This window comes from Malaclemys terrapin, chromosome 2 (genome assembly GCF_027887155.1).
Source record: "Malaclemys terrapin pileata isolate rMalTer1 chromosome 2, rMalTer1.hap1, whole genome shotgun sequence".
Taxonomy (NCBI): domain Eukaryota; kingdom Metazoa; phylum Chordata; order Testudines; family Emydidae; genus Malaclemys; species Malaclemys terrapin.
In genome coordinates this window covers 138,711,927-138,851,128 of record NC_071506.1, presented here as the reverse complement: position 1 = coordinate 138,851,128, position 139,202 = coordinate 138,711,927, and the positions used below count along the sequence as shown (strand labels likewise).

The 139,202-nt window shown below is 51.0% G+C and overlaps 5 protein-coding genes and 1 long non-coding RNA gene across 15 annotated transcripts; 5 read left to right on the top strand and 1 right to left on the bottom strand.

Annotated features, from left to right (window-relative positions):
* Positions 1–2,828: 2,828 nt before the first annotated feature.
* On the top strand, positions 2,829–14,077 carry LOC128831098 (maestro heat-like repeat-containing protein family member 7). 3 transcript variants are annotated; one of them, XM_054017209.1, is made up of 6 exons: positions 2,829–3,283; positions 10,908–10,987; positions 11,415–11,520; positions 11,729–11,824; positions 11,958–12,062; positions 12,511–14,077. In XM_054017209.1, exons 3-6 carry the CDS (start codon positions 11,419–11,421, stop codon positions 12,736–12,738), a joined length of 531 nt encoding a protein of 176 aa, XP_053873184.1. In that variant the 5' UTR covers positions 2,829–3,283; positions 10,908–10,987; positions 11,415–11,418; the 3' UTR covers positions 12,739–14,077. The 3 variants fall into 3 exon arrangements, with proteins under 3 accessions (XP_053873184.1, XP_053873182.1, XP_053873183.1); XM_054017207.1 differs by lacking the exon at positions 2,829–3,283 and having other exon boundaries at positions 9,794–10,987; XM_054017208.1 differs by lacking the exons at positions 2,829–3,283; positions 11,958–12,062 and having other exon boundaries at positions 9,794–10,987.
* Positions 14,078–21,846: 7,769 nt separating this feature from the next.
* Positions 21,847–30,839, top strand: LOC128833096 (maestro heat-like repeat-containing protein family member 7). Of its 4 annotated transcripts, XM_054021011.1 has the most exons (8): positions 21,847–21,864; positions 22,264–22,359; positions 23,501–23,614; positions 27,730–27,809; positions 28,237–28,342; positions 28,551–28,646; positions 28,780–28,884; positions 29,333–30,839. In XM_054021011.1, exons 5-8 carry the CDS (start codon positions 28,241–28,243, stop codon positions 29,558–29,560), a joined length of 531 nt encoding a protein of 176 aa, XP_053876986.1. In that variant the 5' UTR covers positions 21,847–21,864; positions 22,264–22,359; positions 23,501–23,614; positions 27,730–27,809; positions 28,237–28,240; the 3' UTR covers positions 29,561–30,839. The 4 variants fall into 4 exon arrangements, with proteins under 4 accessions (XP_053876986.1, XP_053876985.1, XP_053876983.1 ...); XM_054021010.1 differs by lacking the exon at positions 21,847–21,864 and having other exon boundaries at positions 22,180–22,359; XM_054021008.1 differs by lacking the exons at positions 21,847–21,864; positions 22,264–22,359; positions 23,501–23,614 and having other exon boundaries at positions 26,621–27,809.
* A 6,696-nt stretch (positions 30,840–37,535) lies between these two features.
* Positions 37,536–46,764, top strand: LOC128833095 (maestro heat-like repeat-containing protein family member 7). 4 transcript variants are annotated; one of them, XM_054021007.1, is made up of 8 exons: positions 37,536–37,626; positions 38,026–38,121; positions 39,289–39,402; positions 43,518–43,597; positions 44,025–44,130; positions 44,339–44,434; positions 44,568–44,672; positions 45,121–46,763. In XM_054021007.1, the coding sequence occupies exons 5-8, from the start codon at positions 44,029–44,031 to the stop codon at positions 45,346–45,348; spliced, it is 531 nt and encodes a 176-aa protein (XP_053876982.1). In that variant the 5' UTR covers positions 37,536–37,626; positions 38,026–38,121; positions 39,289–39,402; positions 43,518–43,597; positions 44,025–44,028; the 3' UTR covers positions 45,349–46,763. The 4 variants fall into 4 exon arrangements, with proteins under 4 accessions (XP_053876982.1, XP_053876981.1, XP_053876979.1 ...); XM_054021006.1 differs by lacking the exon at positions 37,536–37,626 and having other exon boundaries at positions 37,962–38,121; XM_054021004.1 differs by lacking the exons at positions 37,536–37,626; positions 38,026–38,121; positions 39,289–39,402 and having other exon boundaries at positions 42,409–43,597; positions 45,121–46,764.
* Positions 46,765–59,934: 13,170 nt separating this feature from the next.
* LOC128832088 (low molecular weight neuronal intermediate filament-like) lies at positions 59,935–79,813 on the top strand. Of its 2 annotated transcripts, none has more exons than XM_054019145.1 (7): positions 59,935–59,951; positions 60,351–60,446; positions 61,675–61,788; positions 62,567–65,430; positions 72,515–72,832; positions 74,061–74,185; positions 77,065–79,813. In XM_054019145.1, the coding sequence occupies exons 4-7, from the start codon at positions 64,720–64,722 to the stop codon at positions 77,318–77,320; spliced, it is 1,410 nt and encodes a 469-aa protein (XP_053875120.1). In that variant the 5' UTR covers positions 59,935–59,951; positions 60,351–60,446; positions 61,675–61,788; positions 62,567–64,719; the 3' UTR covers positions 77,321–79,813. The 2 variants fall into 2 exon arrangements, with proteins under 2 accessions (XP_053875120.1, XP_053875119.1); XM_054019144.1 differs by lacking the exon at positions 59,935–59,951 and having other exon boundaries at positions 60,280–60,446; positions 62,567–63,993; positions 64,586–65,430.
* Positions 79,814–109,488: 29,675 nt separating this feature from the next.
* Positions 109,489–138,499, top strand: LOC128831283 (aldo-keto reductase family 1 member B7-like). The gene is made up of 10 exons (XM_054017602.1): positions 109,489–109,557; positions 117,996–118,163; positions 120,089–120,205; positions 121,457–121,525; positions 122,966–123,082; positions 124,152–124,258; positions 132,213–132,300; positions 132,503–132,586; positions 134,792–134,879; positions 137,769–138,499. The coding sequence occupies exons 1-9, from the start codon at positions 109,489–109,491 to the stop codon at positions 134,840–134,842; spliced, it is 870 nt and encodes a 289-aa protein (XP_053873577.1). The 3' UTR covers positions 134,843–134,879; positions 137,769–138,499.
* On the bottom strand, positions 124,580–131,286 carry LOC128832684 (uncharacterized). Its single transcript, XR_008444032.1, has 2 exons — positions 130,521–131,286; positions 124,580–126,995 (listed from the first exon to the last, which is right to left on the bottom strand). It is a non-coding gene; the product is annotated as an uncharacterized LOC128832684 (long non-coding RNA).
* Positions 138,500–139,202: the final 703 nt, after the last annotated feature.

Genomic DNA, 139,202 nt, shown 5'->3' with positions numbered 1-139,202 from the left:
CCTAAGACTCCCTGTTCCTTGTCCCCTAACTGCCCCCTCCTAAGACCCCCCCCCAACTGCCCCCCAGGACCCTACCCCCTACCTGTACCCTGACTGCCCAAAACTTTCTCCACTCCCCCCAAAAAGCCCCCCCCCCGTTTCTTGACTGCCCCCTCCAGAACTTTCCTGCCCCCGGTCCCCCTTACCCTGCTGCTCAGAACAGGGTGTTGGGCTCTGTGCAGCCGAGCCGGACACGTGGCTGAGCTCCCCAGCACAACAAAACCCGGTCTGGCCCTGCACAACAAAACCCGGTCTGGCCCTGCACAGTGCTGCTGGACTGGGCTGCAAGGGAGCTGCCGGCTCAGAATGCAGGGCGGATCCGGCTCCTCTACAGCTGCTCCTGAGTCCAGCCCGGGATTTCCCTGCAGCCCTCCCAGCCGCTCGCTCTGCTAATCCCGGACATTGTGAGTGCTTTACAAATTCCCCCCGGACGCTATTTTTAGCACACAAAAGGAGGACATGTCCGGGTAAATCCGGACGAATGGTAACCCTAATTCATACCCACAAGTGCTGGTGGGTTCCAATCCCAGCTGAACACGCCCACCTGGCCCTAGTGCGGAGCAGAAGGGCCCAGAACTGCCCCACAGAGCCTCTGGCTCTCCGAGCCAGCTCTTACCCATCACTGCAGCACGTCTGGCCCAGGCTGAACGCTGCTGCTCTGTTCAGAGAGGCTGGCACTTCTCGCTCCTGCCATACGAGGGGCAGGTGCTGCTACCGACTGCTCCCCCTAACCCCCGCCCTGCTGCACTCTGGGGATGCTGCCCTGCTGTGGAGCTCTCAGGTGTCTTGAACTGGAATTTGTTTGGAGAGAAATTGCTAAGAAGCCCTATCAGCCCCGAGCAGAGAATACCTGGGAGCCTGCCTGAGTCGGGCGGGTCTGGTACAGCCTCCCCCCAGATAAGGCTCTTCCCTGGACCTGCCACTCATTGGAATCTGGAACTATTCCCTCCGAGGTAACACCCGGGGCAGCCAGGGCAGGGCAGGGCACGGCCTGCTCCCCTGGAGCGTTAGGGCTTTCAGGAGTCAGAGGTGTCAGCGGAGCAGGTTGTACGTTAAAGCAGCGAAGGCAGTTGGGGGGCAGAGGAATTGGGTGTTTTGCCATTGCACTTGATCAGCTCAATTTGAAAATTCTTTCAAAGGAAATCCAGATGTATACATCTGACTGGGGTACATGTACACACATACACACGCACATTCACTTGTGCACACACTCATGTGCACATATACGTACACACATACATAGGCACATGTACACATACATATATATACAGACGTACACATACACGCACACACGCTGTCCCTGGAGCGCCCCAGGATGCGACTGACGGGGTGGCTGGCTATTATGGAGGCAGAAGGGGGTTGGGAGAAAATAATCAAGAAGAACTTTTGCTGAAAATGCAAACCTAAGCTGGAAATCTGTGCAGGGCTGGGTCAGCGAAAACGATCTTTTTAGCTGTTCTTATTAACCGTGGTCCTGTACTTCCTGGTTTGCGTCGGACCCAGGCAGGAGACTGGGCTGCTCTCAGCTGTAGAAGCCATTGGAATGAGCCAGGTCGGAATGAGCCAGGCCCTCAGAGCCTTCTGCCACCAATCGCCCCAGCAGTCACTGATCCACACCAAACCACGTCCTTCCAGTCAGGCAGTTTCATATGCACACGTCAAACCCTTGGTTTGCCACTCAGACACCACGGTGATGGGCACAGTAAGGACCGAGAGACGCTAAACAGGCAGACACACAAGGAAATAGTGGCCCTGCCTACAGGTGTGTGTGTGGTGCAAACGGATGAAAACCAGTTGCTGGCTGAAGGCACAACCTTAATTCCCACATCTCCTGTCTGTCAGCTATCGTTCGCTTGGAAGCCTGAGCTCCGATTTCTAATGCAGCGTTTTGCTCTGGCCTATTGTGGTTCTCATGTCCGGGGGCGCCTTGGCCCCTGGTATCAGGAGCGGTGCTAAGGAGGCTGCTTTTCAAAGGTCCTTAAGTAGGGTTGCCAACTTTCTACTTGCACAAAACCAAACGCCCTTGATCCAACCCCTTTCATGCCCTTCTCTACGGCCCCACCCCCACTCACTCCAGCCCAGCCCACCTCTCTCAGTCGCTCGCTCTCACACCCTCACTCACTTTCACTGGGCTGGAGCTGGGGGTTGCAGTGCAGGGAGGGGTGAGGGCTCCGGTGGGGATGCGGGCTCTGGGATTGGGCTGGAGATTAGGGGGTTGGGGTGCCAGAGGGGGATCCGGGCTGGGGCAGAGGGTTGGGGTGCAGAGTCTGGGAGGGAGTTTGGGTGCGGGAGGGGGCTCAGGGCTGGGGTAGGGGATTGGGGTGGGGGGGGTGGGGTCTGGGAGGGATTAGGGTACAGGAGGGGGTTCCGACCTGGGGCAGGGGGTTGGGGTGCCGGGTGTGAGGTCTGGGAGGGAATTTGGGTGTGGGAGGGGGCATCTTGTCACGTGACCCCCACACTTCTTCCCTTCGCCCTAGGGAGCTGCATCACCTGGGCTAGGGGCAGTTGAGCTCCAACCCCTTTCCTGGCCATCTCACCCAGGGACAGGTTGAAACTGGAAACCTGTGGGTAACAGTACCTGGTTGCTCCAAAGGTGCTGAAGACACAATGGAAGAGGAAATCCTTTGGCCTGGATTGAAATTATTCCGACTGAAAGTGAATGAGAGAAAATAGGTCCAGAGTTCTCTTCCTAGCAGCAGAAAATGTAGCGATTGATAGAGGTTCAGGTCAGAAAGGACCATTATGTGCATCTAGTCGCCCCTCCTGTATAACTCAGGGCTAGAATGTGACCAAGTGGTTCCTTCAGCCAACCATAGCATGGGACTGAGCCAGAGCACGTCTTTTGGAACGACATCCACATGTAGGAGAGCCAGCTGGCTACCAGAAAATCTCTCTTCTGCAGTGACGTGGGGTTAAGGGACACGGGGGAAAAGACATGGAGGCTGTGACTAAACTTAGAGCAGCAAGGCCAGGAAAACCAGGGTTAGGTCCCAGGCCTGGCTATCAGATCTGCTGTTTTCTATTCCTGGCTTTGGGACCATGAGCGAGTCTCTGCACCGCTGGGTGCCTCGGTTTCCCCAGCTATCAAATGGAGCTAATCAAGGTTTTGTTTGTTCTCCCCATTTTACAGGGTGGGAAACCGAGACACAGTTGGGACCTGTCTACACTACAGGTCTGTCGTGCGTTTGTAATCTGCTGACCCCCACATGTTGTTCAGAGCCTATGGATAACACAGCTCCTAAAGGTACGTTTGTTCTGTGCTTATCCCCTCTGTACCAGCAGGGCTGGACAGCATTTCTCACTGTGATGTGGGGAGCAGGTCCTGGGTACTAAGGATCTGAAGAAGCTCTCAAGGACTAATTTTTTAAAATAATTGTTATCAATGAATTGGGAGAAAACATACAATCACTGCGGATAAGATTGGGGGGTGACAAAATACAGGCAGAGTGGTAATTCCTGATGGGGAGAGGGCAGTGATACAGAGCGATCTGGCTCATTCGGCCAGCTGGACCCATTTAAAGAAAACAAATTTGAGCAGAGCCCAATGCAAGGTCCTATACGTGGCAACAAGGCACGCTGGCCACACCTCCAGAATGGGGACATGGATCCAGGAAAGCAGTGACTCTGAAAAGGATTTAGGGGCCAGAGTGGAGAAACCACTCAACATGAGCTCCCAGTGTGATGCTGTGGTGAATAGGGCTAAAGCCATCATTAGACGTAGGAGCAGAGCCGTGAGTAGGATAGGGAGGTGACACAGCAGCAGTGAGACTGCTATTGGAATACTGCCTCCAGTCTTGGTGTCCTCCTTTGAAAAAGATGGTCCTAGAAATTGGAGCTGGGGCAGCAAAGAGCCATGAAATGTTCTGAGGGCTGCAGAAAAATGCCTTGTAGTGAGCTATTGAAAGAGCTTAACCTGTTTAGCTTATCAAAAGAAGATTGAAAAGTGACTTCACTGAAGTGTTGAAATGCCTTAATGGAGAGAAAATATTGGGTATTAAAGGGCTCTTTAATTGAGCAGAGAAAGGCAGAACAAGACCCAATGGCTGGAAGGTGAAAAGAGACAAATTCCTATGACAAATAAGGCACAAATATTCAACAGCGAGGATGATTGAACACAGGAAGAAGCTACCAAGGAAAGTGGTGGATTCTCCATCTCTTGATGTCATTAATAAAGACTAGATGCCTTTCCGGAATGTGTTTGCCCCAAAAGTAGCTATTGTGGTAGACAGGAGGCCTGTGATATGCAAGGGGTCAGATTAGATGCTCTAACTGTCTCTTCCGGCCATAAAGTCTACTCATTTCTGAGAAACCGAGTGTAGCATTGGGAGCAGCCTCTGATGTTTTACTGTCTAGCCGGCTTGCTTTCTAGAATGAACACTCATTGAGTGGGGTGATCCACAGGGAGTAGCTCAAACCTCCAGAGTGTCAGCCCTGTGGCAGGACATTAGCACTGCAGGGGAGGGGTGTGTGTGGCAGTGACATCACAAAGGCCTTTTGCAGAACCTCAGCCTATTGGCCAAAGGTGCAGGGGAGGTGGTGACCTCACAGAGGGATGCTGACATCAGCCAGGCAGGACAGGGGCGCAGGGCCAGGGAAACCTCAGAGACCCCTGTGGCTTTGCTTCAGCAAGTCTCCTTCTCGAGGTCTCTCTTTGAGGTCTGAGAGAGTATTTGGGTTCACGTACGTGAGCACCAGGAGGAACCTCTTTTGAGTTTTCTCCTTTCTTTTTCCTGATTTCACTAGAAAACTGACGTCCCTGTTTAGAAGGTAAGAGCCTCCGAGAGGTTTGGAACCTGTACAGTTTGATGCATCTGGCGCCAGCTGAATTCTAGGCATGGAAAACACTAGCTTAAGGTGGCCGAATTTTATTCCCCACCTGGGATTTTGTCCCTTAGAATCACTGGGGACATTAGGGTTTGTCCTTTTTCTTTTACCTTTTCCTCCATCCCTCCCTCCTTTCTCTTCATCTCTTACTTCTTTTGTCCTTTCCCCGTTCCCCTCCCACCACCAGGAGGGGGTGTGTGTGTGTCGTGGGGGGTGCTCTACAACTCCCATTGTGGGAGGTCCACTGAAAAATGTGGCGTTGAAATAGTGCTCAGACAGTGATCCCCAGCGGTGACCTGGGCCATCCTTTGGGCTCTCTGGTGAGAACCCTCATCCTCCCGCCCCTCGGTCGCTACCCTGATTGGCTGAGCAGGGGTTATTGACAGGGAGGAGACTCAGGTCCCTGTTGTTTTCTTTTAAGACCAAGTAAATAGTCATAACCAGTCATATGTTCGACAAATTTTGCTGCTTCTCTGCAGTTCATTATTTTCTCTACCATTCCAGTTCTCCTAAAATACTTGCTGAATAATTACTATGAACTCTTGCTGGTCTGGAACTCACTTGAGAACACTTTATTCAGGTCATTCAATGTCTAAAATTCAAGATCCGATGGTTAGTTTGAAAATCAGGGCTCTTGGGTCCTATTCCCAACTCTGCCACGGACTGGCTGTGTGACCTAAGACAAGTCAATTCTCCTTTCTCAGCCTTAGCTTCTCCCTCTTTCAAGTAGGGATAACAATCCGCTCCTACCTACCTCCCAACAGGTGGAGGATGGGGATCTATTGGAGAGTGTCACTAGGAGCAGTGCATAAGATGAGGTGTCCTATCATGTTTACTCAGATCAGATTAGGACATAATAGAATGGCTGAAATAGTCTATTTTATTTGTATTTTATTATGTTGCAATTGTTAAGAGCAGCAACTACTTAGCTCAGACTGAAACATCTTATCTAATTTTTGAGATCTAAGTGTCTTCTCTTTGTGTGCGACGAGACAAACACGTACTCCTGTTCTTTTTGTGACACAGAAGATGCTTTTGTTTTGCAACAAAATATTTTTGCAAAGAATTTTCATGCCACTTGATATGATTTCAAGAAACAAACTGGTTTAGTTTGAATGGGATTTTCGGACAGAAACGGTTTCAATGAAATTTCCCCACCATCTCGATTCCTGGGCTCTATCCCTGTCTTTGGGGGGTTTGCTGTCTGTTAGAACAGGAGTCTGATTTGGATAGGGATAGAGACCTCTTCAATGTTTTTAATGAAGTAAATACTAATGGGAATTGTGTGATCATGGGAGACTTTAACTTCCCAGATATAGACTGGAGGACAAGTGCTAGTAATATAATAGGGCTCAGATTTTCCTAGATGTGATAGCTGATGGATTCCTTCACCAAGTAGTTGAAGAACCAACAAGAGGGGATGCCATTTTAGATTTGGTGTGGGTAGTGAGGATCTCTTAGAAGAAATGGTTGTAGGGGACAGCCTTGGTTTGAGCGATCATGAGCTAATTCAGTTTAAACTAAATGGAAGGGTAAACAAAAATAGATCTGTGACTAGGGTTTTTGATTTCAAAAGGGCTAACTTTAAAAAATTAAGGAAATTAGATAGGGAAGTGGATTGGACTGAAGAACTTGTGGATCTAAAGGCGGAGAAGGCCTGGAATTACTTCAAGTCAAAGTTGCAGAAACTATCAGAAGCCTGCATCCCAAGAAAGGGGGGGAAATTCATAGGCAGGAGTTGTAGACCAAGTTGGATGAGCAAGCATCTCAGAGAGATGATTAAGAAAAAGCAGAAAGCCTACAAGGTGTGGAAGATGGGAGTGATCAGCAAGGAAAGCTACCTTACTGAGGTCAGAAAATGTAGGGACAAAGTGAGAAAGGCCGAAAGCCATGTAGAGTTGGACCTTGCAAAGGGAATTCAAACCAATAGTAAAAGGTGTAAAAGGTTCTATAGCCATATAAATAAGAAGAAAACAAAGAAAGAAGTGGGACCGCTAAACACTGAGGATGGAGTGGAGGTTAAGGATAATCTAGGCATGGCCCAATATCTAAACAAATACTTTGCCTCAGTCTTTAAGAGGCTAATGAGGAGCTTAGAGATAATGGTAGGATGACAAATGGGAATGAGGATATGGAGGTAGATATTACCACATCTGAGTTAGAAGCCAAACTCAAATAGTTTAATGGGACTAAATTGGGGGTCCCAGATAATCTTCATCCAAGAATATTAAAGGAACTGGCATATGAAATTGCAAGCCCATTAGCAAAAAATGTTAATGAATCAGTAAACTCAGGGGTTGTTCCGTATGACTGGAGAATTGCTAACATAGTTCCTAGCTTTAAGAAAGGGGAAAAACGTGATCCGGGTAACTACAGGCCTGTTAGTTTGACATCTGTAGTATGCAAGGTCTCAGAAAATGTTTTGAAGGAGAAAGTAGTTAAGGACATTGAGGTCAATGGTAATTGGGACAAAATACAACATGGCTTTACAAAAGGTAGAGCGTGCCAAACCAACCTGATCTCCTTCTTTGAGAAGGTCACAGATTTTTTAGACAAAGGAAACGCAGTGGATCTAATTTACCTCGATTTCAGTAAGGCATTTGATACGGTTCCACATGGGGAATTATTAGCTAAATTGGAAAAGATGAGGATCAATATGAAAATTGAAAGGTGGATAAGGAATTGGTTAAAGAGGAGACTACAACGGGTCGTACTGAAAGGTGAACTGTCAGGCTGGAGGGAGGTTACTAGTGGAGTTTTTATATTATGGGAACAAGTAAATAACTTTTCCTTATTCACTTTCTTCACATCACTCATGATTTCATATACCTCTAATATATCCCCCCATAGTCTCCTCTTTTCCAAGCTGAAAAGTCCTAGCCTCTTTAATCTCTCCTCATATGGGACCCCTTCCAAACCTCTAATCATTTTAATTACCCTTCTCTGAACCTTTTCTAATGCCAGTATATCTTTTTTGAGATGAGGAGACCACATCTTTACACAGTATTCAAGATGTGGGTGTACCATGAATTTATATAAGGGCAATAAGATATTCTCCGTCTTATTCTCTATCCCCTTTTTAATGATTCCTAACATCCTGTTTGCTTTTTTGACTGCCGCTGCACACTGCGTGGAAGTCTTCAGAGAACTATCCACGATGACTCCAAGATCTTTTTCCTGATTCGTTGTAGCTAAATTAGCCCCCATCATATTGTATGTATAGTTGGGGTTATTTTTCCCAATGTGCATTACTTTACGTTGTCCACATTAAATTTCATTTGCCATTTTGTTGCCCAATCACTTAGTTTTGGGAGATCTTTTTGAAGTTCTTCACAGTCTGCTTTGGTCTTAACTATCTTGAGCACTTTAGTATCATCTGCAAACTTTGCCACCTCACTTTTTACCCCTTTCTCCAGATCATTTATGAATAAGTTGAATAGCATTGGTCCTAGGACTGACCCTTGGGGAACACCACTAGTTACCCCTCTCCATTCTGAAAATTTACCATTTATTCCTACCCTTTGTTCCCTGTCTTTTAACCAGTTCTCAATCCATGAAAGGATCTTCCCTCTTATCCCATGACAACTTAATTTACATAAGACCCTTTGGTGAGGGACCTTGTCAAAGGCTTTCTGGAAATCTAAGTACACTATGTCCACTGGATCCCCCTTGTCCACATGTTTGTTGACCCCTTCAAAGAACTCTAATAGATTAGTAAGACATGATTTCCCTTTACCTAAACTATGTTGACTTTTGCCCAACAATTTATGTTCTTCTATGTGTCTGACAATTTTATTCTTTACAATTGTTTCAACTAATTTGCCCGGTACTGACATTAGACTTACTGGTCTGTAATTGCCGGGATCACCAATAGTGCCCTTTTTAAATATTGGCGTTACATTAGCTATCTTCCAGTCATGGATACAGAAGCTGATTTAAAGGACAGGTTACAAACCATAATTAGTAGTTCCGCAATTTCACATCTGAGTTCTTTCAGAACTCTTGGGTGAATGCCATCTGGTCCCAGTGACTTATCAGTTAATTCCAAAACCTCCTCTAGTAACACCGCAATCTGTGACAATTCGTGAGATTTGTCAGCTACAAATGCTGGCTGAGGTTTGGGAATGGCTGGAAGGTGAAAAGAGACAAATTCCTATGACAAATAAGGCACAAATATTCAACAGCGAGGATGACTGACCACAGGAAGAAGCTACCAAGGAAAGTGGTGAATTCTCCGTCTCTTGATGTCATTTAATAAAGACTAGATGCCTTTCTGGAATGTGTTTACCCCAAAAGTAGCTATTGTGGTAGACAGGAGGCCTGTGATATACAGGGGGTCAGATTAGATGCTCTAACTGTCTCTTCTGGCCATAAAGTCTACTCATTTCTGAGAAACCGAGTGTAGTATTGGGAGCAGCCTCTGATGTTTTACTGTCTAGCCGGCTTGCTTCCTAGAATGAACACTCATTGAGTGAGGTGATCCACAGAGAGTAGCTCAAACCTCCAAAGTGTCTGCCCTGTGGCAGGACATTAGCACTGCAGGGGAGGAGTGGGTGTGGCAGTGACATCACAAAGGCCTTTTGCAGGATCTCAGCCTATTGGTCAAAGGTGCTGGGGAGGTGGTGACCTCACAGAGAGATGCTGACATCAGCCAGGCAGGACAGGGGCGCAGGGCCAGGGAAACCTCAGAGTCCCCTGTAGCTTTGCTTCAGCAAGTCTCCTTCTCGAGGTCTCTCTTTGAGGACTGAGAGAGTATTAAGGGTCACGTACGTGAGCGCCAGGAGGAACCTCTTTTGAGTTTTCTCTTTTCTTTTTCCTGATTTTACTAGAAAACAGACGTCCCTGTTTAGAAGGTAAGAGCCTCCGAGAGGTTTGGAACCTGTTGAGTCTGATGCATCTGGCGCCAGCTGAATTCTAGGCATGGAAAACACTAGCTTAAGGTGGTCGAATTTTATTCCCCACCTGGGATTTTGTCCCTTAGAATCACTGGGGACATTAGGGTTTGTCCTTTTTGTTTTACCTTTTCCTCCATCCCTCCCTCCTTTCTCTTCATCTCTTACATCTTCTGTCCTTTCCTCTGTTCCCCTCCCACCACCAGGAGGACTCTGTGTGTGTGTCGTGGGGGGTGCTCTGCAGTGGGAACAGGGACAATTCTCCAACTTTGGGCAGTCGAGAGCCTGGGTGAGATAAGGGGCGTTAAAGCCCTTTGTAAAGGAGAAAGGGGAGTTTCACGGTGTTGAGCACCAAGGAATTCTAAACTTTGCTAAAACATCTAGTCTGCAGAAACCAGAAATGGTTGGGGCCACATTGTAACCATTGTCTTTTTTAAAGCCCATTGAGGGATGTGAGTCCCACCCTTTTAGGTATCTGGGGTGCTGGGAGAAGAGAAGAGGTGCCTGTCTCCATTTTATGGCCTCAACAAACTACGTGCTGTGCCCCAGTTCTCGTCAGAGATCCCTGAAAAAGAACGTCTTCCCATCCATTAACATACCTGGAAAGATACTGGAACTCCTTATTAAACAATCAGTTTGTCAGCACCTACAGGACAATTTGGTTCTTAGGACTAGTGAGCATGGACTTGTCAAGAACAAATCATTCCAAACAAATCCTAGCTCCTTCTTTGGCAGGGTTACGGGCCTAGTGGAGGTGGGTAAACAGTAGATGTGATCCATCTTGGTGTTAATAAGGACATTCTCACAAACAAACTAGGGAGATGTGGTCTAGATGCAATTAGTATAATATGTGTGCACAGATGGTTGAAAGCCCGTACTCCAACAGCCCAGAACCAAACACTCCTCCTCCTGGGCAGTGTGCTCTGACCTCTAATGGTCAGATGCTGCTTAGCACTGTCAGAGCAGCTTTTGCTGGGGGATTCTCCCAGCACTTTCCAATAGTGGGAAAGTATGAAATCCCCATTTGACTGCTGGGGACAGAGCCTAGAGCGGGGAGCAACTTGCCCAAAGTCCCACAGGTCAATAGGAAACCAGCAATGTCCAGTGTGGCCCGAATCTCACACGCTCCTTTGTCTCCTTTGGGTCTCACAGGAGCTCATTGAGGAGCTGCCTGATAACTCTCCACCCGGCGCCGTCCTCGCTAACTCCCTGATTGCTGTGGGCAACCTCAGGTACCGAGACCCTCCGGCCCGGTTCCCCTAACCCCAGTGCTGCTCAGGCCCAGGGCTGGGAGTCACTGCCCCTCCCACTCCCACTCCCAGGTCACCGCCCAAGGGTGGCTCCTCTGGCAGAGGTGCGGGGAAGGGTCACTCTCTCCTGGCTGGGCTGTTCTTTTCACTCCAGTAACATTGCAACGGCTTTGGGGAGAGACTCACTCCCAGGATCAGATTCAGGAGGGGCAGCAGGGTGCAGGGAACAGGTGCTATTCCTGCCCTGCCACTGTCTGTCTGAGAAACCTTGGCCTTGTCATTCCCTGGCTCGGTGCCTCAGTTTCCCTTCTTGCCAGCCTGTGCCTATTTCCCTGCAGTTTAACCTGCGTGTTGGTGCCAGTCCCATCCCCGCACTGCACAGTCTAATACCGGCTCCTCTCTCTTCCAGCACCATGACACCTGCTGTGGAGCCAGAGCTGGAGACCCACCTCCTTCGAGCTGCCCTGCACGCCGTCTTCACCCTGGGCATGGAGAAGGACACCGCCCAAGTGCAGGTAGATCAGCTAAAGTCATGGATTGAAGAGCCAGCTGTCATCCTGCCATGAGTCCTTGCTAATTGCCTGCAGTGGGATGTGAAGGAGAGAGGCCAGGATATGTGTTTGGGGGTCACACCAGTGCTTCCCAGAGACCCCACTTCCCATCCTGTGGCAAGTTTAGCCCCAGTTTCCCTAACTCTGACCCATGGCTCTCCCTTGCTTTCAGGATCTGCCTAGGGTCTTGCCAGACCTCCTGGACGCCATGCTGGGGAACCTGCTGGCAGAGTCCCCAGACACCGACAGGCTCCAGTACATCTTGGAGGTGAGCCCGATGAGAGGGGTGGGGGCAATTTTACCTTCACTCTTAGATCCATTTTCCAGTCTGTCCTCCTAGCCGGGCCCCCAGTGGGCATCCTTGGTCAGGGCAATCAGTGCAATGCCTCCTTTCCCCACAGCACATTAACTACTGGATCGTGTCCAGGGTGCCGCGAGAGAGAGCCAGGGCCGTTAAGAGCAGCACGGCCCTGCTCAGATTCACCATCACCCTCCCTGAGTTTGACGTAAGTGATCTCTGACCCCAGCTTCCTGACTCCAGGGGTAGGTGATCTGGCTCTGACGGGCTGTAGGATCTGCTGCTGCAGGGGCTGTGGGTTAGGAGTGTTCCTCTTGGGAAGGCAGAGTCAGAGCAGAGAGTGAGCCTGGCTTGAGTCAAGTTCTTCTTGTCCTAGTTAAGTGGTGACGCTGGGCTTTTAAGGGGACTGTGCTCCAGGTTCATGCCTCCCTGTCATCCTGGAGCAGCTGGGGAAGCAAGTCCTCATGGAGGGCCCTGTCCACAGCCCTGTGCTGCAGGCTTCCTTGGGGGCAGAGGAAATTAAGGGTCTGGCTCTAGCTCCTATCCTCTAGCATCTCCTGCAGAGGGGCTGAGGGGAAGGAGAGTCCTGGCCCGGGGGGACTGGGAGCTAACAGGAAAATGCTGATGGAGTCCCCTCTCCCTCTCCCGTCCATTAGAACTCAGCGGAATTCCCCAGGATGGGTCACCACATGGCACAGCTGGCTCTGTCCGTCAGTGACCCAGCCAAGGACATCAGCCGGCAGGCCAGGGATGGGGTTTACCGGCTCTACCAGCTGCTGCTGCACCAGAGGGATAAGGAACCCAGCTGGGAAATGGCACCCGCTAGAAGAGTGAGACTGGGACCCCAGCCAATTTCTCTCAGACTGACCCCGGCTGGAGGATGAGTCTCTCTATCTCTTTCTGTGTTCCACACCACGCCCTGTAATTCTGTTGGGCCAGGCACGCAGCGAGGACTCTGCCCACTGTGCAGCCACCAATGGGATTGGAAGGACACAAGCCCTGCAACCAGAAGGACAAATGTGTGTGTCTCTCTCTCCCTGTCACCTACTCCCTCCCGGGGGCTGGCCTGGCACAAGGAGCCTGGTGGGGAATGAAAGGGAGAGCAGGTGCTCCTGGGAAGGGAGATGAATTCACCTCCATGAGCAGGAGCGAGCCAGCTTGTCTCCGGAGCAGCTCCACCCAGCTCTTTAGCCAGGTTAATTAATGACAAGCTTTGCCTCATCCCAGACTTATGTTCTTAGGACAGGGTGCTATCGCTCTTGGGAAGGGCAGGAGAGTCCCCCAAGTGCCCTCTGCGAGACTCTCCTGTCCCACAGGGCCGCACCCAATTCCTAGTGGTCTGGTGTCTGTGTCACCCGAGCCACCATCCAGAGTTGCTCCCATCACTGGCAGCCTGGGAGGCCAAGGACTGATGGGTGATGGCGTCTGACCAGGCAAGGCTGAGGCACATGGGCAGGGGACGCTTGTCCTGCTGCTGGCAAGGCTGGACCCCTTCTGGAGAGAACAGGAGGATTCAGTCAGCAGTAGGGTTACCATGTCTAATAAATAAAAAAAGAGGACCCTCCATGGGCCCTGGGCCCGCCCATTTCCCCACCCCTAGCCCCGCCCCAACTCCACCCCTTCCCCGCCCTAACTCAGCCCCCTCCTTCCTCCCACTCCCAGCCATGGGGAAAGGGCTGCCCCAGCGCTACCGGCTTCACGGTTTGCCGGGCAGCCCCCAGACCCTGCGCCCCCGGCTGGCGCTTCCCCAGCGCAGCTGGAGCCCGGGAAGGGAAGTGCCTGGCCCGTGGCTCGGGGTCCGGAGGCAGGGGGGGCTGCCCGAAGCCAGTAGCGCTGGCTCGGGCAGCTCGGCTCTTAAAGTCTGAGAGGGGAGGAGCGGAGCAGCTCAGCTGGAGCCCGGGAAGGGAAGTGCCTGGCCAGCGGCTGGGGGTCCGGAGGCAGGGGGGGCTGCCCGAAGCCAGTAGCGCTGGCTCGGGCAGCTCGGCTCTTAAAGTCTGAGAGGGGAGGAGCAGAGCAGAGCAGCCGCGGGAGGGGAAGTGCCCGGCCGGCATTTTCCCGGACATGTTTGGCTTTTTGGCAATTCCCCCCGGACGGGCGTTTGATTGCCGAAAAGCAGGACATGTCCGGGAAAAACCGGACGTATGGTAACCCTAGTCAGCAGGGGCTGCCGATCCGTCCCATTCACCAGGGCTGCCATCCTGCGGCTTCAGCATTAGTGGCTGGGGTGACTTGGGGAAAGGTCTCAACCTCCCCACATCCCACTTCACTGCTGCCAGAATCCCTTCTGCTCCCCCCGCTACAGTCCCCTCCCTACCCAACCTGGGTGGGGCTGGAGGAGAGGGGTCTGAGAACTTGAGCTGTGGATTGGAGGTGGAACAGCTGTCAGGGGCACTGAGGGGGAAGTGGCAGGAGCTCCCCGTACAAGGAGGGGGGTTGCCACTGGAGGTCACTAGGAAGGACAAGAAGACTCCATCGTGGGAGTCAGGAGGGGGAATCCATCCCTCAGAGGTGGGCAGGGGCTGGGTGGAAATGCTGCTGGTTCCAGGGGCCGTTAATCCCCCCTGATTCCTCGGAGGCGTCTGAGTCTCAGACAGGTTCTCGTTCCCTTGCAGCAGGAGGACGACACGGCCAATGTGATGCGCCAGCTCCGTATCATGCGGCACTTGCGCCAGGTTCCCGAGGCGCTGCAGGGCCTGTGCCTCTGAGGCCACCAGCAACTCCCGCTCTCTGCTGCAGGTACTGCTCTGGCTCTCTGTAAATGGGGAGCTAGTGGAAGGGGAAATGGAGCCCCCTGGCACTCACAGAAACCCTCTCCCCTCTCTGTGGAGCAGGGTCCTTTCCTCTGCCCCCAAATTCCTTCATCTGGGACAGGAGCTCTTTCCCTCACACCCATTCCCCTCCCCCCTTTCCTTGATCTACCCCCATCCCATTCCCCCTGCGCCCAGGCAGAGCTCTGCCTGCCCCATATGGTGCAGAAAGGCCTGTGATATGCAGGGGGTCAGATTAGATGCTCTAACGGTCTCTTCTGCCCATAAAGTCTACTCATTTCTGAGAAACCGAGTGTAGCATTGGGAGTAGCCTCTGCTGTTTTACTGTCTAGCCGGCTTGCTTCCTAGAATGAACACTCATTGAGCGGGGTGATCCACAGAGAGTAGCTCTGTGACATACTGGTGGAGGGTCTGCAAGGTCCATGGCCACCCCAGCCACCTCCACCTTGCCTGCCTCATGGGGGTTTGTGTCAGAGGACACCTTCTCCTTCTCCTTTCTTTCTAACTTCTTAGGGCCCTGGCCCCTCGTTCAGCCACTCAGCAATTTCCTAAGCAGGCCGTGTCTTTTGATGTGGCCTGCTTCTCTGCCCCCAAAACAAAGAACTCTTGCTCCCATCTTGGCCTTAGGCCACGCTTGTACACTTTCTCATGCCCTTCTCCCTGGGCTAACCTTCTCAGCACAGCCCAGGCATGCTCTCCTTCTCTGCTCTTTTTGTCCATGGGCATAGCAGATCCTGGGTTGATTTCCCTTTGCAGGATCTCTCACAGGTATTGCTGCTGCTGCATCTGTAGCTCCACCTGCACTTCCTTCTGCGTCTGTTGGTTTTCTAGGAGCTGCTGGAGAAACCCCTAGATCTGTTTTGGCTGCTTAGCTAGTCCCTGGAACTGAAGTGGGAAATCCAGCGACCAGCTTGGTCCCTTGATACACCTGCTTGGGGGAGGGATAGCTCAGTGGTTTGAGCATTGGCCTGCTACACCCGGGGTTGTGAGCTCAATCCTTGAGGGGGCCATTTAGGGATCAGGGCAAAAAACTGTCTGGGGATTGGTCCTGCTTTTAGCAGGGGGTTGGACTAGATGACCTCCGGAGGTCCCTTCCAACCCTGATATTCTATGATTCCTTCAGCAACCAAGACTTCCCTCACGGATCACAGGGGGAACTCAATCCTGCCAACTATGCTAATCATAAATGAATCTACTCATCGTTAGGTGCCCCCCGGCGGCCAGGCATGGCATCACAGCCCTCTCGCTGGGCTAGCGTCCCCCATCCATGGTCGCTCCACCACCACGGCAGTTTCTCTGCCTGGTAACTCCGGCCAGGTTACCACCTTTAGTCCACCCTTCTGGGGCCCAGCTTGCCTCACACTAAAAGTCCAAAGAGGTCTTTCCACAGACAGAAGTCCTTCTGCCATCGCTGGGGCACTTGCTCAGCCTGTAGCCCCCTTGCTGGGCTTGGGAACCCTCTCCAGGTGCGTGTACGCCGCCTCCTCTGGGGCCGGTAGGGGAACCCAGTCCCACCCTGACATTGATAGCAGCCCAGGGCCCTGGACCCAACAGCTAGGTCTGCTCCTTTCTCTTTGCTGCACTTTTCCAACCTCTCTTCTCAAGTTCCCCTCCAGGCTTTCCTTGCTGCTCTGAACTTCCTACCTTGTTCTCAATCCTGTTGCTACCCCGGTTGGGCTGTATCACCACTGAAGTCTGGCTCTTTAGGGGGGCGGATATGGTGCCTCTCAGTTCGGGCTCATTCTGTAATCAGCTTTCTGTGAGTGCCAGGGGGCTCCATTTCCCCTTCCACTAGCTCCCAATTTACAGAGAGCGAGAGCAGTACCTCCAGCAGGGAGCGGGAGTTGCTGGTGGCCTCAGAGGCACAGGCCCTGCAGCGCCTCGGGCACCTGGTGCAAGTGCCGCATGATACGGAGCTGGCGCATCACATTGGCCGTGACGTCCTCCTGCTGCAAGGGAACGAGAACCTGTCTGAGACTCAGATGCCTCCGAGGAATCAGGGGGGATTAACGGCCCCTGGAACCAGCAGCATTTCCACCCAGCCCCTGCCCACCTCTGAGGGATGGATTCCCCCTCCTGACTCCCAGGATGGAGTCTTGTTGTCCTTCCTAGTGACCTCCAGTGGCAACCCCCCTCCTTGTACGGGGAGCTCCTGCCACTTCCCCCTCAGTGCCCCTGACAGCTGTTCCACCTCCAATCCACAGCTCAAGTTCTCAGACCCCTCTCCTCCAGCCCCACCCAGGTTGGGTAGGGAGGGGACTGTAGCGGGGGGGGCAGGAGGGATTCTGGCAGCAGTGAAGTGGGATGTGGGGAGGTTGAGACCTTTCCCCAAGTCACCCCAGCCACTAATGCTGAAGCCGCAGGATGGCAGCCCTGGTGAATGGGACGGATCGGCAGCCCCTGCTGACTGAATCCTCCTGTTCTCTCCAGCAGCGCCGGCTTTAGGAAGGACGGGGCCCAAATCGAACATTTTTGGCGGGGCCCCGGCAGGGATGACTAACAAAAAAAATAATGGAAAAAAAAGCCTTTAATTTCTTCCATGTATTATTTACTTTCCATAACTATATAAAAAATAAAATTATATATTCTGTACATTGCATCATATATGCTGTTGATCGGTTATTAATGAGCTCCGTTTCTCGTGTGTGGTCCCCGCCACTCCCTGGGGGTGTGCTAGGGTGACCAGATGTCCTGATTTTATAGGGACAGTCCCGATTTTTGGGTCTTTTTCTTATAGGATCCTATTATCCCCCACCCCCGTCCCGATTTTTCACACTTGCTGTCTGGTCACCCTAGTGGTGTGCACATGTGTGGGTCCCAGCTGCTCCCTGCCCCCCTCATTGAAGCAGGTGTGCAGGGTTACTGCCCTGGGAACTGCAGGGCACCAGTGGACATGGGGCTGGCTGGAGGCTGGGCAGGGGCTCACTGGAGGTAGGGTCTGGCTGCAGGCAGGGCAAGGGGTGCGGGGCTGGCTGGAGACAGGGGTGTGCGGGGCTGGCTGGCTTTGGGCAGGGCCGCAGGGGGGTGCGGCAGGGGTTGCCTGGAGACAGGGCAGGGGGTGCGACAGAGGCTGGCTGTGGGCAGGGGATGCAGGGCTGGCTGCAGGCAGGGCAGGGGGGCGGGGCTGGTGCGGGCAGAACAGGGGTGGCGGGGCTGGAGGTAGGGCAGGGGTGCAGCAGGGGCTGGCTGCGGACAGGGGGTGCAGGGCTGGCTGGAGACGGGGCTGGCTGCGGGCAGGGCAGGCGGTGCGGGGCTGGTGCGGGGACGGGGTGCAGCAGAGGCAGCTTTAAATAGCCCCCGAGTCCCCCGCTATCCCAGGGCTCTGGGGGCTATTTAAAGGGCTCAGGGCTCCCCTGCTTCTACCGCCCCGGCCCTTTAAATAGCCACGGGAGCCCTGGGGAAGCAGCGGGGCTCCAGTGGCTATTTAAAGGGCCAGGGCGGTAGAGGCAGCGGGAGTCCCAGACTTTTTAAATAGCCCCCAGAGCCCCACAGCCCTACCCCAGGGCTCCAGCAGTGGGGGTCTGGTGGCAATTTAAAGGGCCTGGGGCTCCAGCCCCTGCTGGGAGCCCTAGGTCCTTTAAATTGCCCCCTGGGGAAGCCGGACCACCCTGGTACAGCGCACTGGCTCTTGCCGGTACACCGTACCGGGGCTTGGGCCTGGGGCCCGATTCAGGGGAATTGGTTGAATTGGCCTAAAGTCGGCCCTGGTGGGGGTATGGCCACAGAGCCGCAGGGAGGGGAACCCTGAGGTGTGGGGGCTGGGTGGGTACTGGGAGTTCCTCCTGAAGGGACGGGGGTTGGCCAAGGTCACTCAGCCCTGGGGTGTGGGAGGGGGACAGGCTGAGGGCACTCAGAGCCCCAGGAAGTGGGGGGGGGCTGAGGGGAGGGACTGGCCAGGGGCACTCAGAGCTCTCGGGGGGGCTGTCCGGGAGGAGGGCACTCACAGCCCCAGGAGGTGTGGGGGGAGGAGCACACAGGATTTCAGGAATTCCCTGGCAGTGAAGAGCTGCTGGCGGCAGGGAGGAGCCAGCCGTGACAATCCCCACTTGGGATCCCTGGCTGGGCTAGAGGGTATGGGGGCCCATGGCCAAGCTGCAGCGGAAGGTGACCTGAAGAAAATGCCTCGGCCTCCAGCTAGGAAGGGCCTGGGCCAGACAATGACCCACCACGCAGTGTCCCAGCTCCCTGCCCCACACCTGTGGGGCACGGCCCCTCCTCTGTAGGGAGGTTGGCATGTACCTTAGTGCTGCTTCCTCCATCCCCAAAGGCCTCTCCCAGCCAGTCTCTGGCAACCCCTGCCGTTCAGTATGCACATTACCCTGCTGTGACATTGTGATGTTATTGACATAAACTGGGACCGTATAGATCATTGTTGCAACCAAGGTCCTGTAGTGGCACCCAAATCTTGTATAAAGGGGGTCAAATGGGGTGTCTAGGACAAGGTTATGGTTTACTGGTTATGATTATGCTGTCTATATGTGTGTATCAGTTTTGTAGTCGAAGTTATGAATATTGGCTCTATACTGTCTGTATGGCAAACTTATGCTATGCTTCTGGGTGACATCCCAGACAAGCTGAGATTAGCTCTGCCTAGCCTGCTTGATGGCCCATTAAGGACCATCAGCTATACAATGGACCCATTGAGAGAAGGCAGATAGGCCTTGTAACTCAGCAAAGTATGCAGGGACTGGCCCATGTGACTCCAGGCTCCATCTTGCTGTAATTTTCCACAGTAAGAACAAAGAGGTGTTCTTACACCTGGAAAAGACTATATAAGGCTGATGCCTCATCTCCATCGGGTCTTCAATCCTGCTTCTTACCTCTGGAGGAACTTTGCTACAAACTGAAGCTCTGAACAAAGGACTGAGGACCCATCCCGGCTGGGGATGTATTCCAGAGACTTGATTTGAACCTGCAGTTTATTCCATCGCCGCTGCAAGCCTGAACCAAGAACTTTGCCATTACTGTATGTAATTGATTCCACTTAACCAATCCTAACTCTCATCTCTATCTTTTCCTTTTATGAATAAACCTTTAGATTTTAGATTCTAAAGGATTGGCAGCAGCGTGATTTGTGGGTAAGATCTGATTTGTATATTGACCTGGGTCTGGGGCTTGGTCCTTTGGGATCAGGAGAACCTTTTTCTTTTACTGGGGTATTGGTTTTCATAACCATTTGTCCCCATAACGAGTGGCACTGGTGGTAATAATGGGAAACTGGAGTATCTAAGGAGATTGCTTGTGAGACTTGCGGTTAGCCAGTGGGATGAGACCGAAGCCTTAGTCTGGCTGGTTTGGTTGGCCTTAGAGGTGGAAAAACCCCAGCCTTGGGCTGTAACTGCCCTGTTTTAGCAATTTGTCCTGAGTTGGCACTCTCAGTTGGGTTCCGCCAGAACCGCATTGTTACAGACATACCGGGGGGGGGAACTCCTCAGGGATGGGGGGGCTGTCACACAGCTGGGCAATTTTACCCGGCTGGGCAGGAGTGACTGTCTCCCTGGAGCTGGGGTCTCAGCCCAGGTGTCTCTCTGCCCTTCCCCCCAGTAGCGCCCCACATTGAGTTCCAGCCCCACATTCACACCCACAAGTGCTGGTGGGTTCCAATCCCAGCTGAACACGCCCACCTGGCCCTAGTGCGGAGCAGAAGGGCCCAGCGCTGCCCCACAGACCCTCTGGCTCTCCGAGCCCGCTCTTACCCATCACCGCAGCACGTCTGGCCCATGCTGAACGCTGCTGCTCTGTGCAGAGAGGCTGGCACTTCTCGCTCCTGCTGTATGAGGAGCAGGTGCTGCTACCGACTGCTCCCCCTAACCCCCGCCCTGCTGCGCTCTGGGGATGCTGCCCTGCTGTGGAGCTCTCAGGTATCTTGAACTGGAATTTGTTTGGAGAGAAACTGCTAAGGAGCCTTATCAGCCCCGAGCAGAGAGTACCTGGGAGCCTGCCTGGGTCGGGCGGGTCTGGTACAGCCTCCCCCCAGATAAGGCTCTTCCCTGGACCTGCCACCCATTGGAATCTGGAACGATTCCCTCCGAGGTAACACCCGGGGCAGCCAGGGCAGGGCAGGGTACGGCCTGCTCCCCTGGAGCGTTAGGGCTTTCAGGAGTCAGAGGTGCCAGCAGAGCAGGTTGTACGTTAAAGCAACGAAGGCAGTTGGGGGGCAGAGGAATTGGGTGCTTTGCCATTGCACTTGATCAGCTCAATTTGAAAATTCTTTCAAAGGAAATCCAGATGTATACATCTGACTGGGGTACATGTACACACATACACACGCACACTCACATGTGCACACACTCATGTGCACATACACGTACACGCATACATACACACATGTACACATACACATATGTACAGATGTACACATACACGCACACACGCTGTCCCTGGAGCGCCCCAGGATGCGACTGACGGGGTGGCTGGCTATTATGGAGGCAGAAGGGGGTTGGGAGAAAATAATCAAGAAGAACTTTTGCTGAAAATGCAAACCTAAGCTGGAAATCTGTGCAGGGCTGGGTCAGCGAAAATGATCTTTTGAGCTGTTCTTATTAACCGTGGTCCTGTACTTCCTGGTTTGCGTCGGACCCAGGCAGGAGACTGGGCTGCTCTCAGCTGTAGAAGCCATTGGAATGAGCCAGGTCGGAATGAGCCAGGCCCTCAGAGCCTTCTGCCACCAATCGCCCCAGCAGTCACTGATCCACACCAAACCACGTCCTTCCAGTCAGGCAGTTTCATATGCACACGTCAAACCCTTGGTTTGCCACTCAGACACCACGGTGATGGGCACAGTAAGGACCGAGAGACGCTAAACAGGCAGACAGACAAGGAAATAGTGGCCCTGCCTACAGGTGTGTGTGTGGTGCAAATGGATGAACACCAGTTGCTGGCTGAAGGCACAACCTTAATTCCTGCATCTCCTGTCTGTCAGCTATCGTTCGCTTGGCAGCCTGAGCTCCGATTTCTAACGCAGCGTTTTGCTCTGGCCTATTGTGGTTCTCATGTCCGGGGGCGCCTTGGCCCCTGGTATCAGGAGCGGTGCTAAGGAGGCTGCTTTTCAAAGGTCCTTAAGTAGGGTTGCCAACTTTCTACTTGCACAAAACCAAACGCCCTTGATCCAACCCCTTTCATGCCCTGCCCCAAGGCCCCACCCCCACTCACTCCAGCCCAGCCCACCTCTCTCAGTCGCTCGCTCTCACACCCTCACTCACTTTCACTGGGCTGGAGCTGGGGGTTGGAGTGCAGGGAGGGGTGAGGGCTCCGGTGGGGATGCGGGCTCTGGGATTGGGCTGGAGATTAGGGGGTTGGGGTGCCAGAGGGGGATCCGGGCTGGGACAGAGGGTTGGGGTGCAGACTCTGGGAGGGAGTTTGGGTGCGGGAGGGGGCTCAGGGCTGGGGTAGGGGATTGGGGTGGGGGTGTGGGGTCTGGGAGGGATTAGGGTACAGGAGGGGGTTCCGACCTGGGGCAGGGGGTTGGGGTGCCGGGTGTGAGGTCTGGGAGGGAATTTGGGTGTGGGAGGGGGTTCCGACCTGGGGCAGGGTTTCTGGGTGCGAGCTCCGGCCAGGCGGCGCTTACCTCAGCCAGCTCTTGGTCAATGGTACACCGGTGCTAATGCAGGCTCCTGACCCCTGGTCTCCCTCCGCTGGCAGGCTCTGAGCAAGGCCTGCCCAGAGAACATGGATGACGAGCTCTCGATCCTGCTGACAGCACCCCCCAGCACAGACAAACTCCAGCATATCTTGGAGGTGAGCAGAATGAGGAGGGGCCGCAGGGGTTTTACCTTAGCCCTGGGGACTCCTAGAAAGAAGAGACTGGAAAATCCATATTTCTATTAGATCCTTCCGAGTATGCATTGGTGATATAAACTCACTGGGTTACGGCATCAGTCTTCTCCGCTATCAAATCTACACTGGGGAAGAAGGACAGAAGCCCCGACAATCACCTTCACCTCTGGGTGTCTGGTCCTGGGAGCCGAAACCAACTGGACTATCTGCCCCATCTCCTAAACTGCCCTGTCTTTCCCTCCTAGGGCCTTGTCCTTAGTGCTCAGCCTGGCCCCTTCCCAGCTTGTCCCTGACCTTTAAAGGACTCTCCAAGCCCCTCCCATGCCTGCTTCCCTTGGGGTCTCTCTCCTGGCTGAGTACAGGCTGCCCTTCTATCTCTCAGCAGGCCTGGGTCCTAGTCACAGGCTGCGTCTTGTCACGTGACCCCCACATTTATTCCCTTCACCCTAGGGACCTGCATCACCTGGGCCAGGTGCAGTTGAGCTCCAACCCCTTTCCCTGCCATCTCACCCTGGGACAGGTTGAAACTGGTAACCTGTGGGTAACAGTAACTGGTTGCTCCCAAAGGTGCTGAAGACACAATGGAAGAGGAAATCCTTTGGCCTGGATTGAAATTATTCCGACTGAAAGTGAATGAGAGAAAATAGGTCCAGAGTTCTCTTCCTAGCAGCAGAAAATGTAGCGATTGATAGAGGTTCAGGTCAGAAAGGACCATTATGTGCATCTAGTCGCCCCTCCTGTATAACTCAGGGCTAGAATGTGACCACGTGGTTCCTTCAGCCAACCATAGCATGGGACTGAGTCAGAGCACGTCTTTTGGAACGACATCCACATGCAGGAGAGCCAGCTGGCTACCAGAAAATCTCTCTTCTGCAGTGACGTGGGGTTAAGGGACACGGGGGAAAAGATATGGCGGCTGTGACTAAACTTAGAGCAGCAAGGCCAGGAAAACCAGGGTTAGGTCCCAGGCCTGGCTATCAGATCTGCTGTTTTCTATTCCTGGCTTTGGGACCATGAGCGAGTCTCTGCACCGCTGGGTGCCTCGGTTTCCCCAGCTATCAAGGAGCTAATCAAGGTTTTGTTTGTTCTCCCCATTTTACAGGGTGGGAAACCGAGACACAGTTGGGACCTGTCTACACTACAGGTCTGTCGTGCGTTTGTAATCTGCTGACCCCCACATGTTGTTCAGAGCCTATGGACAACACAGCTCCTAAAGGTACGTTTGTTCTGTGCTTATCCCCTCTGTACCAGCAGGGCTGGACAGCATTTCTCACTGTGATGTGGGGAGCAGGTCCTGGGTACTAAGGGTCTGAAGAAGCTCTCAAGGACTAATTTTTTAAAATAATTGTTATCAATGAATTGGGAGAAAACATACAATCACTGCGGATAAGATTGAGGGGTGACAAAATACAGGCAGAGTGGTAATTCCTGATGGGGAGAGGGCAGTGATACAGAGCGATCTGGCTCATTCGGCCAGCTGGACCCATTCAAAGAAAACAAGTTTGAGCAGAGCCCAATGCAAGGTCCTATACGTGGCAACAAGGCACGCCGGCCACACCTCCAGAATGGGGACGTGGATCCAGGAAAGCAGTGACTCTGAAAAGGATTTAGGGGCCAGAGTGGAGAAGCCACTCAACATGAGCTCCCAGTGTGATGCTGTGGTGAACAGGGCTAAAGCCATCATTAGACGTAGGAGCAGAGCCGTGAGTAGGATAGGGAGGTGACACAGCAGCAGTGAGACTGCTATTGGAATACTGCCTCCAGTCTTGGTGTCCTCCTTTGAAAAAGATGGTCCTAGAAATTGGAGCTGGGGCAGCAAAGAGCCATGAAATGTTCTGAGGGCTGGAGAAAAATGCCTTCTAGTGAGCTATGGAAAGAGCTCAACCTGTTTAGCTTATCAAAAGAAGATGGAAGGGGACTTCATTGAAGTGTTGAAGTGCCTTAATGGAGAGAAAATACTGGGTATTAAAGGGCTCTCTAGTCTAGCAGAGAAAGGCAGAACAAGACCCAATGGCTGGAAGGTGAAAAGAGACAAATTCCTATGACAAATAAGGCACAAATATTCAACAGCGAGGATGATTGACCACAGGAAGAAGCTACCAAGGAAAGTGGTGGATTCTCCATCTCTTGATGTCATTAATAAAGACTAGATGCCTTTCCGGAATGTGTTTGCCCCAAAAGTAGCTATTGTGGTAGACAGGAGGCCTGTGATATGCAGGGGGTCAGATTAGATGCTCTAACGGTCTCTGCTGCCCATAAAGTCTACTCATTTCTGAGAAACCGAGTGTAGCATTGGGAGCAGCTTGTGATGTTTTACTGTCTAGCCGGCTTGCTTTCTAGAATGAACACTCATTGAGTGGGGTGATCCACAGGGAGTAGCTCAAACCTCCAGAGTGTCAGCCCTGTGGCAGGACATTAGCACTGCAGGGGAGGGGTGGGTGTGGCAGTGACATCACAAAGGCCTTTTGCAGAACCTCAGCCTATTGGCCAAAGGTGCAGGGGAGGTGGTGACCTCACAGAGGGATGCTGACATCAGCCAGGCAGGACAGGGGCGCAGGGCCAGGGAAACCTCAGAGACCCCTGTGGCTTTGCTTCAGCAAGTCCCCTTCTCGAGATCTCTCTTTGAGGTCTGAGAGAGTATTTGGGTTCATGTATGTGAGCACCAGGAGGAACCTTTTTTGAGTTTTCTCCTTTCTTTTTCCTGATTTCACTAGAAAACTGACGTCCCTGTTTAGAAGGTAAGAGCCTCCGAGAGGTTTGGAACCTGTTGAGTCTGATGCATCTGGCGCCAGCTGAATTTTAGGCATGGAAAACACTAGCTTAAGGTGGCCAAATTTTATTCCCCACCTGGGATTTTGTCCCTTAGAATCTCTGGGGACATTAAGGTTTGTCCTTTTTGTTTTACCTTTTCCTCCATCCCTCCCTCCTTTCTCTTCATCTCTTACTTCTTTTGTCCTTTCCCCGTTCCCCTCCCACCACCAGGAGGGGTGTGTGTGTGTCGTGGGGGGTGCTCTACAACTCCCATTGTGGGAGGTCCATCGAAAAATGTGGCGTTGAAATACTGCTCAGACAGTGATCCCCAGCGGTGACCTGGGCCATCCTTTGGGCTCTCTGGTGAGAACCCTCATCCCCCCGCCCCTCGGTCTCTACCCTGATTGGCTGAGCAGGGGGTTATTGACAGGGAGGAGACTCAGGTCCCTGTTGTTTTCTTTTAAGACCAAGTAAATAGTCATAACCAGTCATATGTTCAACAAATTTTGCTGCTTCTCTGCAGTTCATTATTTTCTCTACCATTCCAGTTCTCCTAAAATACTTGCTGAATAATTACTAAGAACTCTTGCTGGTCTGGAACTCACTTGAGAACACTTTATTCAGGTTATTCAATGTCTGAAATTCAAGATCCGATGGTTAGTTTGAAAATCAGGGCTCTTGGGTCCTATTCCCAACTCTGCCACGGACTGGCTGTGTGACCTAAGACAAGTCAATTCTCCTTTCTCAGCCTTAGCTTCTCCCTCTTTCAAGTAGGGATAACAATCCGCTCCTACCTACCTCCCGACAGGTGGAGGATGGGGATCTATTGGAGAGTGTCACTAGGAGCAGTGCATAAGATGAGGTGTCCTATCACGTTTACTCAGATCAGATTAGGACATAATAGAATGGCTGAAATAGTCTATTTTATTTGTATTTTATTATGTTGCAATTGTTAAGAGCAGCAACTACTTAGCTCAGACTGAAACATCTCATCTAATTTTTGAGATCTAAGTGTCTCTTCTTTGTGTAGCTCAAACCTCCAAAGTGTCTGCCCTGTGGCAGGACATTAGCACTGCAGGGGAGGAGTGGGTGTGGCAGTGACATCACAAAGGCCTTTTGCAGGATCTCAGCCTATTGGTCAAAGGTGCTGGGGAGGTGGTGACCTCACAGAGAGATGCTGACATCAGCCAGGCAGGACAGGGGCGCAGGGCCAGGGAAACCTCAGAGTCCCCTGTAGCTTTGCTTCAGCAAGTCTCCTTCTCGAGGTCTCTCTTTGAGGACTGAGAGAGTATTAAGGGTCACGTACGTGAGCGCCAGGAGGAACCTCTTTTGAGTTTTCTCTTTTCTTTTTCCTGATTTTACTAGAAAACAGACGTCCCTGTTTAGAAGGTAAGAGCCTCCGAGAGGTTTGGAACCTGTTGAGTCTGATGCATCTGGCGCCAGCTGAATTCTAGGCATGGAAAACACTAGCTTAAGGTGGTCGAATTTTATTCCCCACCTGGGATTTTGTCCCTTAGAATCACTGGGGACATTAGGGTTTGTCCTTTTTGTTTTACCTTTTCCTCCATCCCTCCCTCCTTTCTCTTCATCTCTTACGTCTTCTGTCCTTTCCTCTGTTCCCCTCCCACCACCAGGAGGACTCTGTGTGTGTGTCGTGGGGGGTGTTCTGCAGTGGGAACAGGGACAATTCTCCAACTTTGGGCAGTCGAGAGCCTGGGTGAGATAAGGGGCGTTAAAGCCCTTTGTAAAGGAGAAAGGGGAGTTTCACGGTGTTGAGCACCAAGGAATTCTAAACTTTGCTAAAACATCTAGTCTGCAGAAACCAGAAATGGTTGGGGCCACATTGTAACCATTGTCTTTTTTAAAGCCCATTGAGGGATGTGAGTCCCACCCTTTTAGGTATCTGGGGTGCTGGGAGAAGAGAAGAGGTGCCTGTCTCCATTTTATGGCCTCAACAAACTACGTGCTGTGCCCCAGTTCTCGTCAGAGATCCCTGAAAAAGAACGTCTTCCCATCCATTAACATACCTGGAAAGATACTGGAACTCCTTATTAAACAATCAGTTTGTCAGCACCTACAGGACAATTTGGTTCTTAGGACTAGTGAGCATGGACTTGTCAAGAACAAATCATTCCAAACAAATCCTAGCTCCTTCTTTGGCAGGGTTACGGGCCTAGTGGAGGTGGGTAAACAGTAGATGTGATCCATCTTGGTGTTAATAAGGACATTCTCACAAACAAACTAGGGAGATGTGGTCTAGATGCAATTAGTATAATATGTGTGCACAGATGGTTGAAAGCCCGTACTCCAACAGCCCAGAACCAAACACTCCTCCTCCTGGGCAGTGTGCTCTGACCTCTAATGGTCAGATGCTGCTTAGCACTGTCAGAGCAGCTTTTGCTGGGGGATTCTCCCAGCACTTTCCAATAGTGGGAAAGTATGAAATCCCCATTTGACTGCTGGGGACAGAGCCTAGAGCGGGGAGCAACTTGCCCAAAGTCCCACAGGTCAATAGGAAACCAGCAATGTCCAGTGTGGCCCGAATCTCACACGCTCCTTTGTCTCCTTTGGGTCTCACAGGAGCTCATTGAGGAGCTGCCTGATAACTCTCCACCCGGCGCCGTCCTTGCTAACTCCCTGATTGCTGTGGGCAACCTCAGGTACCGAGACCCTCCGGCCCGGTTCCCCTAACCCCAGTGCTGCTCAGGCCCAGGGCTGGGAGTCACTGCCCCTCCCACTCCCACTCCCAGGTCACCGCCCAAGGGTGGCTCCTCTGGCAGAGGTGCGGGGAAGGGTCACTCTCTCCTGGCTGGGCTGTTCTTTTCACTCCAGTAACATTGCAACGGCTTTGGGGAGAGGCTCACTCCCAGGATCAGATACAGGAGGGGCAGCAGGGTGCAGGGAACAGGTGCTATTCCTGCGCTGCCACTGTCTGTCTGAGAAACCTTGGCCTTGTCATTCCCTGGCTCGGTGCCTCAGTTTCCCTTCTTGCCAGCCTGTGCCTATTTCCCTGCAGTTTAACCTGCGTGTTGGTGCCAGTCCCATCCCCGCACTGCACAGTCTAATACCGGCTCCTCTCTCTTCCAGCACCATGACACCTGCTGTGGAGCCAGAGCTGGAGACCCACCTCCTTCGAGCTGCCCTGCACGCCGTCTTCACCCTGGGCATGGAGAAGGACACCGCCCAAGTGCAGGTAGATCAGCTAAAGTCATGGATTGAAGAGCCAGCTGTCATCCTGCCATGAGTCCTTGCTAATTGCCTGCAGTGGGATGTGAAGGAGAGAGGCCAGGATATGTGTTTGGGGGTCACACCAGTGCTTCCCAGAGACCCCACTTCCCATCCTGTGGCAAGTTTAGCCCCAGTTTCCCTAACTCTGACCCATGGCTCTCCCTTGCTTTCAGGATCTGCCTAGGGTCTTGCCAGACCTCCTGGACGCCATGCTGGGGAACCTGCTGGCAGAGTCCCCAGACACCGACAGGCTCCAGTACATCTTGGAGGTGAGCCCGATGAGAGGGGTGGGGGCAATTTTACCTTCACTCTTAGATCCATTTTCCAGTCTGTCCTCCTAGCCGGGCCCCCAGTGGGCATCCTTGGTCAGGGCAATCAGTGCAATGCCTCCTTTCCCCACAGCACATTAACTACTGGATCGTGTCCAGGGTGCCGCGAGAGAGAGCCAGGGCCGTTAAGAGCAGCACGGCCCTGCTCAGATTCACCATCACCCTCCCTGAGTTTGACGTAAGTGATCTCTGACCCCAGCTTCCTGACTCCAGGGGTAGGTGATCTGGCTCTGACGGGCTGTAGGATCTGCTGCTGCAGGGGCTGTGAGTTAGGAGTGTTCCTCTTGGGGAGGCAGAGTCAGAGCAGAGAGTGAGCCTGGCTTGAGTCAAGTTCTTCTTGTCCTAGTTAAGTGGTGACGCTGGGCTTTTAAGGGGACTGTGCTCCAGGTTCATGCCTCCCTGTCATCCTGGAGCAGCTGGGGAAGCAAGTCCTCATGGAGGGCCCTGTCCACAGCCCTGTGCTCCAGGCTTCCTTGGGGGCAGAGGAAATTAAGGGTCTGGCTCTAGCTCCTATCCTCTAGCATCTCCTGCAGAGGGGCTGAGGGGACGGAGAGTCCTGGCCCGGGGGGACTGGGAGCTAACAGGAAAATGCTGATGGAGTCTCCTCTCCCTCTCCCGTCCATTAGAACTCAGCGGAATTCCCCAGGATGGGTCACCACATGGCACAGCTGGCTCTGTCCGTCAGTGACCCAGCCAAGGACATCAGCCGGCAGGCCAGGGATGGGGTTTACCGGCTCTACCAGCTGCTGCTGCACCAGAGGGATAAGGAACCCAGCTGGGAAATGGCACCCGCTAGAAGAGTGAGACTGGGACCCCAGCCAATTTCTCTCAGACTGACCCCGGCTGGAGGATGAGTCTCTCTATCTCTTTCTGTGTTCCACACCACGCCCTGCAATTCTGTTGGGCCAGGCACGCAGCGAGGACTCTGCCCACTGTGCAGCCACCAATGGGATTGGAAGGACACAAGCCCTGCAACCAGAAGGACAAATGTGTGTGTCTCTCTCTCCCTGTCACCTACTCCCTCCTGGGGGAAACCCAGCAGCTGATGGGGGAAAAGTTGAGCAGCTGCATTAGACTCAGGAGATTGGGGCGGGGCCCAGGCCTCATTCCCATCCTGTGGCCATTCGCTGGCCTGGCACAAGGAGCCTGGTGGGGAATGAAAGGGAGAGCAGGTGCTCCTGGGAAGGGAGATGAATTCACCTCCATGAGCAGGAGCGAGCCAGCTTGTCTCCGGAGCAGCTCCACCCAGCTCTTTAGCCAGGTTAATTAATGACAAGCTTTGCCTCATCCCAGACTTATGTTCTTAGGACAGGGTGCTATCGCTCTTGGGAAGGGCAGGAGAGTCCCCCAAGTGCCCTCTGCGAGACTCTCCTGTCCCACAGGGCCGCACCCAATTCCTAGTGGTCTGGTGTCTGTGTCACCCGAGCCACCATCCAGAGTTGCTCCCATCACTGGCAGCCTGGGAGGCCAAGGACTGACGGGTGATGGCGTCTGACCAGGCAAGGCTGAGGCACATGGGCAGGGGACGCTTGTCCTGCTGCTGGCAAGGCTAGACCCCTTCTGGAGAGAACAGGAGGATTCAGTCAGCAGTAGGGTTACCATGTCTAATAAATAAAAAAAGAGGACCCTCCATGGGCCCTAGCCCCGCCCCTTTCCCCACCCCTAGCCCCGCCCCAACTCCACCCCTTCCCCGCCCTAACTCAGCCCCCTCCTTCCTCCCACTCCCAGCCATGGGGAAAGGGCTGCCCCAGCGCTACCGGCTTCACGGTTTGCCAGGCAGCCCCCAGACCCTGCGCCCCCGGCTGGCGCTTCCCCAGCGCAGCTGGAGCCCGGGAAGGGAAGTGCCTGGCCAGCGGCTGGGGGTCCGGAGGCAGGGGGGGCTGCCCGAAGCCGGTAGCGCTGGCTCGGGCAGCTCGGCTCTTAAAGTCTGAGAGGGGAGGAGCAGAGCAGAGCAGCCGCGGGAGGGGAAGTGCCCGGCCGGCATTTTCCTGGACATGTTTGGCTTTTCGGCAATTCCCCCCGGACGGGCGTTTGATTGCCGAAAAGCAGGACATGTCCGGGAAAAACCGGACGTATGGTAACCCTAGTCAGCAGGGGCTGCCGATCCGTCCCATTCACCAGGGCTGCCATCCTGCGGCTTCAGCATTAGAGGCTGGGGTGACTTGGGGAAAGGTCTCAACCTCCTCACATCCCACTTCACTGCTGCCAGAATCCCTCCTGCTCCCCCGGCTACAGTCCCCTCCCTACCCAACCTGGGTGGGGCTGGAGGAGAGGGGTCTGAGAACTTGAGCTGTGGATTGGAGGTGGAACAGCTGTCAGGGGCACTGAGGGGGAAGTGGCAGGAGCTCCCCGTACAAGGAGGGGGGTTGCCACTGGAGGTCACTAGGAAGGACAACAAGACTCCATCGTGGGAGTCAGGAGGGGGAATCCATCCCTCAGAGGTGGGCAGGGGCTGGGTGGAAATGCTGCTGGTTCCAGGGGCCGTTAATCCCCCCTGATTCCTCGGAGGCGTCTGAGTCTCAGACAGGTTCTCGTTCCCTTGCAGCAGGAGGACGACACGGCCAATGTGATGCGCCAGCTCCGTATCATGCGGCACTTGCGCCAGGTTCCCGAGGCGCTGCAGGGCCTGTGCCTCTGAGGCCACCAGCAACTCCCGCTCTCTGCTGCAGGTACTGCTCTGGCTCTCTGTAAATGGGGAGCTAGTGGAAGGGGAAATGGAGCCCCCTGGCACTCACAGAAACCCTCTCCCCTCTCTGTGGAGCAGGGTCCTTTCCTCTGCCCCCAAATTCCTTCATCTGGGACAGGAGCTCTTTCCCTCACACCCATTCCCCTCCCCCCTTTCCTTGATCTACCCCCATCCCATTCCCCCTGTGCCCAGGCAGAGCTCTGCCTGCCCCATATGGTGCAGAAAGGCCTGTGATATGCAGGAGGTCAGATTAGATGCTCTAACGGTCTCTTCTGCCCATAAAGTCTACTCATTTCTGAGAAACCGAGTGTAGCATTGGGAGCAGCCTCTGCTGTTTTACTGTCTAGCCGGCTTGCTTCCTAGAATGAACACTCATTGAGCGGGGTGATCCACAGAGAGTAGCTCTGTGACATACTGGTGGAGGGTCTGCAAGGTCCATGGCTACCCCAGCCACCTCCACCTTGCCTGCCTCATGGGGGTTTGTGTCAGAGGACACCTTCTCCTTCTCCTTTCTTTCTAACTTCTTAGGGCCCTGGCCCCTCGTTCAGCCACTCAGCAATTTCCTAAGCAGGCCGTGTCTTTTGATGTGGCCTGCTTCTCTGCCCCCAAAACAAAGAACTCTTGCTCCCATCTTGGCCTTAGGCCACGCTTGTACACTTTCTCATGCCCTTCTCCCTGGGCTAACCTTCTCAGCACAGCCCAGGCATGCTCTCCTTCTCTGCTCTTTTTGTCCATGGGCATAGCAGATCCTGGGTTGATTTCCCTTTGCAGGATCTCTCACAGGTATTGCTGCTGCTGCATCTGTAGCTCCACCTGCACTTCCTTCTGCGTCTGTTGGTTTTCTAGGAGCTGCAGGAGAAACCCCTAGATCTGTTTTGGCTGCTTAGCCAGTCCCTGGAACTGAAGTGGGAAATCCAGCGACCAGCTTGGTCCCTTGATACACCTGCTTGGGGGAGGGATAGCTCAGTGGTTTGAGCATTGGCCTGCTACACCCGGGGTTGTGAGCTCTATCCTTGAGGGGGCCATTTAGGGATCAGGGCAAAAAACTGTCTGGGGATTGGTCCTGCTTTTAGCAGGGGGTTGGACTAGATGACCTCCGGAGGTCCCTTCCAACCCTGATATTCTATGATTCCTTCAGCAACCAAGACTTCCCTCACGGATCACAGGGGGAACTCAATCCTGCCAACTATGCTAATCATAAATGAATCTACTCATCGTTAGGTGCCCCCCGGTGGCCAGGCATGGCATCACAGCCCTCTCGCTGGGCTAGCGTCCCCCATCCATGGTCGCTCCACCACCACGGCAGTTTCTCTGCCTGGTAACTCCGGCCAGGTCACCACCTTTAGTCCACCCTTCTGGGGCCCAGCTTGCCTCACACTAAAAGTCCAAAGAGGTCTTTCCACAGACAGAAGTCCTTCTGCCATCGCTGGGGCACTTGCTCAGCCTGTAGCCCCCTTGCTGGGCTTGGGAACCCTCTCCAGGTGCGTGTACGCCGCCTCCTCTGGGGCCGGTAGGGGAACCCAGTCCCACCCTGACATTGATAGCAGCCCAGGGCCCTGGACCCAACAGCTCGGTCTGCTCCTTTCTCTTTGCTGCACTTTTCCAACCTCTCTTCTCAAGTTCCCCTCCAGGCTTTCCTTGCTGCTCTGAACTTCCTACCTCGTTCCCAATCCTGTTGCTACCCCGGTTGGGCTGTATCACCACTGAAGTCTGGCTCTTTAGGGGGGCGGATATGGTGCCTCTCAGTTCGGGCTCATTCTGTAATCAGCTTTCTGTGAGTGCCAGGGGGCTCCATTTCCCCTTCCACTAGCTCCCAATTTACAGAGAGCGAGAGCAGTACCTCCAGCAGGGAGCGGGAGTTGCTGGTGGCCTCAGAGGCACAGGCCCTGCAGCGCCTCGGGCACCTGGTGCAAGTGCCGCATGATACGGAGCTGGCGCATCACATTGGCCGTGTCGTCCTCCTGCTGCAAGGGAACGAGAACCTGTCTGAGACTCAGACGCCTCCGAGGAATCAGGGGGGATTAACGGCCCCTGGAACCAGCAGCATTTCCACCCAGCCCCTGCCCACCTCTGAGGGATGGATTCCCCCTCCTGACTCCCAGGATGGAGTCTTGTTGTCCTTCCTAGTGACCTCCAGTGGCAACCCCCCTCCTTGTACGGGGAGCTCCTGCCACTTCCCCGTCAGTGCCCCTGACAGCTGTTCCACCTCCAATCCACAGCTCAAGTTCTCAGACCCCTCTCCTCCAGCCCCACCCAGGTTGGGTAGGGAGGGGACTGTAGCGGGGGGGCAGGAGGGATTCTGGCAGCAGTGAAGTGGGATGTGGGGAGGTTGAGACCTTTCCCCAAGTCACCCCAGCCACTAATGCTGAAGCCGCAGGATGGCAGCCCTGGTGAATGGGACGGATCGGCAGCCCCTGCTGACTGAATCCTCCTGTTCTCTCCAGCAGCGCCGGCTTTAGGAAGGACGGGGCCCAAATCGAACATTTTTGGCGGGGCCCCGGCAGGGATGACTAACAAAAAAAATAATGGAAAAAAAAGCCTTTCATTTCTTCCATGTATTATTTACTTTCCATAACTATATAAAAAATAAAATTATATATTCTGTACATTGCATCATATATGCTGTTGATGGGTTATTAATGAGCTCCGTTTCTCGTGTGTGGTCCCCGCCACTCCCTGGGGGTGTGCTAGGGTGACCAGATGTCCTGATTTTATAGGGACAGTCCCGATTTTTGGGTCTTTGTCTTATAGGATCCTATTATCCCCCACCCCCTGTCCCGATTTTTCACACTTGCTGTCTGGTCACCCTAGTGGTGTGCACATGTGTGGGTCCCAGCTGCTCCCTGCCCCCCTCATTGAAGCAGGTGTGCAGGGTTACTGCCCTGGGAACTGCAGGGCACCAGTGGACATGGGGCTGGCTGGAGGCTGGGCAGGGGCTCACTGGAGGTAGGGTCTGGCTGCAGGCAGGGCAAGGGGTGCGGGGCTGGCTGGAGACAGGGGTGTGGGGGGCTGGCTGGCTTTGGGCAGGGCCGCAGGGGGGTGCGGCAGGGGTTGCCTGGAGACAGGGCAGGGGGTGCGGCAGAGGCTGGCTGTGGGCAGGGGGTGCAGGGCTGGCTGCAGGCAGGGCAGGGGGGCGGGGCTGGTGCGGGCAGAACAGGGGTGGCGGGGCTGGAGGTAGGGCAGGGGTGCAGCAGGGGCTGGCTGCGGACAGGGGGTGCAGGGCTGGCTGGAGACGGGGCTGGCTGCGGGCAGGGCAGGCGGTGCGGGGCTGGTGCGGGGACGGGGTGCAGCAGAGGCAGCTTTAAATAGCCCCCGAGTCCCCCGCTATCCCAGGGCTCTGGGGGCTATTTAAAGGGCTCAGGGCTCCCCTGCTTCTACCGCCCCGGCCCTTTAAATAGCCGCGGGAGCCCTGGGGAAGCAGCGGGGCTCCAATGGCTATTTAAAGGGCCAGGGCGGTAGAGGCAGCAGGAGTCCCAGACTTTTTAAATAGCCCCCAGAGCCCCGCAGCCCTACCCCAGGGCTCCAGCAGTGGGGGTCTGGTGGCAATTTAAAGGGCCTGGGGCTCCGGCCCCTGCTGGGAGCCCTAGGTCCTTTAAATTGCCCCCTGGGGAAGCCGGACCACCCTGGTACAGCGCACTGGCTCTTGCCGGTACACCGTACCGGAGCTTGGGCCTGGGGCCCGATTCAGGGGAATTGGTTGAATTGGCCTAAAGTCGGCCCTGGTGGGGGTATGGCCACAGAGCCGCAGGGAGGGGAACCCTGAGGTGTGGGGGCTGGGTGGGTACTGGGAGTTCCTCCTGAAGGGACGGGGGGTTGGCCAAGGTCACTCAGCCCCAGGGTGTGGGAGGGGGACAGGCTGAGGGCACTCAGAGCCCCAGGAAGTGGGGGGGGGGGGGCTGAGGGGAGGGACTGGCCAGGGGCACTCAGAGCTCTCGGGGAGGGGGGGGGAGGGGGGTGCTGTCCGGGAGGAGGGCACTCACAGCCCCAGGAGGTGTGTGGGGGAGGAGCACACAGGATTTCAGGAATTCCCTGTCAGTGAAGAGCTGCTGGCGGCAGGGAGGAGCCAGCCGTGACAATCCCCACTTGGGATCCCTGGCTGGGCTAGAGGGTATGGGGGCCCGTGGCCAAGCTGCAGCGGAAGGTGACCTGAAGAAAATGCCTCGGCCTCCAGCTAGGAAGGGCCTGGGCCAGACAATGACCCACCACGCAGTGTCCCAGCTCCCTGCCCCACACCTGTGGGGCACGGCCCCTCCTCTGTAGGGAGGTTGGCATGTACCTTAGTGCTGCTTCCTCCATCCCCAAAGGCCTCTCCCAGCCAGTCTCTGGCAACCCCTGCCGTTCAGTATGCACATTACCCTGCTGTGACATACTGGGGGGGGGGAACTCCTCGGGGATGGGGGGGGCTGTCACACAGCTGGGCAATTTTACCCGGCTGGGCAGGAGTGACTGTCTCCCTGGAGCTGGGGTCTCAGCCCAGGTGTCTCTCTGCCCTTCCCCCCAGTAGCGCCCCACATTGAGTTCCAGCCCCACATTCACACCCACAAGTGCTGGTGGGTTCCAATCCCAGCTGAACACGCCCACCCGGCCCTAGTGCGGAGCAGAAGGGCCCAGCGCTGCCCCACAGACCCTCTGGCTCTCCGAGCCCGCTCTTACCCATCACCGCAGCACGTCTGGCCCATGCTGAACGCTGCTGCTCTGTGCAGAGAGGCTGGCACTTCTCGCTCCTGCCGTACGAGGAGCAGGTGCTGCTACCGACTGCTCCCCCTAACCCCCGCCCTGCTGCGCTCTGGGGATGCTGCCCGCTGTGGAGCTCTCAGGTATCTTGAACTGGAATTTGTTTGGAGAGAAACTGCTAAGGAGCCTTATCAGCCCCGAGCAGAGAGTACCTGGGAGCCTGCCTGGGTCGGGCGGGTCTGGTACAGCCTCCCCCCAGATAAGGCTCTTCCCTGGACCTGCCACCCATTGGAATCTGGAACGATTCCCTCTGAGGTAACACCCGGGGCAGCCAGGGCAGGGCAGGGTACGGCCTGCTCCCCTGGAGCGTTAGGGCTTTCAGGAGTCAGAGGTGCCAGCGGAGCAGGTTGTGGTTGTACGTTAAAGCAGCGAAGGCAGTTGGGGGGGGCAGAGGAATTGGGTGCTTTGCCATTGCACTTGATCAGCTCAATTTGAAAATTCTTTCAAAGGAAATCCAGATGTATACATCTGACTGGGGTACATGTACACACATACACACGCACACTCACATGTGCACACACTCATGTGCACATACACGTACACGCATACATACACACATGTACACATACACATATGTACAGATGTACACATACACGCACACACGCTGTCCCTGGAGCGCCCCAGGATGCGACTGACGGGGTGGCTGGCTATTATGGAGGCAGAAGGGGGTTGGGAGAAAATAATCAAGAAGAACTTTTGCTGAAAATGCAAACCTAAGCTGGAAATCTGTGCAGGGCTGGGTCAGCGAAAATGATCTTTTGAGCTGTTCTTATTAACCGTGGTCCTGTACTTCCTGGTTTGCGTCGGACCCAGGCAGGAGACTGGGCTGCTCTCAGCTGTAGAAGCCATTGGAATGAGCCAGGTCGGAATGAGCCAGGCCCTCAGAGCCTTCTGCCACCAATCGCCCCAGCAGTCACTGATCCACACCAAACCACGTCCTTCCAGTCAGGCAGTTTCATATGCACACGTCAAACCCTTGGTTTGCCACTCAGACACCACGGTGATGGGCACAGTAAGGACCGAGAGACGCTAAACAGGCAGACAGACAAGGAAATAGTGGCCCTGCCTACAGGTGTGTGTGTGGTGCAAATGGATGAACACCAGTTGCTGGCTGAAGGCACAACCTTAATTCCTGCATCTCCTGTCTGTCAGCTATCGTTCGCTTGGCAGCCTGATCTCCGATTTCTAACGCAGCGTTTTGCTCTGGCCTATTGTGGTTCTCATGTCCGGGGGCGCCTTGGCCCCTGGTATCAGGAGCGGTGCTAAGGAGGCTGCTTTTCAAAGGTCCTTAAGTAGGGTTGCCAACTTTCTACTTGCACAAAACCAAACGCCCTTGACCCAACCCCTTTCATGCCCTTCCCCAAGGCCCCACCCCCACTCACTCCAGCCCAGCCCACCTCTCTCAGTCACTCCAGCCCAGCCCACCTCTCTCAGTCGTTCGCTCTCACACCCTCACTCACTTTCACTGGGCTGGAGCTGGGGGTTGGAGTGCAGGGAGGGGTGAGGGCTCCGGTGGGGATGCGGGCTCTGGGATTGGGCTGGAGATTAGGGGGTTGGGGTGCCAGAGGGGGATCCGGGCTGGGACAGAGGGTTGGGGTGCGGACTCTGGGAGGGAGTTTGGGTGCGGGAGGGGGCTCAGGGCTGGGGTAGGGGATTGGGGTGGGGGTGTGGGGTCTGGGAGGGATTAGGGTACAGGAGGGGGTTCCGACCTGGGGCAGGGGGTTGGGGTGCCGGGTGTGAGGTCTGGGAGGGAATTTGGGTGTGGGAGGGGGTTCCGACCTGGGGCAGGGTTTCTGGGTGCGAGCTCCGGCCAGGCGGTGCTTACCTCAGCCAGCTCTTGGTCAATGGCACACCGGTGCTAATGCAGGCTCCTGACCCCTGGTCTCCCTCCGCTGGCAGGCTCTGAGCAAGGCCTGCCCAGAGAACATGGATGACGAGCTCTCGATCCTGCTGACAGCACCCCCCAGCACAGACAAACTCCAGCACTTCTTGGAGGTGAGCAGAATGGGGAGGGGCCGCAGGGGTTTTACCTTAGCCCTGGGGACTCCTAGAAAGAAGAGACTGGAAAATCCATATTTCTATTAGATCCTTCCGAGTATGCATTGGTGATATAAACTCACTGGGTGACCTTGGGGTAACTCACTTCCCCCTTACGGCATCAGTCTTCTCCGCTATCAAATCTACACTGGGGAAGAAGGACAGAAGCCCCGACAATCACCTTCACCTCTGGGTGTCTGGTCCTGGGAGCCGAAACCAACTGGACTATCTGCCCCATCTCCTAAACTGCCCTGTCTTTCCCTCCTAGGGCCTTGTCCTTAGTGCTCAGCCTGGCCCCTTCCCAGCTTGTCCCTGACCTTTAAAGGACTCTCCAAGCCCCTCCCATGCCTGCTTCCCTTGGGGTCTCTCTCCTGGCTGAGTACAGGCTGCCCTTCTATCTCTCAGCAGGCCTGGGTCCTAGTCACAGGCTGCGTCTTGTCACGTGACCCCCACATTTATTCCCTTCACCCTAGGGACCTGCATCACCTGGGCCAGGTGCAGTTGAGCTCCAACCCCTTTCCCTGCCATCTCACCCTGGGACAGGTTGAAACTGGTAACCTGTGGGTAACAGTAACTGGTTGCTCCCAAAGGTGCTGAAGACACAATGGAAGAGGAAATCCTTTGGCCTGGATTGAAATTATTCCGACTGAAAGTGAATGAGAGAAAATAGGTCCAGAGTTCTCTTCCTAGCAGCAGAAAATGTAGCGATTGATAGAGGTTCAGGTCAGAAAGGACCATTATGTGCATCTAGTCGCCCCTCCTGTATAACTCAGGGCTAGAATGTGACCACGTGGTTCCTTCAGCCAACCATAGCATGGGACTGAGTCAGAGCACGTCTTTTGGAACGACATCCACATGCAGGAGAGCCAGCTGGCTACCAGAAAATCTCTCTTCTGCAGTGACGTGGGGTTAAGGGACACGGGGGAAAAGATATGGCGGCTGTGACTAAACTTAGAGCAGCAAGGCCAGGAAAACCAGGGTTAGGTCCCAGGCCTGGCTATCAGATCTGCTGTTTTCTATTCCTGGCTTTGGGACCATGAGCGAGTCTCTGCACCGCTGGGTGCCTCGGTTTCCCCAGCTATCAAGGAGCTAATCAAGGTTTTGTTTGTTCTCCCCATTTTACAGGGTGGGAAACCGAGACACAGTTGGGACCTGTCTACACTACAGGTCTGTCGTGCGTTTGTAATCTGCTGACCCCCACATGTTGTTCAGAGCCTATGGACAACACAGCTCCTAAAGGTACGTTTGTTCTGTGCTTATCCCCTCTGTACCAGCAGGGCTGGACAGCATTTCTCACTGTGATGTGGGGAGCAGGTCCTGGGTACTAAGGGTCTGAAGAAGCTCTCAAGGACTAATTTTTTAAAATAATTGTTATCAATGAATTGGGAGAAAACATACAATCACTGCGGATAAGATTGAGGGGTGACAAAATACAGGCAGAGTGGTAATTCCTGATGGGGAGAGGGCAGTGATACAGAGCGATCTGGCTCATTCGGCCAGCTGGACCCATTCAAAGAAAACAAGTTTGAGCAGAGCCCAATGCAAGGTCCTATACGTGGCAACAAGGCACGCCGGCCACACCTCCAGAATGGGGACGTGGATCCAGGAAAGCAGTGACTCTGAAAAGGATTTAGGGGCCAGAGTGGAGAAGCCACTCAACATGAGCTCCCAGTGTGATGCTGTGGTGAACAGGGCTAAAGCCATCATTAGACGTAGGAGCAGAGCCGTGAGTAGGATAGGGAGGTGACACAGCAGCAGTGAGACTGCTATTGGAATACTGCCTCCAGTCTTGGTGTCCTCCTTTGAAAAAGATGGTCCTAGAAATTGGAGCTGGGGCAGCAAAGAGCCATGAAATGTTCTGAGGGCTGGAGAAAAATGCCTTCTAGTGAGCTATGGAAAGAGCTCAACCTGTTTAGCTTATCAAAAGAAGATGGAAGGGGACTTCATTGAAGTGTTGAAGTGCCTTAATGGAGAGAAAATACTGGGTATTAAAGGGCTCTCTAGTCTAGCAGAGAAAGGCAGAACAAGACCCAATGGCTGGAAGGTGAAAAGAGACAAATTCCTATGACAAATAAGGCACAAATATTCAACAGCGAGGATGATTGACCACAGGAAGAAGCTACCAAGGAAAGTGGTGGATTCTCCATCTCTTGATGTCATTAATAAAGACTAGATGCCTTTCCGGAATGTGTTTGCCCCAAAAGTAGCTATTGTGGTAGACAGGAGGCCTGTGATATGCAGGGGGTCAGATTAGATGCTCTAACGGTCTCTGCTGCCCATAAAGTCTACTCATTTCTGAGAAACCGAGTGTAGCATTGGGAGCAGCTTGTGATGTTTTACTGTCTAGCCGGCTTGCTTTCTAGAATGAACACTCATTGAGTGGGGTGATCCACAGGGAGTAGCTCAAACCTCCAGAGTGTCAGCCCTGTGGCAGGACATTAGCACTGCAGGGGAGGGGTGGGTGTGGCAGTGACATCACAAAGGCCTTTTGCAGAACCTCAGCCTATTGGCCAAAGGTGCAGGGGAGGTGGTGACCTCACAGAGGGATGCTGACATCAGCCAGGCAGGACAGGGGCGCAGGGCCAGGGAAACCTCAGAGACCCCTGTGGCTTTGCTTCAGCAAGTCCCCTTCTCGAGATCTCTCTTTGAGGTCTGAGAGAGTATTTGGGTTCATGTATGTGAGCACCAGGAGGAACCTCTTTTGAGTTTTCTCCTTTCTTTTTCCTGATTTCACTAGAAAACTGACGTCCCTGTTTAGAAGGTAAGAGCCTCCGAGAGGTTTGGAACCTGTTGAGTCTGATGCATCTGGCGCCAGCTGAATTTTAGGCATGGAAAACACTAGCTTAAGGTGGCCAAATTTTATTCCCCACCTGGGATTTTGTCCCTTAGAATCTCTGGGGACATTAAGGTTTGTCCTTTTTGTTTTACCTTTTCCTCCATCCCTCCCTCCTTTCTCTTCATCTCTTACTTCTTTTGTCCTTTCCCCGTTCCCCTCCCACCACCAGGAGGGGTGTGTGTGTGTCGTGGGGGGTGCTCTACAACTCCCATTGTGGGAGGTCCATCGAAAAATGTGGCGTTGAAATACTGCTCAGACAGTGATCCCCAGCGGTGACCTGGGCCATCCTTTGGGCTCTCTGGTGAGAACCCTCATCCCCCCGCCCCTCGGTCTCTACCCTGATTGGCTGAGCAGGGGGTTATTGACAGGGAGGAGACTCAGGTCCCTGTTGTTTTCTTTTAAGACCAAGTAAATAGTCATAACCAGTCATATGTTCAACAAATTTTGCTGCTTCTCTGCAGTTCATTATTTTCTCTACCATTCCAGTTCTCCTAAAATACTTGCTGAATAATTACTAAGAACTCTTGCTGGTCTGGAACTCACTTGAGAACACTTTATTCAGGTTATTCAATGTCTGAAATTCAAGATCCGATGGTTAGTTTGAAAATCAGGGCTCTTGGGTCCTATTCCCAACTCTGCCACGGACTGGCTGTGTGACCTAAGACAAGTCAATTCTCCTTTCTCAGCCTTAGCTTCTCCCTCTTTCAAGTAGGGATAACAATCCGCTCCTACCTACCTCCCGACAGGTGGAGGATGGGGATCTATTGGAGAGTGTCACTAGGAGCAGTGCATAAGATGAGGTGTCCTATCACGTTTACTCAGATCAGATTAGGACATAATAGAATGGCTGAAATAGTCTATTTTATTTGTATTTTATTATGTTGCAATTGTTAAGAGCAGCAACTACTTAGCTCAGACTGAAACATCTCATCTAATTTTTGAGATCTAAGTGTCTCTTCTTTGTGTAGCTCAAACCTCCAAAGTGTCTGCCCTGTGGCAGGACATTAGCACTGCAGGGGAGGAGTGGGTGTGGCAGTGACATCACAAAGGCCTTTTGCAGGATCTCAGCCTATTGGTCAAAGGTGCTGGGGAGGTGGTGACCTCACAGAGAGATGCTGACATCAGCCAGGCAGGACAGGGGCGCAGGGCCAGGGAAACCTCAGAGTCCCCTGTAGCTTTGCTTCAGCAAGTCTCCTTCTCGAGGTCTCTCTTTGAGGACTGAGAGAGTATTAAGGGTCACGTACGTGAGCGCCAGGAGGAACCTCTTTTGAGTTTTCTCTTTTCTTTTTCCTGATTTTACTAGAAAACAGACGTCCCTGTTTAGAAGGTAAGAGCCTCCGAGAGGTTTGGAACCTGTTGAGTCTGATGCATCTGGCGCCAGCTGAATTCTAGGCATGGAAAACACTAGCTTAAGGTGGTCGAATTTTATTCCCCACCTGGGATTTTGTCCCTTAGAATCACTGGGGACATTAGGGTTTGTCCTTTTTGTTTTACCTTTTCCTCCATCCCTCCCTCCTTTCTCTTCATCTCTTACGTCTTCTGTCCTTTCCTCTGTTCCCCTCCCACCACCAGGAGGACTCTGTGTGTGTGTCGTGGGGGGTGTTCTGCAGTGGGAACAGGGACAATTCTCCAACTTTGGGCAGTCGAGAGCCTGGGTGAGATAAGGGGCGTTAAAGCCCTTTGTAAAGGAGAAAGGGGAGTTTCACGGTGTTGAGCACCAAGGAATTCTAAACTTTGCTAAAACATCTAGTCTGCAGAAACCAGAAATGGTTGGGGCCACATTGTAACCATTGTCTTTTTTAAAGCCCATTGAGGGATGTGAGTCCCACCCTTTTAGGTATCTGGGGTGCTGGGAGAAGAGAAGAGGTGCCTGTCTCCATTTTATGGCCTCAACAAACTACGTGCTGTGCCCCAGTTCTCGTCAGAGATCCCTGAAAAAGAACGTCTTCCCATCCATTAACATACCTGGAAAGATACTGGAACTCCTTATTAAACAATCAGTTTGTCAGCACCTACAGGACAATTTGGTTCTTAGGACTAGTGAGCATGGACTTGTCAAGAACAAATCATTCCAAACAAATCCTAGCTCCTTCTTTGGCAGGGTTACGGGCCTAGTGGAGGTGGGTAAACAGTAGATGTGATCCATCTTGGTGTTAATAAGGACATTCTCACAAACAAACTAGGGAGATGTGGTCTAGATGCAATTAGTATAATATGTGTGCACAGATGGTTGAAAGCCCGTACTCCAACAGCCCAGAACCAAACACTCCTCCTCCTGGGCAGTGTGCTCTGACCTCTAATGGTCAGATGCTGCTTAGCACTGTCAGAGCAGCTTTTGCTGGGGGATTCTCCCAGCACTTTCCAATAGTGGGAAAGTATGAAATCCCCATTTGACTGCTGGGGACAGAGCCTAGAGCGGGGAGCAACTTGCCCAAAGTCCCACAGGTCAATAGGAAACCAGCAATGTCCAGTGTGGCCCGAATCTCACACGCTCCTTTGTCTCCTTTGGGTCTCACAGGAGCTCATTGAGGAGCTGCCTGATAACTCTCCACCCGGCGCCGTCCTTGCTAACTCCCTGATTGCTGTGGGCAACCTCAGGTACCGAGACCCTCCGGCCCGGTTCCCCTAACCCCAGTGCTGCTCAGGCCCAGGGCTGGGAGTCACTGCCCCTCCCACTCCCACTCCCAGGTCACCGCCCAAGGGTGGCTCCTCTGGCAGAGGTGCGGGGAAGGGTCACTCTCTCCTGGCTGGGCTGTTCTTTTCACTCCAGTAACATTGCAACGGCTTTGGGGAGAGGCTCACTCCCAGGATCAGATACAGGAGGGGCAGCAGGGTGCAGGGAACAGGTGCTATTCCTGCGCTGCCACTGTCTGTCTGAGAAACCTTGGCCTTGTCATTCCCTGGCTCGGTGCCTCAGTTTCCCTTCTTGCCAGCCTGTGCCTATTTCCCTGCAGTTTAACCTGCGTGTTGGTGCCAGTCCCATCCCCGCACTGCACAGTCTAATACCGGCTCCTCTCTCTTCCAGCACCATGACACCTGCTGTGGAGCCAGAGCTGGAGACCCACCTCCTTCGAGCTGCCCTGCACGCCGTCTTCACCCTGGGCATGGAGAAGGACACCGCCCAAGTGCAGGTAGATCAGCTAAAGTCATGGATTGAAGAGCCAGCTGTCATCCTGCCATGAGTCCTTGCTAATTGCCTGCAGTGGGATGTGAAGGAGAGAGGCCAGGATATGTGTTTGGGGGTCACACCAGTGCTTCCCAGAGACCCCACTTCCCATCCTGTGGCAAGTTTAGCCCCAGTTTCCCTAACTCTGACCCATGGCTCTCCCTTGCTTTCAGGATCTGCCTAGGGTCTTGCCAGACCTCCTGGACGCCATGCTGGGGAACCTGCTGGCAGAGTCCCCAGACACCGACAGGCTCCAGTACATCTTGGAGGTGAGCCCGATGAGAGGGGTGGGGGCAATTTTACCTTCACTCTTAGATCCATTTTCCAGTCTGTCCTCCTAGCCGGGCCCCCAGTGGGCATCCTTGGTCAGGGCAATCAGTGCAATGCCTCCTTTCCCCACAGCACATTAACTACTGGATCGTGTCCAGGGTGCCGCGAGAGAGAGCCAGGGCCGTTAAGAGCAGCACGGCCCTGCTCAGATTCACCATCACCCTCCCTGAGTTTGACGTAAGTGATCTCTGACCCCAGCTTCCTGACTCCAGGGGTAGGTGATCTGGCTCTGACGGGCTGTAGGATCTGCTGCTGCAGGGGCTGTGAGTTAGGAGTGTTCCTCTTGGGGAGGCAGAGTCAGAGCAGAGAGTGAGCCTGGCTTGAGTCAAGTTCTTCTTGTCCTAGTTAAGTGGTGACGCTGGGCTTTTAAGGGGACTGTGCTCCAGGTTCATGCCTCCCTGTCATCCTGGAGCAGCTGGGGAAGCAAGTCCTCATGGAGGGCCCTGTCCACAGCCCTGTGCTCCAGGCTTCCTTGGGGGCAGAGGAAATTAAGGGTCTGGCTCTAGCTCCTATCCTCTAGCATCTCCTGCAGAGGGGCTGAGGGGACGGAGAGTCCTGGCCCGGGGGGACTGGGAGCTAACAGGAAAATGCTGATGGAGTCTCCTCTCCCTCTCCCGTCCATTAGAACTCAGCGGAATTCCCCAGGATGGGTCACCACATGGCACAGCTGGCTCTGTCCGTCAGTGACCCAGCCAAGGACATCAGCCGGCAGGCCAGGGATGGGGTTTACCGGCTCTACCAGCTGCTGCTGCACCAGAGGGATAAGGAACCCAGCTGGGAAATGGCACCCGCTAGAAGAGTGAGACTGGGACCCCAGCCAATTTCTCTCAGACTGACCCCGGCTGGAGGATGAGTCTCTCTATCTCTTTCTGTGTTCCACACCACGCCCTGCAATTCTGTTGGGCCAGGCACGCAGCGAGGACTCTGCCCACTGTGCAGCCACCAATGGGATTGGAAGGACACAAGCCCTGCAACCAGAAGGACAAATGTGTGTGTCTCTCTCTCCCTGTCACCTACTCCCTCCTGGGGGAAACCCAGCAGCTGATGGGGGAAAAGTTGAGCAGCTGCATTAGACTCAGGAGATTGGGGCGGGGCCCAGGCCTCATTCCCATCCTGTGGCCATTCGCTGGCCTGGCACAAGGAGCCTGGTGGGGAATGAAAGGGAGAGCAGGTGCTCCTGGGAAGGGAGATGAATTCACCTCCATGAGCAGGAGCGAGCCAGCTTGTCTCCGGAGCAGCTCCACCCAGCTCTTTAGCCAGGTTAATTAATGACAAGCTTTGCCTCATCCCAGACTTATGTTCTTAGGACAGGGTGCTATCGCTCTTGGGAAGGGCAGGAGAGTCCCCCAAGTGCCCTCTGCGAGACTCTCCTGTCCCACAGGGCCGCACCCAATTCCTAGTGGTCTGGTGTCTGTGTCACCCGAGCCACCATCCAGAGTTGCTCCCATCACTGGCAGCCTGGGAGGCCAAGGACTGACGGGTGATGGCGTCTGACCAGGCAAGGCTGAGGCACATGGGCAGGGGACGCTTGTCCTGCTGCTGGCAAGGCTAGACCCCTTCTGGAGAGAACAGGAGGATTCAGTCAGCAGTAGGGTTACCATGTCTAATAAATAAAAAAAGAGGACCCTCCATGGGCCCTAGCCCCGCCCCTTTCCCCACCCCTAGCCCCGCCCCAACTCCACCCCTTCCCCGCCCTAACTCAGCCCCCTCCTTCCTCCCACTCCCAGCCATGGGGAAAGGGCTGCCCCAGCGCTACCGGCTTCACGGTTTGCCAGGCAGCCCCCAGACCCTGCGCCCCCGGCTGGCGCTTCCCCAGCGCAGCTGGAGCCCGGGAAGGGAAGTGCCTGGCCAGCGGCTGGGGGTCCGGAGGCAGGGGGGGCTGCCCGAAGCCGGTAGCGCTGGCTCGGGCAGCTCGGCTCTTAAAGTCTGAGAGGGGAGGAGCGGAGCAGCTCAGCTGGAGCCCGGGAAGGGAAGTGCCTGGCCAGCGGCTGGGGGTCCGGAGGCAGGGGGGGCTGCCCGAAGCCAGTAGCGCTGGCTCGGGCAGCTCGGCTCTTAAAGTCTGAGAGGGGAGGAGCAGAGCAGAGCAGCCGCGGGAGGGGAAGTGCCCGGCCGGCATTTTCCCGGACATGTTTGGCTTTTTGGCAATTCCCCCCGGACGGGCGTTTGATTGCCGAAAAGCAGGACATGTCCGGGAAAAACCGGACGTATGGTAACCCTAGTCAGCAGGGGCTGCCGATCCGTCCCATTCACCAGGGCTGCCATCCTACGGCTTCGGCATTAGTGGCTGGGGTGACTTGGGGAAAGGTCTCAACCTCCCCACATCCCACTTCACTGCTGCCAGAATCCCTTCTGCCCCCCCCGCTACAGTCCCCTCCCTACCCAACCTGGTTGGGGCTGGATGAGAGGGGTCTGAGAACTTGAGCTGTGGATTGGAGGTGGAACAGCTGTCAGGGGCACTGAGGGGGAAGTGGCAGGAGCTCCCCGTACAAGGAGGGGGGTTGCCACTGGAGGTCACTAGGAAGGACAACAAGACTCCATCCTGGGAGTCAGGAGGGGGAATCCATCCCTCAGAGGTGGGCAGGGGCTGGGTGGAAATGCTGCTGGTTCCAGGGGCCGTTAATCCCCCCTGATTCCTCGGAGGCGTCTGAGTCTCAGACAGGTTCTCGTTCCCTTGCAGCAGGAGGACGACACGGCCAATGTGATGCGCCAGCTCCGTATCATGCGGCACTTGCGCCAGGTTCCCGAGGCGCTGCAGGGCCTGTGCCTCTGAGGCCACCAGCAACTCCCGCTCTCTGCTGCAGGTACTGCTCTGGCTCTCTGTAAATGGGGAGCTAGTGGAAGGGGAAATGGAGCCCCCTGGCACTCACAGAAACCCTCTCCCCTCTCTGTGGAGCAGGGTCCTTTCCTCTGCCCCCAAATTCCTTCATCTGGGACAGGAGCTCTTTCCCTCACACCCATTCCCCTCCCCCCTTTCCTTGATCTACCCCCATCCCATTCCCCCTGCGCCCAGGCAGAGCTCTGCCTGCCCCATATGGTGCAGAAAGGCCTGTGATATGCAGGGGGTCAGATTAGATGCTCTAACGGTCTCTTCTGCCCATAAAGTCTACTCATTTCTGAGAAACCGAGTGTAGCATTGGGAGTAGCCTCTGCTGTTTTACTGTCTAGCCGGCTTGCTTCCTAGAATGAACACTCATTGAGCGGGGTGATCCACAGAGAGTAGCTCTGTGACATACTGGTGGAGGGTCTGCAAGGTCCATGGCCACCCCAGCCACCTCCACCTTGCCTGCCTCATGGGGGTTTGTGTCAGAGGACACCTTCTCCTTTTCCTTTCTTTCTAACTTCTTAGGGCCCTGGCCCCTCGTTCAGCCACTCAGCAATTTCCTAAGCAGGCCGTGTCTTTTGATGTGGCCTGCTTCTCTGCCCCCAAAACAAAGAACTCTTGCTCCCATCTTGGCCTTAGGCCACGCTTGTACACTTTCTCATGCCCTTCTCCCTGGGCTAACCTTCTCAGCACAGCCCAGGCATGCTCTCCTTCTCTGCTCTTTTTGTCCATGGGCATAGCAGATCCTGGGTTGATTTCCCTTTGCAGGATCTCTCACAGGTATTGCTGCTGCTGCATCTGTAGCTCCACCTGCACTTCCTTCTGCGTCTGTTGGTTTTCTAGGAGCTGCAGGAGAAACCCCTAGATCTGTTTTGGCTGCTTAGCCAGTCCCTGGAACTGAAGTGGGAAATCCAGCGACCAGCTTGGTCCCTTGATACACCTGCTTGGGGGAGGGATAGCTCAGTGGTTTGAGCATTGGCCTGCTACACCCGGGGTTGTGAGCTCAATCCTTGAGGGGGCCATTTAGGGATCAGGGCAAAAAACTGTCTGGGGATTGGTCCTGCTTTTAGCAGGGGGTTGGACTAGATGACCTCCGGAGGTCCCTTCCAACCCTGATATTCTATGATTCCTTCAGCAACCAAGACTTCCCTCACGGATCACAGGGGGAACTCAATCCTGCCAACTATGCTAATCATAAATGAATCTACTCATCGTTAAGTGCCCCCCGGCGGCCAGGCATGGCATCACAGCCCTCTCGCTGGGCTAGCGTCCCCCATCCATGGTCGCTCCACCACCACGGCAGTTTCTCTGCCTGGTAACTCCGGCCAGGTTACCACCTTTAGTCCACCCTTCTGGGGCCCAGCTTGCCTCACACTAAAAGTCCAAAGAGGTCTTTCCACAGACAGAAGTCCTTCTGCCATCGCTGGGGCACTTGCTCAGCCTGTAGCCCCCTTGCTGGGCTTGGGAACCCTCTCCAGGTGCGTGTACGCCGCCTCCTCTGGGGCCGGTAGGGGAACCCAGTCCCACCCTGACATTGATAGCAGCCCAGGGCCCTGGACCCAACAGCTAGGTCTGCTCCTTTCTCTTTGCTGCACTTTTCCAACCTCTCTTCTCAAGTTCCCCTCCAGGCTTTCCTTGCTGCTCTGAACTTCCTACCTCGTTCCCAATCCTGTTGCTACCCCGGTTGGGCTGTATCACCACTGAAGTCTGGCTCTTTAGGGGGGCGGATATGGTGCCTCTCAGTTCGGGCTCATTCTGTAATCAGCTTTCTGTGAGTGCCAGGGGGCTCCATTTCCCCTTCCACTAGCTCCCAATTTACAGAGAGCGAGAGCAGTACCTCCAGCAGGGAGCGGGAGTTGCTGGTGGCCTCAGAGGCACAGGCCCTGCAGCGCCTCGGGCACCTGGTGCAAGTGCCGCATGATACGGAGCTGGCGCATCACATTGGCCGTGTCGTCCTCCTGCTGCAAGGGAACGAGAACCTGTCTGAGACTCAGACGCCTCCGAGGAATCAGGGGGGATTAACGGCCCCTGGAACCAGCAGCATTTCCACCCAGCCCCTGCCCACCTCTGAGGGATGGATTCCCCCTCCTGACTCCCAGGATGGAGTCTTGTTGTCCTTCCTAGTGACCTCCAGTGGCAACCCCCCTCCTTGTACGGGGAGCTCCTGCCACTTCCCCCTCAGTGCCCCTGACAGCTGTTCCACCTCCAATCCACAGCTCAAGTTCTCAGACCCCTCTCCTCCAGCCCCACCCAGGTTGGGTAGGGAGGGGACTGTAGCGGGGGGGGCAGGAGGGATTCTGGCAGCAGTGAAGTGGGATGTGGGGAGGTTGAGACCTTTCCCCAAGTCACCCCAGCCACTAATGCTGAAGCCGCAGGATGGCAGCCCTGGTGAATGGGACGGATCGGCAGCCCCTGCTGACTGAATCCTCCTGTTCTCTCCAGCAGCGCCGGCTTTAGGAAGGACGGGGCCCAAATCGAACATTTTTGGCGGGGCCCCGGCAGGGATGACTAACAAAAAAAATAATGGAAAAAAAAGCCTTTAATTTCTTCCATGTATTATTTACTTTCCATAACTATATAAAAAATAAAATTATATATTCTGTACATTGCATCATATATGCTGTTGATCGGTTATTAATGAGCTCCGTTTCTCGTGTGTGGTCCCCGCCACTCCCTGGGGGTGTGCTAGGGTGACCAGATGTCCTGATTTTATAGGGACAGTCCCGATTTTTGGGTCTTTTTCTTATAGGATCCTATTATCCCCCACCCCCGTCCCGATTTTTCACACTTGCTGTCTGGTCACCCTAGTGGTGTGCACATGTGTGGGTCCCAGCTGCTCCCTGCCCCCCTCATTGAAGCAGGTGTGCAGGGTTACTGCCCTGGGAACTGCAGGGCACCAGTGGACATGGGGCTGGCTGGAGGCTGGGCAGGGGCTCACTGGAGGTAGGGTCTGGCTGCAGGCAGGGCAAGGGGTGCGGGGCTGGCTGGAGACAGGGGTGTGCGGGGCTGGCTGGCTTTGGGCAGGGCCGCAGGGGGGTGCGGCAGGGGTTGCCTGGAGACAGGGCAGGGGGTGCGACAGAGGCTGGCTGTGGGCAGGGGGTGCAGGGCTGGCTGCAGGCAGGGCAGGGGGGCGGGGCTGGTGCGGGCAGAACAGGGGTGGCGGGGCTGGAGGTAGGGCAGGGGTGCAGCAGGGGCTGGCTGCGGACAGGGGGTGCAGGGCTGGCTGGAGACGGGGCTGGCTGCGGGCAGGGCAGGCGGTGCGGGGCTGGTGCGGGGACGGGGTGCAGCAGAGGCAGCTTTAAATAGCCCCCGAGTCCCCCGCTATCCCAGGGCTCTGGGGGCTATTTAAAGGGCTCAGGGCTCCCCTGCTTCTACCGCCCCGGCCCTTTAAATAGCCGCGGGAGCCCTGGGGAAGCAGCGGGGCTCCAATGGCTATTTAAAGGGCCAGGGCGGTAGAGGCAGCGGGAGTCCCAGACTTTTTAAATAGCCCCCAGAGCCCCGCAGCCCTACCCCAGGGCTCCAGCAGTGGGGGTCTGGTGGCAATTTAAAGGGCCTGGGGCTCCGGCCCCTGCTGGGAGCCCTAGGTCCTTTAAATTGCCCCCTGGGGAAGCCGGACCACTGGCTCTTGCCGGTACACCGTACCGGGGCTTGGGCCTGGGGCCCGATTCAGGGGAATTGGTTGAATTGGCCTAAAGTCGGCCCTGGTGGGGGTATGGCCACAGAGCCGCAGGGAGGGGAACCCTGAGGTGTGGGGGCTGGGTGGGTACTGGGAGTTCCTCCTGAAGGGACGGGGGTTGGCCAAGGTCACTCAGCCCCGGGGTGTGGGAGGGGGACAGGCTGAGGGCACTCAGAGCCCCAGGAAGTGGGGGGGGGCTGAGGGGAGGGACTGGCCAGGGGCACTCAGAGCTCTCGGGGGGGCTGTCCGGGAGGAGGGCACTCACAGCCCCAGGAGGTGTGGGGGGAGGAGCACACAGGATTTCAGGAATTCCCTGGCAGTGAAGAGCTGCTGGCGGCAGGGAGGAGCCAGCCGTGACAATCCCCACTTGGGATCCCTGGCTGGGCTAGAGGGTATGGGGGCCCGTGGCCAAGCTGCAGCGGAAGGTGACCTGAAGAAAATGCCTCGGCCTCCAGCTAGGAAGGGCCTGGGCCAGACAATGACCCACCACGCAGTGTCCCAGTTCCCTGCCCCACACCTGTGGGGCACGGCCCCTCCTCTGTAGGGAGGTTAGCATGTACCTTAGTGCTGCTTCCTCCATCCCCAAAGGCCTCTCCCAGCCAGTCTCTGGCAACCCCTGCCGTTCAGTATGCACATTACCCTGCTGTGACATTGTGATGTTATTGACATAAACTGGGACCGTATAGATCATTGTTGCAACCAAGGTCCTGTAGTGGCACCCAAATCTTGTATAAAGGGGGTCAAATGGGGTGTCTAGGACAAGGTTATGGTTTACTGGTTATGATTATGCTGTCTATATGTGTGTATCAGTTTTGTAGTCGAAGTTATGAATATTGGCTCTATACTGTCTGTATGGCAAACTTATGCTATGCTTCTGGGTGACATCCCAGACAAGCTGAGATTAGCTCTGCCTAGCCTGCTTGATGGCCCATTAAGGACCATCAGCTATACAATGGACCCATTGAGAGAAGGCAGATACGCCTTGTAACTCAGCAAAGTATGCAGGGACTGGCCCATGTGACTCCAGGCTCCATCTTGCTGTAATTTTCCACAGTAAGAACAAAGAGGTGTTCTTACACCTGGAAAAGACTATATAAGGCTGATGCCTCATCTCCATCGGGTCTTCAATCCTGCTTCTTACCTCTGGAGGAACTTTGCTACAAACTGAAGCTCTGAACAAAGGACTGAGGACCCATCCCGGCTGGGGATGTATTCCAGAGACTTGATTTGAACCTGCAGTTTATTCCATCGCCGCTGCAAGCCTGAACCAAGAACTTTGCCATTACTGTATGTAATTGATTCCACTTAACCAATCCTAACTCTCATCTCTATCTTTTCCTTTTATGAATAAACCTTTAGATTTTAGATTCTAAAGGATTGGCAGCAGCGTGATTTGTGGGTAAGATCTGATTTGTATATTGACCTGGGTCTGGGGCTTGGTCCTTTGGGATCAGGAGAACCTTTTTCTTTTACTGGGGTATTGGTTTTCATAACCATTTGTCCCCATAACGAGTGGCACTGGTGGTAATAATGGGAAACTGGAGTATCTAAGGAGATTGCTTGTGAGACTTGCGGTTAGCCAGTGGGATGAGACCGAAGCCTTAGTCTGGCTGGTTTGGTTGGCCTTAGAGGTGGAAAAACCCCAGCCTTGGGCTGTAACTGCCCTGTTTTAGCAATTTGTCCTGAGTTGGCACTCTCAGTTGGGTTCCGCCAGAACCGCATTGTCACAGTGGCGTAGTCGGCAGGATCCACAGAACCAGGTCAATTAAGCTTTGGGTCAGAACCCCGCGCTGTCCAAATTTGAATTTTGGGATTGAGAGTTTTGTTGGTTAAGGAGCTGCTGCAATGGCTGAGCAAAGAGCATATGAGGGACTTGGCAAAAAAGCCCTGGAAAATTTGTGTTCAGAAAAGAGGATAAGCTTTAGAAAGAAAGCTACAAAGGAAGAACTGAGAAATCTGGTAATAGCCAGTGATCAGGGGGCAAGAGCACAGCCCTTACCTGAGGCTGCATAAGATGCAGAAAAAATTAGGATGCAAAGGGTGACAAGTAAACTGCAATTTGAGCATGAACAGAAGCTAGCAGAGCTTCGATTGCTGGAGAAGCAAAAAATAGCAGAGTTAGAAAGAGAGAGAGAGAAAGAGGCTGCTGAGAGAGAGAAAGAGGCTGCTGAGAGAGAGAAAGAAGCTGATCAAAGAAAGAAGGAGGCTGATGAGAGAGAAGAGAGAGCTCGTAAGGGACGTCTAGAGCTGCTCGCTGCTGAGCAGGAGACTCACAGGATGGAACAGGAGACGGCCAGACTTCAGCTCCAAGTAATGGAAGAGCGGAGAAAGTCATCCCCACCTGGTACTCCACTCCCCCCCCGCCATGAGAAAAACTGGGAAAGGATGTGTCCCATTTACAATGATACTGAGGATATAGAGGAGTTTTTGTCTACCTTTGAACGCCTCTGCAATCTGTACCAGATCCCTGAGGGTCAGCGAATGCCTGTCCTGCTGACCAGACTAACTGGAAAAGCCAGGGAGGTATTTAATGACTTGGGGGAACAAGAAGCCTTAGATTATGAGCGGTTTAAGGATTCTGTGTTAAGGCGGTTCAAGGTTACTCCTGAATCTTACAGAGTTAAGTTTAGAGAGTTTAAAATGTCTAAGGATTGTACTCTTGTAGAATGTGCTCATAAGCTGATGGGTTTTGTTAAAAAGTGGGTTGTGGGAGCTAAGGCGCATGGGAGTTTTGAAAAACTGCTGGATTTAATAACTTTGGAACAGTTCTTAGACATTGTGCCTGACCATGTGAGAGCAGCTGTGTGTGACAGGGACCCTGAGTCAGTCCTACGGGCAGCAGAGATTGCGGATGCCCATACCCAAAACAGGGCTCGAGAAGGGTGTAAAACCCCGGGGAAAACTAATCACCATTCTCCCCAGTTCAAGAGGAGGGAAGGATTTAAAAATAAACCTGACTCTTCTAAAGGAGTTCAAGGGGGCCCGGAGGGTAGGAACTCACATCCCAGGATGGAACAGGTTACATGCTATCACTGTGGTATCCTGGGCCACATGAGACCAGACTGCCCGACACTGAAGGGCAGCCCAAAACCAGCAAACCCAAATGCCACGGCCAATGCTAACCCTGTTGTTGTAAACTCACAGGCAAGCCACACAGAGCCCAGCATTGGTGCCCTGTGCGCAAATGCTGTTTCTGTGGTCTCTGAAGAATTTGACCTTAAAACTCACATTAAAGCTAAATATGGGGGAAATAACGCAGAGTTTATTAGCAGTGCAGAAGTGAATGGAGTGAGGTGTATGGCATGGAGGGACACCGCAGCAGATATCACTTTGGTTAAAGCAAGTCTTGTCAGGAAGGAAGATTATTTGCCTGGTGAAGATGTAACTGTTGTAGCCTTATCTAAGTATTTTGTCAGGGTGCCTTTGGCTAAAATCCACCTGAAATGGAAGGGATTGGAGGGCACCATGGTTGTGGGAGTAAAAGACATAATCCCTAAGGATATTATGATTGGAAATGATATTAAAGCTATGGTCAGTCAAGTTAATACAAACCAGGCACAAGAGAGGATTGATCCTAAGGTTGTGCCTATGGAGGGTTTCTCCAAAAGTTTGTCTTTGGAAAGTAGCTGTTTGGCTGTAAATGAAGTTTCTGAATGTCTATCTAATGTCTCAGAAGTAAATCTGGAATTAGATCAAGCGAAGGGAGAGGAGGACAAGGAGATTTTGAATGAGCCTAGGCAGTCTTGTGAGCTGATGGCTTTATCTAGTCAGCAGTTTGGAAAGGCAAGGAGAGTGAAAGATGAGTGTCCCTGTACCTTATCTGTTTCCTGTGCGAAGAATAGTGACAGTGAAGGAAATGTGCCTATGTCTGTCAGGGGTATTGACTTGCCTATGGAGGAAGCTACCCCAGTCTCCAAGCAGTTGTCTGTGAACAGCCCAGTGTGCTGGGACAAGGGAAATGAAATCCCAAACTGTATGTCTAGTAAAGGAAAATGTGTCTCCAACTCTTCTTTGTCTGTGGAGCAGACAGAAGGTGCCTTTCGGCCTGTGATGGTTGAGAGTAATTTAGTTGTCTCAGAGTTGGTTCTGAATTCAACTAAAGCCCAGGAAGGGAATGGTCCTAAGTTTGCATCTGTTGGGGAGAATGGCACCGTAACTAGGTTGCATCCAGTTAGTGTCTTAGCAAAATCCCAGAGACCAGACAATTCTGGTGCTTGTATTTTGCTTGTTGCTCATGTGTGGTTGGAGAAGGGTGTAGCAACCCTGTCTGATCAGGGTGATACCCTAGCCAGGGCACAAGGAGAGCAGAAAGGTAATTTGGTTGTGGTACCTATGGACAGTTTAACAACTTGTAGCAAAAAGGAAAAAATTCCTAAGCTTGTGTGTGGCAAAGAAAAGGGAAATATTTCTAACCTTTTATCTAGGAAGTCTACTGGTTCGCCTGAAAGGGGATTGTGTAGAGATCTGCCTAATGGGCCAAAGGTAATCCTGAATGCAAGTAAGACCCAGACAGAGTCTGTTGTTGCTCAGGAAAGTGTTCCTTTAGAGCAAGCCCTAGGTGAAGAGGGTAAGGGCAGAATTTCTGTGAGGGGTGAATTGCTGCTTAGAAAAGCTCCTGGGGAAAGGAATCCTCATGGTAATCGGTGCAAGCAGTTCCCTGCAACTGAAGGGTGTGAGAGTGATTTAATCAAGGAAGTTTCAGTTCCTAGCAGCCAAAAATTGTCTGTTGTGGATGGATCCACTGACTTGCCTTTTAAAAGATCCAGTGTGGGTAGCTTTGAGAAGGTCTCAGAGGAAGTAAAAGTTGTTAAGGAATTGAGGCAGCCCTATAACCAAGTGGCTGTGTGGGGCCAACTTGTTGGGGAGACAATGGTGTTGGAACAGGAATGTCTCCTTTCTGATTCTTTAGATGAGCAGTCTGGGCTTCAGGGTTTGAGGACAGATTTGGTTACTGATGTGTCAGAGCAGAGCAGTTTTATGGCTAAATGCTTGAGGATGCGGGGGAGAGCGAGCAAACGCTCACCCTCAGACTCTTTGGATTTGTGTGGTATCTCTTTAAAACAGAGTCCAGCCTTGGAAATGATAGCAGTTACGAATATGAAAACTGGTGGACTGGCTCTGGTCTGGGGTAGTGCAAATTACTTGCCTGGCTGGGAAAGGAAGGACTTGCTAATAGCTGTTAGCACAGAGGGCCCACCCCATCAGCCAGTGAATTCTGTTAAGCAAGAAAAATCAGGGTTTAATCCTGCTGGACAAGGGGGAAAGAGAAAACTGAATTTTGCAAAGGAAAGCCACAGGTTAACCCTAAAATGCCCAAACTCCAATGGTATTGAGCCAAAGGTGTGGCATGACAAACATGACTGTAGATGAACACTTGCAATGAACTTGTTGTTATTGCTAAATTTTGTAATGAATGGGTTGCTATTGCCACAAACTGTAAAAATGTACAATGTGCCTAATCTTTTGGAGAATCCCTTGAACATGTTAAAAGGAATACATGAAAACACGCGTTATGTTAAAAGGCCTTGTTACACTGGTGTTTCACAGTTCATGCCTATAAACAATATGGGAACTTTTCACAGGGGAAAAGACATTCCAGACCTAATGTGCTGTATGAAAAGGAAGACTGAGGCACACTACCATATTGCTTTCATGGCTAAATGCCAAGATTCCTGTACTATAAAGAACATTAATATCTGCATTTATTCGATGTTAATTGGGTTCCAAACATTTGCCCGAGCTTGTATGGATAAAGTAACGGTTTTCTTTAGCTCTTGGCAAGATCACATGAGACATACAGGAACAATGCTGCCGAAGCAGATCCAATCCACTATTGTTCTAACTAAGTTTTACCTTGAGTTTGTAAAGAGGTTCAATCATGTGGTTGAACATGATTTTGATAAACCATTTCTGTTATACACTGGTATGGCTTCTAACCCAATATTAGCTGTAGTGAGACAGAACCCAGGATGGGGAGCTCTTGGGATGCAGTCAGTGATGTTTGTGTCATCCCTTCCTGCATCAATTTTGCGTTGGGGGTGTGATGTTATTGACATAAACTGGGACCGTATAGATCATTGTTGCAACCAAGGTCCTGTAGTGGCACCCAAATCTTGTATAAAGGGGGTCAAATGGGGTGTCTAGGACAAGGTTATGGTTTACTGGTTATGATTATGCTGTCTATATGTGTGTATCAGTTTTGTAGTCGAAGTTATGAATATTGGCTCTATACTGTCTGTATGGCAAACTTATGCTATGCTTCTGGGTGACATCCCAGACAAGCTGAGATTAGCTCTGCCTAGCCTGCTTGATGGCCCATTAAGGACCATCAGCTATACAATGGACCCATTGAGAGAAGGCAGATACGCCTTGTAACTCAGCAAAGTATGCAGGGACTGGCCCATGTGACTCCAGGCTCCATCTTGCTGTAATTTTCCACAGTAAGAACAAAGAGGTGTTCTTACACCTGGAAAAGACTATATAAGTCTTTATATAGATGCCTCATCTCCATCGGGTCTTCAATCCTGCTTCTTACCTCTGGAGGAACTTTGCTACAAACTGAAGCTCTGAACAAAGGACTGAGGACCCATCCCGGCTGGGGATGTATTCCAGAGACTTGATTTGAACCTGCAGTTTATTCCATCGCCGCTGCAAGCCTGAACCAAGAACTTTGCCATTACTGTATGTAATTGATTCCACTTAACCAATCCTAACTCTCATCTCTATCTTTTCCTTTTATGAATAAACCTTTAGATTTTAGATTCTAAAGGATTGGCAGCAGCGTGATTTGTGGGTAAGATCTGATTTGTATATTGACCTGGGTCTGGGGCTTGGTCCTTTGGGATCAGGAGAACCTTTTTCTTTTACTGGGGTATTGGTTTTCATAACCATTTGTCCCCATAACGAGTGGCACTGGTGGTAATAATGGGAAACTGGAGTATCTAAGGAGATTGCTTGTGAGACTTGCGGTTAGCCAGTGGGATGAGACCGAAGCCTTAGTCTGGCTGGTTTGGTTGGCCTTAGAGGTGGAAAAACCCCAGCCTTGGGCTGTAACTGCCCTGTTTTAGCAATTTGTCCTGAGTTGGCACTCTCAGTTGGGTTCCGCCAGAACCGCATTGTTACAGACATACCGGGGGGGGGGGAACTCCTCGGGGATGGGGGGGCTGTCACACAGCTGGGCAATTTTACCCGGCTGGGCAGGAGTGACTGTCTCCCTGGAGCTGGGGTCTCAGCCCAGGTGTCTCTCTGCCCTTCCCCCCAGTAGCGCCCCACATTGAGTTCCAGCCCCACATTCACACCCACAAGTGCTGGTGGGTTCCAATCCCAGCTGAACACGCCCACCCGGCCCTAGTGCGGAGCAGAAGGGCCCAGCGCTGCCCCACAGACCCTCTGGCTCTCCGAGCCCGCTCTTACCCATCACCGCAGCACGTCTGGCCCATGCTGAACGCTGCTGCTCTGTGCAGAGAGGCTGGCACTTCTCGCTCCTGCTGTATGAGGAGCAGGTGCTGCTACCGACTGCTCCCCCTAACCTCCGCCCTGCTGCGCTCTGGGGATGCTGCCCTGCTGTGGAGCTCTCAGGTATCTTGAACTGGAATTTGTTTGGAGAGAAACTGCTAAGGAGCCTTATCAGCCCCGAGCAGAGAGTACCTGGGAGCCTGCCTGGGTCGGGCGGGTCTGGTACAGCCTCCCCCCAGATAAGGCTCTTCCCTGGACCTGCCACCCATTGGAATCTGGAACGATTCCCTCCGAGGTAACACCCGGGGCAGCCAGGGCAGGGCAGGGTACGGCCTGCTCCCCTGGAGCGTTAGGGCTTTCAGGAGTCAGAGGTGCCAGCAGAGCAGGTTGTACGTTAAAGCAACGAAGGCAGTTGGGGGGCAGAGGAATTGGGTGCTTTGCCATTGCACTTGATCAGCTCAATTTGAAAATTCTTTCAAAGGAAATCCAGATGTATACATCTGACTGGGGTACATGTACACACATACACACGCACACTCACATGTGCACACACTCATGTGCACATACACGTACACGCATACATACACACATGTACACATACACATATGTACAGATGTACACATACACGCACACACGCTGTCCCTGGAGCGCCCCAGGATGCGACTGACGGGGTGGCTGGCTATTATGGAGGCAGAAGGGGGTTGGGAGAAAATAATCAAGAAGAACTTTTGCTGAAAATGCAAACCTAAGCTGGAAATCTGTGCAGGGCTGGGTCAGCGAAAATGATCTTTTGAGCTGTTCTTATTAACCGTGGTCCTGTACTTCCTGGTTTGCGTCGGACCCAGGCAGGAGACTGGGCTGCTCTCAGCTGTAGAAGCCATTGGAATGAGCCAGGTCGGAATGAGCCAGGCCCTCAGAGCCTTCTGCCACCAATCGCCCCAGCAGTCACTGATCCACACCAAACCACGTCCTTCCAGTCAGGCAGTTTCATATGCACACGTCAAACCCTTGGTTTGCCACTCAGACACCACGGTGATGGGCACAGTAAGGACCGAGAGACGCTAAACAGGCAGACAGACAAGGAAATAGTGGCCCTGCCTACAGGTGTGTGTGTGGTGCAAATGGATGAACACCAGTTGCTGGCTGAAGGCACAACCTTAATTCCTGCATCTCCTGTCTGTCAGCTATCGTTCGCTTGGCAGCCTGAGCTCCGATTTCTAACGCAGCGTTTTGCTCTGGCCTATTGTGGTTCTCATGTCCGGGGGCGCCTTGGCCCCTGGTATCAGGAGCGGTGCTAAGGAGGCTGCTTTTCAAAGGTCCTTAAGTAGGGTTGCCAACTTTCTACTTGCACAAAACCAAACGCCCTTGATCCAACCCCTTTCATGCCCTGCCCCAAGGCCCCACCCCCACTCACTCCAGCCCAGCCCACCTCTCTCAGTCGCTCGCTCTCACACCCTCACTCACTTTCACTGGGCTGGAGCTGGGGGTTGGAGTGCAGGGAGGGGTGAGGGCTCCGGTGGGGATGCGGGCTCTGGGATTGGGCTGGAGATTAGGGGGTTGGGGTGCCAGAGGGGGATCCGGGCTGGGACAGAGGGTTGGGGTGCGGACTCTGGGAGGGAGTTTGGGTGCGGGAGGGGGCTCAGGGCTGGGGTAGGGGATTGGGGTGGGGGTGTGGGGTCTGGGAGGGATTAGGGTACAGGAGGGGGTTCCGACCTGGGGCAGGGGGTTGGGGTGCCGGGTGTGAGGTCTGGGAGGGAATTTGGGTGTGGGAGGGGGTTCCGACCTGGGGCAGGGTTTCTGGGTGCGAGCTCCGGCCAGGCGGCGCTTACCTCAGCCAGCTCTTGGTCAATGGTACACCGGTGCTAATGCAGGCTCCTGACCCCTGGTCTCCCTCCGCTGGCAGGCTCTGAGCAAGGCCTGCCCAGAGAACATGGATGACGAGCTCTCGATCCTGCTGACAGCACCCCCCAGCACAGACAAACTCCAGCATATCTTGGAGGTGAGCAGAATGGGGAGGGGCCGCAGGGGTTTTACCTTAGCCCTGGGGACTCCTAGAAAGAAGAGACTGGAAAATCCATATTTCTATTAGATCCTTCCGAGTATGCATTGGTGATATAAACTCACTGGGTGACCTTGGGGTAACTCACTTCCCCCTTACGGCATCAGTCTTCTCCGCTATCAAATCTACACTGGGGAAGAAGGACAGAAGCCCCGACAATCACCTTCACCTCTGGGTGTCTGGTCCTGGGAGCCGAAACCAACTGGACTATCTGCCCCATCTCCTAAACTGCCCTGTCTTTCCCTCCTAGGGCCTTGTCCTTAGTGCTCAGCCTGGCCCCTTCCCAGCTTGTCCCTGACCTTTAAGGGACTCTCCAAGCCCCTCCCATGCCTGCTTCCCTTGGGGTCTCTCTCCTGGCTGAGCACAGGCTGCCCTTCTATCTCTCAGCAGGCCTGGGTCCTAGTCACAGGCTGCGTCTTGTCACGTGACCCCCACACTTATTCCCTTCACCCTAGGGACCTGCATCACCTGGGCCAGGTGCAGTTGAGCTCCAACCCCTTTCCCTGCCATCTCACCCTGGGACAGGTTGAAACTGGTAACCTGTGGGTAACAGTAACTGGTTGCTCCCAAAGGTGCTGAAGACACAATGGAAGAGGAAATCCTTTGGCCTGGGTTGAAATTATTCCGACTGAAAGTGAATGAGAGAAAATAGGTCCAGAGTTCTCTTCCTAGCAGCAGAAAATGTAGCGATTGATAGAGGTTCAGGTCAGAAAGGACCATTATGTGCATCTAGTCGCCCCTCCTGTATAACTCAGGGCTAGAATGTGACCACGTGGTTCCTTCAGCCAACCATAGCATGGGACTGAGCCAGAGCACGTCTTTTGGAACGAAATCCACATGCAGGAGAGCCAGCTGGCTACCAGAAAATCTCTCTTCTGCAGTGACGTGGGGTTAAGGGACATGGCGGAAAAGACATGGCGGCTGTGACTAAACTTAGAGCAGGGTGGGGAACCGAGACACAGTTGGGACCTGTCTACCCTACAGGTAAACTTAGAGCAGCAAGGCCAGGAAAACCAGGGTTAGGTTAGGTCCCAGGCCTGGCTATCAGATCTGCTTTCTATTCCTGGCTTTGGGACCATGAGCGAGTCTCTGCACCGCTGGGTGCCTCGGTTTCCCCAGCTATCAAATGGAGCTAATCAAGGTTTTGTTTGTTCTCCCCATTTTACAGGGTGGGAAACCGAGACACAGTTGGGACCTGTCTACACTACAGGTCTGTCGTGCGTTTGTAATCTGCTGACCCCCACATGTTGTTCAGAGCCTATGGACAACCCAGCTCCTAAAGGTACGTTTGTTCTGTGCTTATCCCCTCTGTACCAGCAGGGCTGGACAGCATTTCCACCCAGCCCCTGCCCACCTCTGAGGGATGGATTCCCCCTCCTGACTCCCAGGATGGAGTCTTTTTGTCCTTCCTAGTGACCTCCAGTGGCAACCCCCCTCCTTGTACGGGGAGCTCCTGCCACCTCCCCCTCAGTGCCCCTGACAGCTGTTCCACCTCCAATCCACAGCTCAAGTTCTCAGACCCCACTCCTCCAGCCCCACCCAGGTTGGGTAGGGAGGGGACTGTAGCGGGGGGGCAGAAGGGATTCTGGCAGCAGTGAAGTGGGATGTGGGGAGGTTGAGACCTTTCCCCAAGTCACCCCAGCCACTAATGCTGAAGCCGCAGGATGGCAGCCCTGGTGAATGGGACGGATCGGCAGCCCCTGCTGACTGAATCCTCCTGTTCTCTCCTGTATTACTTGGGTGAAATTCTGATCTCATTTCCAGCTCTTTGAGTAGCGTTAGAATTTAGCGTCTTGCATTTAGCTATGTTTTGTGCAATTCTGTGATCATCACAGAACATGAAAGCAACAAAACTAAGAAATGTTTTGTTCATTAAAGAGGCTACAAATGAAAACTCCTCTCCCTTAATACATCATGGATTTGGCCCATTCCCCCTCCTGTTTCCTCCATGTAAAGAGACAATGTGGATTCTCTACAATCCAATCCACGCAGGGCAGCATCTCTCTCGTTTTTAAATCCCATGCCTCATCTAAGGGGGGGAACATCAATCTACTACACAGGTGCAGCAATTATGCCTGAGTCAGCATCAGTTGATGACTTCGGTTTTACCCCCTGGACATGGTGTGCATAATGGAACATTGATTTATGGAATAAAGGTGAAGAAATCAATTGGAAGCAGCCAAGCAGCTGACAAACAGAATGCTCTGCAGGGTGGGGACAAAGCAGGATGAGCAGTGAAGTGTAAGAGACGGAGAGTGAATTCTTTCTCTCTATATTTTCCAATGACTCACTTCAGTTTCATGCTGAATTCAGCTAACTTGCATTTACAAATCTTCTGTCCTTGAAAACCAGAAATGGATTCGAAGCGCTGCTCCTGCACTTTCCTTGGCCGTCAGATCCCGCACCTCCCTTCCCCCAACACAGAAGATAACACCTTTAAAAAAAAAAAAAGTTCTGGCTGCTTTTGGAGCTGGATCTACTCTGACTCGCACCAGCATGAACTGGGCATTACTGCACTGAAATCAATGGAGTTATATCCGTGTAAAAGTCAGTCTGAGTTCAGAATTGGGCCTCTTTTGTGCCGGGTGCCCCACCAGCAACAGACCTGTGCCTTTGTAGCTCTGCTTGTATACCTGCCCTGCTGTCCCACCACTCTGCTGCTCTGCACTAGCAGAGAACTAGTAAATGTCAGTAAATCTTACAAAACAGAGTAAGAAGACCGGTCCTGACAGCTGTGTATGTTCTGGTGTTACTTGCATCAGCAGGCAGAGCAGCCAATCAGCACGGCACATGCAAAAACAAAACAACTTCAGGATTGACCCTCATTTACATCTGTATAACCCTGTTGGATCTGGAGGTCTCTTTAAAGCAGAGATGGGCTGAAACCACACTATTTCAATCATGAGCTCAAACTAACCCAAACTGCAAGGACTTAGACCTAGGATTTTGGTTCAGCCCAGTGTGAAGAGAGCGGTCATTTAAAGAATTCCAATGGGGGTTTGGCTTTTAAATTTATCCCAGTCTAATGCAAAGCCTGTTTCACTCTGGGTCTCATTCTGTTCTCACAGCAGATAGCCCAGTCTGCATTGAAGTAACCGCCGCTGAAAGAGAAGTTGATCCTAAATGCATAGGTCTACATTTTAAGTAGGGTGACCAGATGTCCCGATTTTATAGGGACAGTCCCGATTTGTGGGTCTTTTTCTTATATAGGCTCCTATTTACCACACCCCCCCCCAGTCCCTGTCCCGATTTTTCACATTTGCTGTCTGGTCACCCTAATTTTAAGTGACTGCTTGTTTTGATTGCCTGTTTTTGGATTGCCAACACAAGCCACCTTTTAAAAGGGCCTGATTTTTCGGAGGTGCTGTGCCCTGCCTGTGGGCAGTTCCTGCAATTGCAGTTGTAGGTGGAGATGCCATTAAAGCGGTTCAAGTTGAGCACTCAAAATCACTAGCCGTTTGGAAATCTTGGGCCATAAAGATGACAGGTCAGTGATTTGTTGGGGGAAGGGCCTAAAGCTAGAGTCATATCCCCTCTTCTTGGTCCTCCCTTTCCCATTCCCATCCCCAAGGATGGGAAAAAAAAAACCTATATGTTCGCTTGCCCTATACGTTTGCATTTTTCCACTCCCCACTTTTGTCAGGGCTCTGCCTGGTCACTTGCTGACTCTAGTCGCCTTCACTCTTTCCCTGCGTGAACCCCCAACTCTGAGACAGTGGTGGTGTCCCACCGGCATCCCTTCCAGTGATCACTGACAGCTTTGCCTACACCTGCCCTGTTCTTCCCCCACACCCCACCCCTCCTTTGTATCCTTCACCCTTTCTGGCGATTGTTGCAAGCAGCTGCATCCTCTGCCCACCCCATGGGGCCACCTTGCCTAGGCACCCCCCTTCCCCTGTCAATCCTGGGGCTACACACACATTGATTCGGTGGCAGGTCCCAGCTGCAGCCAGCACTTGCTGATCAAGCGAATCTCAGGCAAGGACAGAGGCAAGTGCCTCCCTTTCAGCCCCCCGCGCGCTTCGCTCCCTCCTCCCTGCCATGCAGATTTGCAGTTGTCTGGGCGTTGTCATTTCCAGGAGCAGGAGGAAGAGGATTGGTGTTTGCGGGGCTATAAAAGGGGAGAGCCAGGCGCATTGTCCTCCCCCCCTTTCTGTGCATCACCCACCCAGCATCGTCCCTTCCCTGCCTGCAGCTCCCTCGCAGCCTTACCATGAGCTACACCAGCGACCCGCTCTACCCACCCTCCTCCTATAAGAAGATCTTCGGGGAAACTTCTCGCCTCTCCAGCAGGGTCTACAGCAGCCCGGCACCTCCCCGGGCTGCCGGCTACCGCGCCCACCATGCCAGGGACTCCTATCCTTCCTCCTATCGCAAGCTGGCCGGGCCCAGCTCCGCGAACCACCTGGAGCTGCTCTCCCAGTCCAGCGCGGTGAGCAACGAGCTGAAAATCGTGCGCACCAACGAGAAGGAGCAGCTGCAAGGGCTCAACGACCGCTTCGTGACCTACATCGAGAAGGTGCACCAGCTGGAGCAGCACAACCGGCTGCTGGAGGCCGAGGTCTCCCTGCTGCGCCAGCGCCAGGCGGAGCCCTCCCGCCTGCAGCAGCTCTACGAGCAGGAGATCCGCGAGCTGCGCTCCAAGGTGGAGGAGCTGCGCCACGAGCGGGACGAGGCGCAGCTGGAGAGCCAGCAGCTGGCGCAGGGGCTGCAGCGCCTGCGGGAGCAGTGCCAGGAGGAGGCGCGCCGGCGGGAGGAAGCCGAGCTGGCCCTGCGCGAGTACAGGAAGGACGTGGACCACGCCACCCTGGCCCGGCTGGAGCTGGAGAAGAAGGTGGAGTCGCTGCTGGACGAGATCGCCTTCCTCCGGAAGGTGCACGAGGAGGAGGTGGCGGAGCTGCAAGCCTCGCTGCAGGATGCGCAGGTACCAGCGCCCTGCCCAGCCCTGCGGTGCTCACCTGCCCTTCCCCAGCATCCCCCGGCCCTGACCGGCCCGCCCTGCGCTCCCCATGTCCCTGTTCAGCCCTGCGCTCCGGTTCCCCATCTGCCCCTGCCCAGCCCTGCACGCCCTTGCCACCTGCCCCTGTCCAGCGCTGGGCTCCCAGTTCTGTATCCCCCTGACAAACGCTGCGCTCCCCTCCCCGCCTGCCCCTGGGCTCCCATCCCCTCCAGCCCTCTCAGCCCTGTACTCCCCTACGCACCTGCCCCCCGCAGCCCCAGCCCTGCTCTCTCTTCCCCTCCCCTGTCCCTGCCCAGCCCCAGCCCTGCACACTCCCTGTTCTGTATCTACCCAACCGACTAACCCTGCTGCACGGCTCTCCCCACCTGTCCCTGCCCAGCACAGTGCTCCCCTTTCTGCATCCCGCCTTCCCAGTGCTCCCCTCCTGGCAAGATGCCCAACAGCAGCCTCCCCAGGGTGGCACATAACACCCCCCAAGGGCTCGGTGTTCACCTCCAGGATTCAACCACCCAGCAATCCCGTTCCACCGCCCACATCCCCAGGTGCCCAGCGCGCTTCTCCCCCCCCACATGCCACGTGGATGGGGTGTGCCTTCACTTACCCCCAATATCCGTCTCCTCCTAAGGAGCAACAGAGAGTCCTGTAGCACCTTTAAGACTAACAGATGTATTGGAGCATAAGCTTTCGTGGGTGGCATTCACCCACGAAAGCTTATGCTCCAATACATCTGTTAGTCTTAAAGGTGCCACAGGACCCTCTGTTGCTTTTTACAGATCCAGACTAACATGGCTACCCCTCTGATACTCCTAAGGAGTATTACACACACACAAACCCCTCCTCTTGTGTGCTGGATAAAGTGTGGGCTACACGCCCGCACCCCTCCGTCTCTATGCTGGATAAAGTGTGTGCTATACACACATACGCACCCTTCCTGTGTGCTGGATGAGGTGTGTTATATGCACTGATTACCCCTCTTCTGTATGTGCTAGATGGATCGGGTGTGGCATACATGCACAATACTGCCCTCCTCCTCTATGCTGTGCATTAGAGCACAGCCCTCACCCCCACCCCATAATTTTATACTTCCATAGGCTGAGCATATAGAGAGTGTTACATACCCTCCCCCTATTCTCTTCCTCTTGCATATGCTGAATGGATAGATACTTGATCCTTTGCACTGGGCACTAAGCTATTGCAGCCAGTGGGTCATTGGAAGGTTATCTTTGTTAAGGTAGACATTTGACTGGCTCACCTCATGGTGTTGGATGCCTGCACACAATGCCTTTGCATCCTGCAGCTATGACCCCTATCCTCCTTCCCTATATTGAATGGGTAATAGGGTACTTACATATTCTGCTTTTTTGATTACATTGTATTCGGCATAAAGTCGTCTGGAAGGTTAAATCAGCGCCACGTCTTCTTTTGCGTTGAGTATTGGATTGGCTCACATTGGACTGTTGGAAGTGTGATTCAGTTCCTTGAATACCCCAGCAAACTGTACCTTGGTTACATTGTTACTAAGCCCTGCTGGGAAGATAGCATCCTGCTATACTGCAGTGCCATTGGTACAATAGGTACCTAGCGCCCACCCTGCAGAGCGCACACAATGACAATCTATTGTGCCTGAGCCACGTGCTAGTGGAATGAAAAGACCGAAGCTTAGAAAAGAAGGAAAGCTCAGTCCTGGCTTCATTCATCAGTCTGGGTTTCAAGTGACGTTGCGGGACTATTTCTGTACATGTTGGGAGGAAAAAATGAAGCATGCTTAATGCAAAAAGTAGCTAACCCACGTTAATTCTTTGGATGTACATGAGAATAGCGGTTATCCTAATGAGCTTGTTATGCGTAGGTTTCATGGGCAGCTCAGTGACAACTCTTTTGTCATGTGGGTTTCGTTAATGTCCACTTTCGCAAGGTGGTGTCAGACAAATGTTAAACTGCATGTAAAGGTATTAAAACACCAGATCCGTAAGGACAAACCCAGAGCAGCTTAGTGAAGCAGCTTTACAGCTGCAGTTGCATTATTGATGGAAACGGATGAATCTCCTGAGCATTGAAATCAATAGCTGGTGCAGAGGTATTGTAATGCAGCCTGGATTATCCAGATGGAATCATAGAAACATAGGGCTGGAAGGGAATTGAGAGGTCATCAAGTCCAGCCCCCTGCGCTGAGGCAGAGTCAAATAAACGGAGACTGCCCATGAGAGGTGTTTGTCCAGCCTGTCCTTAAAACCTCCAATGACGGGGATTCCACAACCTTCCAGAGCTTAACACCCTTAGGCTAGGTCTACACTACCCGCCTGAATCGGCGGGTAGAAATTGACCTCGCGGGGATCAATTTATCGCGTCCCGATGGGACGCGACAATCGATCCCCGAATCGGCGCTCTTACTCCACCAGCAGAGGTGGGAGTAAGCGCCGTCGACAGAAAGCCGCAGAAGTCAATTTTGCCGCCGTCCTCACAGCGGGGTAAGTCGGCTGCGATACGTCGAATTCAGCTACGCTATTCACGTAGCTGAATTTGCGTATCTTAAATCGACTCCCCCCTGTAGTGTAGACGTACCCTTAGAGTTAGAAAGTGTTTCCTACTATCTACCCTCAATCTCCCTTGCTGCAGATTAAGCCGATTATGTCTTTTCCTGCCTTGCACACGGAGAACAATTGATCACCATGCTCTTTATAACACTTCTTACCTATTCGAAGACTGTTGTCAGGTCCCCCCTCCTTCTTCTTTTCTCAAGACTAAACATGCCCAGGTTTTTTAACCTTTCCTTGTAGATCAGGTTTTCTAAACTTATTATCATTTTTGTTGCTTTCCTCTGGACTCTCTCCAATTTATCCGCATCTTTCCAAAAGTGTGGCACCCAGAATTTGACACAATGCTCCAGCTGAGGCCTCACCAGTGCCGAGAGGAACAGGACAATTACCTTATGTGTGACGCTCCTGTTAACTGCATCACACCATTGTCTCATGTTCAATTTGTGATCCACTACAACCCCTGGACCTTTTCCAGCAGTACAGCCACCAAGCAGTTATTCCCCATTTTGTAGCTGTGTGTTTGATTTTTTTTTTCCCTTGCTAAGTGTAGTTCTTTACACTTTTCTTTCCTGAATTTCATCTTGTTGATTTCAGACCAATTCTCCAATTTGTCAAGGTCACTTTGAATTTTAATCCTGTCTTCCAAAGTGTTTGCAACCCCTCCCAGCTTGGTGTCATCTGCAAGTTTTATAAGCGTACTTTCCACTCCATTGTGCAAATCATTAATAAAAATATTAAATAGTTTCAGACCCAGGACTGACCCCTGCTGGACCCCAGTAGATACACCCTCCCAGTCTGACAGTGAACCATTGATAACTATTCTTTGAGCACGGTCTTTCAACCAGTTGTGCACCCACCTTCTAGTAATTCCATCTAGACTACATTTTGCTTATGAGAATGTCATGTGGGACAGTTCAAAAGCCTTACTAAAATCAAGATCTATCACATCTACTCCTTCCCCCCATCTGCTGGGCCAGTAACCCTGTCAAAGAAGGAAATTAGGTTGGTTTGGCATGATTTGTTCTTGACAAATCTATGCTGGCTAGTCCTTATAACCCCATTATCCTCTAGGTGATCACAAATTGATTGTTCAATAATTTATTTGTTCTGGCATCTTTCCAGGTATTAAAGTAAGGCTGACTGGTCTATAATTCCCAGGGTGCTCTTTGTTGCCATTCTTAAAAACAGATACTATGTTTGCCCATCTCCAGTACTCTGGGACCTCACCCATCCACCATGGATTTCCCCTGAGATGTCACGAGGGACGCAGAATACTTTCAGATGACCAAAGCTTTGGTTAATGAAGGGAATTTTCATTTAACTTATGAAGAGGAAGGTTGCTTTTATGGCTAAAGCACTGGATTGGGATTTGAGATGAGCTCTGCTACAGATTTTTTGTGTGACTTTGCCAAGTCGCTTAGTCTGACCATGACCCAGTTTCCTGTCTGTAATATCAGGACAGTACTCTCCCATTCTTTGTCTCTCTCGATCATAAACTGTTAGGGGTGAGTAGGGACTGTATCAATCTTTGTAGGTACAACACTTGGCACATTGGGGCACGTAGATATAATTGTGATAATACCACAAATAGATTTTTTTTTTGGTGAGGCAGAGAAGGGTACAGCTCTGGGTATAACAGGGAAATTTGACTATGGCTGCAATAATCAAAGTTGCGCTGTATTCTCAGAGTGCATTAAGCCTAGAAATATGAATCTTCTTCCGCTTTGTTCTCTCTTTCTTGCTTGTTTTGCTTGTTCCTCTGACAGCAGCTTTCAGTCCCTCCTTAACTATGCTACTTGCAGCAAATATATATGTTTTAGTGCTTTGCTAGATTGGAGCCAGGGTGCTCTGCACCTTACAGGGTCAAGCCAGCATAATGAGACCACTTCAGCCTTGGAGTTGCATCGGCTTACACTACAGCTGACTTTGACCCAGTACATTCCTGAATACATGAATATCTGAACTTCTCTTAGACAAGGAGCTGAAGCCCATTTCATTCAAAGGAGGACTTTCCCCTGCATTAAAGGTTTGATTTCACTTATGACCCCCCTGTGTAATGAGGTATTAATGATACCAGCAAATGCTTTTTTTTTTTTTTTTTTTTTAATTGCATATTTGCTATAATGTCCTTTGTTTGCAAGGTTAAACTCCACTTCTGGAATGCCATTCATTTCTAATCATAGAATCATAGAATATCCGGGTTGGAAGGGACCTGAGGAGGTATCTAGTCCAACCCCCTGCTCAAAGCAGGACTCATCCCCAATACATAACTTATCTTCATATATAGGACTAAATCTACTGCTAGAGTTGTACCTGCATATTCCATATTCTGGGTCCATGTTCCTCAGTGAGGAACTCCACTGGTTGTATTAGAATAAATATGTGAACATAAGAACGGCCGTACCGGGTCAGACCAAAGGTCCATCTAGCCCAGTATCCTGTCTACCGACAGTGGCCAATGCCAGGTGCCCCAGAGGGAGTGAACCTAACAGGTAATGATCAAGTGATCTCTCTCTCCTGCCATCTATCTCTGTCCTCTAACAAACAGAGGCTAGGGACACCATTCCTTACCCATCCTGGCTAATAGCCATTAATGGACTTAACCACCATGAATTTATCCAGTTCTCTTTTAAACGCTGTTATAGTCCTAGCCTTCACAACCTCCTCAGGTAAGGAGTTCCACAAGTTGACTGTGCGCTGCATGAAGAAGAACTTCCTTGTATTTGTTTTAAACCTGCTGCCTATTAATTTCATTTGGTGGTCCCTACTTCTTGTATTATGGGAATAAGTAAATAACTTTTCCTTATCCACTTTCTCCACATCACTCAAGATTTTATATACCTCTATCATATCCCCCCTTAGTCTCCTCTTTTCCAAGCTGAAGAGTCCTAGCCTCTTTAATCTCTCCTCATATGGGACCTGTTCCAAACCCCTAATCATTTTAGTTGCCCTTTTCTGAACCTTTTCTAGTGCCAGTATATCTTTTTTTAGATATGTGCAGGCATCTGATGAGCAAACCCTAAAATGAGCTCTTTATATCCTGGCCACAATCCACCATCTGTATGGAAATTCACTGACAGACCAATAACTTTCTGGCTTTCCTAATATTTTGCATCATAAGGCCAGGTTGTGGGAAACTCTTTCAGTGTGTAAAATCTGTAATTGGCAGAGTTACAAAGAATGCAGCAGGCCCTGGGGGTTGGATTGAGAAGGCAATGCATTCTGGTTGCCTGCAATGCTGTCATTTCTCTCCATGAAATGGGGGAGCAATAAACCAGGTACATGTCCACGTTTAGATTCAGATTGAACTGTGGCGGAAGGCCAGCACTGTACAGAATTCTACAGAAACACTGGACAACTTAAATAAATGAGTCATTTCACTCCTGGGTGGTGTTATGGTAGCAATTCAGCAACATTTACCAGAGCTGTGTGTAGGATCAAAAAGGACTTGCTAACTGATCCTGAACAACTCGCATATCTAAAATTAATGCTGTACCTGTCAAAGTCTTTGCTCCTCTGATGCATTTCTTTGAACCCAGGTTAATTTGCTGTGTTAACCTAGTAATTGTTGAGATACTGACTTTTAACATGAGTCAATATCTATCTAGCTATCTATCCCCAGCCATCCCCCCATCTAGCTATCTCCATACACACCCTCTCTTTCACTGTCTACACACAAATACATGTAGAGAGAATGTCTGTCTAATACAGCTATCTATCTATACCTATCCACCCATGTGTCCTTTGCCTATATGGTCTTTCTGCCTACATATTTACTCACCGTGGCTATAGACAGGGGGCACGGTGGATGGTCAGCTAGTGTAAACTGACATCGCTCCACTGACTTCAGAGGAGCTATGCAGATTTACACCAGCTAAGGATCTGGTCCATATAATGTGTATTTTATAGCTATACCATATCCCGCATGTGGAGGCGGGGGTCCAGCAGTGTTCCCCCGGCTATGCGACATTCTGTCATGCACCGGTGACTGCCCGCTTCCTGTCCACCAATCCACTTTGTTAGGACTTATTCCTGCCCCAAATATCTGAATAATTTGGCTAGCTGCTGGGGAAACCCCACAGGGGCAAGCAACATCTCCCCCTGCCTTCAGGCCATCCCGTGACAGCAGAGGAGCTCCAGGACCATGCATGACTGTGGAGAGAAGAGCCATGTAGCACTAAATCCCCTGACTTCATTTCTACCTTGTCCTTAATTCAAAGAGCCTCTGTATTGGGACCGCATGGTGCTGGGCTCCACCGCTCCGTATGGGAGCCATTTGTCCTCCGGCTTGCTTCGTGCAGAGGAAACACAGCTGTTCCCCTGTGTCCTGAGCGCTCCAGCTCTGCATGGGGGACAAGGGGCAGGATCTGGGCCATCATTCAGGCCATGCAGCCTAGGATGTCGGGAAACAGCCCTGAGCAGCTTCAGTGTCTTTATATTCCTATCCGTTTCCCCGTGCTTCATGCTGTCTGTGTGTGGGGTGGGGTCCCTTCCTTCTGTGCCCTCTCCAGGTCTCAGTGGAGGTGGACGTGAGCAAGCCTGACCTCACGGCCGCTTTGAAGGAGATCCGCATGCAGTACGAGGTCCTTTCCGCCCGGAACCAGCAGTCCGCCGAAGAGTGGTACAAATCCAAATTTGCCAACTTCACCGAGGAGGCGGCTCGCAGCAGTGACAGCATCCGCCAGGCCAAGGAGGAGATCACGGAGTACCGGCGCCAGCTGCAGGCCCGCAACATCGAGGTCGAGGCTCTGAGGAATGCCAACGAGTCCCTGGAGAGGCAGCTGCAGGAAGCGGAGGAGAGGAGCAATGGGGAGATCCATAATCTGCAGGTAGAATCATAGAATATCAGGGTTGGAAGGGCCTTCAGGAGGTCATCTAGTCCAACCCCCTGCTCAAAGCAGGACCAATCCCTAAATGGCCCCCTCAATGATTGCACTCACAACCCTGGGTTTAGAACGCCAATGCTCAAACCACTGTGCTATCCCTGACACTTGCCAATAGACATCGGCTTCTTATTTGTTTCCAACTCAAGAGCTCACTTGCAGCCCTAGGAATCAGAGACTCAAGTGGCAAAATGCCAGATATGCATCTAGCAAAGATTATCCTGGGCTTTTGTCTTTCCTGATAGCTTGTGGAGGCCACGCTTTTGGGCACGTTTGCACTGGGAAGAAGATGGTCCTTACACAGAGATGGGATGTACTTAGCAAACCTTGCCCTCAATGGGAGGGGGAGAGACTATGATAGTAACATTTCTGTAATATCTCCCGCCTGTGATCTTCAAACACTTTGAAAACATACATTCACTACCCCACCCTCCAGCCCCGGGTGAGGTAGATTGTAAGTATTATTAGCCCCATGTCTCAGCTTGGGAAACTGAGGCACAAAGCATTCATTGATCTTTGGGGGCCTCTGTTTTTTGGATGTCCACTGAGGGGCTGATTTCCAGAGGTGCTCGACTTCCAATTGCACCTCCCAAATTGTTAGATCTAAAATTTCAAAGAAGTCCAAGTGACTTGCCCAAGATCAGGCTGTGAGCCAACAATAGAACCAAGGAGTCCGGGCTTCTAGTCTTCTGATTTGACTATTAGATTAGATAGAAAAAATAATAATCACATGAACTCCTTTGAGGAACAGAGCTCATTGCTAGAACAGCAGACGTCTGATATGCTGGGGAAGGGACCAGCCCAAACGAATGTTTGATCGTATTAGTAAATGTATAGGATCGCTACTGAGATTTGGGATATGCACTGTATAAACACATAATAAGACAATCCCTGCCCTGCAGAGACTGCAGTTGAAATAAACAAGGCAGAGGTGGGAGGGAAAGAGAGGTGAAATGACTTGCTCTGCTCAAACAGCAAGTCAGTGGCATAGCCAGGAACAGAAAACCCAGTCCAGTCTGGGTCCCAGTCCAGCACTCTAATCCACTGGACCACACTGATATCTCCTCCTGAGATCAGTTTGAACAACACATCTGGAAGGAGGGGCACTAAAAGCAAACGAGAGGGACCTACTGACATGATCAAAATGTTCTTCCTTCTACTTCTTTTTCTGCAGGAGACTATTAACCAGCTTGAAAATGCTCTAAGGACGACCAAGGGAGAGATGGCTCGTCACCTCCGAGAGTACCAAGACCTGCTGAATGTGAAGATGGCCCTGGATATTGAAATAGCTGCATACAGGTAAAACGATATCAATAGGCCTTCTTCCCCTCTGGCTTTGGGGATGTTTGATGCTGGTGGTCACACCTCTCCGTTTGCGTAGAAAGAAACAAATACCCAGAAACATTATACCCCTGGATATTCCGTAAGATTGTGTAGCAATCCAGCTGCGCAGTTCTGTAATGAGAATAATGAGAAAAATTGCAGCAGATGCCCAGGTTCGGCTCAGGGTTAGAACTGGTCAAAAGCCCCCCACCCCCCATTGCTCCTATTTTTACTCCTGACCTCCTCATACGCAAACGCATTTTAAAATTTCCAGAGATTAATAGATTCTAAGGCCAGACCACTGTGATCATCTAGTCTCACCTCCTGCATAACACAGGGCAGAAAAGGTCCCCCCAAAAGAATTCCTTGAGCAGAGCCTTTAAAAAAACATCCAAAAAGGAATCCATAGCAATATGCATTAGGAAACCTAGATCAAAATGCTGTACAGCAGCCATCTGTCTGTCTAGGTCTTCAAGCTGGGATTTTCAAATGACCTAAGGGAGTTAGGTGCTCAGATCCCATTTAAATAGGAATATGGTATCCAGCTCCGTTATTCGTCTTCAAAGATCCCTGACATATATCACTGTCATCACCATGTTGCCTGGACACTCATGTCCATGGCCTTACTGATGTCATGTAGTTGTGACGCTCTCGTCAGGGAATCCAGAACCCTAAGCCACCGTGTTACCCCTCTGCCTCGACAAGTGAGAGCTTTGCGGCTGCTAAACTGTGCATCCGCTACCCGATGCTCCAGTGTGTCTGCCTTGCTAACAAGCTCCTCCAGACTCTGCCAGTCCAAACCTGGCCCTGCAGGTAAGAATCAGTGAAGCCCAGGTCCTGAGTTCCTGAGACGTCTCCCTGCAGCGTCCAGTCCTTCTCACTAGACACGCTTAGAAATTATGAAGTTTGCTGCTTCCGAAGAGACAGAGCACTCACCAGCCTGTTTGGCTGAGGACTCATGCATCGCTATAACAGCGCTGGGGTGGTTTTGTATAAAACAAGAACAAGTTATGTGATGTGGCCGTGAAAAAAGCTAATGCAGTCTTGGGGTGCATCAGGCAAGGTATTTCCAGTAGAGATAAGGAGGTGTTAGTACCGTTATACAAGGCACTGGTGAGACCTCATCTGGAATACTGTGTGCCGTTCTGGTCTCCCATGTTTAAGAAGGATGAATTCAAACTGGAACAGGTACAGAGAAGGGCTACTAGGATGATCCGAGGAATGGAAAACCTGTCTTATAAAAGGAGACTCAAAGAGCTTGGCTTATTTAGCCTAACTAAAAGAAGGCTGAGGGGGGATATGATTGCTCTCTATAAATATATCAGAGGGATAAATACCAGGGAGAGGAATTATTTAAGTTCAGTACAAATGTGGACACAAGAACAAATGGATATAAACTGGCCATCGGGAAGTTTAGACTTGAAATTGGATGAAGGTTTCTAACCATCAGAGGAGTGAAGTTCTGGAACAGCCTTCCAAGGGGAGCAGTGGGGGCAAAAGACATATCTGGCTTCAAGACTAAGCTTGATAAGTTTATGGAGGGAATGGTATAATGGGATAGCCTACCTTTGGCAATTAATTGGTCTTTGACTATTAGCGGTAAACATGCCCAATGGCCTATGATGGGATGGGATCTGAGTTACTACAGAGAATTCTTTCCTGGGTGTCTGGCTGGTGAGTCTTGCCCACATGCTCAGGGTTTAGCTGATCACCATATTTGGGGTCAGGAAGGAATTTTCCTCCAGGGCAGATTGGCAGAGGCCCTGGGGGTTTTTCGCCTTCCTCTGCAGCGTGGGGCACAGGTCACTTGCTGGAAGATTCTCTGCACCTTGAAGTCTTTAAACCATGATTTGAGGACTTCAATGGCTCAGACACAGGTTTGACACAGGAGTGGGTGGGTGAGATTCTGTGGCCTGCGTTGTGCAGGAGGTCAGACTAGATGATCATAATGGTCCCTTCTGACCTTAAAGTCTAAGTTTATTAATAAAGACCACAGATTTAAGTGATATCAGGCAAGAATAAAAGAGAAAAAAGGATTAAACAACACAAAAATAATATGCTTTCTAGTGCCTAAAACTTCATTCTAGGAAGATATATCTTTCTCATTTGTAGCAAATTATCAGCAAGGACCTACCATTCACAGGCTCAGAGGGTGCTGTACCCTATGTCCCCTTGTGATGGATAACTAAGGGTTCTTTCCCCTTCTTTTTGTAGTCCTGTGAACCTTTGAAGTGTATCCATGTAAATTTTTTCTCCCCGGCTGCTTGTGAAGATGCCAGGCTGTCTCCTTCGTCCTCTGGTCAATCTGTTTCTCTGCTTGACTTAATCACTTGTTTTCCCTTCGATGTAAATGTCTTTTCATTGTCTCTGGCCTCACCTTGCTCAATATGCATTGGGGATGCAGGCAAACAAGCAGCCAAGACAGCATTCCTTTGTCAAGGGCAGACTGCCTCCAAAAGCCTATTTTAAGAACATATTTCCAGCTCGCATCTGTAATGCTATATATGCGACCTGGACACAGACCCCTGCAGTGATATTCATGACCAGCGTGTCGCCAGTTTTTATCTGATTCCTTCCACGACACGGTTTGGCTGGATAGTTTGTCTGGAGTGTGCCTGTGAAATAGCTCTTCGGGTCTCAGTAGCCGTAGAGGCTGTTCCTTCCTGGGGGCAATGTGCTGATTGATCGCTTGGCTGCTTTCCCATGGTGCGGGGGGAAGTTCCCCGTTGCCACATCTCGATGAAAACTGATCTGGGAAGGATATTTTAGAACGGAGAAGGCAGGGATCTGAAATCTTGCTCCAGCAAGCAGCTTTATTGCATCTTTCTTGATGTTTCTCTCTCCCCCACCCCCAGGAAATTACTGGAAGGGGAGGAAACGCGGCTAAGCACCGTCAGCAGCGGGAACACCTTCGGCCTTGGCTACACGTTCTCATCTAGCCCTTTCTCCGGCGCAAAAGCCTTCTCCGCCAGCACGGTCACTGTTAGGAGGGAGGAGAAGCGAGACCTGCAGGAAAGCATCAAGGACCCCAGACTTTCAGAGGAGCCGAAGCCTGCCGAAGAAGATCAGCCCAGAGAAGAAAAGGTCGAAGCCGTCCCAGCCAAGAACTAAACTGGAGTGAAGTCGCTATGCGCCTCCCCAGGGGGAAAAGGAGTCCCTCACAGGCGAGAGATTACATTGTGTTCTAATGTAGCCAATTACAGTAACACTGAGCGGCAGCCTGGTCCAGTGGCTAGTGCTCCGGACTGGGACTCAGAGACCTGGGTTCTAGTCCCAGCTCTGCCACTGGCCTGCTGGGTGATCTTGGGCAAGTCACTTCACCTCCCTGCGCCTCAGTTTCCTCTCTCACCTTGTCTGTAGATTGTAAGCTTGTCTGGGCAGGGACTGTCTCTGGCTATGTGTTTGTACAGCGCCTAGCACAATGGGGCCTTGATCTCCGTTGGAACCTTTGGTGCTACGATCATAATGCTTGTAGAACAAAGGTATGTATGTGTGTCCCCTGCCCTCTCCAGGCTCGACTTCCAGGCCCTCATCCTGTTCACACTGCACCTGGTGGTAAAACATTCCAGTGACTTCAGCGGGGTCAGAATTGGGCCCCTACATAACAGTGTCCAGGGCTTCAGAGCCCTGACCCCTCCCTCCCACACCATGCAGTGCACCGTTAGCTGCTCCAACCCCTATTCTCTCCGTTGCGGTTTATAGAGTAGGCTCAGTTGAATGGGAGGTTGGCTGGTGCAGAACCAAACCTTGGTCCCTGTTGAAGTAAATATTGACACTCCCATAGATTCTAGAAGACCATTTTATTGGCCCAAAGCCTGGCAAACTTGGTCTAGTTGTCTGAAAGGATTGGGAACCAAAGCCACTAAATACCGTATGGAAACCAAGTGAGAATGAGGGTGTAAATGGTTTTTTTTGAAAGGCCCCCTAGACACACCTATTATTCGACAATAGCTAGAGCAGTGTTTCCCAAACTGCGGGTCACCGCCCCGAATGGGGATGGGCCATCAGCAGATGGTGTCACGGCGATCCCTAGGGTTCAGAGGACACCATTTTGCTCTGCACAGCGTGACCTTGCATGTATGGTGCGTGCAAAGTCACAATGCCTGGAGGGCGCCATTTTGCTCTACAAAATGGCTACCTCTGCACAATGAGCCCTCGCATGCACTATACGGATGAGGTCATGCTGTGCAGAGGATGCTATTTGGCTCTTCAAAATGGCATCCTCCATGCTGTCTGGGGTCCCGGGAGGAAATAAGTCATTAAAATGGGGTCGTGCCAGCAAAAAAGTTTGAGAACCCCCGATCTAGAGCATGTTCATAGATGGTCAGCCAGTTTCTTCCATTCCCCCTTTCCCTGGTCTTTGTTGGGAGTTATTTCAGCATCTCCCTCCTCATGAGACTCCTTCCACTCTTACACCTTGCTCTGCCTTTCCTGGGTTGTCTTAGCTATACCAGCAAACCCTTTCTAGTGTAGATAAGGCCATGCACGACAAGAGGAGAGACAGACAAGCTCTGGTTTAGGGCCAGATTCTGATGCATTTACTCACACTGAATAGCACCTTACTCCATAAGCAGTCTCATTGGGGTACTAGAAAGGGTCTCAGTGTAAATAAGGGTACTAAGAATCTGGCCCTTCGAGACGAATTTTCACAAGAGCACACTTGGCGTGTTTGGTGTGAAGCATTTCTGCCAATCTGGCCCGGATTTGGGAATTTTCAAATTTAGCCCTTCTTGATTAATAGTGGATTCATAGCTCTTCTTTAAAAAACAGGATTTGGGGCGTGTAGGGCAGATTGCATCAGTAATATTTTCTGGGAACGGCAATCTGAAGACGTGTAACATCCAAAATGATGAAGATGTTGTGGAAATTCAGGTGCTATAATTATGATGCAGAGAGACCGTCTGTAAATACAGTCTGATATCCTTCAGTTAACATCCATATGTTATTTGTCTGTCTCTCTTCCAATCCACGAATGTACCCGGGGGAGGGGGGGAGAGAATTGTATCATGAAAGTGAATGTTCTGTAGAAAGAATTAGCTTGATAGTCTGAATGTAGAGCAGACAGCGATTGGTCGCTGGGGACATTAGTGTTCTGTTAGAGGGCTTGAGGTAGGCTTAAAACTTTAGTCTAGAGCTGGTCAAAATGGTTCGAATTTCAAAACTTTGACAATTTCAGAATTTGACATTTGAAGGGGGAAAAAATTGGGGAGAAACTTTCTCCCCATTTTTCAATCAACTGGCGATCTGGTCAAAATGTTGAATTTCAGAACAGAAAACGAGAGAAAAATATTTCACCCAGATCTTTTGTGAATGATTTGACCACATCAACTTGAGACTGTTACTGAATGCAGATCCATGGCCTAATCTAGAATGTGTATGTATAGTGGACTGTAGACTGATCATAAGACAATGGTTATTGCAAGTGCTCTTTCTTTAATCGATAAGACATTTTGGATCGAGGTCTCATTTTGCATGAAGCTACCTTTCAGATAATTTAAATGTGACTTTCCTCTTTTTCCATTAAAATATTCTTTGTTTATTTGGAAGGCAAATGAATAGAAAACCGAACCCCCAATAAACAGTATGTTGGTGTCTGAACAAAAATGTTGTTTGCAGCTTGTAAACTCATCTGCCTGGCATCCTAGGCCCGATCCTCAGCATGTATCTCCATCAATGTCTGTGAAGCTACGTTGATTTCCCCCAGCTGAGGATCTGCCCCTGTATTTCTAAGACTCATTTGTTTAACACATGTGCCATACTCTAGTCCAGGGACCAGGATTTGGTTGTTGGCTTCAGCATTTTTAGTTCTCTATGTGCTTTGGTTTTGTCCGTTTCTTTCCCCCATTGGAAATACTGGGCCAGATCTTCAGTTGATGTAAATCGGCATAACTCTGCTGAAGTCAGTGGAAACACACTGATTTACACCAGCTCAATATCCATCTCTGTATTTAAAGCCCATTGCAAAATGCCTGTAGGGGGTGCAGTTCAGACAGCGAGTGCCAGGCCTATGCACCGGTTAAGCCTTCAGAATTGGACAGATTCTTTACAAAGGGGTGAGTTTCACCCCTAGGCAACAGTTGTGACAAAGGAGTTGGGGTGGGAGGGAACAGCATTCAAACAACAGAATGAACACAGTCGGAATCTATATATTGTAACAGAGGGTACTCACTTGCACCAGCCAAGCTTTTTTTTGGGGTGGGGGGGGCTCACTTCTCCATAATACAGATCACAGGCTGCAGTGTAGTTAGAAGAGCATGTTTTGCTCTTGTTTTTAATTGAATCACATGGGGTTGGAACGGGGGACGGGATATAATTTTAAATCCCAGAGGGTTGGGTGGACAACAGATTCATGAATTCAAACTAGTTATTTTAACCCCCAAAAATAATTCGAGAGGTTCTGAAAACTTCTAGTTCCCCTGGGGCTGCCTTTCCCTAGCTGCTTGTGCCGCTTTGCTCTTTAAACTAGAGACGATGATCGCATAATGAACTCGTACCGTGTAGAACTGCCTGGGCACCCAGCAGCAGGCTCCTAGGTTGAAAGGCCTAGTAAATAGCCTCCTCTTAAATCTCCAATAGCTGGATCCAACTCCTCTTGAAAGTTTAATGCTCGGGGGCACATCCAATTCTGAGTTAATGGAAAGACTTCCAGGGGCAGATCTTCAGCTGGTGACAATGGTCCTAGTGCTATTTGGGAGGCAGTGTGGCCTAGGAGATAGAGCACTGCACTGCAACTCAGAAGACCTGGCTTCTATTCCCCGTTCTGTAGTTGTACCTGTACAAAACCGTGTGGGTAGCCCAAGCTTTACTCAGGCCGAGTATTACTTAGAAACCTAAGTCTCAGCACCGTGTCTCAGGATACAAAGCCAGGGGCATAAGCCCTCTATTAAATTTGCCACTGTTGGCTCTCTGCTGTCAGTTCTTCTTCCAAGACTGCTCAAAGGCCCACTTTGTGTGTCATTTCCCCCACTTGTAGAAATGGGAATTCTGATTTTGTTATTGTTTTGCCCATCTTGGGGAAAGTGCTTTGAGATTGTCAGGTGAAAAGGACTCTCGGTGGAAGTTTGGCTGTTGCTACAATGGAACTTAATATGTTGCCGACACATTACAAGGGCTTGAGCCTTGCACTGTGATGCACCGTGAGTGGAATTTCAGTATATCTGATCCAACTGTATTCCTCTCCCCATAAAACCTCTACTCCATCATTTACCGCTGCCAGTCACACAAAGCCTTTGTCTAGACGTGTCCTAGGTATGAATAACGGCAATAGCCTTTCCTTGACCTCTTTATTAGTATAAGTGACTATTAACTGTATTAGATTAAAAACACAGGCTACATGAATAAAAAATCCCTTCCATGGAGAGTTTACTTCCAATAACGGTCATGGCACTGGGACTTCCTGGGAACTAACAGAATAAGCCAGTGGCTCATTAATCCCCAGGAGGTTATTGCTAATATAATCAGAACATGGGGAAAAAATCCTATGGATTTCTTAGTGGGTGAAGCAGTTTGCTAGGTGTATTCAGGGCCTTTCTAAAGAGTTAATGCTCTTTACAGTTCGTTGTCCAGTCTGATCAATTGAATCATCTCCCAGTAATCAGTTAAATTAACAATTTCCAGTAGCAGCTATCTTTGGGGGGTATTTATTGTTTCCTGTGGAACTCAATAAAAAGGATGCGGAACTTTCTGTTAATTAGGTCACTGATTAATTCCATCCTCTGTTTTACTGGATTAAAAGCCTCAGGTACCAAACCATTTCTATTAAAAACTATATGATTTCTACCCTTTATACGGGTTGATTTTGATAGCTCTAGGCAGTTAGCAGTGGGTAATGCTATATATAGAAAGTTGCTGTTAGGGGTTTGGAACAGGTCCCATATGAGGAGAGATTAAAGAGGCTAGGACTTTTCAGCTTGGAAAAGAGGAGACTAAGGGGGGATATGACAGGTATATAAAATCATGAGTGGTGTGGAGAAAGTGAATAAGGAAAAGTTATTTACTTGTTCCCATAATATAAGAACTAGAGACCACCAAATGAAATTAATGGGCAGCAGGTTTAAAACACATAAAAGGAAGTTCTTCACACAGCGCACAGTCAACCTGTGGAACTCCTTGCCTGAGGAGGTTGTGAAGGCTAGGACTATAACAGTGTTTAAAAGAGAACTGGATAAATTCATGGAGGTTAAGTCCATTAATTGCTATTAGCCAGGATGGGTAAGGAATGGCGTCCCTAGCCTCTGTTTGTCAGAGGGTGGAGATGGATGGCAGGAGAGAGATCACTTGATCGTTACCTGTTAGGTTCACTCCCTCTGGGGCACCTGGCATTGGCCACAGTCGGTAGACAGGATACTGGGCTGGATGGACCTTTGGTCTGACCCAGTATGGCCATTCTTATGTTCTGTTTACCCTAATAACAAGGAAGGCCAGAGCGGTGAGTTAAAAAAAGCTTCTGTGAAAACGAAAGTTGCCTACATTGTGTTATTCAAACATTGCTATCGAGATTATAAGCGCTACCATGTGCTAGAGGTGTTCAGATGGATAAGATCAGCTATTTACTTTAAAGTGATAGGTATGCATTTGATTTAAATTAGATGGCACTACACTAATAATAGTACTTAATAACTAATAATGAAGTCTGGGATTTTCAAAGGAGATCAGCAGAGTTAGGCACACATTGAAAGTCAATAGGAATTGGGTACCTAAAGCCGTTAGGCCCCAGGGGAAGCCCTAATCCTTTGCATTTCTAGCAGCACTTGTCAGATCTCAATGCTTTGGTTTTCCAACAGCTTTGTTCTTGTCATTTAACTGCCTGTTGGTAAAGTCTACAAACATGCAGTCAGTCAGTCGGGTTTTCCCCCATATCCGTTCTGGAAAGTTGCAGAGTTGAAAACCCTTAAAGAGAACATCATGTGTATACAAATCCCGGACAAATAAAGGAGGGGGGAAATTGCACAAAGGCCCCCTGCAAGCCAACTCTTCCCAAGAAGGTAATTTGTATGAGAGCCAAAAAACAAAGCTTTGCAGATGTTTTAAAACACACAGGCCCAGATGCACAAGAGTAATTCGGCTCCTGACGTCCAGTGACTTTTTAGGAATACAGCAGAGCCCGCTTATAACTTGATCATAGTGAAATGCTACTTTATAGTGATGTCCCACGGTGCTTCAGGGCATGTCAATGGACTTTGGCCCAGATCCTCAAAGATACTTTGAAGCCTAATTCCCAATGGGGAGTTTGAGGCTCTGGTTCTTTCATTCTGCTGTGTTCTCATTTCACTCATATTCCACTCTACTAATTCCCTTCCAATAAAGTCATTGGGCAGATCCTCAGGTAAAGTCAATGGAGCACTGCTGATGTAAATCAGCTGATGATCTGGCCCATCATCAGCTAGCTTAGCAGTGAAATGCTACATTTGGAGGGGTCTCTCTTCCTGTGAGCTGGCCAGAAGGACCCCTAAGCTCCAGGTTTGTCTATAGTTGCTCCTAGATGTGGTCTATGCTGTTCTCCAGCTTGTTCAGTCATTGACACCAGTGCAAAGCATTACCAGATTAGACTGGTAATGTTTTCAATCTGCATTGCACAGGGGTGAATGGCTGCACCAGGTATAGGGTGGAGGAGAATCTGCCTCAGAGAAGTTTAGGGAATTCCTCCCCCACCACTGTAGTGCAGGTGCGGCTCCACTGCCTGAGTCCAGTCTGTGCACATGCTCCCAACTGTGGCTTGAGTTAGTAGAAGATTTCTGTAAAATTCTCAGTGTAGATGAAGCTGTGGGGAGAGGACCAGGTTTTGTTACAGCTGTTCTCCACTGGGAGTGAAAACATGGTTCCCCAGAGATGTCTCTACAGCTGCCTGCACCCCCCTGAGATCTCAAGGAGCGATGAAAAGTCCTGCTACTACTCCCAGTATTATGAGGTGGGGGCTGCTTTTTGTCAGGTAAGGTCTTTCTTGTTACAGTACTATAATCTCTAAGGGTCTCTTTGGGAGCATGGATAAATGCCAGCTCCCCATGCAGATGCCTGTGGCTCTCATTCTGCAAATCCTGAAGCATGTGCATAATTTCACTCTCCAGTAGAGTGTATGAGGGTTATTTACATGATTAAAGTTACCTGTAGGCTTAAGGGTTTGTAGGTTCAAAGTCTAGGGGCCAGATTCTCAAGAGTATTTAGGCACCTAACTCCCATTGGAATCAATGGGGGTTAGGCACCTAAATACTCGAGGATCTGACCCTAAAGCTTCTAATGTTAGCAGAGCATTTGCTACCTGGAATGGGTACAGTGGGAATGGAGGAAAATAACTGAATTGGCTGGTGATTTATTTTATGGCTGGGATATAAAATTCTAATTATTACTGGCCTGCACTTAAAACAATCATGGGTTAAAACCCTTTCTGCATATCAACAAAACGGTGAGCACTAAACTGGGTTTGATTAAATGTTTTAGTGGGGGGTGGGGGCAATCTAGGAACATAGTTGGAGACTTTGGAAGAAGTGGGGGAAATGCCCTCTGCTAACATGCTGCTGGGTGCTGTGCAGGAGCCATGGTGTAATGGCTTGGGATGCTGATCAACATTGGCAGCTGTGATGATTAACCTGATTAGGCTCAGCTGCATTTTGCTCAGGCCAGGGCTGTCTGCAGCAATCATGTAGTCAAGGAGCTGAGCTTAACTCCTGGGGAAAAGAAGGATCCAGCTTGGCTGGCGGGTGAGCTGTAACGCTACTAGTCTGCGTGTATAGAAATTAGGCTAGAAAGCCCCTATGTAAAGAAGAGCAGTCATCTAATGCAGAGGCTGGTGAAATACAGGTATGCTCATTAGGGTTACCATTCGTCCGGATTCCCCCGGACATGTCCGGCTTTTTGAGCTAAAAATAGCGTCGGGGGGGAATTTATAAATGTCCGGACTTCTCCCCCCCACACCCCGATGCAGAGCGCACGCGGCTAACAGGGCAGCCGGCCGGATGGTGTCACTTACATGGGGCTCGGACAGCCAGAGAGAGTCCCTCCTCCGCTTCCCCCTCCTCCCCCCTGCAGCAGAGATCACTCCCTCCCTCCCTGCATTCGCAGATCGCCTCCGGCAGTTCGCACCGGCAGTCTGGAGCTCCTCCCCCGCTCCTCCTCCCCTGCCAGCCAGCCTGCCGGGACGAACGGCTCACAGAGACATTAGGCGAAGGCCAACAACAAGGGGGCCAGGGGGTCGGAGAAGGGGCAGGGAGGTTTTGGAGAGGGCAGTCAAGAGACGGGGAGGGGGGTCTGGGAGTTTGGGGGGGGGCTTTCTAGGGGGGCGTGTGGATAAGGTTTTGGGCAGTCAGGGTACAGGTAGGAGGTAGGGTCCTGGGGGGCAGTTAGGGTGTGGGGGAAGTCTTAGGAGGGGGCAGTTAGGGGACAAGGAACAGGGAGGCTTAGGTAGGGGGTGGAGTCCTGGGGGGCAGTTAGGGGCAGGGGTCCCAGGAGGGGGCAGTCAGGGGACAAGGAGCAGGGGGAGGGTTGGGGGCTCTGAGGGGGGTGGAAAGTGGGAGGGGCGGGGCTAGGGCAGGACAGGGGCGGGGCTAGGGCGGGGCTCCTCCTGTCCTCTTTTTTGCGTGCTGAAATATGGTAACCCTAATGCTCATTTATTAGTCTCTTGCTAGAAGGGTGAGATCAGGGGTGTTCTGCTTCTGTCTCTACTCTCCTCAGCCTCCACTCCTCATACCACTTGCCTGTGAAATATTAGCTAGTGTGACTGTTGCATCAGAAGTAGTACAATCCTGCTGCACACCAGGGGTGGGCATGACTGATGTGGCTCCCATAGACAGATGTAGCACTGACACCCCCATCTACCCAAAGCTGACCCTCCCATGTGCTCCATGCAGGCGGACCTATGCTTGGCAGAACCCCACTGAAGTCAACGGGGATGTGCATGGCTGCAGGGGGTTGTATGTATGTGCCAGAGCAGGGCTTCAGCTGTGTTCAAGGGGATATTTCCAGGGGCAGGTACCTTCCAATGCATGCAGCTGCTCTGGGGTAGAATAGAGTGGCTATTCAGTGATGCACAGCAATGCTACGCAACAGCTGAGGACAGGAAGTCAAGAATACAAATCATCACCAGTGCAAACTGCATGGGGAAGTCCTAGATGCCAAGGCAGAAGGGACCACTGTGATCAGATAGTTGGATGTGCTGTATAACACAGGCCAGAGACCTTCCCCCAAACCATTTCTAGAGCAGATCTCTTAGAACAACATCCAGTCTTGATTTAAATATTATCAGTGATGGAGAATCCACCATGACCCTTGGTAACTTGTTCTGATGGTTAGTTACCCTCCCTGTTAAAAATTTACACCTTAGTTCCAGCCTGAATTTGTCTAACTTCAACTTCCAGCCCTTGGATCATGTTAGACCTTCCTCTGCTGGACTGAAGAGCACATTATGAAATATTTGTTCCCAATGCAGGTGCTTATAGACTGATCAAGTCACCCCTTACCTTCTCTTTGTTAAGCTAAATAGATGGAGCTCTTTGAGTCTCTCCTAATGGATGTTTTCCAGGGCTGCCCAGAGGATTCCGGGGGCCTGGGGTCTTCGTCGGCGGGTCCCGGGGCAGAAGGACCCCCCCACCCCTGTGGATCTTCGGGGCACTTTGGCGGCGGGTCCCGGAGCGGAGGGATCCCTTGCCGCCGAAGACCTGGAGCGGAAGAAGCTCTGGGGGCCTGGGCCCCACAAGAGTTTTCCGGGGCCCCGGCGTGAGTGAAGGACCCCACTCCAGGGGCCCTGAAAAACTCTTGTGGGGGCCCGGGGCAAATTGCCTCACTTGCCCCCCCCTCTGGGCGGCCCTGATGTTTTCTAATCCTTGTTGTGGCTCTTCTCTGAACCCTCTGTAATATATCAAGATCCTTTCTTCTTGAATTGTGGGCACCGGAACTGGACACAGTATTCCAGCAGCGGCCGCACCAGTGTCAAATACAGAGGTGAAATAACCTCTCTGCTCCTACATGAGATTCCCGTTTATGCATCCCAGGATCTCATTGGCTCTTGTGGCTGCAATGTCATGCTGGGAGCTCAAGTTCAGAGTCACCACTTCCCAGGATAGAGTTCCCTGTCCTGTAAGCCTATGTTCTTTGTTCCTAGCTGTATGCGTTTACATTTAGCCATATTCAAACACCCATTGTTTGCTGTGTGCCCAATTTACCAAGCGATCCGGATCTCTCTGAATCAGTGACCTGTTCTCAATTCTAGGTGGGCAGGATGAAAGAGGGATTTGGTGGGGGCAAGAGGGGTTAAGAGCTTGATGCTTTTTATAAAGGGTGCTATGGGATCTTGACCAAACGAGTGGGTCTGGGGTCCTTTGTTTTTGGTCTCTTTCAGTAATGATGTTGAGGATTTACATAACGCTTTTTATCAGTTGATCCAAAAATGCTTTACCAAGGATTTATGTTCTACTGCTGGGGAAACTAAGGCATGGAGCAGTGAAGTTACTTGGCCAAGGGGCAAAGCTGTGAATGGCACCTGGGTCTCCGGAGTCGTAGCTCAGTGCTCTATCCACTAGGTCACACTGCTTCCTTGCTGATCAGAAGAATGAAATTTCAGTAGCAAACCAAACCACAATGCCATGCTGGGGTACTCATTCACTGTTGGCTCACTGGCTAGACAGTTCCTTACTGAGGCTGGGACTTTTGATGAAGTCTGTATCCCATGGGATTTCAGCATGGAATTCCCTTAGCTCTCTCGCAATTCCCAGCCTGTGACCACAACCCCACTTCCTGAAACAAACTTCAAATTAAAATGTAAAAGAGAATGTGTGAATGGAGCCAATGTGACTCGGCAAGATTTGTGGATATAAACGGCCACCTAATCTGGTAGGCTCAAGAGTTTAACATGTGGGTGAAATTGTTGGAAAATAAACTAATGGTAGGGTGGGATCCAGTCCTGAAAATGAGATCTTAAAAGGTTTGTAATTATCAGATGTGAAACAATACTAGCTCTTCGCTTTTGTCTGTAGCTAAGGTTTATTAATGTTAGGAAGAGAAATCCTGTCTGTAGGTCAGACAGATCTGATGCTTGTATTAATGATTACCAGGATGTTAAATACATTGTGAAATTAACCTTGCAAAGTGGTTGTAAGGAAGTGTAGTAGAAGGCTTAACTGCTACAGTAAATCTCTCTATGCAGAAGCAGGATGCTAGGAAATCATTAGCAATGTCCATAAAACAGGATCCTGTCCCTATTCTATTCTAGTGCTATTTTATTGTCCTTTGAGTCACATCTGGGTGATGCTAAACCAAAGTGAAGCTTCTTGACTCAAGAAATAAAACAACTGATTTTTGCTGGGTCGCAAGATTTCTAGATTCTATGGGCTCATTTTCTGACTCCTGGGAATGAGAGGTGGGATAGGTTAGTGTCTTTTTCACATAATCCTGTAGCACCTAGTCTAGCTACCATAACTTGACTTCAGGTTAAGGAAACCAAAATACAAAGAAGAAATATAAAGCTTCCATGAGAGAGAGAGTGTGTGTGTGCGCACAGTGATTTCAGTTTGCAACATTCTGCATCTGAACTGCTTCACAAAATGGCAGGGAAATTCCTCCTGTGTTTAAAGAGGCAGTAGCAAGAAAACACCCAGGCATCCTTTTTCAGTTACATACCTGCCTGCAGCTCGGAGTCCCTCTAATCCATCCATGAGGCTGCTGGACAGCTGTTCTCTACAATGTTTTCTCCAGAGCTTTATCCAATACAGCTGTAACAGTCCCAAACAATAATGCTTCCTCCACTTCCATTAGCAAAGCTGTTCCATAATCAAACATTCTCTGGCTATTTTGTTTCAAGTATTGAGCCTAAAACCTCCTTTTTTTCTTCAAGTTCTCCTTGTCATTTCTAATTCAATCCCTTTGACTCCTTAGGGTGTGGCTAAACTGCATTCTAACCCCAGGCTCTGACTCAGGTTTCAGCCAAACCTGCCTTCCATCCACACACACATCAGCTTGATTTGGGTCAGCAAGCAGGGCCGGCTCTAGGATTTTTGCCGCCCAAAGCAAAAACAATGTTGGCTGCCCCTTCTTTAATTACCCCACCCCCGGCCCCGCCTCAACTCCGCCCCTTCCCCAAATCCCCAGCCCTGCCTCCTCCCCCCAGGCTCTCAAGCCTGGGAGGGAGGGAGGGGGAGAAGCAGCGCCCGTGCCGCGGCCACTCGCGGGCCGCTGCTCCCCCCCCCCCTCCCAGGTTTGAGAGCCTGGGACGGAGCAGGAGCAGCGGCGCGCGAAACGGCTGCTCAGGATCTACCCCCGTCCCAGGTTTGAGAGCCTGTGAGGGAGGGGGAGACGGGCGCCGCTTCTCCCCCTCCCTCCCAGGCTCTCCAGTCTGGGAGGGCAGGGGAGCAGCAGCCCACGAATCAGCTGTTTCGCGCGCCCTGGCAGCAGCAGCGGAGGTGAGCTAGGGCGGCCGGGGCACATTTTTAGGGGTGGCATTCTGGAACCGGCCATGCCGCCCCTAAAAATATGCTGCCCCAAGCACCAGGTTGTTTTGCTGGTGCCTAGAGCCGGCCCTGTCAGCAAGCACTCGGGACCTAGGTGCCTACAAGGGGGTAGGTCAGAACCCAAGTCCTGCTCTGACTCTGGTCCACGCCCTGTTATTTTTGCAGTGTGGATGCAGCTGAAGCTGAACATCCTAGTCAAGTCTGCGTAGTGCAGTATGGATGCATTAGCACGGCTGTGAGACCCGGGTCCAGCAATTGTAAACCCAGGTTTACAATGCAGTGTGGACACTCAAGTGCAGGCTTGGAAACACCAAGTCCACAAGCCCAGGTTCCACAGACTGGGTTTGCATAGCAGTGTAGACCTACCCTTAAAATCAATACCTTTCTGATACTTCTATGTGTATTTAGTATGCTGCAAAAATAATAATCAAAAAGCACTTTCTCTTGAATTGCTTTGAAGAAAAGAAGCTGTTTGCAGTTTTGGAAAATTGACATCCGTTTAATGAGAGGCTCGTAGAGCCTTAAGGCCTGAAGGGACATTTGTCTGACCATCTTGTCTGACCTCCTGTGTAACACACAGGCCAACAAATCCCACCTTGTCATTCCTACAGTGGAGAAAATTATTCCTCTCTGCTAACTGCAGTTGTTTCACCCACAGCCTTTCAAAAATGTGTTGAGGATCAGGTTGTTTTGCAGATGAGAGGACTTTTGATATTTATCTCATTTATGATTTAAAAAAAATACAAAAACTGATTCCTTCTGAGCAAGATCGGGGGTCGGGGAGTGTCGGGGGGGAGGGAGAAATATCACTGAAAGGTAGAAACCATTACAGAGGTGATAAAATAGGGGTATGCAGATAATTACACCATAAATCACCAGATCACCGCAAGAGTGAATGGAGATACTGTTCCAGTGTTAAGCAAATGTTCCTTAGGGTTTGAAGCCATAGAAATAGGCTGAATGGGATTATGTTGGTCAGAAGACTGGAAAGTAGGTGACAAGGCAGGATGGTCTTGGGGTTAAGGCATGGGAATGGGACTTGGAAAATCTAGGTTCACTACTTGTGTGATCTTGGGCGAGTCATTTAATCTCAGTGCCTCAGTTTCCCCACGTAATGGAAATATTATGCTCATTTCTCCCCATCTGTCTGTCTTGTCTGTTTAGACTGTGACCTTTTGGGGGAAGAAGCAGTCTCTTATTTATGTGATTATACAACACCTCACACAGTGGGCCCCTGATCGCAGTCGGATCCTCCAGATGCTACTGCCATAGAAATAAGTTGATTTGTAGAATATCTGCCTGCAGACTTTAGATTTGTTCAGGTGGGTCCAATCCTTCCAGTGCAACTCCCACAGCAGTCAATGGGAGGCCTGCGTGTGGAGCGCTTGCGACACAAAGTGGGAAAAATTCAGCATGTGTAACCCCCTGATGAATGTGTGCGTTACAGTTCAGCAGAGAGAGGTAACTGAGGGTATGAGTTGTTACAGCCCCAACTTTGTTCTGTAGCAGCTCTTGTTTTTAGCTCCGGAAGCCCGTAGTGTATTGGCCAAGAAGGCAGATGTCACACATGGAATGTGGAATAGAGGCCTTCCCTTGGCATGGTCCGTTGCACCAACTCACCATGAATCCTCAAGTCCTCCATTCATGGCCTTTGTATTTCTGCCTTTGTGAGAAACATCTGGCCCAACGGATGTATGTTAACTAAGGGGGGTTTGTGTATACTATCCACGTTACCTTAGTGCAGCCGGATTGGAAAGGGAATTGTGTTGTCTAAGTAAGCTTACTAACTGCTCTAGTATCAATATGGCAAACACATTTACACATCAGAATTAATGGCAGATTGCTTGAAGTAAACGCTCTCGCTCTCTCTATCATATTTATAATAGTCTAGACTATCAAAAACTTGAAAATAATCCACTGCAAAAAGAAGTGTAAATATTTTTCTGCACAGCGCAAAGATCCTGGTTGCGATACATGAAACAGAAGTCCTGCCGCAAGCTGCAGATTATTTGCTGCTAATGCAGGGAATTCAATTTTATAAGCAGCCACCAATGAGATCATCATCTAGCACTGCAAAAACCAACCAAACAAAAAAAAGTGTTAGTAGCAGCAGAATTAGATCACCAATTCAGTTTTGAAGCCCAGCAAATGGTTCCTCTGAGTCTGTGTTAATGGCTAGGAAGAGCAGGCTAACAAGGTTAGCTGAGTATATTCTGTTCCCCATTTTTAGCTTCCTGCTTTCCATTCTCTGCCATTTCTCAAGTTCTACTCAAACAGTGATTAGTTCAGGAAGAGATACCAGAGAGCGAGCTGTTTAATGATTTATGATGCATGCAGCATAGTGGCTGCAAGGAGTGTTCGGACATGAAACCGGGCAGACTTTCTTTCCCTTCCTGTAGTCCAAGGCTTGATGCTTCGCTGTGGTACTTCAAATTTCATGCTGGTGGGTCTCCACTGAAATGATTTCCTGCCTCCCGCGGGGATTGGGAGGGTAAATTCTTTCCTGTACGGCACTGGAGAATCTGTACTATATTCCACAGCTATTTGGATTTGCTTGTAATGTTTCAGCATTACAGGACCTAGGCTGCATGCTTTAGAAGCAGATACAAACCTATCCAAATGCAGCCTAGGAAACACATCCAGGCAGACGACGACGGATCTGAGGAAACCAAATGCCAGGCAGTCTAGAGTTACTCGGCAATTCTGTAGCACTTTCTGAGATTCTTGGGTGAAAGTGCTCTGCAAATATTAAATCCTCACCACCCGGAGGAGGTAGGTTATTAACCTCCTTCTCTATGGACAGGCGATGGTAGTGCAAGGAGTAGGATCCAGGAATCCTATCTCCTAGTACTGTGCTCTAACCACTAGATTGTACTAAGGGCCTGACTCAGTGCAAGTCTTTCCATTGACTTCAAATGGGGCTGGATTGGACCCTAAATGATTAAACACAGGTCTACTGTCTCTTATCACAAACCTCAGTCTAGTGCAGGGGAGGGCAAACTTTTTGGCCTGAGGGCCACATAGGGTTTCATAAATTGTATGGAGGGCAAGTTAAGGGAGGGGGTCGTGGCCCGGCCCCCACCTCCTATCTGCCCCCCCCCCCCGGGACTCCTGCCCCTCTGGGACCCCCGCCCCATCCAACCACCCCTTCTCCCTGGTCCTGACTGCCCCCTGCCGCCCCATCCAACTCCCCCTCCTTTCTGACTGCCCCCGGGGTTCCCTGCCCCCATTCAACCCTGTTTTTTTCCCCCTCGACCCCTATCCACACCCCCACCCCCTGACCACCACCCTGAACTCCCCTGCCCCCTTACTGTGCTGCCTGGAGCACCGGTGACTGGCGGCACTGGAGCTGGGCCACAGAGCACTGGGTCAGGCCCAGCTCTGCAGCTGCGCTGCCTCAGGAACTCCCAGCCCTGCTGCCCAGAGCATTGTGTCGAAGGCGGCGGGGTGAGCTGAGGCTGTGGGGGAGAAGGGAACAGCAGGGGAGGGGCCGGGGGTCAGTCTCCTGGGCCAGGAGCTCCGGGGCCTGGCAGGACGGTCCTGCGGGCCATAGTTTGCCCACCCCTGGTCCAGTGCCATCTTGGGTAACTTTGTCTTTATTATTGTAATCTAGGCTACAGAGAACTTTATCCATGCTGAAGAAACTGCTCCCCTATCATTTGCAGATGCCCTTCTTCCACATTATCGGTCTAACTGTCCTCCTTTCACTTACACCGCTGTGGATCAGAAGTAACTCCAGTGACTTCAATCCCCACACCCTCTTCCGTATTCAAGTGGATGTAGGATTCTTCACTTCTTTTCCTAAACTGCTGTGTCCTGTTAAAACCGTTGCCAAGGTGCATCTCAGAGGTGGCTGCTGTCCAGTGGTGGACAAAGCAAATCCTATATTGTCTTCGTAGAGTGCTTTGACGTGAAAGGCACCATACAACTGTAATTAAGTAGCTTTATGCTGGTAGTTCAAACATGAGCCTCGTGCCTTCCATTAGAATGAAGACAGCCAGGCTCCAATCTTGTTGCTGGACAAGTCTGAGCCATAATGACTGATATTTCATTAGCAGAAGTTCTCTAGAGAGAGGCTTTTCAGGAGCTATAGTTACTCTGTATATTAATGGAGACCGGACTTGCAAAGGGGCTATCTACATTGCAGACTGAGCTTTTAGGAAATCCACAACAGCCCAATTTAACTTGATCTAAAGCAGCCGTCACCATGGAGAATAGATAGACTGGGATCATACCTAGGGATTCAAATTTGAATGATAATGAGCCTATTTCAGTTCACTCAATAAAAAGGAGGAAGAAGAACAAAGGGGAAGAGAGAAATGAATTTAGCTGTCAAGGCCTGAACATGCTTGCTGCAGATTAAGTTCTTTTTGATTTTCCTTCTAGTTCTGGTTGCGTCTTAGAGATGGATCTGCCACCAGAGAGACTGGATGCTGCTGAAGGAGAGTAGATATTGAGAGAATAGCTGGCACTATGACATGTTTATCCTTGGTGTAAGATAGGAGGTGGTGGTAGCTGAGATTTGCGACAATGGACCAAGAATTATTTTTTCTTGGAGCTGTCTGAATGCTGTTCTGGTTCTCAAATCATCACTGTGGTAAGGGAAGGCTTTTAGGAATGTTTCTCATCGCTGTATAGTTTTGGCCAAATATATTATTTGTCTTTTTCTGGTAGCACCAGACAGTCCTACACCAAGGCCCTGTACAAATACAAAACCAAGTTTGAGACTTCTTTATGGAGAACTTCTTGATGCAGATTCTTAGCCATAAATGTAACACACTGGCCAAGTGTGGCTTTCTCTCCCTCTAGTTTCTGGACTAACTAAAGAGTAGAGCTGGTTGGAAAACGGTATGCATAGTTCTCGGAAAAACTTCAAAAGAAACGCATTGTTTCTTCTGAAAACTTTAATGGAATTTTTATTTAAATTTGGTTTTCAGGAACCAGGTTTTTTTGTTTTGTTTTGTTTTTTGTTTTTTAAATGGAAAAACGTCAACCATCTTGAAGCAAGAGGTTAGAGTCTGCTACTGCTTCTGAACAAATGGCACTAGTCTTTTAGCTCCAACAGTAGAGGCTCTGGCCTTTACATCCAGAGCTCCAGGGTTCAATCCCCAAAGGTGGCCTACCCAGGGCATTGTTACGTGAAGAGGTGTGTGGGTTTGTCCTTTTTTTTTTTTTGCATAACTGAGCAGACTGTTGCTAGCAGATGGATTTTCAAGAGATTGGGCCCTGATTCTTGGCTGTGTCAATCTGCTTTTGGTCGTTGGCTTCAAAGAAGGTACTCCCCTTTACACCAGCGAAGGAATCTTCTTTGAAGTCAATGGACCAAGAGCAGATTGACCACAGCCAAGGACTGGGCCCTTTCTGTGGTCGGACATCCAGCCTTGGAATTGGATCACTGCAAGAATCATCACTGCAGTGGATATAGTGTGTCCCAAAGTGGCTACTACAGGAACAAATGGGCCCACACTGTGTTGATTATTTACCCTTTTTCATGTTACCCCGCTGATCCATTGAACAGCTTCTCTGCAGGAATGCCGTTTGAGACTGTGATGCAAAAGAAAAAGGGGCTTTGAACAGCCTGATAGATGGCTTCCACGGGCTAGGAATAGGTTATGCCACTCCTGGCCTTGCAAGCCATTGAACCCCCCACACACACACTTCCCCCCACCCCCCACCCCTCCTGTGTTCATTGAAGCTGATGACATGGCCAGAAATCCGATTATTCACCCACTAAATCAAACAGCCAGTCTCGGAGAACCAGCATTTCCAATCAGAACATGTCAGAGCAGTGCACCCTGGGGACTGACTGCCAGGGAGCGATAGCAAATAGCAAGGACACTGCTAGGCCTCACACTTTAGACTGCTCAAAAGTGACTTTTCAAAGGAAGGCCTCTTCTTTTCTTGTGCAAACAGGATTAAGTTAAAGGGAGTTGGGTTTTAGCACAAGTAACCTAAATAGCAGCCCATTGGGGAAGGCAGCTTGGCTTAATGGACTGGGCACTAGAGTGGGCCTTGGGAGCCTCAATTCTATTCCTGGCTCTGCCACTTACTCACTGTGTGACCTTGGGCAAGTTATGTCTCTCTGCCTCAGTTTCCCCATCTGTAGAAAGGATGGGGATGATATTTTTGTAATGAGATCAAGGCATGAAATGGGTTTATATTATTAGAGATCACTGTATCTTAATGTCCCTGAACTTTTGGTGGTGGTATCAATCCAGATCCAAATTCTGTGGCTTGTACCAGTCTCAATGGGTATATCTACACTGCATTGAAAACCAGGGTCTGAGAGACCTGGGCTTGTGGACTCAGTGTTTCCAAGTCTGTGTTTGAAGGCCCAAACTGCATTGGGTTTATAGTTGCTGGGTGTCTCAGCTGTGCTAATGCATCCATACTGCGCTACGCAGATCTTCTGACTTGGGTTTGTGGCTTGAGCTGCATCCACACTGCAAAATTAAAGCATTTGGACCAGAGTTTCAGTGGGACTTAAGCCCTGACCCACCCCTAGCAGGGTCCTAGGACCCCAGCCTTTAGTGCATGCTGACCAGAGTCAGACAGGTTTGACCTAAAACCCATTTCTATCGACACACAAATCAAAGTCAGAGCCTTTGTTAGTGTGTAGTGTAGACAGACTGTATGCTCTTCTCACTCAATAGTTCATGGTTATCCTAGAATATCAGGGTTGGAAGGGACTTCAGGAGGTCATCTAGGCCAACCCCCTGCTCAAAGCAGGACCAATCCCCAACTAAATCATCCCAGCCAGGGCTTTGTCAAGCCTGACCTTAAAAACCTCTAAGGAAGGAGATTCCACCACCATCCTAGGTAACCCATTCCAGTGCTTCACCACCCTCCTAGTGAAAAATATCCAACTTAAACCTTCCCCACTGCAACTTGAGACCATTACTCCTTATTCTGTCATCTGCCACCACTGAGACCAGCCAAGCGCCATCCTCTTTGGAACCACCCTTCAGGTAGTTGAAAGCAGCTATCCAATCCCCCCTCATTCTTCTCTTCTGCAGACTAAACAATCCCAGTTCCCTCAGCCTCTCCTCATAAGTCATGTGCTCCTGCCCCTAATCATTTTTGTTGCCCTCCGCTGTACTCTTTCCAATTTTTCCACATCATTCTTGTAGTGTGGAGCCCAAACTGGACACACTACTCCAGATGAGGCCTCACCAATGTCCAATAGAGGGGAATGATCACGTCCCTCAATTTGCTGGCAATGCCCCTACTTCTATAGCCCAAAATGCTGTTAGCCTTCTTGGCTACAAGGGCACACTGTTGACTGACTTACTAAAGTGGTATATGTTCTTGGAAGTCCCAAACAAATTCTTTTGATACCCGGTCTTGTGTGTCACTTGCTTCCTAGTCTGTCTTTATGCCTTCTCTTTCTTTTCTATTCCCTTTGGTAACTTTTCAGTAGCAAGTATACAGGAGTGAGAGACACTGAGTGCTCTGTTTATGGTTAAATTTTTATTTCATTTGAAAATGATGAGCTAGAGTGTTCAGCCTCAAGTCATGCAAAGTAAGGTATAAAAGCTACCAGCTCCCGGCTTGTGCGCACACAACCAAGCCAAGGCACTGCAGTTTGAAGCCAATCAGTATATTTAATCGAAATAAGGCATTATTTCTAATTGTTTTGTGATTATTTTTATTATTTCAGGGAGAAACAGATAATGAGAAGTACGAAAAGGTAAATGTGTTACAACTTTTTTGTGTTTCCGAATACTGCATGGTTTGCCCATAGAATTATGCAATTTTACAACTTGTCAAAGCTGCAAGAACAGATAATAGTACAGACACACATTAGTGGGCGTAAGGGGAGGAGGGTAAAAGTAATAAAATACCTACATGAACAGGAAGTGGGGGGGAGGGGAAACGGGGAGAAAGGGGAAAAGAGGAGGGTTAGGGGGAATGTTGAGATGGCTCAAATAATTCCAGATCTCCATTTTTATCCAAATGTATCTAGCAATAGGGTCCAAATTTCTTCAGAGTAATAGAATTGCGCTCTCTGGAGATAAGCTGATCTTTCTTAGGCTGATAAGTCGGACAAGCGTGAATACCATTGCTCTGTTCTGAGCATAAGCGTCCTCTTCCATTTTTGTAAAATCACGTGCCCTCAAGAACTGTGGTGGAATTAAACCCAGCTCAGCAGGTTTTAAAAAAAACACCCTAGGATATAACTTTTGGCAGAGGTTTGGCTGCTGGAGCTGAGCACTATTTTCACTTTTCTGTCCCCCCTCTTTCCGCAGCTGCCTGATTGTTGGACAATCTTATAATACATGTGTCAGGGTTTCTTTTTCTTTGTTACAGTGCCCACAAATGTCCAAGGATAAGGTCTTTATCTTGTCCCATTTTAAGGGACTACTTCTTATTATGCTCTCCGGTTCTCTAGCACTTCAGAGCCAAGGAACTCAAAACACTTTTTGTAATATTATCTAAATAGCAGAAATACCAAGACTGCAATGTCACGAGGGGAGTGCGTTCTAGTGATGGAAGCAGGGGACTGGGAATCAGAACTCCTGACTGTTCTACTGTTCTATCAATGGCTTGGTTGCTTCTTAAGGAAACCGATTTGATGCATGCAGCAAATGTTGCTGGAACATGTTTTTCATTTCAAGGGCACACGGCGGCTTTCTTGCTGCAGAATAATATATATTGACAAGGTTGCGGTCCCTCCTGCTTAATTTGATTTCCATTTCTAAAGTGCTTTAACTGTGATGGATGGCAGTGCTGAAGAATGAAATAACATGGTACTGACCCTTTGCAAATGGGAAAGCAAGCCTCAAGGTCATTGCATCTGAAGCTCTCGGAGATCCTCAGTACCCCTTTGTGCACTGAAGCTGCTGTGCGTATGTAACGCCAACAGAGTCCGGGTGTTGGCGGGTGGGATCGAACCTGGGACCTCTGGAGCTAAGTGCACTGGCCTCTACTGCATAAGCTAAAAGCCAATTGGCTGTTAGCAAAGGCTGTAGAACACTAATTTTATCTCTCTCTTTAAATGGTCTCAGTGCCACTAGATAGGACAGAACACCACACCGAGGAGGTGTGTGGGTTACATGTAGAGAACTGCAATGGAATATTAACCAAGGAAGATCGCTGGGCGTGAGAGCAAATTGGAAATGAGTTTAGTATGCGCTAGGGCTGCAAAGAAAAGTCAATGCACTGTTCTGCTGCCAGGACCTGATCCAAAGCCCACTGACTTCAATGAAAGTCTTTCAGATGACCTCAGTCGGCTTTCACTCTGGTTCTAAAATGCAGAGGCGGCACAAATGGATGCAGGGATGCAATAGCCTCGCTCGCACTGCTGGGAAACTGCATCTTGTTCTGGGAACCTTGTTACTAGGAAGATACTGGTGAGTTGGAGAGAATTCAGAGAAGGCCAACAACCCTCTTGATAAGCTGATTTATGAGGCGCTATGAACGGGTCAGGTTGTTTTTGTCTAAGTCAGAATCAGGCTGATTTGCATAAATGGGTCTGGGTTTGGATCATCTCCTGGAATACACAATTATTTCAGTGCAGCCATCTTGAAACGGAGATAAATCTACGTGGGCATGCACATCACTTAAACAAAGAATAGTTTCCTGATCAAACACTGGGCCAAATTTCTCCCTGGTGTAACTGAATTGGTTACAATTTTGAAACCCTTTATATTAGTAAGAACGGTCTCAAGCTGACCGATTTGGATCCAGTCATGGAACACACCAGCTTGGGGGTGTTTGGACCTAGATCCTGTGACAGGATTAAAGGGCCTTATTTTCAGCCTACTGGTTTTATGACCTTGTAACTCGTTTAACTTGTAAGGAGTGCATTAGCCTGTAACTAGTGTAGCAGAGTGGCTAGTCGGGACCAGGCTTCATGGGTCTGAGCCTGAATAAAGGTGCCACAAGTACTCCTGTTCTTCTTTTTGTGAATAAAGGCAGGCGTGCAGTGAAGTAAGCTCTCTGGGGAAAGTCCATCTTCTACTTTGTGATTGTATAATGTTGTTCTCTTGGCTGGTCCCTAGACGTTACCATAATAAACATGTGCAAGCAACTGCCTGCCTTATTTGGATGCACAATTAACATGTTTGCATGTAAGGCTGGCTGAAATAATTTCAACAGAAGAGCTTTCCGGCCTGCACCCAGCAAGCCCGAATCAGCAGACACGGGCAAGCCATAGGTGTTTAGACATACCCTTTATTCCACAGGCCCGAGCACAATCGGCATCAGGGCCATTAGGTGTCACATGGATGCAAGCAATATGCAGATGCTTGAGCACGCCTGGTTAGGAGGTCTTGTAAAGATAATACCCTTCATCAGCTAATCACACACCTACCCATGATAGGTTTTTGGGAGGAATAGCTCAATGGTTTGAGCATTGGCCTGCTAAACCCGGGGTTGTGAGTTTAATCCTTGAGGGGGCCCATTTAGGGATCTGGGGCAAAAATCTGTCAGGGACGGTACTTGGTCCTGTTGTGAAGGCAGCAGACTGGACTCCATGACCTTTCAAGGTCCCTTTCAGTTCTATGGGATAGAATATGGAGATATACTTATCTAAGTGCCTTTTTTAAAAAAAATTGTTTTTGGAGCATTCTCTAGAATTGTAAATTCATTTCAAACGATTCCTGAGTCACTTAATATCTCTGGAAATCTTTCTTTGGGAACCACAGGGTTTCAAATCAGCAGTCGCCAGTGCCCCCAGTAACACAAATGAGTGTTCTGCTAATGAATTTCAGCTTGGAGTGCAATTATTAGTCTCATTATCGAGCCCTCACACAGCTTGACTGAAGAATTTTATCTTTATAATTTATTTCTGCCGGTTGCTCCAAAGCACAGTTCCGTCATCTGAAAATTAACAATTTAACCTTTTCTCTGAATGCGCCTTGGGCCAGAATGGAGGGGAAAGGATGCTAATGACTTGCATTTCTTAGCGGCACCTCTCAACCTAAAGGCTAACCAGAAGCACGTCACAAAACAGGAAAGAATTGCTTTGCCCCCTCTGAAGTGTCCCCACTTTTCAAGGGGGAGCATGGTTGAAGAGTGCATGCAGAAGCATTCCTACTGATTAGGACAGGAAAGGAAGAATGTTATTGAAACTGCAGAGGGAATTGAGAGGAATAAAGTCTTGTGGTTAAGGCACTGGACAGGCACTAGGACACCTAGGTTCAAATACTGGCTCTTTGTGTATGACCTGGGGGTGTCTCTGTGTGCTGAAATTTCCCATCTTCAAAATGTGGATAATAATTCTTAAAAGATCATAAGCTCTTGAGGCAGGGACTATATCCTTCTGTGTGTGGGCAGAACCTAGCACGCTGGAGCCCTGATGGTCTCTAAGCGCTGCCATCATGTACATGGTCAGCAGAATCGTTACATAGGTGCTGATTCAGGAACATACTTTAATGCATGCAAAAAGCTGTGAAGTGCCTTCCTGAATCAGGGCCTGGAAGGTCTTTTTGTTCTATAATGCATATATTCTGTGAAAGAGCCTTTGTAGTAGTCTAAGAATACTGCTATGCAACCTAGGTATTGAGACCGGCTGTATACAGGGCCGGTGCTACCATTAAGGTGAACTAGGCGGTTGCCTAGGGTGCCAAGATTTGGGGGCGCCAAAAAGTGGTGCCCCCAATTTTTTTACAGCATTCCTCCCCGAGCACGCGGTCACCGCTCCATTTCTCCCACCTTCCAGGCTTGCAGCGCCAATCAGCTGTTTGGCGCCGCAAGCCTGGGAGGAGAATTGGAGTGGGGGCGGCATGCTCAGGGAGGAGGTAGAGCAGAGGTGAGCTGGGGGGGGTGTGAACTGCCATGGGGGGGCGCCTCAGGGCTGGGGGTGGGGGGCGCAAGGTGGAAGTTTCACCTAGGGCGCAAAACTTCCTTGCACCGGCCCTGGCTGTATAACTTGTATAAGCATTCCACTATCCCAATGTATGTCTCTATCTATCTATTGATCTATTCAGTTGGAACAAGCTGGAGAGCAATGGTCCCAGGTACAAATATTCAGGCACATGCTTGAAAGACAATGGGGGAAGCGATTAGCTTCGAGGATCCTACTTCTTGTTTACCAATGCTGAGAGTTACCAGATCAAAGGGTTATAAGCAGTTTAAAAGTTACCCTTCGCAGGAATCGAGGGGTCAGTTGCCAGGGCCTGGCCAGAGAGTTGTCAGTTATCTTTGGCATTGACAAGTTGATGCAGAGAGAGGCTCAGCAAGGAGTTTATGGGGAGTCAGACTTACCAGGGATCCCATGTGCAAGATGGTTAGACATCTGGAAAACTACACACACACTGTCTGTTTATTGTGCTAAGATCTGCTTTGTCCTAAATAAAGGATACTTGGTTTAGCAAGAGCTGTCTGGTCACTGGTTACTCCTGTCATTGCTGTGGGAAAAGAAATGCAGGGTCTGGGCATAAATCAGGTCTGATTTAGGAAACCATAGTTGGTACACTGGGTATCTGCAACCAGAATCCCTTCACGTGACCTTCCCCCAAAGAGGTGACAGTTTGAGGCCTGAAGGGTGGGGGGTGCCCTCTGAGACCGGGAAGGGTCAGCAGTCCAGTAAACCCAGTACCTGTGACAATTTCCCATTACCCTCAACCCTGTATGTGGTGAGAGAGCCCCTATTGAAAGGGATAATGTAATAGAGAATAAGAACTTCTCTCAAGGGTTTTTAACCATCCTATATGATTTAATCGAGAGAGATCTCTGCTATAGATTTCTACAGGATGGTTCAAAATCCTATAGAGAATCCTGTTCTCTCTAAAAAGTCTTTAGGATTTTAGAGTTACTTCTGTAGAATCCCCCTTTTTTTTTTTTTTTTTTTTTTTTTTCCCCATCCCTATTAAGTTCTATGGGGCTTTAAATAGGAAAATGGCTCAGCCCTCCAGCAGAGGTGAGAAGTGCATAGTCCAATTTGGGAGGCTGAAGGGGTAGAAAAGTATCCATAATCCTGGGGCATCAGTCTGGGCCCTGGTGTTAATTAGAGCGGCCTGAGGGCTGCTCTACCTTAGCTTGCTTACACCGAGGTTGAATGTTGCTCAATAGACTGCCATTTTATTTCAGTCGATCAAGAATCAATCCTGGGGTATCAGTGACTGTCACCACTGAACAGCAAATGTTGCATTCTACCCAGTAAGTACTGCAGCACTTGGCCTCATCTCCCCCGGGCCCTCGCTTCAGCTGCTGCTAAATATAGACTCCTGCACTGCAGACGGTCTGGTCTAGTTTGAAAGTAATTTTGTTTGAAGTCAAATTCACTTACTAAACTGACAGTGCCTTTGGCAAGAGCACTGTCGTGACTAACCCGCTGCTGGAATCCCTTTAATCTCCCTCGCTGTTGCTCGCCTGGGTCTTATTTAGTAAAGTAGTAAGTGGTCTTCAGTGCCTTCCTGAGTTCTTCATGACTGCTCTAGTGGCAGAGTTCAATTCTCACCCAGAGGCTTTCTGCCTAGGCACTAATTGGTTCATCACTTGTGGTTCTGCAGCAGAAAACAGCCAAAAGATTTGGCAGGTTAAGAATATTCTGGTGATACCTAGCAGGTTGGGCACTGTGGCACCGGGAGATGAGGTGAGATGCAGTATCCCACACAGTAGATCTGGGAACTGACCCCAAATCCCAGACCCATCCTTCCTCTCTGTAGTTCAAAGGGAGAACACCTGCTATCAGATTTTTGTCCTTTGTTTTTTTTTTTTTATTAAAGTGTTGGGGAGGGGAAGCTGGATTTGCCCCTAAACCAGCGAACCATGATTGGATCACCTTATTTCATTGTGCTTAGAGATGTGGCTTAGATCAGCGTTAGTAACACCTGAGTATATTTGGGATGGGACAGAATCTAAGATACCTCTGAACTCTAGGGAAAGTTCATACCCAAACCTGGATTTCAAATCCTCAAATTTGGAGGCAATCGGATCTGGAGTTTTGGATCAGGACTCTGCTCTGTCTTCTCTTTGGCTTACGCCGATGAAAAGGACTTGGAACCTAGTTCTCCGCTCTTCCCTTCGTCTAAACAGAGAGAGATGCCACTGAAGTTACTGGGCCTAATTTTTTCTCTTCATGCCCATCAGTGAGAATCGAGAGTAACTTCAGTGGAGTTAATGGGCCTGATTCATATTTCACTTGGGAGTCTCAAATTGGGAGTTTTATTGGTGTAAAGTGGGGGTTCTCAAACTTCATTGACCCCCTTTTGACAACAAAGTTACTACATGATCCTGGGAGATGGGGACACAGCCCGAACCCTGCTGCCCCGGGTGGAGGTGGAACTCGGATGTTAGACTTGCTGAGATCCAGGGCTAAAGTTAATGCTGGCCTAAGCGACCCCATTAAAATGGAGTCCCAACCCACTTTGGGGTCCTGATCCACAGTTTGAGAACCGCTGGTTTAAATAAAAGAATTATGCGCTAGATCTTTCATTAGGATGTGGAACTCTTTGCCAGACGATGTTGTGAAGTCCAAGACTATAACAGGATTCAAAAAAGAGCTAGATAAATTCATGGAGGATGGATCCATCAATGGCTGTTAGCCAGGATGGGCAGGGATGGTGTCCCTAGTCTGTTTGCCAGAAGCTGGGAATGGGGGATAGGGGATGGATCACTTGATGATGACCTGTTCTGTTCATTCCCTCTGGGGCACCTGGCATTAAGGTCACCACCAGATGTCCTGATTTTATATGGACAGTCCCAATATTTGGGGCTTTTTCTTAAATAGGCTCCTATTACCCCCTCCCCCACCCTCTGTCCCAATTTTTCACACTTGCTGTCTAGTCACCATACCTAGCATTGGCCACTGTCGGTAGACAGGATACTGGGCTAGATGGACCTTTGCTCTGACTCAGTATGGCCATTCTTATGTCAACTGCTCCAAATTCCTAGTCTGGCCTGAGGCTTTCTTGCCATTCCTTCTCTTTATAGCCCCAAGCCTAATATATCTACCTGTGGTCACAAAATGCCTTGCATGGAGGAACATTTGGCTTTAGTTCTTTTGGAGTGAGTTGGTAGGTCTTGCACATGCAGCTTCTTGGTCTGAGGTGGAACACCAGACCATTACCTGACTGTACACACAAATATAGCTCAAAACATGATTTTAGCTGAATAAATTCAATTTGACAAGTGATTAATCTATAACAGGGGTCTAATTACTTGTGGGATTTAAAAAGCAAACAAACGGAAACATCTGAGGCATTTAATGCCTCCAATCAGGGGCTGAGCACGCAGGGTAATTAGCTTTCATCAGGAGTTCCACCACGGCATTCTAATCTGACTTCCATTGCAGGCTTAAATATGCATCTATACTAATTGCCTCACCAGAGGAGTAAATAATAGCTTGCTTTTTTTCTTTTTTCTTTTCAGTTTTGTGTGTCAGGCTGGAAATTACAGCTGGTTGGGAAATAGTGGGTTGCTTTTTTCGGGGTGGGGGTGGGGAGAAGGTTGGTTGGCCCCGCCCCCATCAAAAATCCTTCCTGCCAAAATTTCTGACTTGACCAAAAAGCTACTTTCCATCACAAACGTTTCAACCCACTCTGCCATGAATGCAGTGCTGGGTGAGGAGTTGAGCTGGCTGGCATTTTCCATCAAACAATTCCTAGTGTCTTGAAATGAGAACTCGCTGTAGGCACATACCAGAGTTCATGAAACTGCCATGGGAAAATGGTTTCTCCATTCCAGGATGGAATTCTGGGGTGGATGGCTCACAAAACAGCCGTGGGGTGAGGGTACACACCTGGGAATATGGGTCCTCCAGGTTCTGCTCTGCCTGATTCAGACCATGGACTTGAGCTTGTGTTTCCTGCATCCGCAGGGAGTGCTCTGACGATTGGGACACCGAATGTGTCTGTCTCTCTCTCTCTCCCCCCTTTTGGTCCAGTGAATATATAAATATTTATACAGTGCGGAACAGCTCCAACAGGAGAAACTAAGACAGATGCTATTGTCTGATGGCTAACTCAGACCAGAGTTATGTGGGAGAATGGAAGGGCAGGGATATAAACCTCACTTGTCCCTAACCATTCAGCGTTGCAGCGCCCACGTCTCCATTTTCAGACATGCCTCAGGCACGCTGAAAGTGAATGTGGGCCTGCTGCAACTTTGGAGTTAGCTGCCTGAGTCCCTTTTGAAAATGAGACCTAGGAACCTAAGTCGACTGGGTGTTGCAATGCAGAGTGGCGCAAGGCCTAAAAGCCTTTAATAAGCTGAGCCTTAGCGATATGCCCAAGGACGCCCAGGAGGTGTAGCAGAGCAGGGAATTGAATCCCAGTCTCCAAGTCCCAGACTCATGTCCTTTCTCTAAGAGGCCAGCTGTATTCTATTCCTGACTCTGCCACTGACTTGCTGTGTGACCTTGGGAAAGTCACTTCACTTTTTTTACTTTCCTGTGGGTCAGTCTTATCGCTACTGAATCATAGACTTTAAGGTCCGAAGGGGCCATTATGATTGTCTAGTCCGACCTCCTGCACAACGCAGGCCACAGAATCTCACCCACCCACTCCTGTATCAAACCCCTAACCTATGTCTGAGCCATTGAAGTCCTCAAATCATGGTTTAAAGACTTCAAGGTGCAGAGAATCTTCCAGCAAGTGACCCGTGCCCCACATTGTAGAGGAAGGTGGAAAAACCTCCAGGGCCTCAGGCAGAGCCAGTGCAACCACTAGGTAAACTAGGCGGCTATCTATGGTGCCAAGAGTTGAGGGCGCCAAAAAGCGGTGCCCAAAATGTCTGGGATGCTCACCCGGTGCCGGCTAAATGTGTAACCCACTTTCCGCCCCTGTGCAAGGGGGCACTGCAGCTTTGATCAGCTCCGGCAGCCGGGGGGCTGCGCTGCTCCCTGCTGCTCTGGCTCGGCCACCGGGCCCCCACTCCCCTAAGCTCTGCAGCAGGGCCGGGGCTGCACTCACAGAGACCCAGCCTCAGCTGCGCCACGGGTGAGTGCTGCGGGGTGGTTCCCCCCTGCCCCCACAGCCAGCCCTGCCCCCCCCACGGAGGCCTGGAGCACCACCACCCCTGTGGGGGGGCTGCGTAGGGCCCCAGAATACCTAGGGACGGCCCTCATACCCAACACCCTGCCTGCAGCCAGCCCCTGCTGCACCCCCTGGCCTGCCTCCAGCCAGCCCCACACCTCATCTCCAGCCAGCCCCTGCTGCACCTCCCTGCACTGCCTGCAGCCAGCCCTGCACTCCCTTCTTGCAGCCAGCCCCTGCCCCACACCCCCTACCCGCAGCCAGCCCCACGCCCCTTCTCCAGCCAGCCTCTGCCTGAAGCCAGCCCCACACACCCTACCCACAACCAGCCCCATACCTCGTCTCCAGCCAGCCCTGCCGCACCCCCCTGACCTGCCTGAAGCCAGAGATAGCTCAGTGGTTTGAGCATTGGCCTGCTTAAACCCAGGGTTGTGAGTTCAATCCTTGAGGGGGCCACTTAGAGATCTGGGGCAAAAATCGGTACTTGGTCCTGCTGTGAAGGCAGGGGACTGGACTCAATGACCTATTAGGGTCCCTTCCAGTTCTATGAGAGAGGTGTATATTATTTTATTTTACCTGCAGCCAGCCCCACACCCCATCTCCAGCCAACCCCTGCCGCACCCCCCTGCCCAAAGCCAGCTAGCTCCTACCGCACCCCCTGCCCGAAGCTAGCTAGTCCCACATCCCCTGTCTCTAGCTAGCCCACACCCCATGCCCTGCCTGCAGCCAGCCCCACACCCGCTTGTCTCCAGCCAATCCCTCCCGCGCCCCCCTGCCCGAAGCCAGACAGCCCCACACCCTGTCAGGTTATTCACTTATTTTCATTAAATATGTAGACCGGGGTTGGCAACCTACAGCACGTGTGCCAAACACGGCATGCAAGCCGATTTTGAGTGGCACGCTGCTGCCTGCCCGGTGAGAGGAGGAGGCGGGGCAGGAAAGCACCACGCTGGGGGAAGAAGCGGGGGAAGGGGAAGCTTGGCTGCGGCAGGACCAAGCTTCTGCCTCCTGTGCCCGCAGGGGAGAGCGGGGGGGGGCTGCTCCCCCGTTTCTTCCCCCAGCGTGGTGCTTTCCTGCCCCTCCTCCTTCTCCTTCCCAATCAGCTGATGGCCCTTGAGAGGGGGAGGGGGACGAGTGGCAGCGTGCACACAGCTCCATAGAGGAGGCAGAGAAGAGGTAGGGTCAGGGCCTTGGGGAAGGGGGTGGAACAGGGCATATCCCTTCCAGCCCCATGCCCTGAGCCACTCAGGGCAGGGGGCTGGGAGCACCCCCACGAGCTGAGCACCCCAGCCTTCTGCCCTGCACCTCCACACACACCCCAGTCCTCTGCCCTGACCCCAGAACACCCCCCCCAGCCTTCTGCCCTGCACCCCCACATGCCTCCAGTCCTCTGCCTGACCCCTGAACCCTCCCACTCACCTAGCCTTCTGCCCTGCATTCCCCACACCTCCCCAGCCCTCTTTCCCTGAACCCCCCCCCCCGAGGTCTGGGGTCCCGGCTGCTGGCCCCTTGCCAGCCGGCATCCCGGCCACAGGCCCTGCTCAGCCCGCTGCAGGCCTAGGTGAACAGAACCCCAGGCTGGCAGCAGGCTGAGCAGGCTGGCGGCGTAAGATCAGCATTTTAATTTAATTTTTAAATGAAGCTTCTTAAACATTTTGAAAACCTTGTTTACTTTACATACAACAATAGTTTAGTTATATAACATAGACTTAGAGAGAGAAACGTTCAAATGTATTACCGGCACGCGAAACCTTAAATTAAAGTGAATAAATGAAGACTCGGCATTCCACTTCTGAAAGGTTGCCTACCCCGATGTAGACTAAATAATGAAATTAATAAATTTTCAATCCAAACGTGTATTTATTCTAATGAACAATGCCACATTATGCAGTATTCATTTTTGAAAGTTTATAATAAGCGATGCTCCGAGGGGTGGGGATGGGGGGCACAAGGTGGAAGTTTTGCTTAGGGCACAAAATATCCTTGCACCAGCCCTGGCCTCAGCCAATCTCCAGTAGGGAGGCAGAGGCCGATTTGCCCCTCACTTGGGCCCTGTGCATGTCAGGAATAATTCCACTGGTGTTATGCTGGCTTAAAAGTGATCTGAGAGAAGACTTGGGCCCAGAAAGTAAGAGGGCAGCTACCAATGTTGAGGGCTGCCTAACTCACGTTGACCAGGCTGCATTAATAACTTGTTTCTAAAATTTTCATGAGCCAAAAATAAATGTGAAAAAAATGACTTAGACCTATTGAAACATTCTGTTTAACTTTGGTAGTGTTTGGTGTTTGTTTTTGACTGACTGGTTACGGTATTTTTTAAACACTCTTTACTCCAAATGAATTGGATTTCTAAACAAAAAAGTCATTTTGAACCAAAAAGCAACAAACTTTTCATTTCAAAAATGTCAAAAGGGGACAGCTGGACCATTTCAAAATGGGAATCTCACGGAAACTGACCTTATCTTGCAAGACTTTTTGATGACTTGGTATTCTTCGACCAAAATGCGTCTTCTCAGAAAATTCCCCGACTGTCTCTAGCTTCAGAACCTTCAGCTGTAGACATGTCCAAAGGGTCCAGGTGACTCTTCCCTTCCGCTCCTGCCAGCCGTTGGCATTGCTTCTTGTCAGGTAACCTCCCTGGTCGGATGCTTCTGGAGGAGGTTTATATTTTGCAGGACAGAATTTTATTTACTTAGCTGCTCCTATGAAGACTTTCATTCCAGGACTCTCAAGGCTGCAAAATATCCTTAAGCTTTCCCATTGGCTGCTAAGATAGCCAATGACTATGAAGGGTGTCATCATTTTATCCCCTGACCCATGGGCATGTCTAGGCTGCGTTAGCCAATGTATAAAAACTCCAGTGCCTGAAACGGTGCCTCCGTGTGTGAGACTGGAGCACTGAGATTGAAATATTGAAAGCGTCGTGATGAGTTCGAAGGCGGTAACGCTGCCCTCTGGGGGAAGCATGCCTTTACTTGGCCTAGGGACCTGGCTGGTAAGCTCCATAGCAGCAATTCTCTGGTCTCATTTTCTTTCCAGACTAAGAGAACATCGGTAGCGGGCAGTTGGCCTCTGAGCACGTAAGGTGCCCCTTAACATCCTGTATGCCCCCCCCTGCATTTCCACCCTGCAGATAAACTTTTGAACTCTGGGGCTGCGCTGACCAAGGGCAGAGACTTTTGGGGTGTGGGACTTTGGGTGAATTTTGGGTTGCTGCATTCAAGAACCAAAGGGAAAGGACACGGCCCAATTTGCTGGAGTGGGTCTTTGCTCATGGTTTGGTCTATGAACTCTAGTTGTGGTGGTTTCCCAATTTAATGCTATGTCGTTTACCTCATGTTATTAAACATTTTCTGCTACACCGAGACTCTGTGCTTGCGAGAGGGGAAGTATTGCCTCTTCGAGGCGCCCAGGGGTGTGTGTACGATTTTCCCAGGTCACTGGGTTGGGACTCGAACTGGTTTTGTGTTATGTTGTTGGGAGGGGACCCCTATGTACTGAACCTGGCCCTTGCTGCTGTCAGTTCGGCCTGGCAGAAGGGTTACATGGGCAAGAATCAGTCTGGAGATAACAAGGTTAGCTCAATCAGGGAGGGTGAGGCCCTCTTCTAGCAGTTGGGGTATGAACACCAAGGGAGGAGAAACTGCTTTTGTAGTTGGTTAGCCATTCACAGTCTTTGTTTAATCCTGAGCTTCAGTTCATTTGCAATTTTGACACCATCAGCTCAGGATTAAACAAAGACTGTGAATGGCTAGCCAACCACAAAAGCAGTTTCTCCTCCCTTGGTGTTTCTTCTCACCTAGTTGGCCATGGAAGTCACACAGGGTCAAAATCAAATTCCAAGCATGAAACGATTAATTTAGATGCTATAGATGACCCATTGACTTCATTATATAGAAAGCTTCCTATGTGTCCTTAACATCAGGTCTGGCTCCAGGCACCAGCAGAGGAAGCACGTGCCTGGGGCGGCACATGCTAAGGGGTGGCTTTTTTTATTTTTGCTTGGGGCGGCAAAAGTGGTAGAGCCAGCCCTGTTTAACATACTCTAGGGTTACCATACTTCCACAATCAAAAAAGAGGACACTTGGGGGGGGATCCCCGCCCTCGCCCTGCCCCATCCACTCCCTCCCACTTCCCACCCCCTGACTGCCCCCTGCTGGGACCCCTGCCACTAACTGCCCCCTAGAACCCCACCCCCTATTTAAGCCTCCCTGCTTCTTGTCCCCTGACTGCCCCCTCCTGAGAACCCCCCACCCTAAGTTCCCCCCCAGGACCCTACCTGTCCCCCAATAGCCCCGACCCTTATCCACACCCCCTCACCCAGACAGATCCCTGGGACTCCCACACCCTATCCAACCGCTCCCCGCCCCCACAGGACCCCCAGAACTCCCAACCCATCCAACCTCCTCTGCTTCCTGCCTGCCTCGACCCCTCTCCACACCCCTGGCAGCCCCCCAGAACCCCCGACCCATCTAACCCCCCCGCTCCCTTTCCCTGACTGTCCCAACCCCTCTCCACACCCCTGCCCCCGACAGCCCCGCCCCCGAACTCCTGACCCATCCAACCCCTCCCCCGCTCCCTGTCCCCTGACTGACCCCCTTCTCCAACTCCCCGGCCCCCTTACCATGCCGCTCGGCTTAGAGCAGGTGTCTGGCTCTGCCCCGCCAGAGCGGCGTGCTGAGGCTGTGGAGGAAGAGGGAAGCGGGGGAGGGACTCTGGCCACCGCTGCCAGCCCCGCTGCCACGTTCCCTCTAGGGCTTCTGTTCAGCCATGTGCTCCCCCCAAGAGCCAATGCATGAGCAGCTCCTTCGAGAGATCGGTGATGGGTAACGCTCCTCTAGGGCGCAAGCTGGCAAGATGCCTGAGCGCTCCAGCGCAGAGCTGGTTTCACAAAAGGACTTAGGTGCCCGAGTGTCTCTTTAGGTGCTAAAGACCAACAGCTCGGCACCACAGGCCTTCACAAAATCACGGCTCAGGTGCCACCTAACCCTGTAGGTGCCTACGTTTCCACCAGTGGTATTTGCAAAGCCAGCTAAATCCTGATGCCACTAGAGGGCTAACAAGCTGCTCAGAGCCCGCGCTCATGCCTAAACCCCAGTGGGATTCTCTAGCTAGGAGTTCCTCAGCTGATCTCACCTGCAGGGCCTGATCCGGTAGATCTGCTCCAAGCATGCCAGACCCACACACAAGCCAGTCAGGCCGCGGTGTGTGTCTGTGTCGATCAGTAACCTACTGGCCAGGGCACTCACCGGGGGTGTAGGAGACCCAGGTTTCAAGCCCTGCTCTGCCTGATCTGGAGCGAGGGCTTTAACCTGACTTTCCCACCTACCCCATGAGTGCCCTGTGGTGTGGATGAGTGTGTGCGAAGTAGGGGGGAGCTTTTCTCTCTGTTTGTTTTTTCCTGAGAAAGGGCTCAACTGGTTTAGGCATTTAACTCCCAGAGAGGGTTCACAGCTGAGGACCCAGCGTGGAGAGAGACCCCACCCTCTGACCTGTCACTCAAGTGCCTGAGACCCAGACCAATGGGAGTTAGGCACCCGGCTCCCTTTGTGGATCTGGGCCCTGTCCTTTTCCTCTGCATTTCACTCTGAGCGTCCGTAGGCTGCTCCCTGCTCAGCACGTTCGCTTCTGAGAACCCCTGTGTAAGGTGCCCAACTTTCACCATGCAATGCGTGAGGAGCCCTGGCACCTAGCAATTAGCTACTGCAAAGCTCAGCATTGTAATGGCCTAGGCCTACTGTGAATCTAGCCCCAAGTGCTCTCGACTCCATTGAAGTCGGTGAGGCTTGCAGGTAGGGTGACCAGATGTCCCAATTTTATAGGGACAATCCTGATTTTTGGGTCTTTTTCTTATATAGGCTCCTATTACTCCCCCACCCCCATCCCGATTTTTCACACTTGCTGTCTGGTCACCCTACTTGCGGGTGCTCCACACAAGCTGGGATCAACAATTCAGGGCCTGAGCCTGCAGCGTGCTCATCCCTCGCAGTGAGTTGAGGGTGCAGAGTATGTTCCAAGGGGCATGTGGCCCCTTTCTGGATGAGGCCTCTAGACCAAATCTAAACCAAGGTGGCTTGAATCGAAAGCAACTGATTTGTCAGGGAGGGGGCTCTGGTTTGAACGGAGCTGACGCTTAGCACAGAGACGGGTCAAAAGCAGAACCACTGATCCAGACCGCGCCCCACTGGGCCCCTGGAACTCTGAGCTGACATGAACCCATCAGCCTTTGGTTCAATGTAATCTTAGCCCGTTTCCTCCTGTCCTCTCTCTTTGTGCGTTTAAAATCAAAGCTGCCAAAACAAGAGAGAACACAAACCCAGAAGCCCAAGGGCCTGATGACTAAGGGGCATTAGAGACTGGCACTAGCTGAATTTCAGTGCTATTGCTGGAGTTCAAATAGAGTTTAAACCCTGCATGGCATCTTTTCAGACAGCAGACTCATGTCAGCTCTGACAACACAAGCTCTCACACAGCCCAGCGGCTAGAGCTGTCCCGTCCCCGCAGATATGCTAGAGGTTTGATGAGGCAACTGACATTGTATTACCAGGCAGGGAAGGCAGCAGCGTTCTGGGTTGCAGTTGGCTATTTCTAGGTCTTTTCCAAGGGGTGGTTCAGAATCCGGGCAATGCAATCTTATTTATTTATAACCTGTTACTAATTCCTTGAGCTACGGACGCTCCCATTCTCAGTCACGTCTTTGCTAGACTTTTTCAGCTCAGGGTCACTGACTCGCTGGAGGTACGGAACACATTTGTAAATACTAGTCAGAATGTTCCCGTCACACTTGATCCGGGTGGCACGTGGTTGTAGTTTACCGTCAGCTGATCCCTCGAGAGAGCTCTCTTGAAGCAAAATCCTACTGGAGAGAAGGCAGTGGTAGCTTTTATCTCCATGTAGCTAGTTGGGGCCAACCCTCTTCCCCACCCTTCATCCATCAGGAGTTTACTTTAAGGGGTACATTGGGGTAAAAAAATAAAGCCCTGTGCCTTGTCTCTACTTGCAATTTACGTCGAAGTAGCGATCTCTGCATAAATGCACCTTGCAGTGAAGACATAGCGCCAAGTAAGCCACAAACATGCAGAGCCTTGATTAGATGTGTGGGGAGTGTCCACACTAGACTAGACTACAAACATAAGTACCATTGCCCCCTTGGTCACAGCCATGAGGCAATTTTTAGTCTCTTTCAGTTAGGAAAAGAAACTGACGATAGGTATTTGGTTGGTTGGATCCTGTTTTGTTTACAAAGAAGGCACACACACAGTTTGCTTGTTTTCCCTGAACACAATAGAAACAAACAACAAGCAGTTTCCTGGCTTTCAGTTTCCAAGCCTACCTCTCCAGCAGTTACAGGCCACAAGGAGCTCTCTCTCTGCTCCCCCACGCAACTGCTTCTCTCACTGACACACACACACACACACACACACACACGCGCGCACACACACACTTGGGCCTAGCCTCTGTGTCTGCAATCAGGGAAGCCCACATGGCTCAGCTTCTGATCTTGCCATTGAGTTGGGTGGAGGCTTCTACTGTTGCCATGTATCTCATGACATAAAGGGGCTTAATTGCTCCTTCTATTGAGCCTGGAAGAAAGGTGCTTAGCACATGCTTTGGCTTTAACAGGGGCTTTGATTGTCTATAGATCAAAGATCATTAACATCCTCCACATAACAGTATTTTGAGTTCCCTGGCAGTCAATTTACAGGAGGCAGATACTCATTCAAGGACCACATTCTAGACCTACTGAAGTCTAATGTTTAAACTCCCATTGACTTCAGTGGCCCTAAGAAAGAGAATGGGAGTTGCAGAATAAATGCGTAACACCTGTGTAAAATCCTGGCTTGCCAGTGCTGTCCTCTGTTTGTTCTCATTGGGTTCAATCAATATAGTAAATGCTGATTTTTTTTTTTTTTTTTTTTAACAGCTAAGTACAAGCGGGAGATTGCCAGAGTTGTAGGAACACCTTGGCTATCCTGACAGCCAAAGTGGCTCATATGGGGTGTGGGTGGGCAGGGTGCAATTTAATTTAATTTTTAATTAATGGAGATATCCCATCTCCTAGAACTGGAAGGGACCTTGAAAGGTCATTGAGTCCAGCCCCCTGCCTTCACTAGCAGGACCAAGTACTGATTTTGCCCCAGATCCCCAAGTGGCCCCCTCAAGGATTGAACTCACAACCCTGGGTTTAGCAGGCCAATGCTCAAACCACTGAGCTATCCCTCCCCCCTAAGTGCAACTGTAACCTGCACAGGGGGCAAAGAAGCCTGAGTATAAGGGAAGCACTAAATCTGTCATGTGATGAGTGGAACTTGAGAAAGAGGGTCAGGTTTCCGCAGGGATCTGGTTCAGGGAGGCACCAGGGGTTTAGCAATGCATGCTGGGGCCAGGCTGCTGGGGCACAAACACCGGAGCTTCGGCATGTAACACTGGCCTCTTAGGCATATTTGATAAAGTGTTATCTTTTGCATCTGTGCCTGCCTTCCTCCTCCCTTATTGTTAATGACACCCCCGGCCCTGGTCAGACCTTACATGCAAACTGTGAACAGATATGAGCTAGAATCACTGCAAGCCAATAAACCTGGCAGCTCCTGGTGCCATTTCGGTCACTTTTCAGAGCACTTGAGCATTTTGACGTTGAATATCAGTATTTCTTTCCCTGAGCTGGAGGCTCTTCTGCTCTTCCCTGAGGCATGAGGCTGAATAAGTCTCTCAACTTGAATCCTGACTGGTCCAACTGCAGATGCTCTTTGTGTCTAATTCTTCCCTGAATTGTGTCAAGTGTTTGAGATCCTTCAGCAGTGAGTCCTACAGGCTAATCACGTACAGGACTTGCCTATACTACAAAATTGTGCCAACCTGAACTATCCTGGTACAATTTTGTAGTAATACAATTCCCCTATAAAGATCAGGGCAGCTTATTCCTTTTCTGTGTGGTTTTAACCACACTAAGGTAAAAGGCAAAGCCACATCTTTGTCCGGCCTGACTATTTTGGAACAAAATTGCACCAAGCAAAATAGTTTGACTGGTTTCACTTTCAAGTGTTGATGAGGTCTTAATGGGTGGCCCTTCTGCAGTGACAGTGTTAGCCTGTACCAAAAAGAGCCAGGAAATATGGGGGTGGGGGGTTGGATGAGAGAAAATAAGAGAGAAGGGACTGTAGGAGGAGGGGGGGGGGAAACCAATTCCACTGGGCCCTACTGCTTTTGTTCTGAAACTTTTTCACCAGAGTAGACCTGTTGGCAAATACTTGGATGTTATGGTCTATGAAAAAGCTAAAGTCAGCTAACCAACCAATCGACCAAATGTTTTCACTGACGTTTTTTGGATGATTTTTTTATTTTGTTTTAAATCCCGCTGTTTTGCTCAATTTTTTCTTGCAAACTTCTCCATTTCATCCCAAAGGCATTTAAAACAAAACACAACAAACTTCAGACAGCTGACCCAAAGTCCTTTGACGTCAATGGGAGTTGTTTCATTAGGATCAATCCATGAAACTATGTTGGGTACTGAAGTGTAGAAAGCGGCCAGCAAAACCGTTCCTTTTGGTAGCCCGCTGGCCTCCTGGGGCCACAGGATAGATGTAACTGCTCCCCAGCTCTGGTCCTTACTTTCACAAAGGATCCTGGGTCCCCGAGGTGGTTTTCATGTCTCCGTGCCAGGGCAGAGCTCCATTTGTGGTGGAGGAAAGCGGTGTCCCATCGAGGCTAATCGGGATCCGTTTGCTTTGTTGTGCAATTAAATAATCATTGTCGGTTTAATCCTTTTAATAAACTTCCCTGGGACACAGAACGCTTGTGGGGTGCCTTGGGGCTCTCTCAGCCTTGTCTCAGGCATCTGCTGCCAGCTGCGCTCAGGAGACCCGAGAAAGAGCTGGGAGAGGTAATTGTCTACCTTAATCTCCTTTCGAAGAGGTGGTTGATGGGAATTGAATTCTGATGAAAGACTGCTGGGTTGGCAGCCTTGGAGATGGGATGTTCTCTGTCAGCCCCATGGGAGAGATACAGGGCGGGAGTCATCTGCGCCAACGCACCATGCCACCCATGGCGCAAGCCCTGATCTTGTTGAATTGGTATTTTGGGATGAGAGGGGGGCGAATTTCCAACCAGGGCCTGAGATCTAAAGCTCAGTGTTGGCACATGAGAGTGCAGGAGATGGGAGAGGACAGCTAGAGAGAAGAGCAGGACATTGGGAGAACAGAGGTGCATGCAAAGTCTTGAAAGCAAGAGGATCTGGAAGTAGAGACGCACAGCAGGACGCCGGCGAGCGGGTGGGAGCTGGGAGAGGAGGGGTGGCTTGACTGAGGACTTTAGCAATGTTTTGGCTAGATGGGAGAGGGAGGCAGGGAGCCCACCCAATTACGGGCTCTCTCATGTACTGATCATCCGATAGCGAGAGCAGATTAAACACTGATCACTTTCAAGAACAAGAGACCCCTGGCGCTACAAGGGGTGGTGCAGCTGTGTTCAATCCACCCCAGGGATCCTGCCTCTTGACATAACTCCTGCTGGGTCTACACTTCTCCCCACCTGCTTTCTCTTTGTTCCAAGGCAGGAACAACCATGCATAAGTGCTGGTTAATCGGTTTGGGTCGGATGCCGCGTTTGCTCTTTGTCGCTATGTTCTTTGCAGGCAGGGCCATGCCGGCCTCCACTCTTGGGTAAACGCTTTAATTAAAGCAGGCTTGGTACAGAAAGGGCTCTCAGCGGCTCTGTTCCCCACCCAGCCAAGGCGCGGCTTGGTGTCAGCAGAATGCCATAGCCCAGAGCAGATGAACATGTTTACAAGGTTGAGTTAATGCTCAGGCAGACGTTAACAGCCCGGGAAGTTAGTGGAAAGAGACCCATTGAATTTAACAGATGTAGGATCAGACTCTTTGGTAGAGCGAGAACATGGTAATTCCCGAAGACTTTGCTGGAGCTGGTAGCAAAGAGAGAGACAGACATTTAGCTTATTAGAGGTGTGTGGATGTTTATTGCAAACCCATGAAGGGCAAGAGCACATCAAAACTAATGTTTGAAGTGCCTATGAGCCTATGGATGTTGGTAGTTTTGGTGCATGAGCCCCCAGGGACTGGTGCAGCAAAGGACGACCTTGTTATCCCTGTCTAAGCATGTACCCAAAGCCTTTTTAGTCTCCAAGGCAACAAAATATTCCATGAGTCTTGGCTCTGCAAAGTTGCAGCTGAAGCTCTCTTCCCCGGGGTGCTGTGGGACCCTTTTAACAACCGAATTTGGGCAGGAATGCCACTATGCACCGTAGCTGAAAGGTGGCATCGTGGGCACCACAGTACCCCCTAGTGCCAGGCTGAGTTTGGCTTGACAGATCCCAAGCTATTGAGCTGGTGTAAATCAGTGTAGCTCGTTAGCCCCAGAAGTGTGGCTCTGGGGAAGATTAGATAGCAAGCGGTGATGCATCTATTGCTTTCTTTGCAGTCTCCCCCGGGGGCCGTTCAGGAAGCCATGGAGGTAGCTTTAGATGCTGGATATCAGCACTTCAACTGTGCTTATTTTGACCAGAGCAAGGCCGACATCGGAGAAGCCCTTAAAAGGACGATGGGGGAAGGGAGGCTGAAGAGAGATGATCTTTATGTGGTGAGCAAGGTGAGCCCCGTTTTCCTTCCAAACAGAAGCCCAGGGTTGCCAATTCTTTCTAAGTTACCCCAAGACTTGGGATACTGGGTGGCTGTTGTTTTTTCTCATGGCCTCTGCGCCTGAACTCATGATACGGTGAAAATTTCAGCCTCCGTTAAATAAAAAATCATTTCCTAACCCTCTTGATTATTCACAGAAGCTGCAAAATGAGATCCACAAAAGGCCAGAAGGCAAATAAGACCCTATGGCTTTTTAAGCCAATCTCATGGATTCTGGGGGACCTGACTCATGAAGGCTTGATGTTGGCTGTACTGTATGCCTTGTGGATTGAAATGCAATTATCAAAGAGCTGCCACTCCCAGTGCAGAACAACAACTTTATTAAACTTTCTAACTTACTAGAGATGATCAAAAATGGACAATGGGACCCGGTTTCCATTGGAAAATGCAATTTTGTCAAAATCTAAACCATTTTGCAGAAACATTTCAATTTTGGTGAAATTGCGATGGAAAAATGTCAAAACACCTTGTTTTGACTGTCTCATTTCATTTAACTTCCACTTGCATATTTTTGTGTTGTTCCAGACTGTATTATGTTGACCTTAGCAAAATGAAAAGTTTCAATGTTTCCAAATAGAAATTTTTCAGAATTTTCACCCTACTAGAAATTTCAATTCGTTGGAATTTTCCACAGGATTCAAATTCTGTTTTTTGCCCAGTAGTGCTCCGTGTTCTTATATGCCATTCGATAGTTAATAGAATTAGTGCTAGCTACATATATACAAACATCTCACTTTTGTGGAGCACACCCATAGCTACTATAGAATCAAGAAATGTCAGGCTGGAAGGGACCCTAAGAAATCATCAAGTCCAGTCCCTTGCACTGAAGCAGGACCAGGTAAACCTTGACTATCCCTGACAGGTTTTGTCCAACCTGGTCTTAAAAACCTCCAGCAAGGGGATTCCACAACTTCCCTTGGAAACCTGTTCCAGGGCTTAACTACCCTTAGAGTTAGAAAGGTTTTCCTAATATCTAAGCTAAATCGCCTTTGCTGATGGTTTAACCCATTACTCCAATGAACATGGAGAGCAATTGATCACATTTTTTTATAACCGCCCTTCACATATTTCAAGACTGGTATCAGGTCCCCCCTCAGTCGTCTTTTCTCAAGACTAAGCTATATTTATGATATTATCTCAGACTCTGTTTATGATGCAAGTAACAAAGGCCCATGGTAGGTTCCTACAACAATAAGTGGCAATGGAATACTAAATAGAAGAGATTCCCAAACTGGGTGTACCTGAGAGCTGATTGGTCACATGGTGCTGGCTCCTCCTCCTGGTTTCTTGCTGAGAAGAGCAGACCAATAGGAGCAGGGATATGGAATGAAGAGCAACATTTGACTTGTTGCTCTAAGGCCCGGTGGGAACACATAATCTGTATAGAGTAAAATGCTGGGGAAAGGGATGTCGGTTTTGCTCTTGGAGAGGAAGGATGGTGCTGGGGTGAAGCCACTGGACTGGGATTCAGGAGATCTGACTTCGGTTCCTGGCTCTGTCACACCCTCCCTCTCTCTGTGCCTCGGTTCCCCATCGATACAGCTCATTATACTCCCGTTCTCCTACTCTTTGTCTGATTATGCCCCCATATCACAGAGGCAGCCTGGTCCACTAGAACAGATGGTGGATTGGGAGTCTAGAAACCTGGGCTCTATCCCTAGCTTTGCCACTGACCTGCTATGTGACCTGGAGTAATTTACTTCCCCTCCACGTTTCTCCTCCCACCCCGGGTCTGTCTCTTCTATTTAGACTGAACTCTGCAGAGCAGGGACTGCCTCTCTCTACATGTGCATATAGCGCCCAGCATAAGGGGCCCTCATTTTGGTTAGGTGCTCCTGGAATGCAACTAATAATGCAACTATCTTCTCTGGGCAGCTGTGGAACATCTTCCACGCCCCACAGGATGTGAAGCTGGCTTCCCTGGAAACCCTGAGTTTGCTGAAGCTGGATTACCTGGATCTCTGTCTCATGCACTCTCCAATGGGCATTGGGGTAAGGTGGATTCTCTCTGAGCTGATGGCATTTATTTCCTTTTCTTCCCCCAGCCACACAGCAGTTTACATGCCGACGAGTCAGTGCAGGACAGAACTGGGTTTCCGTTTGTAATTGTCAAGAGGCAAAACAAGGAAGGCTGGGTTGTCCCTCCGTGGCAGGTCGACAGCCCCTGAGTGTGTTGTCTGGTTTCCTTTTGCACTTCTAGGAAGCATGCTCGAGTGGCTAAAACGCGAAGCTGGGACTCAGGATTACTGGGTTCAACTCCCAGTTTAACCACGGACTTACGACGCGACCTTGGGCAAATCACTTGATAGACTCTGGGCCTCAGTTCTTCCTGTGTCATATGGAACTAACATTACTGTCCTGCCTCACAGGGGCATGAGGTGCTCAGATATTATGGTGATAAGATAAAGGTTCTGTTGCACCTTCCATCCAAGTAGCTAGAAGGGCTTTAGAAAATTGGACTAACGGGGCCACATTGCCTGACTTGGATGGATGGATGGCATAAGCTGACATAGAACTTGGTTCATGTAGGCCCAAGGTGCCCATGGGAGACAGTTAAAGGATAGCTTCCCTGGCAGCTGGAACGCTGCCACCTCTGGGGTGGCACACAGCAACTATTTAACAGCAAAATAATCTAGGCTGGGAAATGAAGAAAATGAGAGGATCCAGTTGAACTGTAGGGGAAATCGAGGGTAATCGGGTGTAGGTGGGTCTTCTGGATGGGACATAGAAGAGTCATCCTGACCAGGCATGATCAATGAGGATCTCTTGGCGATTTTGGTAAGAGGAGGGGGACTTGTGAGAACACCAGCGTTACACTCCATTGGGGTAATTACGCTTACTGCTGAATTGGATCTGCACTGACTCAGCAACACCAGAGCAGGGGAGTCTCCTATCCAAGTCGTGACCCAGCCTCGTTCTCCTTTGAGCTCAGGAGCCTGGACTGCCTCGCCGTGACTGCAATAGCGGGAGCGGGGTCAAGCAAACAGGCCGGGATATTCACTCTCTAGAAAAGCCTCATGCAGACCTCGCTGACGCTGTATCATCCAGCGCCCCTGCCTTTCTTTAGCACTTCCTCCTATTGCAGTAACCCTGACAGAGGTGGTGAGTGTTCCCCGGGGACGGATGGGCCAGCTGGGGTGTTTGATGCCTTGCCACTCATTCGGGTCAGGACTCTCAGTAGTTCCAGAGATGCACATGGGATGCTTCCCCCTAGAAAGTGGCTCTTGATCAGTTCCCCTGCAGAATATCAACGGGGAGCTCGTGCCTCAGAAGGACGGGTTGCTTCTGCACTCGGATGTGGACACCTGGAGGGTAAGAGGCAGTACATCAGGCCAAGTGCAATGATGTTCATTGGAGGTCACGAGCAGGAACAGAACCTGGGACCTTCTGCACCTCAGCCCAAGCTGCTACTGCGTGAGCTAAAGGCGCAGTAGCAATGGGATATGGCACCTGAGCAACATGGAGGTATTTAGGATGGAGGGGGTCTCTCTAGGGTTCCTTGAAGGGGTCCCTTACCAGAGGAAGCCCTGATTTCCCACCTCATACATGCATTGGTGACGTGCACTATTGATGGATACCATAAGCACACAGGGCCTGATCCAAAGCCCTTTGCAGCCAGTGGAAAGACTCTCATTGGCTTCGACGGGCTTTCCCATAGCGCACAGTGAGCGGCGGGGAAAGAGCAGCGTAGGCTGCCCATCCCCCTCCAGTCGTAACGATCTTCATGGCTGGCTCGCGTTCCTCGCATATATTTCCCATCAGCAACCTCTGCTGTCTGGTTGCGAGAGACAGAGAGACAGGCTGAACGCGCCTGCCGCCGTAGCAATTGTTAATTACCAGCGAGGTTAAGAGCCACGAGCTGGGGCAGGGTTTTCGTCTGGCTGGAGATAATGGAATGGCCTCATTTAAAATGTACAAAGGCTCTGAGAAGGAGCTAATTCGTCACGGGAGGAGACAGGCGGCGCTCGCATGCCGACAGAAATATTTTTAAACTTGTTCCGATGGGGAACTAGAGCTACGATTCCAGTCAGCTCCATTTCACCTCTGTCGTTCTGGGTGTGTGCAGAAGGCCGAATTTGGGCACAGCACTGCAGTTTGCATGGCTAAGCTGTCCTGTGCGGGTGCCCGAGGCGGAGGCTGCGTTTCAAGGTGCTCCGTTCTCAGCACTGCCTGAAGGCCCAGCCTAAGTATGTGGAGAGATGGAAATCTGCCACTTGAATCCGATTGATCACAGTCGTCCCAGAAGCTGCATGCCTGCCCTGGGTGGGCGTGGAGGACAGAATGGTGGGAAGGATGATCGGGACCCTCTTCTGCCAACGTAAGCACCAGGGCAACATCTTCTGTGGCACATGAGAGCACCGGTCACTGGGCCTGGTCCATGCACCTGGGCCCAGCTCCTCAAAGGTATACAGGCACCAGTGCCTCACTCCCTTGGAGGATCTGGGCCGACGTCCCTTAGGAGGTGGTGGGCTTTGACACAGGTGCTGAGCACCCACAGCTCCAGGTGGAGCCAGTGGCAGCTGCAAGGTTCCAGCACCCCGGCAAAGCCAGCCAGTGCATTGTCACTCGCCCGTTATTCCAGCAGCCCTCTGGGTTTCCCCAGCTGTGCGGGCCCAGCCCATGACCTGCTGCATAGAATCATAGAAGATCAGGGATGGAAGGGACCTCAGGAGGTCATCTAGTCCAACCCCCTGCTCAAAGCAGGACCAATCCCCAACTAAATCATCCAGCCCCTCTTTGTTTTCTTGGCAGGCGATGGAGAAGGTGGTGGACAAAGGCCTGGTGAAATCGGTGGGGGTTTCCAACTTCAACGTCTCCCAGCTGGAGAGGCTGCTGTCTGTATGCAGGATCAAACCTGCCGCCAACCAGGTAAAGGCTTGTGATAGGGCAGCGTCTGAGTTACACCTGTAACGGTGTAGTTTGCTGTGGTGGTCTAGGCTGATCCCCGGATATGAGAGAGACAAGGCGGGTGAGTCTCCTTCAGCTCTGTGCAGCTCGAAAGCTTGTCTCTCTCACCTGCTCTGCCTGTAGCAATGGTGTCTCCGCTCCAGGGAGTGCTTATGCTAGCTTTGCATCGGGCTGCTTATAGTTGCAAATAGTAATTGGGAAGCTGCCGCTATGACGTCCTCTGTACTGTGCTAAGCAGACTTTGGGTGCTTCATGCAGCATTCGAATGCCTGGGTTCGCAGCTTGGGCAGAGCCAGAGAGGTTGTGCTCGCTCTTTGAGGGCTTGGCCCCAAAAGGGCTTCTTTGTATCCCAGAAGCACAGAGCCCAGCCAAGCTTGGGACCCCACTGTGCTCAGTGCGAGACAGTCCCTGCACTGAAAAGCCAGCGGTCCAAATAGACCAGATGGGCGAAGGGGGAAGTTACTTGCTCAAGGTTAGTGGCACAACTGGGAATAAAGCCCAAATCTTGTGGCTTCGAATCGCCCCTAACTAGGCCAAACTGCCTCTTAACATGGGGGGCGTGGTGTGGTGTGGAGAAGGCTGAGAACCACCGGCCTAATCAATTAGGTTCTGCCTTCCTGCGGCCGGTCATGTGTCCTTTCTCCAAGCCAGCCGCTGTCACTGGCCAATAGCTAATGTTGCAGAAGGAGGCCCTGGGGAATCCTGTGAAGGGGGATTGATTGGGCCTGATCTGGCAGAAAGCTGCAGCCTGAGCCTTGCTTCCCCTCTCTTAGGCCAGGGTGTGGAGGACGGAGGCTGCATCTGATGCTCGGTCCAGCATTGGGCAGTGAAGGGAAGACTTGGGCAGGCGGGAGGCTCATCTGACCCTGGGGCTATGGGGGCTCCTAATAGTCAACAAACCAGGCCCCAGCTTTGGGCTTTCCAATGAAAGCTGCACCCATCCCTCCTTCCCGGCACTTCAGAGCCCACTCATGAGCACCTTGAGGCAATGGGATGTGGGCATGAGATACAATAACTGTTTCTCCACCAGGTGGAGCTGCACCCCTACCTGACCCAGCCCGAACTCGTGGAGTACTGCAAGTCTAAGGGGATTGTCCTCATCGCATACAGTCCCTTCGGCTGCCCTGCCCTGCCATGGTAAGTCACCCCTAACGTGCACCCTCGGAGGGTAGATCGAAAGCAGTGGGCTATGCTAGAGGGTGAATACACATAGGACCCAGGCGGTGCTGTTGTCAGTCCTGTCTGCTTGTTAACGTTCAGAGATCAGCATTTCCCCCCACTAGGGAGCCGGATTCCAGTCTGGCTCAGATATCCCTGGGGGAACCACCGCCAGCATTCCAGCAGGAGCAACTGCCTTGTGAGCGTGGGCACCGGAAGGAAGCCAGGGTTGTTAGCCAAATGGGCTCGTTTCCCCCTGGAGCTGCCCAATTACCCCAAGGAGGCACGGGAGTCGAGAAGACGGCTTCAAGTTCTTTACTGATCAGTCAGCTGAGCGGGTGTCCCCCTCGACTCATGCCAGAGGGAGGAACACACCTTACAAGCACAACTGGGCTTCTTTTATACAGAGAGACAAACAACTTAGCGTGTCTAAATTCTGCTAACCTATGCATTGTTTAAATTCAGTTCTAGTAGTAATCAGGATACATCTGTTTAGCTTCCCGTCCTTCACATTCCTTTCCCAGGGTCCGTCCAACCCCCTCCCCTTTTCCATATATCTTCTATACATCCTGTATACGTGCAGCTTTATGCATGGGAAACGACAGTGAGAACTGAGATAAGCATCTTTACTGGGATAACAAGCAGAAGCCGAGATAAACATGTTTTTCAGTTTTTGGGCCTAACAAGATTCCCCCCTAAAAAGCATTTTGAGAGCCTTATGGCCCCCAATTCTCAGCCTTCACCGGCTGGTATAGGGCCATCATTTGTTGGTGTATAATTTGATTAGCCATTCGTCGGACTAATGCAACTATACAGGGAGCTAAGCAAGCTAGGGTTAATAGGGTTGTAATAAAGAGTACAAAGAGAAGAAGGCCTTCTCGGAGCCATCCTAGTTGCGGTAACCAGGACGTGAACCAGTCCGTATTCCACCCACCCCATGTTTGGACCGGGACATGGGCTAACTTCCTCATTTCTTTTGTTAGCTGTTTTACCGCCTTTCCATTATCATTTATTTGTAAACAGCAATTAGATTCGTTTAATTTTGCACAAATTCCCCCTTCTTCTGCCAGCAAATAATCAAGAACTAGATGGTGCTGGTAGAGCACATTCCTCATCTGAGTGGACTGATCGGCCAAAAGATCAAGAGCTGCAGCCGTCTGATTAGTTATTATTTCTAAAATGGCTTGCAGCCTAATTATCCGGTTCAAGTTGTAAATGGGCTCCCTTGCCCCTGAGATCCACTCATTAGGATTCCATGTAGCTGGACCATAATGTTTTATAATTCTCTCAGGGGGCCACTCCTGAGCCCCCCATGTTTGGGAGCTTCCGGCGGTCAGGGTGGAATCCACGAACCGCCTTTCTCTAATTAAACCTTAATTCCCAATTTATTTCCCTGCATCTGGGGTAATAGAAAGAACAAGGGTCTTATATATCCAACATAACATATCCCAGACCAATTTGGAGGCAATCTTCAGTAGGCATAGGACCCGCAGATCCAATAATGGCCCTTTAGAGCCCAGGTTCCATTAGCAAAGGGGCCATCCCAGGTTTCCTCATTCTCATCGTCCTCTAGATGGTCAAAATATAAAGGATTACCTGGCCCTAAAGGTCCCCCCCACCATTCCATCAGCTGAACTGCAATAATCACATCTCCACGCCCCAGCTCCTGCTTTCCAGACACAATCGCAGCCCCATTTTGGCTGATTGGTGCTAGACCAGAATTGTTTAAAACCCCATACTCGAGTTCCATTCTGATTCTGCCATGCCCATTTGAAACCACCGTACCCCGTGGTCCTTGCTAGTGGTATTGTCTACCTGGCAACTCGTGAATAGGGCGTCAAAGAACCCATCCTGTCCTACCGCCCTGCAACCTTCGGCCGTAGGGTAGTATTGTTTGGAGCATTTCACCCAACTATTATTGGTGAGCCTCACATGGGTCTGGTTCCATTGCCCCTGATATTTAGAACAGTCATACAGATGACAATAAGGGTCCCAGCAATCAAACCCTGGGGATAGAGTCCAATCATACTTGCTTTCTCCCAAGTACACTCCCTCCCGCCTTGTCCAATTAAGGCAGAGAATACCCTTTCCAGAAGAATACAGTCGCCAGGGGCTACTATCCTCAGTCCAAACCCCCGTTCCATCGTGGACTATACTTAAATTGCTGAGCCACCATTTGGGCTGTACCGGCTGGGCTACCCAAGGCCATTCATTTAATTCCCCTGGGCCTCCGCATACCCAACAGTTACTGAGGTTAATGGATTTTGCTATTGTCTCCCCCCAGCTGTAAAAACCTATTTTCCCAACCATAATAGTGGTGGAAGCACATAAACAAAAATATTAACAATAATTTCATTATCTTTTTCTAAACAGTCCCTTTAGTCCGTCTAAGTACTGATACTCCCAGGTGGAGTCTTCACCTGTGCCACCCCGGGCATCCGGAGCCGGGGCGGGCAGAGGGCTGGTGTCCTCTTCCGCTAGTTCAGTCTCCGGGTTAGGGTTCAGAAACCGCTTTACCCGCGTATGGTGTGTCCATTTGTCACTCCCAAGAACTTTGACTGCAGCTTGGCTGATGAGCGAGACAGTGTGCGGGCCGTCCCACCGTGGTGTAAGGGGGTCACGCTTCCACTTCTTGACGAGGACCTGATCACCGATCTGGAACGGGTACATGGGCTGGTCCAAGGGAAGGGCCTGAAAAGGCACTGCGTCGATGCAGCTGTAACAAAACAGATTGCAACCCAGAGACCTGTTTCCATAAGGAGTCCTTCCCCATTTCCCAGTTTACATCCTCCCGGAACCCCGGGATAATGGTGAAAGCTTAAGACCCTTACGTGGGGCCCTTCGAATGCGGGTAAGGGCGAGCGGTAGCGCATCAAGCCACTTTAAACTAGACTCTGTGCATAGTTTAGTGAGGGTATCCTTGAGAGTCCTATTCATTCTTTCCACCTGTCCCGTGCTTTGCGGCCTCCAGGGGGTATGCAACTTCCATTGTATACCGAGTGCCTGGGACACCTGTTGCAAGACTTCAATACAGTCATGAGTGGGGCTGGTCTCATAGGAAACCCAAGGGTCAGGCAATAGGGTAGCTAGGTTGAGGGAGCTAACTGTCCTAGAGGTTAAGTTAGGGGCTAGCAAGGGCCCTACCTCATATCTGGTATGTCGACTGGGATTTAGATGCTTTTCCCCAGCACCTGTCCCCAGTATTTGAGGCATCCCGTGGGGAACCACAACCTCAGTGTCCCCCCCCAGGGTAAACTTTTCAGCCTCCTGTACAAGGAGAGCGGTTGCTGCAACGGCCCGTAAACAGGCAGGCCACCCCTTGGCGACAGGGTCCAAGACCTTCGAATAGTATCCAATGGGTCGCCAGGTTGGTCCTGACCTTTGGCACAGGACTCCAGCTGCCACCCCTCCTCTTTCATGAACGTATAGGGTGAATGGCTTCCGGGAATCTGGGAGGGCTAGAGCGGGAGGCTGAACCAAGGCTTCTTTAAGCTCTCGAAATGCTTTTTCCATTTCCCTGGTCCATTTCCAGTGGAGCAGACCTTCTTTAGTTAAAGACTCATATAGTGGTCTGGCTTTTCCCCCATAGTCAGGGATCCAGAGTCGACAGAAGCCAGTCAGTCCCAGAAAAGCCCTTAGTTCTCGGGGGTTCCGGGGCTGAGGGCTGTTAAGTATAACCTGGATTCTTTCTTTGCCCAAACTGCGACTCCCTTGGCAGAGGTGGTATCCAAGGAAGGTGACCTGCTGCTTAACCAACTGAGCTTTTTCCTTTGATACTTTATACCCCTGTACCCCAAGGGGATTGAGGAGCTCTACAGTTTGCTCCTTGCAGACTGTCTCTGTTCAGTACTCAAGAGCAGATCATCGCAGTACTGAATTATGTTACATGAAGGGTGTTTAGCCAGGAATGGGGCCAGGTCCCTTTTTAGCTGGCTGCCAAAAATCTCTGGTGCGCAGGTGAGTCCCTGTGGGACAACAGTCCAAAGATATTGGGCCCTGTAATGGGTGTCCGGATCCTCCCACTCAAAGGCAAACAGTCTCTGCTATTAACTTGTTAATTTGTCTTAGGTCCTGGACCAACCAATACTGCCCATTAGGCTTAGGCACCCCCATTATTGGAGTATTGTATGGGGACGTGTCTTCCTTTAACCACCCGCACTGCAAAAACTTTTGAATCAGGGGTTTTAACCCGATCCGAGTGGTTAGCTTAAGGGGGTATTGTTGAATTCGGACTGGGCTGCTTCCCTCCTTAAGGGAAATATGCACTGGTGTAGCATTCCTGGCTCGGGCCACGCCTCCTTCCTCCGCCCAGACCTTGGGATTTACACCCCCCTCCCAGCAGCTGGCTTCCAGGGAGTGATCTCTAGCATTTATGAGAGCCATCTGGTAATTAGAGGCTTGTTGCTTAGGGATTCTGACTTCCATTGTCCCGTTATCGAATGAGATCTCCGCCTGTAATTTAGTGAGGATATCTCGTCCAAGCAGCGCTATGGGGCAGGAGGGACTGCAAACAAACTGATGGGAAATTTGACGGTCCCCTATTTTTACTAGGAGAGGCAAAGTTTTTTTCCAAAGCTGTAGTTTGTCCCTCTATCCCCTGGACTATGGCACGTCCCCGAGCTCTATCTCGGGGAGCCTTATTAAGGGGGAGCAAACTAAGAGTGGCCCCAGTATCAATAAGGGCTTCAATTGGGCGGCCCTCCACTTTAATTTTTACTGTGGGATCCAGGCTGGCAGCTTGTGCTGTCAGGAGGGGCCGCTGGGTTCCCCGACCCCCCCCCCTATGGGGAAGACTCCTCCCCTGAACGTCCTGTACTGTTGTAGAGGATGGGAAGGGACGGGGTTTTATCTTTACGTTCCTTTCCCATGGCCTGTCACCGGGGGCATTCATTCTTCCAGTGCCCCTCTTTCCTACAGATAGCGCACTGATTTCGACCCAGGCAGGGGCCCCGCCCCTACCCCGGTGGCCCTGGCCGTCCCTTAACTTTGTCCCCCCTTTCTTCATATCCTTTCCTTTGGGCCATGGCTAAAACACGGGCCCCTTTCTTCGAGAACGGGGGCTTCTGTTGCTTCCAATTATATAGATCACTAGTGGTAAAGGGAACATATACCATAGTGAGATTACCCTCAGGGGCTACAGTTTCCTGCAGTGGACACAAATAATTCTGTTGCAGGGGCCCTTGGAGTACCGGGCCACCCTTGCTCCTGGTGTGGTTAGACACCAGGGAGCTTAGAGAGATCGGAGGGGGCTCCCGTTTGGAAAAGTCCTGGTCGCTTGGCTCACCCCTTTCAGTTGAGCCATTATCCTCAGAGGAGGGGGTGGGGATTTCAATTGAGGATACCGGAGCCAGGAGGCCGGGATACAAAGGGGGAGAGGGCATAGGATCAGGGGCAGAGGGAATCACAGCCCGCAGACAAGATTTCCTAACAGGGAAACAGGGTTTCCTAACAGGGGCACGGGCCATTAAGGTTTTAATAGTTTGTGATCTACATTTTTGCAACCATGGGGGATGATTGGCCACAAGGTCCTGCCAAATATCTATATAGGGATATTGGTCCCAATGCCCATCCCAGATCACAATGCTATGTACTGCTTGTACAACCCCTGGTTTGAGCGTCCCGCCCTCGGGCCATTCCACCCCAAATGTCATCCATTCAAGAGTACAGAATTTTACAAGCTTGTCTTTACATAATACAATTCCATAATTAGCCTGGCGTCTAAACGCCTTCCAGTTATGCAGCATACATCCCAGGGGTGTCCAGGAGAAGGTGCTTTGTCCGGACCCCATTATGCTTTACCCAGAGTTTTCCGAGACAGAGATATCAAGAGGGGGAAGAGGTATAGATCTAGTTCTAACTCAGATATCCGCTGGGTCACGAGGTTCGGCTGACCCCCCTTGCAATCAAGATATCCTGGTCATCGGGTTTCCCCTTGCAGGAGTCTTGGGGCGGCTGAAGTCAGCTTAAGCCTCAGACCTGTCAGCAGCACTCATTCATCTTTCACACAGATCCTTTAATCAGTTACCATCTCGGTTTCCAACACACCATTAAGAGGAGAAACAAGATTACCCTTCCTATAGACAAGAGTAATCCCTGAGGTTGCTCCAAGTCCCAATAATTGTTAAAAACGGCCCATGGACTTGTGGAGTTAGTTACGTTACTCATTGGCCGTTATTTGCTTACCCTTTAACCAAAAACAGAACAACAAGACATTTACAAAGCTACAATAATGTTAACATACCTTCCCGTATACAGGCTGCCTAGGGGATTTCCACTGTCCAACCCACACCTCGGGGGCGTTATTCCTCAAACCCAGGAGGTAAACGCACTTACCGCCCGAAGTGGCCGCGTCCGGCAGTCAGACTTCCCCTCCTTCTGAAGCCGTCTTGCTTCCGTGTCCTTCAGAGTTCTCTTTAGAGAGGACGCAGCCGCCCCGGCCGATTGTGACGATCCGAGGCCCGAGCAAAGCAACAGCTCGAGGTGGCCACTCCTCGGAATCGCCCTCGGCCGTCGGTCAGTGCCCTCTACAGGGAGAGAAGTCCCGGCGGAGTCGCCATTTGTTAGCCAAATGGGCTCGTTTCCCCCTGGAGCTGCCCAATTACCCCAAGGAGGCACGGGAGTCGAGAAGACGGCTTCAAGTTCTTTACTGATCAGTCAGCTGAGCGGGTGTCCCCCTCGACTCATGCCAGAGGGAGGAACACACCTTACAAGCACAACTGGGCTTCTTTTATACAGAGAGACAAACAACTTAGCGTGTCTAAATTCTGCTAACCTATGCATTGTTTAAATTCAGTTCTAGTAGTAATCAGGATACATCTGTTTAGCTTCCCGTCCTTCACATTCCTTTCCCAGGGTCCGTCCAACCCCCTCCCCTTTTCCATATATCTTCTATACATCCTGTATACGTGCAGCTTTATGCATGGGAAACGACAGTGAGAACTGAGATAAGCATCTTTACTGGGATAACAAGCAGAAGCCGAGATAAACATGTTTTTCAGTTTTTGGGCCTAACAGGGTGGCTCTGGGATCCCGGGGTGAGGTTTGCACGGCTGTTAGAAGAACACGGTGCACGTGTGATCTGGAGTCACAGACTCCAATGATGTTGATTTCTCAAAGCGGAACCGTCCAGTGAGCTAATCAGAGACGAGGGGGAGGTAGAAGGGGTGGGGGTCTTGCTGCTCCACAGTCCATGCTGGTGACTGGCTAAGCAGCAGTTCTGCAGAAAAGGAGTAGGGGTTGCAGTGGACGAGAAGCTGGATATGAGTCAACAGTGTGCCCTTGTTGCCAAGAAGGCTATCGGCATTTTGAGCTGTATAAGTAGGGGCATTGCCAGCAGATCGAGGGACATGATCATTCCCCTCTATTCGGCATTGGTGAGGCCTCATCTGGAGTAGTGTGTCCAGTTTTGGGCCCCACACTACAAGAAGGATGTGGAAAAATTGGTCTGGCTGAGATCTTCGCTAGGCTAACTGGGCCGGATTCTGCTCTCACTCTGGTTTGATTTCACTGACTTGGGTAGAGTTGCTTGGCCCAAGAGCATTTACTGGATTCTTTTATCTTTATCAAGAGCCTGGCCAACGTAGCAGGGGTCCCGCTGCGTGATAAGTTCTGGGGTACAGCCCCGCCACACGGTGACAAAGCAGGGGAGAGACTGAGTGAGCTGGGCCAGGGAGGGGTCCTGGCTGTTATTAGCAGCTGTTGTTTGCACAGCAGCACCAAGGGGCATTTGTCGACCCTGTCACTGGCTCAGGGGGAGTGACAGACTCCCTCAGTGCCCTCCCTTCCCTGTTTCTCCAGCCAGCAGCAGGAGGCTCTGCTGCCTCCCAGCAGTGCTGTGAAGGCGACTCCCCACCAGCCTTCTGTTTGCAAAGTGCTGCCTGTCCTCCGAGAGCAGCAGCCCTTGTTCAGGACTCTCCATATCCTCTTCCCTTAGCCCTTTGGGGGAGAACAGCCCTGTGCCCCTCCTGGAGAATCCCACGATGAAGGAGATCGCTCAGAAGCATGGAAAAACCAGCGCTCAGGTGAGGGGGGGGGACAGCACTGGCCCTAGTGGCGTTTCTCTATATAGATGTGCTACATCCTCTCTAAGCTACACAGAGGGCCGGGGGGGGTTGTGGGTGCAGTGTGGAAAAACCGGTCTCTGTCTCTTCACGCTGACTGTGCTCCTCCTGGCCATCGCGCCAGCCACGTATCCTGGCTCACCAGCTCCTGCCCTCTCTGCAGGTTCTCATCCGCTTCCACATTCAGAGGGGCATCGCCACCATCCCAAAAAGCATCACCCTGGCCCGCATCATGGAGAAGGCAGAGGTAACGGGGATGGCTAGCGAGCCGGGAGCCCTCTTCCGCTCCTTGCAAATGGCTGAGGTGTTACTGTCACCAGAGCGGGGTGAGACACTTCACACAAGCGACAGCTGGGGACTTGTACCAAAGCCGAGCTATACCCAGCAGGATTTGAATGGCTAGTTCAAGGGACCCTTAAGTATTGCTAGCCTGAGGATTAGCCCCTCTGTTCGGGGATACGTTTGTAGGCCCTCCGCTTGGAGACCTAAGTGGGTTTGCCCCTCGTAAAAGACACAACACAGAGCGAGGTCTGGCTGTTAAACAGCCTGCGTTGCAGGCACGCCCCTCCCCCCCTTGTGAGAGGTGGCTCCAGCTGTGACGATGTGGATGAAAATATGTCCAGGCCAGGGAAGCAGCTGTGGGAATAGATTGTGGCCCAGACATCTGGGAGCAGGATTTTTGTCCTTTCACTGAGGAGCTGAGTGTGTGGCCATGCCCATTTGGTAGATAGGGTTACCATATTTCAGCAAGCAAAAAAGAGGACGGGAGGAGCCCCACCCTAGCCCCGCCCCTGTCCTGCCCTAGCCCCACAACTCCCACTTTCCGCCCCCCTCAGAGCCCCCAATCCTCCCCCCGCTCCTTGTCCCCTGACTGCCCCCTCCTGGGACCCCTGCCCCTAACTGCCCCCCAGGACTCCACCCCCTACCTAAGCCTCCCTGTTCCTTGTCCCCTAACTGCCCCTCCTAAGACCCCCCCCCACACCCTAACTGCCCCCCAGGACCTTACCTCCTACCTATACCCTGACTGTCCAAAACCTTATCCACACCCCCCCCAGAAAGCCGCCCCCCAGAACTCCCAGACCCCCCCCAGTCTCTTGACTGCCTCCTCCAAAACCTCACTGCCCCTTCTCCGACCCCCTGGCCCCCTTGTTGTTGGCCTTCGCCTAACGTCTCTGTGAGCCGTTCGTCCCGGCAGGCTGGCTGGCAGGGGAGGAGCCCGGGAGGAGCTCCAGACTGCCGGTGCGAACTGCCGGAGGCGATCTGCGAATGCAGGGAGGGAGAGAGTGATCTCTGCTGCAGGGGGGAGGAGGGGGAAGCAGAGGAGGGGGCTCTCTCTGTCTGTTGGAGCCCCATATAAGTGACACCATCTGGCCGGCGCGCGCTCTGCATGGGGGGGAAGTCCGGACATTTACAAATTCCCCTCAGACGCTATTTTTAGCTCAAAAAGCCGGACATGTCCGGGGGAATCCGGATGAATGGTAACCCTAATGAGTAGGGTTACCATATCTCATAAATAAAAAAACAGGACCCTCCACGGGCCCTGGCCCCGCCCATTTCCCCACCCCTAGCCCCGCCCCAACTCCGCCCCTTCCCCACCCTAACTCCGCCCCCTCCTCCCTTCCACTCCCAGCCAGGGGGAAAGGGCTGCCCCAGTGCTACCGGCTTCAGGGTTTGCCGGGCAGCCCCCAGACCCTGCGCCCCCAGCCGGCGCTTCCCCCAGCGTGGCTGGAGCCTGGGAGGGGAAGCGCCCAGCCGGGGACGCAGGGTCTGGAGGCTGCCCAGCAAACCGTAAAGCCGGTAGCGCCCGGGCTTTGGGCAGCCCCTATGCCTCCGGACCCTGCGCCCCCAGCCGGGCACTTCCCCTCCCGGGCTCCGGCGGCGCAGGGTCCGGAGGCACGGGGGCTGCCCAAAGCCGGTAGCGCTCGGGCAGACCGGCTCTTAAACCGAGCCGAAGAGTCGGGGAGGAGCAGAGCCGCCATTTTCCCGGACATGTTCGGCTTTTTGGCAATTCCCCCCAGACGGGGGTTTGACTGCCGAAAAGCCGGACATGTCCGGGAAAAAGAGGACGTATGGTAACCCTATGGTAGAGCTCTGCTGAACAAATGCTCAGGGCCGGGCACCCAACAGAAAATCTGCCCTTAGCCTCAGAGAGAGACACACGCAAAACGTCTGGGCCTGTCTGCTGCGGGGCAAAGCAGAGGGTGAATTTCAGCACAGCAGCTTGCCATGCAGTAACCTCCCGTGTGTGCTCTGGGGAAGTCCCATGCCCACACCCTGCCATTCCCCATATCAAGCCTCCTGGTACCACTCTGACTCCAAGGGACTGCATTTCCCAGCGTTACAGAATACCCGCCCGTGTCTTCCGTGCTTTGCTGAGGACTTGCGTCTCCCTGTAGACCTGGGAGCACAGAAAGCCCTGGCCTTGGAGTCAAAGGCTGTTTCTTCTGCGTAGGTATATGACTTTCACTTGACACGCTACGAATCCAGATGCTGGAAGGACTAGACTGCAACACGCGATTTATTAAATAGAACCTGCTGGGGTGAGTGATTGAAACAGGCTCATCTAACTAAAAAAATGTAGCCTTCAGAGCTCGGCTAACAATGTTACACAGGGAAGTTTGCAGGCTAGGAAGCAGTGGGTGCTTTCAGTCATGTGGCCCAGGGGCTAGCGCACTGGATGGGGATGCAGGAGACCTGGGTTCTATTTCTAGCTTTGCCTCTGGCCTGCTGGGTGACCTGGGGCCAGTCACTTCCAACCCTTTTCCTCAGTTTCCCTAAATGCAAAGTAGGGATAATGATCCTTTGCTTTTCCTCCACAGGGATCAAGGTAGATAGGCGGTAGATATTCAGTAGCATCTACTCTTTAAGGATCTCAAAGCACCTTCCCAACGTTAATTAACCCACAGTGAAGTAGGTAAGGGACCAAACCCAGCAAGGATTGTCCCCGTTAGCTTCAGGTGGGGTTGTTCCCAAGCCAGTGTGCGTCTCCCCTATTATAAAGGGAGCTGTTTCCTCTCGGATGCAAAGCCATTCAGAGGCAAGGGATACATCACAAAGGTTTGAGCAGCACATTGACTCTCCAGCGTAATACGTGCGGAGTATTGCTATTGTTTATTTAAGCACTGACCGTAGGCTTGGCCCCTGTGCAATACACACAATCAAATCTTTCCTCGTGGCAGGGCTCGCAAATAAGGCTCCGATCCTGAAATCGGAGAGGCCAGCTTGGGACCCAAAGAGATTTCATCTGGGTGGAGGGCAGGGGTCGGTAGATGCATAACCCAAGCTAAGTTTCAGAGTAACAGCCGTGTTAGTCTGTATCCGCAAAAAGAAGAACAGGAGTACTTGTGGCACCTTAGAGACTAACAAATTTATTAGAGCATAAGCTTTCGTGGACTACAGCCCACTTCTTCGGATGCATATAGAATGGAACATATAATGAGGAGATATATATACACACATACAGAGAGCATAAACAGGTGGGAGTTGTCTTACCAACTCTGAGAGGCCAATTAATTAAGAGAAAAAAAAAAAAAAAAAACTTTTGAAGTGATAATCAAGCTAGCCGAGTACAGACAGTGTGATAAGAAGTGTGAGAGTACTTACAAGGGGAGATAGTCAACGTTTGTAATGGCTCAGCCATTCCCAGTCCTTATTCAAACCGGAGTTGATTGTGTCTAGTTTGCATATCAATTCTAGCTCTGTAGTCTCTCTTTGGAGTCTGTTTTTGAAGTTTTTCTGTTGTAATATAGCCACCCGCAGGTCTGTCACTGAATGACCAGACAGGTTAAAGTGTTCTCCCACTGGTTTTTGAGTATTTTGATTCCTGATGTCAGATTTGTGTCTATTAATAATGGGAGAACACTTTAACCTACAGAGAGAGACTACAGAGCTAGAATTGATATGCAAACTAGACACAATCAACTCCGGTTTGAATAAGGACTGGGAATGGCTGAGCCATTACAAACGTTGACTATCTCCCCTTGTAAGTACTCTCACACTTCTTATCACACTGTCTGTACTCGGCTAGCTTGATTATCACTTCAAAAGTTTTTTTTTTTTTTTTCTCTTAATTAATTGGCCTCTCAGAGTTGGTAAGACAACTCCCACCTGTTTATGCTCTCTGTATGTGTGTATATATATCTCCTCATTATATGTTCCATTCTATATGCATCCGAAGAAGTGGGCTGTAGTCCACGAAAGCTTATGCTCTAATAAATTTGTTAGTCTCTAAGGTGCCACAAGTACTCCTGTTCTTCTTTTAACCCAAGCTAGGAGAATGTGGATTTGATGCTCTCTAGTGGCTGGTGCACAGAGATGTTTCAAGCCGCTATAGAGCTGGTTAAAATATAAAGCTGTCTTTCTTTCTGAAAATATAAACAAAATGACCCCCCACCCTGAAAACCTTGCTACAGAACTTCTGTTTTTTTGACTATAGGAACATTGGAAAAATTTCCCTTCCTCTTCCCTGTTTCTACTGAAAAGAGGGAATGGACCCCAAAAAGAAAACTTCTGGTTTTCAACAGCTGAAAATTTTCAATCAAATTACATTTTCATTTTGATCAAAAAGCCATTTTTAATTGGGGAGGCAGCATTTTTGGTGAAAAATGCTGACCAGCTAAGGCGTGGGTTCTCAACCTTTCCCCTACTGGGTCCCCTCTACCATCTAATCAAATCTAGTTCCTTATATAACACTTTTCAGCAGTAGATCTGAGAGGTCCAGATTCATGAAAGTGCTTAGGCATCCCAACGTCTTAAACCACCCCCACCTTCCCTGGGGCCTTGCCAACAAGTGGAATTCTCAGCCCAGCTTTGTGAATCTAGTCCAAAGTGACTTGCTTCAGAGTCATCCAAGCAAAACCCCCATCTCCCGTGTCCCAGTCCACTCAGCCATGCTGCAGGGAGGGCAGGGATTTCACAGCCAAACGCTGTTGGCGGCCCAAAAAGTTGAGCCCCTTTTTGTCGTTAGAGGTTGATATTGCACTGGGGAAGTTAATGGGAGTTTTTCTATTGACTTAATTGGGAGCAGGATCAAGGCCCTTAAGTCTTTGAATGCAACAGGGGCTAAAAAGCAGGATTGGCTCATCCTTTTAGTTGGAGAGATTCTGGGTTTAAACGCCTCTGGTGGTGCAAGGTATCACCAGCAGATCCAGTTGCAGGATGGGCGCCTGATGGAACAGAATGCACCGGCAAATCCAGAGAGGGATGGGCTTAGTTTATTTGTGTTTCTTTTAATTAAACTCATGGGTTAATGTATTTTAAATTAAAGGTTTGAATTTCAGTAAAATTCCCTGTTTTGGCTATTCCTATCACATATATAGAAGAGGTGACTGGCTACCTGCACTGTTTGCTTCTTGAAAAAGTTTTTACATGGAAGATTCTGAATGGTTGTGATAATTATTTACTTAGGATGTATTTGTCTTTTATTCCAGGATGGAGACTCACAAACACTTCCCATTCAGTGACAAGTAACTATCGCGCCCTAAAGAAATGGCAAGTCAGTCCTGGAAGATCCGGTTCCCAGTAAATCAACTGCATGTATTGGCAAGCTTTTGAAATGATCCATATCAGCCTCTCAAAATCCTTCTGAAAATGTCCTAGGCAAGGTAAACTAAAATCTACTTGCCTACCTGTACACTGGAGCTAAAACTAATTATGTTTTATGTATCCATTTTAAGTGACGTGAGAATGGAGGAGAAGAATTTTACAAGAGTGATTTTAAATATTTGCTCAGCAAAGGGTAAGGGGGGGATCTTGATAAGCTATTTGTTCTCTGGAGACAGTTTTTAGATGTGGGGGTAAAGGATTAGATCAGGGGTCGGCAACCTTTCAGAAGTGGTGTACCGAGTCTTCGTTTATTCACTCTAATTTAAGGTTTGGCGTGCCAGTAATACATTTTAACGTTTTTAGAAGATATCTTTCTATAAGTCTAGATAATGTTGTCACCACTCAGCTCATAGAGAGCTGAGAATAATATATAACTAAACTATTTTTGTATGTAAAGTAAATAAGGTTTTTAACATTTTTAAGAAGCTTCATTTAAAATTTAAATTAAAATGCAGATCCCCCTGGACTGGTGGCCAGTACCTGGGCAGTGTGAGTGCCACTGAAAATCAGCTTGGCATGCGTGCCATAGGTTGCCTACCCCTGGATTAGACCCTTCTGTAAGGTTCCCCTGATTTTCTTTCAGTAACACAATAAAAAACAGCTGCCCAATGACAGCATTTAGCATTCCCAGGTTCATGTGTTGATTTTTCAGGGGACTTTCACCATGCACTGAACATACTGAGGTTTTGTTAAACAGCAGACTGTACCAACGCGCCTTTAACTTGATGCAACATGGGATTTGCAGTCTCCTGTTCAAAACCGTCAGCAATGTAAAGGCTTCAGCTATATTCTGCACCACTGTGTTATAAATCAGTTAGTTTACTGGGGGGGGAACCGGAATATTCCTATCAATTGGAGTCACAGATTTTTTTTACAATGGGCAGAATTCACCCCTGTACTGAAGACCAACCCGATCACTTCAGTCCCACTTAGGTTGTGCCTGTTCTGGCCCCTTACTCCTGATTAAATGGGATGTAAGCGAGGTATAGCCCTTGTGCTGGATAGCCCTGGATGCATAGGTGAATGTCTGTTGGAGACAAGAGTCACAGTTTTCACTGCATGTTGCTTACCTTTTGAGAAGCACCCTTTCCCTTCAAGTGCTCAGCAAACAGGCTAGTTCACTATATGCATGTGCATAAAAGTCAGCATGTCCTGATGGACTGCACAGTACAGCAAGCTGACCTTGACCGATCACTGGGAGCAACAGTTTTGCGGTGGACTTCAGTGAATGTATGGTCAGGCCCAGTATTAACTTGGAG

Coding starts and splice junctions, on each gene's coding strand:
- LOC128831098 (XM_054017207.1), top strand. CDS start 10,767: ATGAAATCCCCATTTGACTGCTGGGGACAGAGCCTAGAGCGGGGAGCA. Junction 11,825..11,957: donor GGCTCCAGTACATCTTGGAG/GTGAGCCCGATG, acceptor CTTTCCCCACAG/CACATTAACTACTGGATCGT. Junction 12,063..12,510: donor TCACCCTCCCTGAGTTTGAC/GTAAGTGATCTC, acceptor CCCGTCCATTAG/AACTCAGCGGAATTCCCCAG.
- LOC128833096 (XM_054021008.1), top strand. CDS start 27,589: ATGAAATCCCCATTTGACTGCTGGGGACAGAGCCTAGAGCGGGGAGCA. Junction 27,810..28,236: donor ATTGCTGTGGGCAACCTCAG/GTACCGAGACCC, acceptor TCTCTCTTCCAG/CACCATGACACCTGCTGTGG. Junction 28,885..29,332: donor TCACCCTCCCTGAGTTTGAC/GTAAGTGATCTC, acceptor CCCGTCCATTAG/AACTCAGCGGAATTCCCCAG.
- LOC128833095 (XM_054021004.1), top strand. CDS start 43,377: ATGAAATCCCCATTTGACTGCTGGGGACAGAGCCTAGAGCGGGGAGCA. Junction 44,435..44,567: donor GGCTCCAGTACATCTTGGAG/GTGAGCCCGATG, acceptor CTTTCCCCACAG/CACATTAACTACTGGATCGT. Junction 44,673..45,120: donor TCACCCTCCCTGAGTTTGAC/GTAAGTGATCTC, acceptor CCCGTCCATTAG/AACTCAGCGGAATTCCCCAG.
- LOC128832088 (XM_054019145.1), top strand. CDS start 64,720: ATGAGCTACACCAGCGACCCGCTCTACCCACCCTCCTCCTATAAGAAG. Junction 65,431..72,514: donor CCTCGCTGCAGGATGCGCAG/GTACCAGCGCCC, acceptor TGCCCTCTCCAG/GTCTCAGTGGAGGTGGACGT. Junction 72,833..74,060: donor GGGAGATCCATAATCTGCAG/GTAGAATCATAG, acceptor CTTTTTCTGCAG/GAGACTATTAACCAGCTTGA.
- LOC128831283 (XM_054017602.1), top strand. CDS start 109,489: ATGAGTTCGAAGGCGGTAACGCTGCCCTCTGGGGGAAGCATGCCTTTA. Junction 120,206..121,456: donor ACTCTCCAATGGGCATTGGG/GTAAGGTGGATT, acceptor GTTCCCCTGCAG/AATATCAACGGGGAGCTCGT. Junction 132,301..132,502: donor ATGGAAAAACCAGCGCTCAG/GTGAGGGGGGGG, acceptor CCCTCTCTGCAG/GTTCTCATCCGCTTCCACAT.